The sequence below is a fragment of the Archocentrus centrarchus genome, chromosome 14 (assembly GCF_007364275.1).
Source record: "Archocentrus centrarchus isolate MPI-CPG fArcCen1 chromosome 14, fArcCen1, whole genome shotgun sequence".
Taxonomy (NCBI): Eukaryota; Metazoa; Chordata; class Actinopteri; order Cichliformes; family Cichlidae; genus Archocentrus; species Archocentrus centrarchus.
Window position 1 is genome coordinate 33,723,561 of NC_044359.1, and position 144,179 is coordinate 33,867,739.

A 144,179-nucleotide genomic window follows, 5' to 3' on the forward strand; every position below is an offset into this window, starting at 1 on the left:
ATCCAGGAAAAACAACTTGGGTTGAAAGGGCAGACTTCAAACTATGTACCACAGTTATGACCAATAATTTACACCATGCTTTTCCCTCTATATTGTTTTCGTGTCATGTACATTTGGTGCAGGAAGAAATGGTAAAATGGGATCTCCACTAGCATAAGAAAACAAATAAACAAACAAAAATCATGACATCCCCTTTCTGACTGGTTGAAAATGCACCGCATCAAACAATCAAAAAATTTTATAGCAAAGTGTGGCATTTGGTTACTGAGGAACAGGTGAAAGTGAGAGTTTTGAAATTCCCTCCTGGACAGTCTGAGGTGCAACCTGGCGACGTCTGGATCGAAACGTAATATTCTTGAGGTGTTCTATTGGATTTAGGTCAGGCGAGTGTGGAGGCCAGTCAATGGTATCAATTCCTTCATCTTCCAGGAATTCACTGAATACTCTCAGTTAGTGAGGCCAGGCATTGTCATGCACCAGGAGAGCCCAGGACCCACTGCACCAACATAGGAGCATAGGGATATGTGTATATATATATATATATATATATATATATATATATATATATATATATATATATATATAGAGAGAGAGAGAGAGAGAGAGAGCAAGAGTGAGCGCGATAGATAGATAGATAGATAGATAGATAGATAGATAGATAGATAGATAGATAGATAGATAGATAGATAGATAGATAGATAGATAGATAGATAGATAGATAGATAGATAGATAGATAGATAGATAGATAGATAGATAGAACCAGTGGTGGACCTGCCAATTTAGGTATTCTATGGAAAATGCCAATCAGGCTCCACAGTGCTGGGCAGTGAGCACAGGGCACCCTAATGAAGTCTGTGTGTGATTGTTTGGTCAGAAAGGAGCAGAAGCTGGTCCTGCTGATGGGTTAGGGACCTTCTACGGCTCTGTCCAGCCCTCCTAGATTAACTGCCTGTCTCCTGGAGTCTCCTCCATGCTCCATGCTGGGAGACACAGCAAACCTTCTGGAAATGGCACGTATTGATGTGGCATCCTGGAGGAGCTGGACTACCTGTGCAACCTCTGTGGGGTCCAGGTATTGTCTCACGCTCCCAGTAGTGACACTAACCCTAGTCAAATGCAAAACTAATGAAAAAACAGTCAGAACAGATGAGGAGGCGAAAATGTCAGTAGCTTCCACGTGTAAAACCATTCCTGTTTGGGGATTGTCTCATTGTTGCCCCTCTAGAGCACCTTAATTTCATGAACACCAAAGCAGCTGAAACTGATTATCTACCCCCTCTGCTACTTACTGACCAGATCAATATCCCAGAAGTTTCACTGACTTGATGCTACACCCTGATTAAAAAGTGCTCCTTTAATTTTTTTGAGCAGTGTATATACCAAAGGTGGATTAAAAAAATGGTCCAGCATTAGTGCAGCAGTCACTTTATCCTAGTACATGCTGGAGAATGATCTCCAACATTTGAGGAGTGTATAATATTTAATATGTTCTAATATCCTGTTTAGTAGGATATGATGTTGTGCAGATATTGAGGCAGATTAAAAGTTAAGTGTTAGCTTGTTAATTGGGAATTATACAAGCAATGTTATGCAAAAGTTATGTAACAAGTAGTGTAACAAATTTCTTTTGAGTAAATAAATAAATAAAGAGAAATGTGCAATACATTAATTCTGTGTATTAAAGGACAAGTTCATTATATTTTGATCATCATGTTTAGTTCAGTCTGGGGGGAGGGGCATCATCTGCCAAGGTTTCAGCCTGAGCAGAAGTGAAGTTGAAGAGCCTCTAATGGGACCAGTTATACATAGCTGAGTGTTTGTATAATCTGCAGCTGGAAATAGTCCCCAAGTAAAGAGAGACAGACTTTATGAAAATCTAATGTTAGCTTTGATCCAGTCATGCAGTTTGTTATCAGTAAGACAGACATTATCTTTTCATAATTTTATTATACACTTATACTAAAATATATAATTTAGGACTATTTAGGCATTTACTTCATGATTTCACCAACTTTTTAGTCTCTTTAGTTCATGCAGTTTTGCAATAATCACACTGAAGTCCAAAGAAACTATAAATAAATATCACTGATGTGTTCCCATTATGGCATCAGATACTGTAGATACCATTAAATACTGTCATTAGACATCTATGGTAGATCAAACCTCAATTACAAAATTATAGTCTATACAAGTAGATATAATTAGTTTGCCTTCATTTTATTTCCTAATACTTTCCTAATAATGTAAAGAGTATTGATAGCTTGATAAATAAATAGGGGAAGCACAGTGGTGTAAAACTCATTTTAACTGTAGTATTATTTTAGTATTATTAGTAATACATTAACACTTATTACAATATTTTGGAGTTCATTATTGCTGCTTTATTAACTATTGAGTAGTGCAGTCTATATTTGTGACAAATGATAATTTACAAAAGCAGATCAACTGTGTAAGGAACCATGTAAAGGCCACTGTTGTAATTAAGACCTGAGACCTGCGCTTAACACTGGCACACTCCAGGTCTGGAGAGTGATAAGTGCTTGATCCTGATCAATAAGATGCACAGCCCCGTTGCCACTTGCAAAATCAATATTGTTTTATTTGCTGTTACAATGGGCTTGTCTGGTTGCAAATGAGCTCTGAGCCACAGAGTTACTTTGGAAATGGAGACCTTACCCTAGACTTCTGCCCCAGTATGCCTTAATGAATAGGCCAATAAAAGGCCCAGTCATATGCATGGGAGAAATCCTAATTCTTTACGTACACAAACCCAGTTCCAAAAATGTTGGGATGCTGTGTAAAATTATAAAACAAACAAAAAAACAGAATGACTTACAGATCTCATTAAACCACATTGTATTAGCAGTAGAATACAGCATCTCCTCTTCTTATAACAACAATCCACAAACATGTGGAGCTCACTCGCTGGACTTTTGGGAGAGGAATGATTCTAAATAAGGGATTCTAGCTGCTCAACAGTCACAGGTCTTCTTTGTTGTCATTTTATCTAATAGTGCACCAAATGTTTTCAGCTGGTGAAAGGTCTGGAGTGGAGCCAGCCCAGTTTGACACCCGGACTCGACTATTCTGAAGCTGTACTGTTTCAACAGCTGGGGTAAGAGATTCAGCATTGTCTTGCTGAAATATGCAAGGCCTTCCCTGAAAACGACATTGTCTGGATGGGAGCATATGTTGCTATAAAACCTGTATATACCTTTCAGCACTGATGATGCCTTTCCAGATGTGCAAGTTGCCAATTCCAGAGGCACTAATCCACCCCCATACCACCAGAGATGGAGGCTTTTTATATGAGTGCTGACAACAAGCTCAGTGGTCCACACAGTTTTTTGCAGATTGTCGAACCTCTAGCCCAGTCAGTTCCCAAATATTTCTCCAGCTGTTTCTTTTTAGTACTACTTATTTTTTCCAGCCTTTAGTTGCCCTCCATTCCAGCTTTTTTTGAGACATGCTGTGGCCATCAAAGTAAGTAAAATGCCTCAGTTTGAACAAATGATGTTTTCTGCTATTGGTAATAAAATACGGATTTATGAGATTTGGAACTGGGGTGACACAAACAGTCAGACAGCCAGTTTCTTCATTTTACTGCAGCTATGGGACACATATAGAGCATCAGGAAGTCACATATTTGTAATGTCATGGCTGAAAAAACACCACAAGACAGTCTCAAATAATGGATGTATTGTATCCATTAATCCTCATATGTGCTATAGATACAGAGGTGGTGGGATGAGTTAATCTGGATTAAGCAAACACGGATCCTAGCATTAAGCCTAATTGTCACGATAGTGCAAAGATGAGGGAGAGGAACAATGATTTATAAGATAGGAATCAGCCAGGTTATGGATGGCTCGGGACAGTTCAGATAATAGGGGAAAAGGTCTAGAATAGAAGGTCATTAATAGATTCAACAAATCTGTTCATTCAGAGAAAAGGGACCATGTCCTTCCACCAGTCGAATCATAGATCATGCTAATGTTCTGGCACATTTCACCTCCTTTCATGATTTGCTCGCCGCTGTTTAATTTTGGATGATATCAGTTTTGTCAGCTCCCCCCGACACACTCTTACATGTGCTGATTTCAAAGCGACATCGTTTTTTGTGTGTGTGTGTGTGTGTGTGTGTGTGTGTGTGTGTGTGTGTGTGTGTGTGTGTGTGTGTGTGTGTGTGTGTGTTTTCATGAAGCTACAATAATAAGCTACATCATTGTTGTAGCCTTATAACTGTAGCTTAATCCTAACCTTAGCTTTCCAGCTGACTATGTTCAAGGTTGTTTGACAGCCTGTATACAAAATATGGAAATAAAAATAAATTTTTACATACATGATTCAAAACATTTTTTACAAATAAAAAACTGAAAAGTGTGGTGTGCAAAAGTATTCAGCCCCCCCTGAGACAATACTTTGTGGAACCACCTTTAGCTGCAATTACAGCTGCAAGTCTTTTAGGGTATGTCTCCACCAGCTTTGCACATCTAGTGACTGAAATTTTTGCCCATTCTTCTTTGCAAAACAGCTCAAGCTCAGTCAGATTAGATGGAGAGCGTTTGTGAACAGCAGTTTTCAGATCTTGCCACAAATTCTCGATTGGGTTTAGGTCTGGACTTTGACTGGGCCATTCTAACACATGAATATGTTTTGTTTGAAACCATTCCATTGTAGCCCTGGCTTTATGTTTAGGGTCGTTGTCCTGCTGGAAGGTGAACCTCCGCCCCAGTCTCAAGTCTTTTGCAGACTCCAACAGGTTTTCTTCCAAGATTGCCCTGTATTTGGCTCCATCCATCTTCCCATCAACTCTGACCAACTTCCCTGTCCCTGCTGAAGAGAAGCAGCCCCAGAGCATGATGCTGCCACCACCATATCTGACAGTGGGGATGGTGTGTTCAGAGTGATGTGCAGTGTTAATTCTCCGCCACACATAGCGTTTTGAATTTTGGCCAAAAGTTCAATTTTGGTCTCCTCTGACCAAAGCACCTTGTTCCACATGTTTGCTGTGTCCCCAACATGTCTTCTGGCAAACTGCAAATGGGACTTTTTATGGTTTTCTTTTAACAATGGCTTTCTTCTTGCCACTCTTCCATAAAGACCACATTTGTGCAGTGCACAACTAATAGTTGTCCTATGGACAGATTCCCCCACCTGAGCTGTGGATCTCTGCATTTCATCCAGAGTCACCATGGGCCTCTTGGCTGCATCTCTGATCAGTGCTCTCCTTGTTCAGCCTGTAAGTTTAGGTGGACGGCCTTGTCTTGGTAGGTTTACAGTTGTGCCATACTCTTTCCATTTCCAGATAATGGATTGAACAGTGCTACGTGAGATGTTCAAAGCTTGGGAAATCTTTTTATAGCCTAAGCCTGCTTTAAACTTCTCCACAACCTTATTCCTGACCTGTCTGCTGTGTTCTTTGGACTTCATGATGCTGTTTACTCCCCAATATTCTCTTAACCAACCTCTGAGGCCGTCACGGAGCAGCTGTATTTGTACTGAGATTAGATTACACACAGGTGGACTCTTTTTAGTCATTAGCAGTCATCAGGCAACTTCTGAATGCAATTGGTTGCACTCAGAGAAAAGGGGTTGAATACTTTTGCACACCACACTTTTCAGTTTTTTATTTGTAAAAAATGTTTTGAATCGTGTATAATTTTCTTTCCACTTCACAATTGTATACCACTTTTTGTTGGTCTTTCACATTAAATTCCAGTGAAATATATTTATGTTTGTGGTTGTAATGTGACAAAATATGGAAAGGTTCAAGGGGTATGAATACTTTTGCAAGCCACTGTAACTGTTAATTAATACCACAGACTAATAAAATACAGAATTTTATTCACCAAAACTGAAGCTAAAAATTATTTGATAGTCCATTCCACACACTCAGCCTTATTATGTCGAAGGTATTTCCATTAGAAATGCTCCAAAAGGCACCAAAAGCAGTCACTGTGCAGAAGTCCTGTTCAGGACCTGCTTGTGCCTAAAGATCAGCTACAGTTCCCTGAGTCAGGACACCTGCTAATGAACAACAGTATCCAGCTGAAACATAAACATGCATTTTAGTGTTGTTTACATGATCGTTTTACCAATGGGAGTTTGTAGGGAGGAACTGACTTGATGAGCCAGATTTACGTTTTGTCATTAAGCTTCATTTTAGCCCCAAGGTTGCCAGTTGATATAACACCATCAGGATAAGCGGTCACATGAAGCTGGTTATCAACTTGCTAGAGTGTAATTTATGGTCCCACAAATGCTTCTGTCTGCCTACACGTTTCAGCTCAGACACTGAATGGAGAGGGGTTTTCACCCACCGCAGACATGCTCCCATGCAGTCCTCCAAAATCAACTGCGCATCGCTGTAAATAGATGACGTATGCGTCTGCCGAATGCTGATTGGTTGACAAATGGGCTGGAATGGGATAGGGAGCAACAGCAAAGTTTGCTGGGAGCGGGAGAACCATTCAAAAAATTTCAAAGATCAAAAAATACAGCATGAAAATCACAGAAAGTAGCTGCAGTGGACACTTTTCATTGTCTTTAACACACAGTTTCACTTCAGTTCTTTATATGTTAGAACTTCCTGCTGAACTCCGCTGTCGCTTCCATCCCTATTCCTGCTTTTCAACCAATCAGCATTCGGCAGACGCATACATCATCCTCTTCAGCAACATGCAGTTAGGACTGCACATGAATGCAGCTGCAGTGGGTGAAAAGCTCTTTCCTCACCATGTCTGAATGAAAACCTATAAGCAGATGGACGTATAATGCACGTTCACACTCCACTGGCAGTCCGCGGATGGCCCGTCCACCTGCAGAGAGCCGGTTTGTGGCCCACTCTTGCTTGTGCTGTTGTTTGTCCGTCAGTCAGCTGCAAAGAATCCTGAAGTTGTTAAAGACCATGAAAAGTGTCGACTGCAGCCACCATCTGTGATTTTTATGTTGTATTTTTTGATCTTTGAACATTTTTTTATGGTTCTCTCATTCCCAGTAAATTCCACTGTCGCTCCCTTCCCTATTCCAGCCCAGTTGGTAATAAGTCAGCCTTTGGAGGACAAATTCATCATCTGCTTCCAGTGATGTGTAATTAGGCTTTTGGAGGACTGCACGGTAGCACATCTGTGGAGGGTTAAAAACCCCTCTCTGCTCACTGTCCCAACACAAACATGTACGCAGACTGAAGCATTTGTGGGACCAAATATTACGCTTAAGTTAACACAGGTTTCGCGGGGTGACATGATTCATCTTACATACAAAATGGTTCCTATGAGTGCCACCTGATTCAATCAGAAACATTATCAGATGTTGATGAAGTGGTTATTAAAATCTCTAAAGAACATAAAAATTAAATGTACTGTTCAAAAAAGACACAATCAATGCTGCAGAAAATCATTAATCTGGTGATTTGGCGCACAGAGCAGTACCAGACATTTTAATTCTAGTTAAATATTTTATTGCAGAGTGTACTCTCAGTGCTGCTGTGTAGATCTAAGGTGACAGCTGGAAGTTCTGAAACTTTAAACTGGATACATTTAAACAAGCTTACAGCCACATAGCAAGAAGCACTCAGAGAGCACAAACCTCCACCAAGGCAGCTCGCGCTCTGGGCAGTGTTTAATTTTAAGGGAATAGTTTTGTATTTTATATATATTCATTTTGTTTTCTTTGTTCTTTTTAAACACACTTTAAGAAGTTTGTAGTGCGGGAAAAACAGATAAGGGTAGTATGAGAGATGTTTGAGTACACAAACATTATGTAGGAGCAGGTCATGGATAATAGGCATTGATTTCTAAATAACTGGACATGAATAACTTGAGCTTATTATATAAAATTATACTGCAGTATATTTCTAACTAACAAGCTCATTCTCTGGATAATCTTTTCTTTAAAGAAGACACATTTTGGGGTCAACTTGAGAGAAAGGCAGATGTGAAACATAAAAGTGAGGTCAGAGATATTTGGATATAAACTATAATGTGATATTAAAATCCCCATATACACTATATTGCCAAAAGCTTGATTCAGCTTTTTCATTGAATCATTGAATTCATGTTAGTGAATTGCAGCATGGTACCGTGATAGGATGCCACCTGTGCAACAAGTCCAGTCATTAAATTTCCTCACTACTAAATATTCCACAGTCAGCTGTTAGTGGAAGCGATTGGGAACGACAATATCTCAGCCATGAAGTGGTAGGCCAGGTAAAATCACAGAGTGGGGTCAGGGGATGCTGAGGTGTTCCAAACATGTATATGGTACTTTCTATATGTTGACAATATACACCACAGAATCATAGTTTCTAAGTTTTAAGGCTTTTTGTCAGTTTTTAACCAATGAATCATTAAGTTGAGCTTGGAGACCTCGTGGATGTAAGCTAAATTTTAATGGATTGTTAACATGACTCCACTCTGCACCCCTACACAGTTTTATCAGGATTCATTCAAAACTTGAATGTTACCTGATAAGACAAAGTCCTGCTTCATAGTTCAGGCATCAGGTTGTTTGTTTTTGAGATAAAATGTTAGATATTATAAGTTTTTAAGTGCGTGGTATTTCCGACCCCTTTGGAAGATAATTCCCATTTCAGTTCATCATTAACACGTGTGATACTGATATACATGCGTATGTTGCCCTGATATTAGTTATTTCTTTAATAAAGAATATTATTTATAGTGTATTATTTATTGAACATTCAGTGTTTATTTTTAACATTGCAGATTTGACATTCTTGTAAAATGATGATGTTGAATATTAATGTATTTGTTTGTCTGCCTGTTGAATCTGTAAATCGTTACTGATGACAGTGTCATCATCTGTCTCCAGCACCTGTGCGATTTTCATGCTCACTTTGCAGAGACCCTCATGAAACTATTCCAGGAAAAGGACGAGCATAAAACAGACTGCAGCTCACCTTTTTCTGCCACCATCACAAGCCTGTCACTGCTTTGCCTGCTGGATCCTCCATTATCCCCAGCACCCATACAATCAGATCAATAGTTTTGCTCTTAAGTCTTGTTCAGCCCTTGAAGATTTAAATTCTCTCCTTTTTATTCCCACAGACGCCACTAACTTCATTACAGCACCATGCCGGAATATATCTGCGGCCACTGCTGTAATGCTTACTGTCCTCATGCCGTTATTCACCTGGGTTTCACCTATGGGGCGCCATTTTGTCTCAGCCAAACAGCAGCACTAATAAGGCTCCATAGCTCTCTGTGATTATTATCAGTGACAGGCACGGTCAGGGAACAGCGGCTCTCTACTGCCCCCAATGTACATCAGATGCTGTAAGCCACTTGGCCCTTTGGCTCTGGCCCACTCGCCCTCTCGCCTCTTGTCTGACACACCAGTGTACTGCATAGGCTCGTGGAGGGACAGAGAGGGTGCAGAGGTTGTCTGCTACTGGTGCCCAATGCACTTCCTGCTGCATCCAGGCCCTCCAAGGCCCTCAGGCTGTTCTGTCTGTTCAGCATCTCCCTTTAACCTTCATCTAGGAAACAATAAAACAAGAACAGAGTGGAGGAGGAGGAGGAAGAGGAGGAGGAGGGAAAGAGAGGGTGTGAATTTGTGTGTTCGTGCTCAGAGTGTGTGTGGGAGGAGATAGGGAGAGATGCTGTGGACATTTGACACATCTCCTTAAGCCAATGTCTACTTTATTATCTTTGGCAGTCCTTATTGGTTGCACTAATCAAGTGGAAGGCAGTAGCACTGTGTCGGGGGCTAACACACTGCGTGTGACAAATATATTATTAACTGGAGGGAGACGAGTGACCTTGGCCGTGTCACCTGAGGACCCCGCCGGCACTTGCTCTGCCAGCAGGAACCGACCTTCATATTAAATCCCCGCAGAGGTCAATAAACTAAATAATTCACAAAGGTTATATGCTTTGCACTGAAATCTGCTAAAAGAGAGAGAAAGAGAGGGGGGGGCAAATCTTTTTACTTGTGAGCGGCTAAACGAGGACTGCTGTCCTTGTCAGAGTGTAGTCTCTTTATCATTGGGGGCGTTTATATGAGCGTGTCAGAGGACAATGTAAATCCTGAATCTCTCTCTATTTCCTCACCGCTGTCACTCTTCAATCGATCAGTCATTCTGTGGCAGCGGCAGAGGCGGTGGGGGTTGGCCAGGAGTTAGTAGGGGGGTCAGTGAGCTCTAATAACATTATAGCCTTTTTTAACTTAGCACTCACAGCTGTCTTTATAACCGCTCTGAAAATCTGTAGCTAATTGACCCTTTTGTCTGCAATCTATGGGGGAATGCTGTGTTTGTCTATTGAATATAATTTCCTGCTCAATATCCACCTCATGCAGTTTCTCAGAGTGGTGCATGAGGTGAGTTCTAAAACCTGGAAATAATTAGTATTTTTGCACTTCCGGTTCCCTTATCATTCCCATGTTTTTGTTCTACAACATAAAACAGAAGTAAATCCTCTGTTTGTGAATTCTGAGGCTTTTATGTGCTAACAAGTGGCTAAATGAGATTCTGGACATTGTCAGGAGCTTAGCAGTGTTATGCAACTGTGATATGCTCCGTTCACAGCATGATATTAGTGTTTTACTTTTGGTGATTACCTTTATTTTCTTCAAAAATCTTAAAAGTTTGTAAAGATTATTCTGCTGAACAAAGTTTCAAAAACTTTTATTTTCCCTATTTTTTATAACTGAGAAAAACTGCACGTGGTCGAGGGACCTGGAAGATGCTATATTTCTGACTGGCCTACAAAATGATGCCATCAGTACAGCGATTTCACTCATGGGCATAAATGCACCCTGAAGACAAAACTGGCATGAACATCTCAATCTGCCTACAAAGTGCCAAAACAACCCACTAAAGATGAATAAAAGGCAGCATTATGTTAGAAGAATGACTGTAATGAGTCTGCACTTCCATATGAGTTGATTCCAACAGATGGAGCGCCACTTGTGAGTGCAAACAAACTTTTTCTTGTGATGAACGGCAGTAAATGGGCAGATGTCGATCGTCTGCATTGTGCTGCATAGTTTAAGATCTTAACATCAGACTTCACGCCAGACTTTAATGGTGTTGCAACGAGAGATGACTGTCTCAAATTAGCCGTCATTAAGACAGTGCATATAGTCTTTAATGTAGGTCTGCACTGAGTCTGAGTTAGCTAAACATCGTCTCCAACATTACAAGTAATGACAGAATATATACATGAATGTGACATTATGTATTATTAACATCCAAGCTGTAGCCTTTTGCTTACTTTATTTTAGTCAGAATCGGCCTCTGGAAAAAACAAAAAAACAACAAAAAAGAAGTGTCCCACCTCAGTTAGGTGGGGGGGGGGGGGGGGGGGGGGGGGGTCCTCTGCATCAGTTGTAGCTGTGGCCAGAGACATTATATTTACGGACTGTCGATCCCAACTCGTGATTGAAATATATCAAGAATGCCTAAAAGGAATTTCATTTGGACCCAAAAATGAAGTGATTACATTTTTATGATCGAGGGTTGTTGCTGTCAGGTGGTGCTAGGCTCCAATCCACCTTCGCTCGAGCCTTTCTGGAGGAGTTTGCATGTTCTACCTGTATCTGTGCGGGTTCTCTCCAGGTACTCTGGTTTCCTCCCACAGTCAAAAGACATGCAGTTACTGGAGTTAGGTTAATTGGTGATTCTAAATTGCCCATAGGTGTGAATTCTTGTCTGTGTCTCTGTGTTAGCAATAGGCTGTCCAGGGTGTACCCCACCTTTCGCCCTGTGATAGCTGGGATAGGCTCCAGACTCCCTATGACCCTGAAAATGATGGATGGATGGGTGGGTGGATAGAGGTTGCTGCTGTCATGTAGCAGTTTGTTGTTATATTTAGGTAATATTCCCTTGCATACGTTTAATAATGTTCTTTTCTTGTGATTGTATTTATCTGAAAGTTACCATAATCATAAAGTGAATATCTGAAAGGATAAACTAAAATAGATGTCGTGTTGGAATTAAGGAGGAACCGTAGAAATGATGAAAGACAGCCATAGCTACCATGACATCACCCACTGGTTTCTGATGTGTTCTGAAGCCTCAAGATGAGCGGTTCCATTCTTGGTTTTAAAAAACTGGATGTGACTAGAAGGGGCGGGTCTGACCATCTGACTTAGCTCATTGGCTGAACATGATTGACAAGCTCATTAGCCAATAAGTGTGCAATTTCATATTACAAATAATCATCCATTTTGACACCTAGTCTGACCAAAATTTATAAAATACTTTTTATTCAGTATGACCCAATATGACTGAGCACATAAACTCAGCAGGAAGTGCTCACAGAGGTCACGTCTGAAAGCTATTTTCCCATAGACTTCTATAGCAGTGTTTTTCAACCTTTTTTTGAGCCAAGGTACATTTTTTCCATTGTAAAAATCACGAGGCACACCACCAGCCAAAAATGTTAAAAAATGATACTCTGTAGCCTATATTAACAATATAGTCATTCTTATCAAAGTGTCTTAAATAGGAATCAAATAAACACAAAAAAATATATAAGATATATCTTCTTTCAAATAAAAAGTGCACGTAACATGTCCACTTCAAGAACACAGCTTGAACATAACAAATGCCACAACAATGTGGTCTTACAGTAGAAAACTTCAGTGTTTTGCAAACTCTAATTCTGTCCAAAAGCATTCTATTACCAGGAATAACACAACACAACAATATATGGAAATAGAGGCAAGCTCACAGCTAATGCCAGTTTAATATCATCATCATGTATAAGTCCCCCGTACAATGTTTTAATGGATGGTTATCATTGTTAACTATTATAATAAGTATGCTGTGTGAGTGTTTCAGATGGCTCTCATGTTGCAAAACTACCGCTGTAAACTGTCGGTATGTGCACTAAACCGATGCTTTTCGTGCCTCCAGTTTCTTGCTGTGGGGTTTTAATAATGATTCTGGTGAAGGAGTCGCTCTCATGCCTCCGCTAGTGACCACACTCCCTGGCCAATCAGTGGCATGCTGTGCTCGGCGTCACATTTTTGTATCGCCTCGGATCGCTTAGAACCTCGGGTGAGTGAGTACGGAAAAAGGACCGGCAAAGTGTACCTGATTCTAATGGAGATGCCGTCAAATCGCGGCGAGTCGTTCCGTATGGAAACGCGGCTTAATTCTCTTGTCTCTATGTACGATGCAATTCGCTACCTGCTGCTATCTTGTCTAGTGATATGGAAGAGTATTACATGATTATGCTCCCAGTCACTACTGCAGCACAGACACTCGTGGCATATTAGGTGAAACTGGATAATTTCCCACGGCACACTAGTGTGCCGCGGCACACTGCTTGAAAAACACTGTTCGACTGAAAGTCTTTTTGAAACTATAGCTACTGCCATCTGGTGGCAATCAGGGAGATTACAGGTTTAAGACACTTCCATATTGGTTTCATTTTTCCAACCTGGAAGCTGCATCCATGTTTTTATACTGTCTGTTGGAGGAACTTCTTAGAATTTGTTGGTCAAAGGTCAGTGATACTCAGGACTCACAAAGTACATTTTTGTCAGTACTTCAGGATGTCATTTGTTGCTTATGACAACATTTCACACAAATGTGAAAACATTTTGCATCCAAAGGGTCAAAGGTCAGCTTGTGGCACACTCTGACATCAGAATGTTCCAATAAATAAATAAATAAATCAAATCTGACCATCATACAATGATATAGCTCAGGAACAGAAGGTGAGACTGTGGCCATATTTCATGTATGGTTCAATATTGAATCACTAATCTTGTGTGCCCACCTTGAAAATGTGCTGATTGTATAGATCTTCCCTGCCACTGAAGATTTGTGTGAAGCTTCCATGTTTTAGAATTTGTAGCTTCTTGTCTACAGTCATAAGTAAATCTTCGTGTTCTGGAGAATCAGTTTTATTGGCTACATATGTGAACACATGCAAGGAATTTAACTTTGTTTTTAATCGCAGTGACCCTACACCTTACGCATGCAGCACAAAGTCAAGTCAAATCAATTTTATTTATATATCACAAAGAAGAATTTGCCTCAGTATGAGGGCTTCATAATCTGTGCAGCAAAGAGTATCCATCATCCTTCAATTCTCAGCTTGGATGAGGAAAGACTCATCATTAACGGGCAAAATGGATACACGCATGTAAAGCGCAACCTGACGTCTCGGCATACACACACACAACTGCAAGGTGAGGATTCTAGTTTGCTTTATGCATTTCAGAATGATAGATGTCTTCTTTTTGTGGTAGTCCTTGTGGGCAGGAGAAAAGATGACGCATCTAAAGGTCACAGTTTGAAAAACAAGTGCCTCTACATGATTGCGAGGCTAGAACAAGAGTGTGCTGGTTTTTAATCTGTGATGTCATAAATTTCTTTTAAAAGAAGCCCTGTTCTCTGTAAATATCAGGAATATTCTTCAGAGAATATTCTTCATTGTGTCTCATATTTAAATAGAAATGGCCTTTTTGTGTCCTCTGATCTCACTCTGGTACTAGTGGATAGAGATGTATGCACTGGAAACAAATGAAATGCTCAGACCTGAAGTAGTACACAGACCACTGCAAACAAGTCAACTTCAGCTTGTAAAGCAGGTCTAGTGTCTCAGTGATGCTGAGTGCAAACAAGTCAGTCGAAACAGAAATCATGTGAAGACATATTTAGGCAAATCTACAGATCAAAAGCAATTCCTTAAAAAAGAATTTGCATACACACATACAAACACACACATTTACCCACACATTTATGAGAAATGTTCAAATATTCTTGAAGAATTTATAGAGTCCAAATTCAGAAATTCTCTGAAATTAAAGTCACAAATTTCTGTTAAAACAATAGGCTGGAGCACGCTGCTTCACTCTGTGAGCTTGGATGAACTTTGTCACATCATTTGCCTGCAGTGATGAACTAAACAAACTCTGCAATCAGATATTTCAATAAGGAAATATTTGTTTTTTATATTTTATTTTTTATCCCCAGAATCAAAAATTTAGAAGATGCGACTGATGTATGAGTATTTTTAATCAATTGTTGCTCCTTCTTCTCTGTGGTTGTGTTGATCCGTTTTTTTGAAGTGAAGCGATGTGGTTCAAACCAAAACACCATTACTCACAATTCACAGGTTATTGCAGTGTGTAAAGGAAGGTTTAAGTTTTCCTGTCATTGGATGGCTGTATCACACAAACTAATGAGAACATGAAGCACTCTGAGAGCACAATCCTCCACCAAGGTAGATATCTGCTTTCCAGTCGGTACATTTTTATCAAAATGTCTAGAACATGTGCGCTACACCCTTTTATTTGACTGTTGATTCTAACACACAAACTGCCTTCTCATTTTTCTTCAACCTGAAAAAATAAAACATTAAAAATGTATCTTGGTTGGTTTTTGAGCATATTTTTTAAAATTTGCAATCATATGAGCTGATCATATTTGGCTGTTATTAGCCTGCGAAATGATGTCAGTTCTTTATGATACTGGTCACTATATCAATAACCTTTTTCACTTGATATTTATCACTAAACATTTAAACGAATTTTACTAAACAATGAAATGAATGCTACACATGTGCTATATCCACATAAATTAAAAAAATAATTGTAGTAAAAATGATGTCAAATACAGGGTGTCATTTTATGAAAGTTTGACCTTATTTGACCTTAAAGAAAAGGTCAAAAGTAATGTGATATCTAGAATTTCCAATTATATCATTCCCATATTTCCCAACATAAAACTATGTTGTCAATACAAAACATAGTTTTAAATAGTTCTATATAGTATTATTATCCCCTTTGCCCTTCACATCAATCTATTGACCTTGAAGGAGAGGTCAGAGGTCAAATGCAACATTTCAAATTTTGATACAGTACTTTCTATATGTTGACATTACACACCACAGTTGTAAGAATCAGAGTTTCTAAGTTTTAAAGTTTTTTCTTTAACAATTTTGGACCAATGAATCATTAAGCTGACCTTGGAGACCTCAGTAGATGTAAGCCAAATTTTAATGTGAACATGAGCCCACTCTGCACCCCTACACAGTTTTATCAGGATTTATTCAAAGCATTTTGAGCCATCATGTTCACGGATAGAATGACACGCACGCACATAAATGCTACTAAAAACATGACCTCCTCTGCGAAGGTAATTAAAATCCACCGAGGAGTCAAGAAGGCTCACAAACAGTCATATCCAGGACTCATTCACCGGCATATGAAAGTATTTGAGTTCAGTAGTATTATGATAACATCAGTAGTAACCTTGGCTGTAAATAGCATGAAAATATATGAACGTATCAGCATGTCGCAGCATATTACAGATGTACAGATGGTGATAAGAGGCCCCAGCTAATGTGGGAGTCAACCAGTAGGACCACTGCCTCCACGATCATGACCACCATGGTCATTTATCACCATCTAACAGGATCCAAGTGTATGCAAAACGAGGGCCAAAGCAATATTTCAAGCTTTCATCATTTGGTATTTTATGAAGATTTTTCTTTATTATTTTGTACATGAAAAATGTATCACTATGGAGGCTCTTCTGTTAACCACTTTGAATGGTTTGAACTGAATATCGTTCATTAAATTGTAAGTAGGGGGCATAACATGACAAATGTGAACTAGATCTTGAGCTCATTTTGAATGAAGACCCATTAGATGATCTCTGTATGCAGGTTTGATTCAATTCTGACCGATACTGAAGGAGGAGCAACGATTCTTGTGAACTGTGGCTGGATGGACCAACACCTTGTTATGTTATGAGTTCATTGGTCCTTTATCTGGATGAGCTAAAAACAATAAAATATAATAAATCAAATTCATATCAGTGTTCCCTCAAAGCAAAGAAATCTGAGTGTTATTCTTAATGTGGATCAAGACGTATAATCCACAGCAAAAGAACTCTTACAGAGTGATCTTTTTCAAGCTAGATGCTAAATAAAGTGCTCACAATGCCAATGCTAACATGCCAATGTTCAGAAAGCGTAGCGTCTACCATGGGCACAATCTTTATTGAGTATGATTTGCAAGTATGTAAACGCAAATCAAAATATTGGACAAATTATTTGACATATGCATTAAATTTCATGTTCATCCAATGGTTGCTGAGATATTTTGAGGCTGGTCACACATATTAGCTGATAAAACTGGGGGAAATTAGAAGATCAAAGTAAGGATGCATCACAGGGGGACTATGAATAACTCAACAGCTGCAGTTTTGCAAATCAGGTGGTACACGTTATGACAGGAGGCATATTTATTGTTCCAGTCTTAATGGCAATGCTATTAAATCACAACCAAAGTTTAAAACTTCAAACACCCTTTTCCCATTGTTTGCACTCATATGCTTTCTAAATATTACTGCCCCATTTGGTTCTAAAGAAATCTATAATTATATCCCACTGGTGTGAATTGCTGTGTGCTTTTAGGAGGAACTGTAAATACAAATACAACTGAGTGTCATCAGCATAGTTGCTAAGGTAGATGTCAGTAGATCTGACTCACAACGCTGTCTTCTGTCTAACAGGTTTTATAACAAGATACAGATAAGCCATGAGTAAGGTACGCTAATGGTCCTTTGTGATCTGGGGATTAGCTTCTCACTGCTTTATTCACCCCAGTTAACCCCAGACGCTGTTCTAAATTTTCTCGCACTGTATGTCCTGTTGTTTGGGCCCAATCTAGTTATTCATCAGCTTAGTGAAAAACAACAATTATGCAGCTACTGATAGGTTTGCAACTCTTTCCTTTCAGTTTTACAGCACTCACAACAGCATGTTAACAGTGTGAAAATGTTAGTGCCAATTCAGCGTCATGAACCCCTTGTTGGGTTTACAGTTCCAGGACATAATCTGTAAAACGTACACTTTCCTTTTAAAGCGAACAAAGCTGTGGGCTGAGACACTGACTTTCATGTCCTCGTGAATTCAGTGTTTATTTATAGCAGATTTAAAATGCAAAAAAAGAAATCCTGTCTATTTTAAATACAAACTTCAATGACCTGCCATTTAGAAGGTGCATGTGTGTGCACGCAAGCCCATGCACATCATCTAGGTAACACTTGCTGTGATTAAACATCATTGCATAACTGACATCTGGAACTTGCTGACACAGTTGCAGTTTCCAGTGAATGCAGCAATTCTTGAAGCACCCTATATAAGAAGAGATCAAAATGGAAAGGGGATAGGAATGAGAGGGGGTTGCCAGCTCTCACCTGGCAACCTGCTTTGGCAACACTCTTAAAGCGTCAAACATTTCACAGCTCAAAGAGTTTGCGGGGGAAGTCTTTAATATGGCTGGTAGTATCTGCTGCCGCTGCCTTTGCGTCTTGCTCGTCTGCCTTTGATGCGTAGCGGCAGATCAGACACATCAGTGCCATCACTGCTTGTCATGAGGAACAATCACGTCTTGAAATAACACAAACAGCCATGTTCAAAGAGCAGACATGAAAAGATGACATGCATATCAAGAGTTCTGAATGCCTTTTTGTGTGTGAGGTGTGTGTATATGTGTGTGTCACATTAAGACAAGCAGATGTGCTGTGTGGGACAGAGAATATAGGAGAATAAGTTCTGCATAAGGTGCAGAAAATAAGGGATTTAGTGTGAATACAAGTACTGTAGAAGAAAGGGAAAGAAAGAGCGGGGGGAGGAAAGAGTGAGGCAGGCAGGTGGGTGGGAGGGAGGGAGGCAGGGAGGGAGGGGATGAGAAGGATAGACTTTAACTGTCTGAAGGACAAAGCTACTGACCCGCGGATCATTCAGAGGATTGCCTTTCAGTTTCAGAGCAAGGTCAGGCTGCTTATTTTACCTCAGTGTTTTCACTAATCTGTTTTTTGTGTGACACAAACAAACACTGAGCCCGTGTACACGTACAAACACACACGCACACACATGCAGACACTGAAACTAAGCCTTCCCATACATGCCGTGAAATAATAACAGCCGATGTAGGCTTTGCTATCAATAAACATGTGCAAGCTCTGTGCCTACATGAGTATCGCACTACCTCGGACCTGTCATGAATTTCAATTGCTGGAAGGGGGCCGTCACAGACTCCGCACGACCACACTGCATTCTAATGTCTTTAAGATGGTTTCCTGTCTAATGATGTGGCCTTCAAATGAATACAATGCAGTGAGCTCTGTGCTTTAATCTATTGTTAGACATCCTTGTGTAATGAGCTAAAATCAGCCTCCGTTTTATATTGACAGGTCTTAAGGAGCTGACAGTGGCTGTTGGTTGGCAGCTCATTAGTAGCCGCACTACATTTATGTCAACACATTAACTGACAATCAGCGTGGGTATGGTGGGAAGCAGTGGCCATCCCATGGGGCCCGCCAGCATCTGTGGAGGAGGCTCACCAGTGGGTGTTGAGCTCCTGATGGAGCTCTGTTGAAACACGACAACAACAAGGAATGATCACTGAAACTAGCTCAGTGTCCTGCTATGGGTTTGAGGAGACAGATGCTGTGAAGGAGCAGCGCGGCAAAATACTGTTCCGAGATCAGTGTGGAGTTTGGGGGTGTTTATGTGTTTGTGTGTGCGTATAGGATGGCTAAAGTGCCCCAGTGTGTTCCATGCTGATCTGATAATGAGTGAGCAGGGTCAATAGGATGTTAACGGCCCCGTGGGAACAACTGGCTGGTGGTGGATGGGTGGAGCAAGGACGAGGGCCCAGGGACACAGAGCTGTTTTTGCTGTCCTCACTCGCCACCATCTGTGTGTGCGTGCGCATGTGAGAGTGCAGCGGGGACAGTAAGGTGCCTCTGTCCCTGATATCTGACTCTTTAGCTCAGCCCCCACTCTGTCCTCCCAGTAAAGCCTCACTCAAACAAAGCAGCTTGTCCAGTGCAAAACTAACATCATCACAGCAGCTTTGACTAAGGATTAGTGGCAGCTCTGCTGCTACATTTGTCACACAAACATTAACAAATACACGCATATGTCCATATCATAAAACAATGACAGGAACTTTGTACTGACTTTAAATTTAGGTTGATTTTTGCACTTTCACCTGTAACCTCATTCTGAAGGTGTGTGCAGTAACGGCATATCTGCGATTTATTATGCTTGCACATGGCCCATACTGAGCGAACGAGTGGGTTAGAAGAGCCAAAGAGTAATCTGATCACCCACATATATGCAATAAAATCTCATAGGAAAAGACAGCATGTCAGCTGTGTGTCAGTGGAAAAAACTCCTGTTACACATGTAAGCTGAGAAAGGAGCTAGCTGAATAGCATGGATGGCTACATGATCAGGACTATAACCACAGCCTTTAATTGTTCAGAAAACACACACACACACACACACACTTGGGCACAAAAACAATGAGCATATCAGTGTCGCTTTGAATCACTGGGTCAATATGGGCAAAAAATAGGGCTGCCTTTTATGTCAGACAAGTGGAAGAAAGAAGAAGACCTGCGATAGTACACGAGAGAGAGGGAGAGTGGGAGAGAGAGGAGAAGGTGCAGGGAGCACTAAAAAAAATTCCATGTTGTGTTGGCAGGCGCTTCAGTCAAATCCCCTGGCAGTTTAGATTTTTTTTTTTTTTCAGGCCCCGCCTTTGCCATCTGATATTCAAATGCAGAGGAAACTGGAGGAGAGCTCCTCCCAGACCACCCACAGTATCATCAGGGATTAGTCAAAGAGCACCAACTAGGTCAACAAGATGCAGGGCCAGTGCATGTTCAGGGGGACGCGAGGCAACTCACACACACAGGAGTCAGCCTAGTCTTGCCCGTGTTCCCGTCTCTCTCGCATGTGCACACAAACACACAGAGGCAGCCACGCTTACGCAGTGACCTGTTTTCCCATACTTTGACAGTTATCCAAAAACAACTCCAAAATTCCTCTTGATTTTTGTGTTTCACAGCAAGTGGGTATGGGTTAAGCATCAGATATGAGGCCAGGCGAAGGGAGATGTAAACATTCCCACTGCTGTCAGCAGCCCTACAATTGATTCCCTGGCAGAACATTTGCTTTGCTGGGTAAAAGCAAAATGATAATATGATGAAACTGGTTTAAAAAGTGAGGATGCCCTTTATTGGAGCGGACTAGTTGTTTCGCCTCTAAACTTTACATGCTCTGTGTGTTCAGGTCATGTAGACTGTTGAATAACATCTCTGTGGTTTCACAGTCACGCCTTAACAAAACAGCTCCAGGCAGAATGGCCTTGGAGATTTTTTTTTTTAACAACCATAGGTGTTTATGAAGCCTATTCTACTCTGTGCGGGTAGTAGACTGAAGAAACTGTTGAATGGGAAAGCAGACACCATCCCTATTGTGAGGCCAATATAATGATATCCCTTTGGTAGAGCGCTGCACTGAATGTGGATCCTTTGAGTTAGATCTCTGGCCCCCTAGAGAAACTCAACACAGAGCTGCTGTAATAAATAACACTGACATAGCTGGACAGGGAACATAGTATCAACTGTCTGAGCCTCAGTACCCCAGGAGACATTTCTTAACATCTAATAGTGACCTTAGTCAAATGTAATGTTGCTTTTCCCGAGGACTGGCAGCTCAAATTCAAATTACTCACTTATTGTGAGTCTGATGAGGAAAATAATGTGAAGTAGGAGAGATGGAGGTCATCACGCTGAATCAGTAGCTCGGCGCACCTTTTCTGAATGTGGCAGCTGTGACTTTCATGTCTCTCCTCTCTTAGCGCAGTGCTACGTTGTACTGGAATTATCTGTCTTGTCTATCAGGCACAGTTTCATCTCCCTGACACACTTCAAGGACAAAAGCGGAATATTTACTGAGATGGCTGTTTAGCATGTCTGCCATAATCCACTCATAATCACTCTTGTCTGTTTATTTTGAACAGAGGTCATGCATTTCTTCTCCATCTGTAGTTTGTTGCACCAATAAAGACAGTTTCACTTGTTAATGAATAATCCACTCATCACAAGGCTGGAGTTGAGTCTGTAAAAAAGGGATGGCAGTTTCACAGCGTAGTTAAGACACCGACCTTGTCGATATTACTTTAATAAGTGAATGCAGATTTGGTTCATAGTAAACTGCTTATTTTACAGTGCTTTAGCTGTATGAATAAAGGTGCTGACCAGTTCCTACATGTAGGTAAAACTACAGGAAATAAACAAGTGAGGATTTTAAATGCTGCTGGAAACAGAACTGAAGTGAGAAACAAATTAAAATATAAAAAAAAACAAGAAGCACTCTGAGAGCGCAAACAGTTCTCTCTCTCTCTCTCTGCAGCATTTACTTTAAAGGGATAGTATTGTAGTTTGTATATATTCATTTGGTTTTCTTTCTGCTTTTTACTCTTTGCAGAACTTTGCAGCAAAAATCAGATAAGAGCAGCATGACAGATGTGTACTTTGATTATACAAACATTATGAAGGAGCAGGTCATGGATAACAGGTATTTATTTGTAAATAAATGGACATGAATAACTAGAGCTTATTATATAATATTATACTACAGTAATTACTGTAGGGTCTTTACAGTATAAAGTGCCTTGAGGCGACAGTTTTGTTGTGAATTGAATTGAAAAACTGAATACAGCACATTTCTAACTAACCACGGCTCCTGGTTTACTCTCTTTGGACACTTACTTTAAAGATAGAAAACATTTTGGGGTCAACTTGAAAGAAAGGCAGATGTGAAATATCATTCCCCAAATGTTGCCAACACAAACAAAGACAGCAGAATGTTAAACAAAGTTTTAAAAAATTTTTATGAAAGTTTGACCTTATTTGACCTTGAAGAAGAGGTCAGAGGTCCAAAGTAACATATATTTAGAATCATTCCCTATATGCCTACATGAAGCCAATACAAACAATGGCAGTAAGAAACATAGCTTTAAATAGCTCTATATAGCATTATTATCACTTTGACCTTCAGATCAATCTAATGACCTTGAAGGAGAGGTCAGAGGTAAAATGTGATATATTTCAAATTAAATTTTAAATACAATATGTTGACAAAACCCACCACACTCATAAGACACATTAACACACACACACACACACACACACACACACACAAACACTGCCAGAAACATAACCTGCTGGGTTAAGGTAATTAGAACAAATAATAATTATAATTTAATGATTAAAATAATAGAAATATAGCCATGTTGGTTGGCTGATCCACCAGCACTGATATGTAGACTTTATATAAGAGACGGATGAAACTACCACGACCTTATAGGTCTCTATGATCCCTGTATGGTATAAACTACCTGGGTACAGTATGTCACATAGACACAGATAACTGCTAAAAATTTCTCTCACCAAACCTGGAAAACAGACTTCTTGAATAGTCTGTTAGTAACTGGAGAAATCCTTTAGAGTGACTCAGGTGGCAGACTCAAGTCTGCCACCTGAAAGCAGCCACCTGTCCGTCAAAGCATCCTCACACCCAACTTTAGTACCTTTGAGCCTTCCAGTTTTAAAGCTGTTTAAATTTTAATGATGTTACAATTTATACACTGTCATAAACCTGTTAATCCTGCTGTAACAGAGGGCATGTTGACATGTATATGGTAGTGTGGGAAATTGGCTTGATTTTTGGAGCCAACCTCATGTGGCCATTTGAGGAAGTGCAGATTTGGAATCATTCCTGAACCCTCGGGTTCCTGCTTATTCCAAACAATGAAGCAAAAAGACTGAGTGACAGATCTTTGGAGCGTGACTCTATCTGATCTCTCCTCTTTTACACTTTATTTTGTTAATGAGTGAAAGGTGCACTAAACATTACACAGTAATGAAAAGTCTGTGGGCTGTTTTGCTGTTCTGCCTTTTTTTTCCCTCCATAATAAGAGACTTTTTTTTTACACTGTACATACATTAAATCACTAGTTGAAACCAGTTAGCATTTTATTGTGCCACATAAAATGAAATTCCCTTGTAAATTGCAGGCTGGAGTATAAAGTTTTATGATTTTCTTTATTTGTTTTGTTGAATTGATCCATTCATGCAGAACACTTAAAGAATTCAAATACGCCCTCATCTGTCTCTGCGCAGGCAGGTTTTGCTGTCTCACATGGTTTTAATGAAACCTCCCCTACAGCTGTATACGTGGGGAATGTCACAACCATTTCATACGCATTCCAGTTCAAAGGTTACAGTATGGTGTGACTTCCAGTGGGCCCTCCCACTGCAGCTTGCACCTGCCTCCTCCCCAAGAGGGCTTTAGCTCACTCCAAACCTGCAGCTGAAAGTGGGGAGTAGAGGTCAAAGGTGGGGGGTTAATGTCTGCTGACTCTCCACCTCCCTCCTTCTGAGACAATCAGGCGTCTGACTCTAAACTCTTCTCTATTTGTACTGCTGGGCCGGGAGGACGCCGCCGCAGAGCTGACCCCTGTCCACGCAGTCATATGTTTTCCATCTCTGTTTTTTTTCCTTTACCATGAAATATTCACTGGGATGCAGTTTAAGTGTATAGAAAGGAAATTCCAAAGGGTCTCGTGGGATCAGACCGCTTCATTTATGAAGAGATGAACAAATCAAATCTGCATATCCCATCCAAAGATTTGAATGATAATCTGCCCCAGTGACCACTCAGTGAACTCATGCAGACCAACAAATGATGAGTCACAGATGAACCGGCTACACTGCCGGATTTTACAGAAAAATGCCGGTGCAAAGCTTTGAAATATATGTTTGCTAAATGAGATCTTCTTTTTCAGTAAATACTGCTGATTATATGCTTATTTAATTGGGGAAACAATCTTCTAGAAGAAGCTATGATTGTGACACGAGAAAAAACTGAGGTTTTCACTTTTATTCCTTCTGCTGTTGTTGAATATTTAGATGATATACTATTCCAAAATGACAGTTCAGCACTTTTGAACACATTGAATAAGACACCATGTTAACGAGACAATAAAGTCAGGCTCATAAAACAACTTCCATTTCCTAATGTCTTTCAAACACTGGCTGAGCTTCCTCTTTTCTTTTTAAAGTGCCACACTTTTGCCGTGTTCTTCACACATCTCCAACCAGCCCATGAGCATCTGTAATCCAGCCCTCGCTGCATAATGTGTTAAACCCCACACACAAATAACACCATGTACTGTTTTCATGAGGACCTGAGACTTTTTTTTTCCCTTCTTTGTCAGTCACAATCTGTTCCTATAAGCAGGGTCAAAGGACAGAGTTTCCTGAAACCCATTTCTGTGAAAAGCTTCAGGGGCAAAGTTCAGCGGGTTCTGCTTGGTGTGGAGGGTAAGGGGGAGGGAATGAAAGGGAGGATATTGTATCTCCATTTATGTGGCATTCGGGGTCAGAGTTCAGAGATGAAAGGTCACTCCGTGTCAGAGGTTGCAAGGTAAGATACCATCCAGATTGTTGAGGTAAGTCTGTTCTCCAGACTTGAGGCTGACATTAACGTCTGAGCACACGTGAAACTGAGCGGCACTCGTGGTGCAATCAGACAACAACAATAAACGGCAGCAACATCAACTTTTTATGAATAGCACTTTGGCGAGGACTTTGCTCAGACTTTTAACTGCTGCTGTACTCAAAATGCAAATTGCAGGTAACACCTATTGTGAACAACAGCCTTGTAAAAGAAAACTATCCAATTTACCTGACTGACATGTTGAGAGCCGCCTCTGTTTATACTACTGGCAAAGAACTGAATTACTGTTTAAACACCACAGTGGGGTTACAGCAGGTTAGAAGGCACAGTATCCAGCTGGCTGAATACAAGTGGCCAATAACACAGCGTGATGTGATAACACAGCAGTGGGAGGAGGAGGAGGAGGAGGAGGAGGAGCAACCCCCCCCCCCACTCACCCCTCCAACGCACACACACAAACCCTGTCTCTTGCTCCATCTCTCTCTCTCTCTCTCTCTCTCTCTCTCTCACACACACACACACACACACACACACACACACACACACACACACACACACACACACACACACAGAGACTACCCCCCATCCAGGATTTGAAAAGGGAAATAGAGACAGGGATGGCTGGAAGTAGGTTATGTTGTTGTGTTCTCATTCACCAGAACACTGATGTTCCCCAGGTCCTTAGAGACATTTTGTTCAAGGCCATGTTGAGATGACAGACTGCAGGCCAGTGGACCAGATAGCACAGATTAGCACAAGATGACACAAAGAAAGGGGGAAAAAAGTGATTTGGAAGCATATGGTGCGCAATCATTGGTTTAAATGTACACTGTTTACAGTAATGATGAGTGAGAAATATTTGAAAAGTTTCCACAACTTCTGTTTGGTAAACGGCACCCTGCTTCACAGTCAAGTGGCACACATTCACACCTGGGAGACACCTCAGTGTCGCATTCTCATTCAAGGGCACCTTAATGCCATTTATGTTGTTCATTTTCCCCACTTGGTCACTGTGAGGCAGACAGTAAATCTCCAGCACTGTGGCAGATATATTTGATGAAGCGGCCTAATGATTTGTTTAGGGATGCTCACAACAAGATTATTTGGGGCCCTTCTTACTTAATTCTTCATGCAAATGAAAGGCTGTTATTTAACCTGAGATAGATAGATAGATAGATAGATAGATAGATAGATAGATAGATAGATAGATAGATAGATAGATAGATAGATAGATAGATAGATAGATAGATAGATAGATAGATAGATAGATAGATAGATAGATAGATAGATAGATAGATAGATAGATAGATAGATAGATAGATAGATAGATAGATAGATAGATAGATAGATAGATAGATAGATTGATTTTAGTCTGCCCATGAATGTGGACTGTTCTTTCAAAAAGATCTGGCGATTAAGTTTTATGTTACTCATCTACAGGAAGAGCAATTTTTATTCCAAAAAAACTGAATCATGGATCATCCTTCACTACAGGAAATGCTACATTTAAGGAGTCTCAAATGCAGTGCCTTAAAGGGGAACTTCACCAATTTATTGTAGCACAAAGTAAGGAGAATTGTGTCAGATTGTAAAAGAAAAAAAGAATTTAAAACAGATTCATGGTTTTAGTTCTTATTTTGAGGCTGGTTCATGCATTTCCTAGAATTCTCTGTTTCCACCAGACCTCTCTGGCCACACGCAGGCATGAGCATCCAGGCTTTATGCTAAAAATGTTTCTAACTTTTTACAAACCTGATGATGTCATTAGGGACTGTAGAGCTTCACAGGACATTGCTCATTATATAAATGCAGTATTCCCGATAACAAGTAAGCTGGTTATAAACCATGTCCCACTTTAAGAACTGTTTTTTTCATTTTAAAAGCATTTTTTTGGAGATTATTTCACAAAATTGCTGAATGACAGTGTACTCCAGCTGCTAGCACATCTACAGCTGCATGTATTTTATTAGTCTGTTAGTAATAAGTAGCAGATATCTATTATACTCAGCACTAGAACAGTTAACTGAGGAAACTTAAAAAATAGGGTTGCTAGCTAATAACATACCACTCCACCCTGTAGTCCTAAAAGGGCTTTAATGAATTAACACAGAGACTCAAGTGGCCATCTGAGGAACTGCAGTTTTTGTACTTCCTTTTCTGCTCAGGTTGCTCCATGCATGAAAATATCAATACAAAAATAATAATTGCATTATTTTTAGACCGCTCATTCTTAAAAATGTACTAATTAATAATTTACATTTTATGTCCTCAGTGTGATACAAACCATAGGTTGCGTATATGATTCACTTTTTAAAAAATGAGTATTAAGATCATTTAAGATCATCATATATATATATATATATATATATATATATATATATATATATATATATATATATATAATTATGAAAAGCACTCTGTGCTTGGCAGAGGGAGTGTGTGGGCAGCAGCAGGGTGAAGGCTTGTTCCTTTAAGGGTGGTGTCAGCGGCAGGCGGAGGAGGAGGAGTGTAGCTGTCTCCGCTCACTTCTCCACAGCGAGGGGACTCCGAGAATAAACAATTTCCAGACTACGCGCTCCACACCTCAGCTCGCTCACAGTCACAAAGCTAATTCGTAGAATTTTTTTTTTTTAAACGAGATTTTTTTTAGAAATTATTTTGGACTTGATTTCCCACCCCCTGCGTCTGCCTCGCCATTTCTGCTTCCTGCCAAACGTGTCGCGACCGTTTTCATTGGATTTGCCTCCTCCTGTCGAATGATAACGATGCGCTCCTCCGGCTGACTGTGGGGTGGACGAACGCAGGTAGGGGATCTATACACGGACGCACTGTCATATGTGGACAATGTTGTTGCTGCTAGGGGGAGGAAAAATACACTGGTGCGCGTATGTCGGGCAATGGTTAGATCGTGTCTGTTGTGTGTGTGTGTGCGTGTGTGTGTGCGTGTGTGTGTGTGTGTGTGTGTGTGTCGGTCGGGGATTGGAAAAGCTGTTTGTGTGTCGCACGCAGGGACGCATAGGGATATATTGGTGAAAACGCTGCATAAAGAAGTGGAGAATAAACGTGGCTGTGTGCGCTGTGACACGCTTTTCATTTAACCCACAGTCGTTTAGTAACTGCGGCCAGTGCCCATATCCACTGGCTGCCTTCGGATCAGTGGCTCAAATTAGGCCCGCAATGGAGGTATTTCTGTATAAATGCTTCTCCTCATATACGGACCGACCGCCACTGAATCTCTTGAAAGCCTCCTGCTAATTTTGTAAGAGTATTTTAGGCTGTCAGGCTGCTTGACAACACGGACACTGAATGACTAATGACGCCCGTTGGTTTAATTTAATAACAGTGCGCACTGTGTGCTGGTTATTCCATAGGAGCTGTAATGTAACGTTAGTACAGTCAATGTAGTTCATCACGTCGGGTCAAAACAGTGTGCAGCTCCCCATCTTGTAGTTTTAGCACCACCAAAGGGAAACGCTTCACAGTTGCGCTGGTGTGTAGATTACAGTTGGCAAGTCTCAAAGGCTTTTAAATGAACCTTAAAGCGTAAAAGATTTCATAGGTGGGGTCACGTGTAATGCTTCCAAGGTGTTACAAGCGACCTGGAGTACTAGGTAATATTTGTTTGATTTGAATATTTATCGTGAAAGAGTTCTAATTTTGCCGTGCATGTGTCATTGCAGTAGCTCTCAGGGGAAAGCAGGGACAGTGACACTAACCCCTGAGCATGTACAGTAAACACGGTGTAGGCAAAGGTTGTTAAAAATGTTGCAAAACACTGTTGCTACAACAACTTTATAACACAGTCGGGATCAAGATAGCTCTTTAATGCACGTAAAAACAGCGGTGGAGCCAATGTATGTAGTTGATGAATCTCATTAATGCTCTTTTTATTTTTCCTTGTTATCTGAACCACCTCTGAAAAGCTCTGAAGCGACTCTCCACCCTCCCCGGGGTCTTCTGATAGATATTAGTGTAGTCTGCAGACTAAAACACCATCAGTTGAAGTTGGTCTGTTGCAGCCTGTCACATCAGGTGCCATCATGTCAGATATGTTTTGATAGCTCTCAAAGGCTTAGATGTATTCTCAGCGAGAGTTTTTGAGTGGCCTTTACGTAGGTGTTCCTTTTTCAGAAATATCTTATTGCTTCATTGGACTTTGGATCAGTGTGGAGGCAAAAGGTCAGGGGCTGAGGTTTTCTGTGAGTTACAGGCACGAGGGCAGAGTCCATCTTCAGTTCAGCCTCTAAAATAACCTGTTTGGATGTCGGGATATGAGGCTTTTTAAAAAAGGTTCAGTTAATATTCTGCCTTCCACAGAACTACTTAGGCTTACAATCTAAAGTAATGTGGAGGAAAGTCTAACTTTTTTAAAAGCCTTCTAAATGCTGCCCGTGTCTGGGGGTCTGCCTCTTAGCCTCTCTTTTGTTGAACATTTAAGCTGCTTAATTATTTGACCTGAACTTACACAAGATGTTCAAGGTAGTTCAGCTTGTCCTCTGTTGCCATAGATAACTAAAACCTCCACGTTTATAGCCCAACTTTTTAAGGTGCACTTTATGAGTGTTTGAGTGGGCTGGCCTGTGTGCTGTAATTCAAAGGCTCCTCTGTGTTGGATGGAGCTTGATTTGACTCTGCCATCTGCTATTGTCCCGGGAGCTGCTGTTGAGTGATGTGCAGTAGCCTGCAACAGAACCAGAGGACATTCAAATGGCCAAATGCAAATGATGCCCAGGCTACTCAACAGTCACAAGACTGGACTCTGAACTCTCTCCTCTCCTGTCCATGGGCTGCCTTTCATTACAGCAGAATCTTATCTGCCATCAAAACACTGCCGCCGCTGCTGCTGCTGCTGCTGTATGAAAGTGGCATGTTTTGACGTGTGTGTGCGATTGTGCTCATGCAGGTGCATTCTGCACATCTCTTTTGCAGATCATGAAAAACACAAAGTAATTTCAGAATCACCGTGCTTGTTGCTACTTTGTGACTTTGAATTGTGTAAAAGAGAAAATAATGTAATAAAATGTATTTTTTTTACAGGATGACTCCACAGAGTCCTGGGAGTACTTGCCCAGGCACTCACCTCCACTAACAGCTTCTGTAACTACTACAACCGTGCCAGCTCAAACCCTCACTGTTTGTAAATCTGTCATATACAATAGCATGAGCACAAGGCAGACAAAAATTGAGAGTGGCATCCTGCTTTTTGATTGCTAAGATACTCAGCAACACACACAAAAAAAAGAAACCTAATGTGCAATCTACCAGAACAAGTGTCATGCATTTACTGCAGAGATTTTGATTTATTATAGACCTGGGAGATGCCCAGCACTTGTGTTGTTGGCCACTGAACATTGTTCAAGGGCACTTTGACAGTAGATGCGAGGAGTAGAAGTGCATTTCTCATCCACTTACAGGCCCGCACCCTGTCGGCCCACTGAGAATTCAGAACCAGACACCTTTGGGCCACAAACTCATTTCTCTAATTGTTTGGTCTCTATAATGTCAGTGTTCCATTTATTGTTTGTTTATTCAGCAGACACTCTTCTAATAACAGCAGTCAGAAGTGCTGCTGTTACAGGGAAAAGATTTACACCAATTGACAATTATGCTGTAAATTTCACAGTCAGAATGAAACATTTATCTCAGATTAACAAGACAGAAGTCAGTGTTGCACTCAATCAATGAGCTGAAATGATCACTTTTCTCTGATTTATTATTAAATGGTGATGGTCTTCCCTGTCTCCTGTTACATACAGATACTTAACCATTGTCAGCGTTACAAATAACAATGTGGTTAATGCTCCATATTAGTCTATTTATTTTGTTTTTGCTTTAATATATTTCCCATTTTTTTCAGAGAAACACAGAAACTTTACCCTTACGCCAAACCTCCCCAATCCCCACACAATCTATAATCCATAATGACATTTTTCCTTCTCCTCTTTCTCTTTTCCTCATCTGTCTTGTTATGTGATTATTTTAATGTGTAATTTATATTCTAAGTAACTACAACCTAATGAAGGGAATCTTATCTGCTGATATCGTTCAACCAGGCCAATATCAGCCAATACCTACATTCAGCTGCTCTGTCGATGCATCCCCAGCACCTCTTGTCTCTCTGTGGTTTTGATATGAGCACACAGACTAAACTGTGGTTTCTTCATATCACTGTAGTGCCACATTGAATAAAACTGGAAAATGTCTTGAATTGACTACAGTGAGCACTAGGCTAAAATGTCAGGGCTGGAGTAATGAAAGCATACATATAAGCTAATATACTGATGAAGCCAACAGTACTAATTTAATGCAGCCGTTAAAATTACTACTGGAACACGAAATTAGGCAAGCAGATACATAAAGAGGCATGTGTACCCTTTACCGATCAGTTTATTTTCAGTACATTTTCTCAGAATATTCTGCCCCCTAGAATACCTACGCAATCAGAAAACGACATGTGGAAGTAGAGACATTGCTGTTGCTTTCTGAAATGAGATCATTGTGGGGGCAGTCTTAGTGTCTTTCCGCTGTGTGCTTCTTAGAAGATTTCAGCTCTCAGTGATAGCAAGCAGTACCGTCTCATTCAGAGACAACACTCCTGCTTCTGTTGGTGCTTCTATCATGAACAGAAGGCAACCAAAGTCAATGGGACTCATTCTGATGACAAAGCAGTAACTGCTAAATGCTGCTTTACAGCCACGGCTCCTGGACACAGGCTGGAATGACGAAATGTGAGGAAGGGAGATGGATTCCTTCTCTGCAACCCCTGAAAGCTATACTAGCCAGAGCTCATCTGTTGAATGACTCCCTCACACGTGTGCACACGCGCGCGCACGCACACACACACACACACACACACACACTCTTCCACCTCTTCCTCTTTTGCCGTCGCCTTCACCTACAAACCCTCCACCCCTCTGCCTTCACACTTCACCTTGGCCTTGGCTGCAATGACAGGCCCTTCAATTATCTCCCCCGATTGATCGTTGCTGATTGCAGTTGCCGTGAATTATTTAGACTTTGCTGAAATTACTTGCTAAAATGGGGATGGGTGGCTGAAAGAGCAAGATACCACAGGTCAAATAAATTACCCACGTGAAGCATCAGCCCCTTTCAAAAACAACAGCTGCGGAGGCCTAGTGCAGATCGGTGAAGCAGGGTAGGGAAGCAGCATCAAGCTAGCATGTAATGTGGTAACCTCAAGTCTCCACTGTTCCTCTCCTCTGATATGTTAAGTAAAGTCTGAGGAGATGTAGCGTGGAGCAGCCGACCTCTTGGGTGATGTGAGAGGAGCTGACTCTTTTCCTGGCCGGGCTGGTGTGGTCACAGCGGCAGAGTGGAGTGGAACTGACCCCCCCCCCCCCTCTCTCTCTCTCCCTCCATCTCTGCCGCTCTCTGCTTCTCTTGCACCTATAGCAGAGCTGCTGCCCTGGGGGCTGTAGAGGTGCAGTAGGGAAGTTTCTCTATAGTTGTGGTGAGCGTGCAGCCAGGATGCTGCAGTCAGATGAGGGGGAAAATGCTTTGCCACAACTAGACCAGTGTCACTGACGTGACAGAGTGGGCAGGCTGCAAGGGGAATGAGGACAGATACTCATAGATGGAAGGCATGCCCAGCCTGTGTGTGTGCATGTGATGAGAATGTTTGCCTTGTTGTCCTGCCGAGGAATAAACAGGATAATGCCAGTAGATACTTGTCTGCATGGTTGTAGCCTTTGTTGGAATTGTTTAGCTGCAACAGTCAAAGGATGGATGTAATTAAGTCTGTGCTAATCCCGAGCATCATAGCAAACGTGGATTCACTTGAGCGCGTGTCATGCCTCAAACAAAACAGCATCTGACAGGCATCAGACAAGGCTACTTCACCTAGTGTACTAAATGCTATTTATGCGACCTCCAAATATATTACAGTGAAGGCCCCTGGGGTGGTCTAAGAAACCTGAGGGTTGAGGGCTAGAACAATGGGTCACAGAGTCCAGTGACTGAGGTCAACTGTTCTTCAACCATGCCTTATTTTAAGCAGGTTATGTGGCAGGAGAACAGGGGAGAAGCTGGGGCTAAGTGAAAATGCCACTCATTCCTGAAGAGTCCCTGGCCTCGTCAAGGTTAGTGCCTTGTCTTTGTAAGTTGAGGGATTGATGCATGAGCCTGTCTGGCGCTGAATTCAAAGTCCAAGGCTGTCACAAGCAGCAACCCACCCTCCCGCCCACCCTCTCTCTTGCAGGCTATCACAGGGCCCTGTCCTTCCTAACTTCTTAGCAGCCTGTCCTTTTGGGAACCTTGAGCAGCCCAGGCAAGGACACAGCGTCTGGTGCAGTAAGCCTGTGCAGAGGGGGAGGCTTTACGTAACGTTCTGCTTTAAACATGGGTGTATGACTTCCCTGACACGGAGCAGTGCGGTGCAGAGCTGCACAGCTCACGGCACACGTCCCCCTGGCACCCCTGGATTGGGGGTGGGGGTGGGGGGGGGGAGATCCCTGCAACTTAATTATATCTTTCTCTTTTAAAAGCTTTCGTTTGAAATTAAATTTTCCCAGGCAATTAACTAAAGAGGAGTTTTCAGAATTTATGAATGAATGATGGATATATTGCAGAGCACAGCAGGGAGGGAAGGTAAGGGTTGGGTGGGTGGTGAAGGAAGAGAGGGAGCAGTGCACACATATATACTATATGCTCTGAGGTTGTGTTTCAAGATTAGTTGGGGGCCATTATTAAACTTTTGTTGTACCTGAGAGCAGCCACCACCTCTCCTGTAAGGCATTTTCAGTGTCACCCGGTGAACATTTGCACACTTCCACATTGCTCGGTCTCTGCACGATTAACACGCAGCACCTGGGGTTTCCCTGCTTCCTCATTCACTCAGACCCACATCTTACAGAAGATGGCTTTAACTAGCTGAATAATGTTACGCACTGCACACCCCAAATCCTCATTTGGCTTGAACTGTAATTGTGTAATTTTTGGCTTCTAGTGATGAGCTGAATTGTTGCTGAGCAACAAGAGACCTATGCGGGTGGCCATGGAGAGTCGAGCTGTGCAAGTTCAGATAGATCTGCAGCACATTATCCATCTTTTTTCTTTTATAGAGGAATGTCACAAAACTTCCCCTGAAATATTCAGTGTCTTGCATGTAATTCCAAGGTAGATATTTGTCATTCATCCAAGATAATATTCCATTAGAGCTGCATGAAAAGCAGCCTTCTAATGGCTCGGACATTACAGATTCCCTTTGGTCCTTTTAAAATTGTCAATGAAGAGAAAGATTCATTGCACTTTTCTATAAATATCTTTAAATAGAACGTGGCTAAATAGGTGGCACACACCTAAATGAGAAATGAATGCATGCCAATGCCACAAAGCAAGGGCTGAGGACATTTGGCATAACCCCAGACTACCTCTTTCACTCAAAGATGCCTCTTGAATTTCTGAAACATGCTGTCCTTTTGTGAACCTCCAGCCCACTTGTAAATCCATTAGTGAGGTGACGTTATTCACTATAGTCCTCACTACAGCTGGGTAAACAGACCGAAAGACTGTGATTCAGTAGTGCAGCTTTCTCATAACTGTGTTAGAAGGCTCCCAGTAGTAGAGAGGCCATTTGAGAGGAGATGGAAAGCGCTGGGCTGATGACTTGAGGCAGCCATATGACCTATTACTTAGGGAAAATGGACTGGTGACCAGAAGATTGCTGGCTCATACACTGCTCATCCTCTGCCCTTGAGCAAAGGTAATTAACCTGGATTCCTCCAGTAAATATCCAGCAGTAGAAATGGAGAGAGATGTGCAAGAGTGATAATCGTGTAAGTGACTTTGAATAAAAGTGTCCACTAAGCAGGAAGATTAATACAGCTAATAGAATCATAACTTGTGTTTTCAAGTTGTCAAGGACCCAGGACTGCTGAACATGTAGTCATTCCTCCTCCCTCCTCTCCTCTCTATTTGTGCACTCTTCCATAACACGCACGCACATTCACAGACTTCTCTCTTTTCCTTTGGCATTAGGGCTAGAACATGACCTTGACCTGATTGCTGAGGAGGCTCTTTAAGTAACGCTCCAGAAGGAGATCCAATCATGTGACACCCTTCACCCAGCCTCACCCCCTATCCTCTCTCCCAACCTTGTATGTCTACGAGGTTGAGGGGGCGGAGACGCTCGCTACAGGCATGTGTGTCGCTGCAGGGGCCGTCATTCAATTTGGTAATCACTCCAAGGTCAAACGGGGTCGAGGTTGTGTCAGAACTAGCAGTGCAGCTCCAGCAATCCTTTCCCTTTATCTGAATTTGAGAATGGCTGGCCACAAGTTTCCACTCTGTCTGACTGTGCTGACGAACTGAGCAGGTTTAGTCATCTACTCGATTCTCAATCACTGATACCAGCATATGTCAGGGAAAGGTCGTTTCATGTCCAGAGTGATTCATGTCCAGAGTGAGCTGGCTGCTAGGATGTGTGTTATTGCAGTTGCCTTCACTCACTCCCCACAGCTGCCCCGCTGTTTAAACCACGCTGGCTCACTGTCTCGCTTTAGAGCATGCTCCTGTGTCTGCTTCAGAGTATTTTTACGCTAGATATGTTAACATATCTGCCCCCTGGATATGTTTACCATATGGCTGCGTAAATAAGGATCCCCACCCACTTTGTTAGAGCTGTTTTAATAAGCCGGAGCCAAACGACAGCGTTTTCTTTTTCAGAGTTTTGTCTTCATACTGTGGTCGGACAGTCAGTGAGAGCTGCTGCTTCTCAGCTTCCTTCAGATTAATTGGGACCTAGTGTAATGCAGAATTTCAATGTTGTGTGTGTGATGACAGAAAATAAGACTTTTTTTTAAATTCATACTTAGATTTCAGGCTGGTTTTGTATCAGGAGCAGCTTGGTTCTTTCAGAGATAATGACTGAATAATATTTAAGATGTTTCCTTTGCTTCTTTTTCTTGAGTTATTTTCTAATCATCATATCAATGCAAACCAGTCTAAATCATAAAAACAGCATCAAAATGCAAAAATGAATCAGTGCAGCACCTGTCTATTTTAAGAAGCTTAATATGATGATGTGTTTACCTGTCTACCCAGGATATGAGTATGAAAACTGTTTCTGTGGCACATGGGATCTGTGACAGCTATATGAAAAGGACTAATTTTCCTCTTGTTTTCAGGAACATACTCTCCTTTCTTCTTCTTCTCTATGGAGATAATTCTCATATGTTTGTGCCTCTCATCTTGCTCATTATTAGAAAGCAGACTGTGGCATACCATATTTTAACTGATCCTGTACATTAGGGAGCGAGGTGTTATACAAGATTGTGTTCATTAGCTGCTTAGCTCAGGCTTCACGCTGCTCTGATTGCTCTGTTTTTTCCTACTCTTGGCTCTATTTGATGTCACAGGGAGGGCGGAATCCCTGTTTACGGTTTGCAAGTGGCAGCCAATCAGAAGAAAGTTAACTAAAGCATGCCTGATGTTAAAGGAAGAGGAGCTAAAGTGGCTGCCCCGAGACCACAAAATCAGGATTATTTCAAACTGTGAATCATGCAAAGCTGGTCTGGTAAAGTCCACAAATACAATTATGGATTTGGAAATTAGCCTAGTAGGTCCTGTGTCAGTGCACCAGATGATGTCCCTTATTGTATTGTTGCCCCGCTGACTAATATCAGCTAATAAGAAGCACTGATATTCATCTGTTGGGTCAGTTTTGGTCAGCAATTTTAATTTCTTTTTTTTTGTGGTACCAAAAGGAAGACAAAAGGAAGCAAACAAAAACATAATAATTAATAAAAAAAAATATTGATTTTGGTATTCATATTGGCTGTTGGCCAAATTGTTACTTTAGACATCAATATTCATCTCAGAATGTCACAATCTGTGTCCTTTGTATTTTATGATGCTTGATGATTAATTAATTTCCCTTTTTTTTATTTTGACAAAAACTAAAATTTGAAATCAGCATTTGTTTGTATTTTTTAATCACAGGCCTCTGGTGGTCCTCCCCTGCGGTCCCAAACGCTCACAAGCTTCCTTGATTACGTGCGGGGAGTCGTCTTCTTAGACATAACTTAAATTAAGGTGATCACCTGCCAGGATGTGACATTTTGAAATCAGACATCAGTCGCCACCTGCCTCAATGCACTTTTAGCTCATGCACACACACAAGATAAACTTGTAGCTTGTATAATTTGGTTGATTATTTTCAGCTTCAGTCAGTCGGTGCTCCTCATGTGTAACTGTGTTATATAGAAGCAAACAAGTATCACTAACTTATGTGCCATTTTAAATTGAGGGTTTGGATTGTAAAAGCAACAGTGGTTTTTCTCACACACACACACACACACACCTAGTGTTATCACAGAGGAGCTGTGTTCTTGTGTAACTTTGTTTACACGTCTAGGGCCAGTGTTGGCACAGGAGCCAGACGAATGTGGTTTATCCCAGGCCTCTTTCTGTCTAAGCCACCTTCCACCTTCCATTCAGCCCTGACCTTACGAAGAGGCAGGGCTTGACCTACATCCACCCACTTAACTAGAACCTCCACCAACCCCTGCTGAATAAAGAGACCTGACACCCTATTCTACTTTTTTCCCAACAGCCATTTGCTCTCTGGTCATATTTGGTGCACTTAGAGGGACACAGAACAGCTCTGCTGTTTTTGCAGCATGTCTGGCAGCATGGGAAAGTGGAGCAGCGTTCTTCATGGCTTGTCTCTGAGGCACCAACATGTCTGTGTGCACTAGGTCACCATTAGCACGCAGGGGCTTAGCACCAAGCTGGTGAGAGTTTAGTGGCAGGTCAACCCTCCTCTGGTTTTAAAAAGTGTTAAACTGTGGCTGATGCAAATGAGTACACACGAAACACGTGTCGTCACCAGCATCTGGCGGGGCTAATATTTTAGTACGGGCACACTGTGGCACTGGGGTGCTAGCATAAGGCATGCTAATGTCAGGAGAGCTATTTGACACTCCATTTGTATGAGATTTGTGTAACCAAATGCTCTGCAAGTCACCCTGTGATTTTAAAAGGGCCAATGTGTAAAATGCACAGTAACAAGTGGCTTTCTGCAGCAATAAAAAAAAGAAGGGGAACATTATCATTCAAGCTGAATTGTTCAGGAAGTCACTTATAAGGTAAAAGGTTTTTAAAGGTAATTGTCAGTTTCTCTCCTACAAATACAGGTGTTGAGGAGAGGCAAAACTAAAGGTTGCTAAGCTACAGCGAGGCTCCAGTGAGTGATGAATGGTGATTTTTTTTTTGGCAGGGACATTAATATTTAAATTAGCAGCCGAACGTGTGCTTTGAATAGGTGTTTCACAATGGCTTCAAGCAGGAATCCTACAGTGAAATGTACCAGAGCAAACTTTTCTCAATGAATGAAACTCTCAGCTGCTGTCAGAAGTACATCAGAGAGAAAGTCATGATATAATGAGGGATCACAAAAGTGATGCATGAGTGAGTGCAGCTTAATGAGGGTTGCATGAGAGCAACATGCATGATCTTAGATAGATGATGAGCTGCACTAACCATTGCAGAGACATTCAGAGAGGACTAGTGTCATGCTACCAGGCATTAGGGCAGCTCCTGGTCCCCCCCTCTACCCCCCAAAAAACCCAAAGCCAAGAGGGGTTTATTATTTTTCAGGCTGAGTGACATGTCATCCTTTCATGGGCATCAAATGACTGCAGAGTGGTGTGTGTACATCTGTGTTTAAATAAGGCAAAGGGTCCTATTTAGTATTCTGAGTAAGACATGTGTTAATGGCCACCTGGAAGAGGAGATGTAGAACTGGGGAGGTAGAATGGTAAAGGCCTGTAGATGTGTTTAACCTCAGGAGCAGTTGTTGTTTCAAGGCGTGGGAGGGTTTTTGCCAAACATGCAGCAGGCCAGCTGATAAGGGTCGGCCGTATTCCAAAGGCCACCAGAATGTGGGGAATGATCAGAGAGAAGTCTGAGCCTGTCCTTTTAACGTCACTTATTCCTTTGTTTCCCTCTCTCTCTCTCTCTCTCTCTCTCTCTCTCACCCTCACCCTTTTACTGTCTCCCTCGATCATGCTCTGCAGAACTCCTTGCACGATCTTAGGGAGGGGAGAGAAAAGAAAAAAAGAAGAAAAGTGGGTCAGGGCGACCTATTTTTTTTTTTTTTTTTTTTCCCACAGTTCACGAAGGCAGAGGGTGGTGGTGTTATCGTCAGTTAGACGAGGAGCAGGGCCTGATGGGGAGGCAGGGCCTTGTCGCGAGACGCAGCCACTCAGAACTGGGTCAGCAGCAGAGGCTATGTCTTGTAAACGGCTTGTCATACTGGGGAGAAAAGCTGCAAATGAACCATAGATTATACGCCCCAAGCTGAGCACTGAGGTCTCTCCTCACTCCCCAGTCCCACACTTCAAAAAACACACACACACACACACACACACACACACACACACACACACACACACACACACACACACACACACACACACACACACACACACACACACACACACAGTATAAGTCTTACAGTAGTGCAGGAGTCTCTGAAGTACTGCCACCTCCTATAAGTTCCTCTCTTCCCCTCTCAGTCTCCAGTAATAGCGTTTGATTTCTGCAGTCAGACCTGACAAGCTCAAAGCCCGAGCCACACACGCTTTTAAGTAAAGGATCTTTTCTCAGTCTCTTTCTCTGTCATGCGGGTTGCTGTTTTCTAAATATAGCCTGCCTTCTCTGAGATTTTCTTGACTTTATTCGGGTCAGGTTATTTACTGTACCAAGTTCAACTGTGGTTTAGAGGAGCAATACGCATGCTTATTCAGCTGTAATAACCCCTTTGTATATTTTTATCATCATTGTGGTATATTTTTTGAAATACTACTGGCAAAACCAGCCTGGTCAGTGATGGTGTGTCCAAACAAGAATTAACGTTTGGTAAATTTCACTCGTGCTGATTTTTGGCAAATGGAGCCAGTGTGGCAGAGGCAGGAATTATCCACCATATATATTTTATATTGATCCTACACGTTGCTTCTTGTTTCATAGCTTTTATGTCTTCCCACTGTGTCTCAGACAGACAAAGCGGGATAAACACTGGGTTTGATCTCCTTCTCACAAAATAATTGCCGGGGATGTTGTACTGAGCTAAGACCTTTAAAAACTGAAAATCAGGGTCTTATTCTGGCATCAGGGTCTGCTTATGGAGCAATGCAATTTTCAGGCAGTAGAGCTCACTCATATTTCACTATGTGGAACAAATCTGCCTGTAATGAATCTCTCAGGACACTGTGGTGCCTCCACAAACAAGTCTGTTTTTTGGCTCTTCTGCAGTGGGGGAGGAATCTATAGTGGGCCTTTTAATATTTCAACACATCCATCGCCCTGATATGAAAAATATGTATTCTTTGCCTGTGTCAGTCCTGGCTAATGTTAATCTTATTGGTTTCGCTCTCTGTAAAAACAGTCTTATTAGCAGAGGTGTCACACTAACAAACATAATATAATATCCCGAGGTGGGGCTAAACATGGCGGGGGATTGGATTAGTGGAAAGACTCCGTGTTAGTCCGCACATCCAGTTCTCCTCTGCGGCTCCAAGCTCTTTCTGCCAGTGCCGGGAAGCAGACCTGCCTAATGTTATTCTTAGCCCCAGAACTTCATGTCTCTGTGCGAAAGCCCCCTAACAGTAATCGAGGAGAGTGCTCATGGCTCATGTCGCTCAACAACAGCCTCTGAGGGCGCGTAAGCGTGTCACTGTCTGTTTTTCTACGTGTGTATTTGTGTGTGTGAAGGTGAGACATGCTGAGCAGTGAACCAGTCAGAACCAGTACTCGGCCAATCTAGCTAGTCTAGTGTTTTTTTTTTTGTTTTTTTTTTTGATAATAGGGAGCCACCACATTGCCTTCAGCAGATGGTTTCCAGCAGGCCTGCATATGACATGTGATAATATTACAGTTTTGAAAGGTCAGGCATGAAGAGAACCAGCAGGAGGGCTAGAAGGAGGGCCTGTCCTCTGTACACACACTGTTCTGCAGCATATTAGTGTTACATTTAAGAGATATGGCCTTTTATGAATATTCAACCCAGTATTGAACATATTGGTTCTAACAGGGCAATGCAAATATTTACAGTATCACTTGAACCTTGGTGGCTTGAGTCTCAGTTGTAGGGAGGGTGCCACAGCAGTAAAAACCCTCCATTGTGCTTTTACAGTAGACTGTTCTCAGCTCTCAGGCAAAAACAGAGTTGGACAGTGCGGAGTCAGACTTTGGACTATGGACCGTGGTGTTTACTTTAGAAAATCAGAGGTCCTCACTGGGACCCAGCAGGTCATCATCAACCTGTCAAAACACTGGCTCTGAGTCGCCACCCAGTCTCTCGAGTCAGAGAGCCTTGATTGGTCATTAAACTGGCACCAATGCTTGAAACTGAGGCTGGAATATTTGTTGTGAAGCTACAGGTCACCGTGTGCTCGCTCAGAACAGAGAGGAGGGAAGCAGTCAGGAATTTCCATATACGTAAACAACACCTCTGGAGTGGATGGCAGTCTCATCACACAGGTGTATTTCATAAAGCACCCCCCCCCCCCCCCCCCCTTCCACACACACACACAGACATGGGCCCTTCTCCAAACCCCTTTCCTGAAATGGCACGGGGCTTGTGCATGGAGGAGGAGGTTTAAAAATAAATCTGCGCAGGCCGGTCAGACATTTTGAAATTCTGTTTCTATCTCAGTCTGATAGAGAGGTTAAAGATACAGCATCCTGATAAATCTCTTCCCACCAGGGGGAACAGATAAGGAGTGGCGTAGATTGAATAAAAGAGCTGAGGAGAATGGGGGGAGGATAGGTGCAGGGGGTTTTGGGGGGCAGCAGGAGGGGGGCTGAGATGTCTATCAGGCTGCATGAAGGGTTTTTCCCCCCCCTCTTTTTTTTTTTTTTTTTTTTCTTTTTTGTCTTGCAGATCCAGTTCAAGGGCGCCCGCAGGCGAGGCAGCTCTCGCTCTTGCCGTGCCAACGCTGCTGCTCAAGGTCATATGAGCCAGCCCTGTGACATTAAAGAGGAACAGGAAAGGGGGTTGGAGAGGGAGGGGGTGCAGAAACTATCATCCACAGACATGCACACACACACACACACTCACATGTGACCTGAGTTGTAAGAGGGGTGAAAAAGTAGCCTCTGTTAACTCTTTGAGTCTTTCCTGTGACTTTCTGCACCGGTGTCTGGGTCTACAGTGGATTTTGTGAGGGCAAGAGCTTTTTAAGGGCAGTAATGAGAGTGTCTTATTCTCTCTGCACAGAGCCAAGAGATGCTTGGCTAACTGCTTTGTAGTTGCCAGCTACACATACAGCCAAGGTTTGTGTGTGTGAAAGAGAGAGGGAGAGAGGGGAGAAGGTGGAAGAGAGAAGAGTCACTGTGATAAATCTCAGGGGAGGGAGGTAGAGAAGAGAAAAGGGGTCTCAAAGTTATTTAAAGGGACAGGGAACCAATGGCAAGTGCCCTTCAATTGTCAGTTTGAGCTAAAGGTAGTTTTAGCATATGTGAATCTAACCTGCAAAGAGCACACACTGCTGTTCAGGCCAAGCATAGTGCATCAGCAGGTGGTTTCAAATGGGAAGTTGAGTTGTGGTGACACATCCAGGAGTTTCGTGTTATTAACTGTTGCACTTATTCTAAGTTAAACTCTTTTCCAGCTGCAGCTATGCACCTGCAATCAGTATAATTACTCTGAAGTTTAAAAATCTGTTATCCTTCAAATCCAGCAGGTTCCTGAAGTGCTCCTTTCAGCATCAGTGTTTGTCATGAGTTTGAAATAGAGGTGGAGTCAGGTCAAGGGCAGATGCAGACGAGTGACAATAGGCCATGACCATTTTGACCTGACGGTGTCAGAGGCAGAGGTGTCAGTAAGATAATGAATGGTGGCTGAGTCCTGTGTAGCTGGTTCAGTTTCTTTCAATGGGAATGTCACGTTCTCATGACAGCAGTGATGCACAAAAACTGTTAAAAGCTTTAGTGTATGTGTGTGTGTGCTCAGGAAAAGTGTAGCTATCTCTTGTTTATATTTGATATTATGGGCTGGAAGTTATATCACCCTGTCAATATTATCAGTAAATAGTGGTCTGCTTAAGACATTATTATTGTCATTATGTGTGCATTGTCCATGAAATTTAATTACATTTAGAAATGATGTCTTCACATATCGTGGTGTGAGTCTGAAACCAGTAATGCTCTTAAAAATGCCATCATAGTTTAAGAGCATTGTGTTGTTATCTCGGGCCGTTCTCACTCGTTTCCTGATAGCTGAGCGATTTGTGATTATCTACCTTATGCTATTTATTTATTTATATGTTTATTTTTATCTTATGTCATGATTATCGTGGTCAAAAAAAAATCACGATAATGACATGATTGCAATATCTTTTGAAATAATTATGCTATCGTTCATCTTTAACTGTGTTTATTGTGTGGTGTCTTTTTTTGGCAAATAAATTAAAGTCAAAATCCAAGTGCATGAAAGTGGAGAGAACCATAATTACATTAATTACAATATTATCATATGTGCATTATTGTTACAATATCAGTGTCTGTCCTGGACAGTATTAAATGATGTCACCCTTTTGTTATATGTCTTGCTATTATAATAACTACAGAGCACATTGGTGAGTATCATTAATAGAGTGTGTGTGTGTGTGTGTGTGTGTGTGTGTGTGTGTGTGTGTGTGTGTGTGTGTGTGCGGGAGGGGGGGGGAGGGGGGGGGGCATCTATAGGCTCACTGGCTCCTGTGCTGCTTGTTTACTCTGTCATCATGTGTTCACTGGTCATTCAGGTATCAGTTTGCAGTGCCAATTACGCTGTGTGAGAATACTGTCTTGTCCTACAACAGCACACAGCTGTACATATCAGGATTGCGCTTAGGGCAGCAGAGCAGTGTTGTGACTCAAGCCTGAGGACCTGGGTTCAAGTCCTTATTTTTGGCAGAAGACCACACTGAGTTGTCCCGGGGCTCTGTTATGTAGCCGACCTCTGACCTCCCTGTGGCAGGGATCTGGGGAGGATTTTGCTCATTAAAGTCTCACATGATTAACAGAATCCATTTAGTGTGTTATTCTATTTATTTTAGCCTTGAGGGTATGTTTTGCTCCTGGACTAGTCCATCTGTACCCTCCTCATCTATTATTTTACACCAATATACAACTATTGGAACAGAGGTACAAGGTGAATGTAATGGGAATGATTTTTGGACAGAGATAAGACTATGTTTTCTGGAACAGAACTAATAGCCCTACTATCATCTAAATTTCCTTGTAGATGTAAAAGTACAGGCAGACATTGTATGAGTCCACAAAGTCAGTCTCTCGGGCCGCTAATGGAGCTGCTTCAGGCTATGCTTCAATATGACATCACAGATTACAATCTTTAGACTTTGGGAGCACTTTAGGTACTTTCAGTGCTGGAAGAACGCAGGAAGAACTGGCCGACAAAACACTGAGTCATTATAATAACAATCACAGAGATGGGTGGAGCCGTGCAGTGATACAGCCTGACAGAAATTACTAAAGTATACCCATGGGGACTTGTAGTGAATCTGCTGGGCTTGATAGGGATGTTGCAGTGACATTTATAATGGACTCTTTTGTCTCATGTGGTATCACAGTATTGGAATTACACTGATTCAAAAATTAGGCATGCAAATCTTTTTTTATTACTACAAAATGCAGAATGTAAAGAAATATGGAGTCAGCATGTAGTATGTTGTAAAACTATTATTCCAGTGATGTAAAATATATAGTGTGTGTGTGTGTGTGTGTGTGTGTGTGTGTGTGTGTGTGTGTGTGTGTGTGTGTGTGTGTGTGTGTGTGTGTGTGTGTGTGTGTGTGTGTGTGTGCGCGTGCGCTTTCTTTAATACAAAAATAACCTTTTTCTGACACACAAATCCCCTTTGGGGTTGCATCAGGAAGGGCATCCAATTCTGGAGCTACCCGCTGTGGTGACCCTTCGTGACAAGGAAGTAAGCTTTTACTACCACATACCAAATTCATATAGCTGATGGTTAATTAATTCAAAAGTGCAATTGCTGATTATTCACATGCAAAGGTAATGAATAGCATACTTCATTAGAGTCATTAATGGGTCCATCTCTGTCAAAAGTGGCTTTATATGACTCCAACCCCAAAATTTACAAGTAGACAACGACTAATTGGACTCTCCAGCTACACCTGGTAGGGTTGTAACAGTTCTGAAACTACGATGCAAGAGTCAGCGATGTTGTACCGCAATTCCATCTTCCTGCACTGTGATGTGTATACAGGGCTGTTAATGCCTGGTTAAAGCATGCTAGCCATGTGAAAGCTGTAATGTTTAAAGATCTTTGGGCTACCAGTGAACTGTGAATAATTCACAACAATTGAGCTCATTTTTTGTTCCAGTTGTGATCCAGTGATCAGACCTCTGGTAATAACCCTATTTTCCCCCCATTTTGTTTTAGTCATCCCCATTAAAGAAAAACAAGTTCCATATGTACATTTTGTAACCCTTTCCAGACTGAGAGATGTCAGTGACTGTTTCTCATGGCACGATGTGTTGCTTTTTGAGACCTTTTAGCCTGCTTCACTTTGTCAGACAGGTTCTATTTCAGGGTTTCTTGATTCAACAGGTCAGGAAGTAATCACTGAGGGGATAGCTTTTTTCCCTTAATAAAGGAAATCATTTAAAAGCTGCATTTTGTATTTACTTGGGTTATTTTTTCTAATATTAAAATTTGTTTGATGATCTGAAAGATGTAAGTGTGCAAAAAAATAAGCAAAAAATTTTTAAAAAGAAATCAGGAAGGGGGTATATACTTTCTCATAGCAGTGTGTGTATCCAGCCCTGTATGACATCTAGCTTAAGTCCCTGTGGACTGTACTTTCTACTCAGACAGGATTTACTGGATAAGTGTCCCTCACACTTGTGACGCAATCCTTTTTAACCAGTCAAAGCTGGATTTGAAGCTTTACTGAACCCTGCTGAACTTTGACATTGTAAGGTATCACTAAGGAAGACAGGTATGGACAGAGCCTCCTCTCACCAGCTAAGAGTCCCACTGTGCCCACGGCTTGATCACACCTGTTCATCACCCAGCTGGCGTAGTACCATTTTGACTCTTTCTTTTGATTAAACGAAAAAGCATTTAGACTAAACAATCGATAGGTACAGGCTTGAGTCTGGAATCTCTCTGGCATAAATCTTCCTCCTGCCTGGCATGGAGTCGTCTCTGTATCATTTTTGCTGATTAGTTTTCCCATTACTCAAAACAGATGTGTTTGCTGGTGATGAATGATCCAATTATGGGATATTTGTCACCCATTTGATATCTGCTGCTAGTCTGTGACTGTAAAAAATTTCAGTGTGACACTACTTTCTCAAACCCACAGTCCAGTGGCCGGGTTAGTGTTGACCGATCTTTGGATTTTTTTTTTTAAACAGCCATTTGGTCATTAGGCAGAGATCATCTTGTAATATTGGGTTTATTTATTTTTTATTTCTCAAGGAGCATCTAGCCACATCTCCCTGATCATCTCATTAATTTTGAGGTTACACATAAAAGAGATACACAACGGAATTTTCAGCATTTGTCATTTTAAAACTAGTTGCCCTAAAAATTTCTTAAACTACCATGTCTGCACACTCCACCACCCCACCACCCCCAACATAACTCAGATAGCAGTCCTACATGTCTAAACTGAAGTTGACCTCGTCCAACTGGTCTACACATTAGTGTTGTAGTCAAGACCACCTAACCCGAGACCGAGACAAGACCAAGACCAGAGGGTATCGAGACCGAGACAAGACCAAGACTTTTAGGGTCCGAGACCAGTCGAGACCAAGACCGAGGGGGGGCGAGACCGAGACAAGACCAAGACCAGTGCCTGACACTACATGACACAATAAAATGTGAAACATGATCAAAATCACTTCTCAAATTGATTTGAAAGATCCGCATTCCCATAAAATCATCCTGATATTAAACACTCACAGCTCAAATAAATATAACCATCTTTATTTAATACTCCTGGGTGACTTCCATCATTTATCACAGAATGTAAAACAATTATTCATAGTTCATCACAATAGTCTTAACTTTTCTCTGCCTTTCATAAACAATACATAAAGTTGTGTTGTTTTTAAACCAACAACCTTTGTAAAAATGGGTGCTTTTTCAAAACCACATAGCTAAATGTGTAAAACTGAAAAAATGGCAAACACTCATCAACAGTAAGAACTAAAGCCTTTAATCTTATACAGATTAAAGCTGCAGGATGTAACTTTTATAAAAAATCTGGTTTTTACATATTTGTTAAAACTGTCACCATGTCAGACAGTATGAGACCGATAATCTGCGAAAAAAATGGAGCTCCTCCACCTCCTCCCTGAACCGCTCCCAGTCAAAAACAACCAGTCAGAGCCAGGAGGAGGGTCTTAGCACTGTCAATCACTCCTGGTGTATGCTGCTCAATGTAGTTGTGTGCAACACTTCATAATTTGGTATCGATCCTATGTAAAGTAAACACAGGGCCATTATCACCGATACTGATACCAATACTTTTTAATAATTATGAAGAATTTCCATGAAGTTTAACTGGTTTGAGATTTTTTTCCTTTGGATCATTAATTAGTTAAAACCCAGGATAGAATTGGGCAAAGTTTATATGTAAGTAGAAAATACTTTATCAAAATAAAAGTTATTGTTCTGAAACAATAGAACAAAACAATTTTCCCCATACATTGATGTCTGGAATTTTTTTTCATAAATTAAGTGTACAAAATCATCACTCAAGAACAAATGCAAACTTTTTTCCAGGTAGATTTTTCAGAAAGTATAATAAAAAAATTTAATAAAAAATGTTCCTTCATTCACTAATTTTCTACAAATTTAAATTTAAATTTGATTTAAATGTTTCATAGCAAAACCCTTTTTTTTCCCAAATAAAATATGTTATGCATCACATGACAGTATAACAAAACACTGTGGGGAGGGGAGGAGCAAAGTGCTCTGTGCTGTGACAGGAGCGACACTTAGACAGTCAGCTCGCATCTTTGATGAAACCTCAGCACTGCATACAGGAGAGAAACTGAAGCCAAAGTATCGATCTCATTAGACTGATATTGATCAATACCAATACAACGTTGGCATCCATATTATCGATATTAGGATCAATCTGCCCACCACTAGCTCAATGTACTGATGGCGGAGAAACAACTTACTTACTTCTCTGCTGTTACCATTGGTGGTGGCCATGGTAACTTCCGGGTTCTAGCAAGAAATATTTCTCACCCCAGCACTAATGCTAATGCTAATTAGTAAGCTAATACTAACCACTAAATGCCGCTCCCACTTGTTAATTGAGTGATGGGGCCTAAGACATAACCAGAAAGGAGTAATCAGTTTTTTTGGACGTGTAGTTACATTTCTCGAGGTGCATGTCAGGTTTGCTTCAGAGAGGATTTTCAGTTATACACAAAGGATCAATGCAGAACTCTAAATCAGGCCTTATCAGATCGATAGAATGATCATTTTTGCATATAATCCAGAAAAGTTACATTTATACATCAAGCATTTAATGTGTCCCAGAGTGCCGTTTCCTTCCACTGTGTTTGCAGAAATCACATAAAAAAATACACAACAAAAACATAATCCAGATTCCTCAGCTGCTAATAGCATTTCCTACATTTGAATATCAGCCACCATATTGTGAGCATAAACTATCACGTTTTTAATGCAACAATAGGAAGTGACATCATCTTGCTGGGAACTGTAGTATTTTATTCTTGAAGGCCTCTCATAGCTCTACTGGTGCTGAAAACTAATGTTTGACTATGGCTTTCTGAATAAAAGTAGGGCTGCAACTATCAATTATTTTAGTAATCAAGTATTTAATTGATTACTCCGTCAATTAATCAAGTAATTGGATAAGAAATAATTTTTCATTTTAACAATTCATCAGCATATTTTAACTTCCGTACTGCAGATGTTTCTCTGTGTGAAACAAACAGGGTGGATGGAGCAGCTACAAAGTTCTCTGTTCTTCATGTTGCTGATCAGGTGGTTGATAAAAACATTTTGACGGAGCCCCTCTGTACTGAGGGGGGTGGAGGGGGCACCGAACGATTGCTAGTGCTAATGGCAGCCCCCCTTTCCCCAGTACACTGTGGTTATAGATCAGTTCTGGTGGCTACAGCTGACGTAAAGAAAAAAATAACAGCTGACATCCTCTGCACAACACGTGCGCACATTCAAACATGCGCACTCACAGCACAGAGAAGTGGGGGCGTGAAAAAACATCTCAGCGATCCACTCGTGTTAAAGGGTCGTTTTTGTTTTTTTTGGAAATGCTCCGCTTACACGGAGACACCTGAGCTGCAGAGCTGAAACCAAACATCAAAGCAACAAATTTGTGTCGAGGATTTTTAATAATCGAATTGCGTTATTCCAAGAATCGTTGCAGCCCTAAAACTTGCATTAAATTTTTAGTTTGTGTATCAAAATACATGAAGGTTGGTATTTACCTTTCATGCTGGGATTTTTTTGTTGAATCGGAAGCCTGAAATTTTCCTTTGATCTTCATTTTCCCTCTTACTTCTCCTCATGTTCATGCCGGTTGTTATTTCGATTTATGCAGCACACGCGTGACCATAGTGAGATCAAACGTACACACTGTGAATGAAACTGTCCGTGCTCTGTGGTAGATTGCAAACTGCGGTGAAATGATACAGGCGTAAGCAGCGATAATAGCAGCGACCTAGCCGGGGCGGAGTCTGTGAGGTGCGCTCCTTTGAGAGGCAGAGGAGCGCAATATTTGTGGGATTTGAATCAGTACGTTTTGCATCCAATAAAAGCAAAGATGTTAACAAATAAATTGGACAGTATTCTGGCAATTTAGTGATATTTCCACAGCTGTGGTCTTGACTGGTCTTGAAATAAAATCCCGAGTCCGCAAGGTCCGAGTCCATGACAAGACCGAGACCAAATGCGGTCGAGTCCATGACAAGACCGAGACCATCAAAACGCGGTCTCGAGACCGGTCTCGAGACCAAGACCGATCTCGAGTACTACAACACTACTACACATACACACCCAAACAATACACAGACTCACAGCTGAAAGGATTCATGTACACTCCCCCACCACACCCCTCTGTCTGTGGACAGTAGGCTGATTCTGCAGCCTCCCTCCCTCTCGGTCTCTCTCTCCTGCTCTGCTGTGCTGAGCTGTGTGTGTGTGTGTGTGTGTGTGTGTGTGTGTGTGTGTGTGTGTGACAGCTGCTTAATTGGGCATTCTCCCCTCGTCGGAGAGCCTCCTCTCTCTCTCTCTCTCCTCCAGCTTGGGCCGGGGCTGCTGACGAATGGCAGCGGATTACAGATGAGGACACAGTGACCCATCTGACCTTGCTGCACAGCCGCAGAGGTGGGGTGGCGGTGGTGACTGGGGGGGCACTGAACGCTAGCAGTGGGGCCGATAGGGTGCTGCAGAAAAGCGGAGGTGGTGGCAGTGGGCATGGGTGCTGTAGTGGGATGGGGAGGTGGCAGTGGGGAGGGGGGGCACCAGTGTCAGGTCAGGGAGGCTGAGTTTGCATAAAGGTGGGTGAGATATTGGGATGGGGGGGCAGTTGCCAGGTGGCCAGGCGGGCAGGCAGAAGATCAGGTGAATGACAGGAATGTCACATGACAGCACCCCCACCCCCCGCCCCTCACCTCCCTTACCACCCGTGTCAGTATGTCAAGGGCACGAACCCCTGCTGGAAACTGCCACTGCGGCATTTTCATCACATTTCTTCTTCTCTTCTTTTCAAGTTTTTTTTTAAATGTGTTTTTATGCGTCTATCAGGCGAGCAGCTCCTATATGGCTGCTGGCTTGCCTCCACACACCCTCGGGCCGCGATGTGGTCGGTCAAAAGGAGGCGGAGGGTCCTTGAGTGTGGTGAATTTTAATTTCGGTGCGCACTATAGATATTTTCATCTCCCCCACCCCACCCCCACCTTCCTGCTGTGCGTGTGAGACTGCCAAGGTGAGGTTGTGTCCTCTTGTTAAGAGCGATTAATGGCACTCGTTATGTACATAATGAAATATCCCTGCTGATGCATAGGGTGGCGTTGTCTCCTCTTTTTCTGAAACACACACACACACACACATATATATATATATATATATATATATATATACACACACACACACACACACACGTATGGGTGTGTGTTTAGTGTAACGCTGAGGATGCTTTGTTACAGCCTCCAGGCAACTCCAGCATGTGTTTGATATGGCGTAGAGACCCCCCTCCCCTCTTGTTGTAAGCCATCTCCCCAAATGAAAAACGAACTGGAATTAAGGCCCTGTCAATTCGCAGCCGAGTTTGTTCCTCTTTCGCTTTAGATGCGCACAACACTGCAGCTCCCTGCGTGACATGTGTTCTGAGAGATAGAGATGGGTGGCTCACCACCGAGTCCCGTTTTGACTGGTGGAGCAAATTTAGATCTAATCTTCTTGTGTGTGTTCTTTTATAGCCCGAGAATGTTCACCTAACATCAGCTTTTAAGTTGACCTTGTTGTGTTGTTTGCTCGTCTGAGGCTTGTGTGTGTATGTGTGTGTTTCTAGGACAAGACACCGCTGCACTGCTGGCTTCTTCTTTTTTTTTTTTAATTTTGATCTTGTGCAAGTGTATGTGCACGCACTAACACCATTCAGTGCCTGAGTCAAGCTGTGCAAGCTCTTTTAATCCCACGCCCCAGTGCACGTAGGCTTGATTAGTGGCAGCAGTTATCTGTGCAGAAGACAGCCCGCCCTCCTTTAGCATTTGGTCAGGTCTGGGGCACCAGGGGGGTTGGGGGTGTCAAGTCATGAGAAAGGTGAACGAGAAAGGAGAAAGGCAGAGGGGGTAGCAGTGGAGGAATGGCTAGAGTGAGAGAAGAGGGGAGGGCAGAAGCCTGATTAGTATTCTAAAGGAGCGCTCCTGCCAGTGGAGCAAATTGATTACTGCACTTTACCTGTATCAGCCTCCACAGCTAAGGATGACAAGGTACGGGAGCATGATGTGTGTCTGTATTCACCGCACAACCACAGCACAATAGGTGTGTTAAACCCACACTAGGCAAAATGCTGTTTTGCTACTCTTTTTACTTTTTACCACTACTGGATAGTTCTTTTCTCGGTCTCATTCAGTACAGGAAATGATATGCCTGTTGCAGCTGGGTGCTGGCCTTGTCAATCTCTCGGCCTGATTTAATAGTCAATGGCTGACTGAAGGAGGACAGGCATGTTTCCTGTAGGCCTTGGCGTCATGCTTGCCTGCATCTAGGCTAACAATTAACAGGATTCTCTTACTTACAGTAAAGGCAATTACAGAAAAAAACATGTTAAATTTGATCTTTCTTCTTTCTACTGCACAATTTCCATCAACACAGTGTTAATGATGGGTATGGTTCTGCTCTAGAGCCCTGCTGGTTTTCATTCTAGCTGCTCAATCAAGTACTGATTACACCTGGGCTGCCAGGTGAAGGCAATTAATTGCAGTTAACCTCTGCTTAGATGGAAAAGAAGCAGCAGCAGCAGTTTGAAGAATGACAAGCAGAATGAAAGCTTGGAGGCTTTGTTCAGACTGTGGGGAAATCAAATTTGTTTCTCAAATTGCATCTGTAGAGACAGATCGTGCAGACTGCTATTTGCAAGTGATCAGATCAGATTTGTGTGTGAGAATCATCAGCCTATCAGGGGTGGTTGCTGCGTTAACAACCAAGGGGTCAGTAACTATAAAGCTAAGGTGTTGATGTGGCTTTCCTTCCCCCTTGGCCTTTACACACAAATCCCAGCAGGCAGTTTGTCTGTCCACTGACTGTTGTTCATTGGTGTGTGTGTATATAGCCAGGACTCCGCTTCTGTTGGTCACTCGTGATTTGATGTGTGTTAACTTTCTGACTTCAATAATATCTTCCTCTAAACCATCAGAGTGCCTTTTGGGGTGTTTTTACACCTGCAGTTTGTTTACTCTGGTCCAAATCAGTTGATGAGATTGTAACTTTTTTGGTTTATGTGAACTCAAATCACATGAGAATGTTTAGTCTGCTTATAGGTCAGATGTGTCTGGGGCTGAAGCAGCAAAGGTAAATGCAGGATAAAGGTGCTGTGTTCTGGCCCTGTGGATAACATGGAGAACTCCTGCCACATCCCAGAATGCAAAGCATTCCTGGCTACAGGATGGTGTTTAGCTCAGACTTGCAGCATACACCTGGTAGTTGGCTTTGATCACGTTCACACCATAAATTAACCGCTCTGGAGTTAATTTGGAACCAGACTGGGACCACCTCCTCCAAAGGGTGCCGATGAGCTTATTTTGGTGTACACCTGAGTGCGATTACTGTGTGCATATCTGCACAAGTGAACCGCGACAAAGGGGAAAACAAACCAGAGTTTGATTTAAATGGACAAAACACAGCAGGTGTGAAAGGTGTGTGTAGACTCTATTCCTACGAGACTGCTCAAAGAAGTTTCACCATTAATTAATGCTTCAATTTAAAATATGATTATCTGGCTTCATTAACATTCCCCTCACCCCCAACCGGTCACAGCAGATGGCTGCCTCTCACTGAGCTTGGTTGTGCTGGAGGTTTCTTCCTGCTAAAAGGGAGTTTTTCCTCCCCACTGTCGCCAAGTGCTTACTCATAGGGGTCATCTGATTGTTGGGGTTTCTTTGTAATATTGTGGTATTTACCTTATAATATTAAACACTTTGAGGTGCCTGTTGTTGTGAAATGGTGCTAAATGAATAAAATTGAATTGAAAGATTCCAGGAGGTTCATTTAAGTTGTTACACTAGTATATAAATAGTTTTTTTCGAAATACTCTGCACAGTAAAAATGGTTGGTGTCGACTTTATAGTGGGATAGTGATGTATAGAACCAGGGTAAACCTGACATATTTTCTAATCCAATATTGGAAATGAATTCCTAACCAGGGCAGCTCACCCACAAGTCCCGGACGGACAAAGGGCAGCTCAGCCAGGGCCTTGCTTCTTCTTTATTCTAGCACTCAAGTGACCCTGCTGTAGTTAGTAAGTAGTGCAGCTCACTGCTTAGACTCACCGGCGAGGGGAAGGCTTAAATATAAGGAGAAGGTCAAGCTAAATAAAGTTTGTTTTGCCCTGGTGTCTATAGGATATGGATTTATCTACAGCTCAGTGGAGATCATGGGGATCTTGGCACACATCTAGAAAAAGGTCTTATAGCAGGAAATTTGTTGCACAGTTTAACACTATAACGTGCTGCTGTATTTAATCCCTATAGAAAACTGCATTGTAGCTAATGTTTGTTTATTACTTGGATAATATTTTGTAGTAAAATCAGATGGGGCTACAGCTAATTGTTTCCATTACTGATTAAACACTAAGTGGAAAAAAAAAAAGATCAGTAAAAATAAGAAATGTCCTTTGCAACTTCTCAAGGTGGTGCCCTCACACGTCTTGTTTTCTGTTTGACTGTCAACCCAAAACCCAAACAAGAAGCACTCAAAGAGCACAAACCTCCACCGAGGCAGCTCACTCTCTGCACAGGGTTTACTATGAAGGGAACAGTGTTGTATTTTTGTATATATTCATTTTGTTTCCTTTGTTCTTTTAAAATGTACTTTAAGAAGTTTGTAGTGCAGCAAAAATAAGTGCAAAGTGCAGACTTTTATTTGCCCTGCTGAAACCCATTTAATATACTTTACTATAATTTTGAATATCATAATTATTTTTATTTGTTATGTATTTATGAGGTCAGAGGTCAAATGTGGCATGTTTGGATGCAAATTGTTATATTTACAATCTCCGTATACAGTATCATTTCCTAAATGTTGCCAATACAAAGACGGTAGAATTATGTGCAGAGTTTTAAAGTTAAGACATTTTATGAAAGTTTTGACCTTGAAGAAGGTCAAAGGTCCAAAGTAATGTGATATTTGACATTCGCTATATGCCTATATGCTGTCAATACAAACAATGGCAGCAAGAATCATAGTTTTAAATAGCTCTATATAGCATTATTATCACTTTAACCTTCAGATAATCTATTGACCTTGAAGGAGAAGTCAGAGGTCAAAGGTGACATATTTTAAATCTTTATACTGTTCTTTCTAAATGTTGACAATACACAGCACACTTGTAAGAATCTAAATTTGTGTTTTTTCCCATTTTGGACCAATAAATCATTGAGTTGACCTTGAAGACCTCGGTGGATGTAAGGGAAAATTTTACTGGATTATTAACGTGACTCCACTCTGCACCCCTGCAAAGTTTTATCAGGATTCATTCAAAACTTTTCGAGCCATCGTGTTTACAGACAGAATGACACACACACACACATGTATGCAAACACTACTCAAAACATGACCTCCTTGGCGAAGGTAATAATTACTTGTGTAGTTAACCTGACAGAGGTGTGTGTAATGAAGCTGGATTGATCATCAACCGGCCAGCTCCCTAATACAAAGTCCAGGTGATTGTGTATAGTTCATGCTCCCAAAAGAGATTTAAAATTTCAAGAGTTTCAGTTTCTGTTTAAATGTTTCTGAAAAGGCCCGGTGTGCTTCACACATGTCTCTCCTGCTCTGTGTGAAATATGACAAAGGACAACTGTAGGAAATCTCCCAGCCTGATTCCTGTGAAATTATCTGGAGTTCATGCCAAAGCATGTCTCGGAAAAACTTTAATGCAACAGATATAAAGAAAAACCCCAGTAATATTTCCCTCATTTATGTAACTTCATTCTAGGGGTGAAAACCTTTCAAACAAGACAAGCTGTTTCTCTTTTGTGTTGGGAGTAAAGTGGGTGTGTGAAGCTTTGTGTTGTAAAAGTCAGAGCAGGTGGACATATATAGTGGAGTTTTCAAACCATCTTTGCCATCTTTTCTCCAGTATTAGCTCATTTTAAAAAGTAGTGTGCTCAGTCATGGCGCAACACTCACAACCACTTTACTGTCATTATCTTTCAGCCCTATTGTTGCCGGCATCCTCGTGCCTGTGGCTACAAACAGGTAGTGAATGTGTCATTTAGGGCATGCAGTCTTCTCGTGTTTCTTTTTTTCAAGTGAAAAATATGTCATATCAAATTATGGTGATATCAACATATTTTAGCAGCATATAAATTATTCATTATGAAATATGCTTTATTTTGGCCCAGTGGAACATTTAAAGTTATCTAGGACACCTGATTTCAAAAACAGCTTTTTAGAATTTGTAAATGAATATGCGTCAGCGTTTGCCCGTCGGGCGGTGTTGGCGGTCTTCAGTGTAATTGATCGGGGTTATCTCAGCTCAGTAATTGGTTAAAATTAGTTATGCCTAGTGTTTTGCTTGAAAAGGGATCACTTGAGGATTGTGGCGTAAGTTTAAATAGCTGAGATTGTGTGTCCACAGTTTATAATTGGGTCTTCTCCAGGTTGTGCAACAAAAGATTGCATGGTGGCACAAGGGCCTTTGAGGTTGTAGGATGGCAAGCATGCAGTAGCTGGTTTCATCAGTGTTATCTAAAGCTCTTGGCCTGTATACTTAAAGCACAGTTAGCAGCAGTTGTCGTTTCTGAGTTACTGACCGTCTTGTTTGTGGCGTCCACACCTTGCTGCTGTATCATGTCCCTTTGTTATATGTTTAGCTGTAGCTGAAAATACAATTATCGAGTTCCAAACTTGCACTTAAAAGTGTTTAATTTGTTTATAGTAAATGTGGATGCTGCTTCTGGATGTGAAAACTGAAACTCTTGTGTCTGAAACCTGCATATTTTTTCTAGTTGCCAGAAGGAGTTTTACGTTTATGTTTGCAAAAACAATTTGGTTGTATAGAAGTATGAACAGTCTTATGTACGGTCTGTGCTATGTGGAATGTTTACATGGTGGCCTCAGCTCTGGCTGTGTGAGCGCTGCTCAGGCTTTAAGGCCAGGTATAGGACTAATCTTATTGAAATCTCCTATTCATTGGCTTGCACTCAGCTCTGCCCTGCCAAGTGGATTGGTGCTGCTTGAGAGGTTTTTCTCAGAAAAAAGGTTGCGCATAATTGTTTTATACTTTATTGGGTTAAATGTGTCTAATTGACTTAAAAGATGCCTTTAATTGCGGAACATTGAATAGGACTGTATTCTTGCTGATCCTCGAAGAAAAGGAAAAACAGAAATCGTGTTTTTGATGATTCTAATGGAATGTCCCTTCACAAGCCATTATACCCTGTAATATCATTCTCCAGCCTCACTCGGAGCAAGCATTAGGATGATTTAAAAACTAGAAAGTAGGTCAATGGGAGCATTATGAAAGACAAAATGATAGCAGAGATATGTCCTCTTCTTTTTCTGTCACTTAGACCTCTGTCACACACCATAATACTCCAAACCATCCTATATTACTTACAGTAAAAGGGGAAAAAAGCAGGACTCTTTTTAACCCAATAAAGACAGATATCTTGCTGACTCACAGCAGCAGCCTTCTTAGGGATGTTGCCAAGGATATTATGGAAATGATCCATTAAAGGCCGAGGTTTTTTAGCTGGTTTTATCCAGCTTTCAGGGCAGTCTGACAGTGGGACATTTGATCTCAATTGCAAAGTGGCTGCAGTCTGTTTCAAGGGCCGAGCTCTGCCTTTTGGTGAGCTGGCCATGGGGCAATCAGCTATTCCTATTTCCAGTGACAGTGTTTACAAATGGAAAATGTGTGTTGTTTCAGGAGGGAAATGAGCACCATTTCAGACAGGCGATGTAAGCAGAAGATTAACTCGGAGCCCAATAGAAATGAATCAGGTATGGATTGATGGCAGCCATGGCTCATTAACAAGGAATGTGTGTGTGTTTAATTGATGCACTAATTTTCAGCCACTCAGGAAATGGCCCTTGGGTGGGTCTTCAAAGTGGCACACAAATATTTACTATGGACACAAACACTTTTGTAAACACATCCATTCAAGCCTGGGCATGTAAGGTAAAGAGTGTCCAGCTCTGTGATACAGTGCAGTGATATCATCATTGCAGTGGCTACTTTGGCTAGCTGCTCAGCCGGGCTATGAAATGCTTAGATGACTCATCAGCGTGCATGAATTCCTCTCTGCTGTCTCTCTCTCTCTCGACCCTAAGTACTCTTTGTACTGATGAAGTTAAAATTCGCCCCCGCACTCCTCATCCAAGGCCAGATGCGGGCTGAGAAGTTTAACGCTCTGGTCCCGTTTGATTCTGAACTGTGAGCGTTCAGGCATCACACGCTGTCCCTCACAGCCGAGAACTCTGAGTAGGATGTTCCAACAAACAGCCTGTGCTGCTTCAGTCAAGAGATCTGACTTTCCTGCATTCACATCACATCTCCTTTATGTGGGGTACATCCACGGGTTCAAATGGGGGGGGGGGGGGTACGCATGACTTGTTTGGTCAATGCATCCTAAGAAGTGGGTCAGTGTGCCCTAGTTCTCATTGTGTGGGCGTGCGTGTTTCTGTGTATTGCATTTCAGTGTTATTTTGTCCCGATTGACTTATCTGCAAAAGAATTTTCTTGCTCCAGCTCTCCTGCTGTTCAGTAGCATGTTTATCCTCTTGTTTACCTTTCTCAAGGTGAATAAAAGCTTTTTAATTCAACTTTCCTCTCATGGACCCGTTCAGTTGTGGAAGGCTTGGAGCAACTGCATTTGGTCAGGTAGCTTATGTTTTGTCTTATTTAATCATGTCAGGCCATATTGAATTTACAAATAGCGGTCACGCTGCATGTGTAAGTGAGCTACCCTGTTGAGTATGTGCAGCAGGGCTGGGCTGCAGATTACATGATATAATAGTGTTTAGGCATTGCCTCTCCTTTTAAATTCCTTTAACCTTGACTCCCCTTTAATGCAGGGAGAACACATCTGCCAGGCTGGTGTCAGACATTAGTAATACACACCGCTCAGGCAGCATTGTCACTTTTTATTAACGCCCAGAGCTTTGCATGGACACCAGCTGTTGCATCAAGTGGAAAAGCCTTGGCGGCATGGATGACCTTGACTTTAACTGCCGCTCCTTTGGCTCTTACCCCCTTTTAATTCTTTTGTTTGGTCTCATACATTTTAAATGGCTTAAATGGATTACCATTCCTGTCGATGAAGGTCATTTAGAAACTCACTTTTTTTGGATTACCAAGAACTGTGTTTGTTCCTGGGGGTGGTGGAGGAGGTGTAATCTGGATGTTAGGGAAGGAAATGGAGCTCACATTTTGACACTTAATCCATGACACCAGCATCCAAACATTCAGTCGACCCTCTGATACTTCCATGTATCTTAGGAAGCGGCTGAGAGTGCAGTGACCTCTCCTGTTCCTGGTGTCTTTTATGTAACAGAGGAGTGAAGCAGAGAGAGAAATAGATGAAGAGTCAACCAGCCAAGGGATGATGAAGCCTCACCCCCTTCCCCATCATTTGCCCTCCCCCGTGCATGTGCGTGGCTGACTGTAGGGGTAAAAATCATTTTAGAATGGTGCCTGCTCTGTCATTGGCTGACATTGTCAAGGATAATGGATAATCACCACAGAAACCGTACGGCAGCTCATTGGTGCTATGGTGTCCCACGGTGTGGGAGGAGGGGGTGGAGGTCAGGCTTTTTGGGTGCCACCACCAATGAGATGACATGTTAACAGATGTGTAAGGTCATTTTCAATGTATACACTGGGGGAGATCATGTACAAGTAATGCACACATTGTGAAAGCGGAGAGGAAGAGGGCTGTGTGCTTTAGGGGCTCAGCATAGAGGACAGCTTTCCCTATATTAAGGTCATTTGTTTGTTAACAGAGCTTTGTCACTGAGCAGGACATGTTTCCCCCTGCCCTTGCTATGGCGGGGCTTTTTGACACCAGCTCTGTCGTTAAATGTATCTCAAGAGCCTGAAGGTCCTCACTTTTGTTTCAAGTAATTTGTGCTTTGTGTGATACAGTGAACGCAGCAGCTTTGAAACTCTTGTATTTATTACTAATATAGTGCAGTGTCATAGTGTCCCAGTGCTGCCTTGTCTGCTCTGTATAGAATTGTCTTTGGGCAAAAACATAGACAAGGTCAACTGTAATTCCAAAGGTTCATTGCCAGCAGCAGAGATTAACAGAATTTCCTGTGTTAAAACTGTCAGTGCTTCTTTTTTTTTTTTTCCTTCTTTTTCCATTTACATTTTTTTCTCTCACTAACTGTGGGGCTGGATCCCACCATATTAGTTATGTTGCCAGGCTATGTGCAAGGTAAGCATGTGTACATGTTTACTGTGCCCATCGAACGTGTCATTACAGGCCATTCTATTATAATTGTGCTAAGCAGGCTGGCAGGAAAATAGTCCTAATCCTGAGCATCTAAGATTAGCATGACAACAGACGTCAGATGGCCCAGTGTGACCAGGTTGGCTTTTGTTGTTGTCAGATTTAGGTCACCAGCTTAAAGATGGCCTTGAACTGTAATTGACGCTGATGGGCCAGTCTCAGTTAAGTTATTAAATGCTATGCAGTCCCCAACAGTCCAAAGTCTCTCTTATCAACCTATTCTAGACCTTCAGTATGAAAAGGTCTTTTTAACTTGCCAAGCTGATTGTTTTCCTACAGCTACTCAGACTTACTTGCTCACTGATTACCTTAAATCCAGCTTCTAATCCCAGCTCATTTCTAAGGTGGCATTAAAAGTGCCACCTTGTTGCCCTTACTGTCATGACAACCTGTGGACCTTGGCCCCGGGGATGAATTTCAGGCTGATTAGAAGCCTGCCACCTTGTTGTTTCTGGCCCTTGCTGCTGCCCTCTATGTGAAATATTCAGCCCGGTAACTGTGTGGTGGGTTGCCATGGCCTTTCGTCATAATCACGAGCTGCTGTCCTGTCATGTGACCTGCTATGTCGGTCCACTCAGCGGACACCAAAGGTGAGGACGGCATCGGGAAAGGACACGGACAGCAGCTGAGGCGAGGTGGAAACTCTGTATTAATTAACCTTTATGGGATGCGGCCAGGACTGTCGGAGGTATCCTGTATCCACGGAAACCACGCTGACAGGGTTCAGAGCAGAGGTCTCCCAGAGCAGCACTGCTGACACTGTCATGGCAACTGGCACAGTGTTCACCCCAGTGTCACTGGCTCTGCCCTCCTGACAGTGGTGAGGTGTGACAGGTGCACCTGAACCTTAAGCCATACCCCCCACCCCATAATATACACACACTCGACAGTTAAGTGCACCTTCTCTATTAATTCAAATTTTCCTCTGTTTTTATTAAACCCACCAAATTTGCAGAACGCAAAAAAATTAATCTGATTACCTTAAATCATTTAAGTTGATGAATGTAACAATCAGTTTTCAGAATGTAAATATTTTGATTTGATTAGTGTCACATGAAAGTGCTTATTAGGGCAACTCAAATTTTTCAGTTCGTATGAGTTATTTAGTCTCTTTTACATTCTTTTAATTGCACAGAAGTAGCTTAGTACTGTAATTCTATTACTTTAGGTATGCATGAGTAATGTAACTGTATCATCTCAATTTACATACTGCAATTACAGCTAAATAAATGACAGTTACTGATTATTTTAGTCTTGCTCTTAAGAAGAGTGATTGCCTGCTCTTCTTCTACAGTTGAAAGAAATTCACTACAAAGATGTTTTTTTTTTTCTTTTTTCCCCCAACACTGAGAAGAGCAGCACTTTGCCCACCATCGGTGCTAGCGATGATGCCATTTGATGCCACAACCTGCTTCACTCATGGCTCTGCAGCTTTGTGATTCTAACATAACAGGAACTAAAACACAACCTGAACAAATAAACAGTAGATTTAAAAAAAAAAAAAAACTTTTCTAAAGACACAATATTAATGAACAAGTACAGCAGGTTTAGCAGACACGTGAAATCAATTGTTGATTGCATCAACTTAAGTAGGAGGAAAAAGTCAGACAAACTCACAATACCTAAATAAGTAGACTTTTTGAGAAAAAAATAAGTTTGGTTTATTATTTGTACCTAGAAACACTTCTCACATCACATCAAGTTACTTCTGGTTTTGCATTTCTGATTCAAAAAAAAAATCAGGTCAAAATGCTAAGCCCAGCTGGCCAGGTGTTAATAAAGATAACACAGCAGTAAGATTATGCATGTATATATGTATGCCTTCATGCACAAATTCATTCCTGTGTCTAGGCATGAATGCTTAAAGGCTTACTAGTGTGCATGTGACACAAGGAGCGGGTGGGTGGCTCATGCTTTATGTAGTCCAAGGTTTGTGTCGTGCGTGATGCTGCTCAAGTGCATAAGGAGCAGGAGGTGGTGGGGGTGGTGGTGGGGATAATCCACTGAAATGACAAGCTGCATAAGGAATTATTCACAGCTCTCACAAGGCCCTTTGCTTTTGAAAGACACTGCTGCAAGGGGCTTACTGCTCAAGACCTGAATGTTTTCAAGGTAGTGGGCTTGAATTTTCAATTTGGATCCAATCAGGCCTAATCTACATTTGTCGTCTGCTCGGTGGCTGTGAGGGGAGAGTGCAGAGAGGAGAAGGAGCTGTGTGCAGTCAATCTGAAATGTTGCTAAGTAACAGAGATGGCAGACAAGGTTGTGAAATGAATGTGATATAGTGCTGTGTAAATCCCTGCTTCTCACGCAGTTTCTCCCTTTTTCTCTTTTTTTTTCCCCCACTCTGCCCACTCTTCTGTTCCTCCCTCTTTTCTCTCTCTTGCTCACTGCCATAGGTCCCCCCCCATGTGAGATCTGCAAAGCTGAAAGGCGCCACTGACAGAACCACAGCCAGGCCATAGGACAGACATCCCAAACATCCACAGCCACGGAATGTGTCAACATCTTTGTGGTGAAATCCCGCTGACTCCTCAGCTGCTATTCACATAAGCCTCGAGCTGGGCCTTCTGGGATCCTACGGTGTTTAAAGGCATACAACAATGCCTGGGAGGCCTACCTGCCCCGGATTGTCTCCAGCCATGGTTGCTGTTTTAACACAGTGCTGACTGTGCCCACTACAGAGAGGGATCACACCCAGCCAGTATATCCTTTAGCCACCTCCCTGCTGTACACTGACTCAGTGAAATAGCCTGCCCTCTTTTTGGTATTTAGGAAGTACATGCCACTGTCAACCAGATGACCTAGTGGACATATTTCCCAGTAGCAGTGCTGAGCCATACGAGGGGATCCTAGTATTGAACATGACTCATGGGGAGGAGCCTGGCCCTGAGACACACAAGGATTCAGCTGTTCTAACTTATCTGGAAGGTTTACTGATGCATCCAGTGGTGGCCGGGCCTGGGGCCACGGCAAGCGGTAGGTCTGAGGCTGCCCACAGCAATCAGGAGCAGGGCGATAAGGTGGGTGGACCTTTCCAACTGCCCAACCATGGCCCCACAGCTCCCAAGGCTGGAACCAATGGCCCCACACTGGGTTCTTCTCAGCACCTCAAGAAGGCCCGCTTACTGCGCTCTGGAACTTGGAATGATCCAGGGAACCAGCGGATGAGTTCACCCCCAGTGGAGCTGAATGGCCAAGTGGGAGGGATGCAGAATGGAGCACTAGAGGGATCTCCTCATGCTGGAGAGAGCACCCTATTGGCTTCACTGCTTCAGTCATTTAGCTCACGACTTCAGAGTGTGGCAATGTCTCAGCACTCTAATAAAGCCCCAAGTGAGTGTTCCTCTCCATCCAAGGCACCGCCTGCAGACAAAGAGCCACTACCTGTATATGGAACTGCTTCAAGCCGCTTAAAGGGCCTAATGAGAAAGAGCAAACTTCAAAATCATAGCAACACACCTTACAGTCGTCGCGGACACAGCCATGACAGACCCCCAGAATCACCTCGGTCAGCACACAGTGCCACGCCTCCTGCTGCTCCTACAGCCTCAGATTCAGTTTCTTGTGCAGAGCGTCTGAAGGCAGTGGCCAACATGGTGAAAATCCGCTCTAGTCCAGCACCGTCACCTAAGCCTAGTGTTGCCTGCAGTCAGCTGGCCCTGCTGCTGTCCAGTGAAGCCCATCTCCAGCAGTACTCCAGAGAGCATGCACTCAAAGCACAGCTCTCTGGAAGATCAGCCAGCGAGAGACTAGCTGCCATGGCAAACCAGCAGCACAGCCAGGACAAAAGGCCACCTAGTCTCCCAGGAGCTCCAGACACACTAAGCTCTTTAACAACCCAAAATGGAATGACAACAACCACCACAGTAACGACAACACTCCCTCGAACGGCCCTGTCCAATTCACAGAGCCCCTCTTTACTGCGTGGCCACAGCCAAAGCTCCCCACCCACTCCCCCACGTGCACCAAGCCACACTCACAGCCAGCCACCTAGGGAGAAACGAGGCTTTGACTCACGTCCAACCCGCCCGCCCCAAACATGTAGTAGCTTGCTGCTGCTGCTGCTAAACAATCACAACAACCAGAAGCAGCTGACCAAGAATGGGCATTTGGAGGACAGCTGTGGCATTCTGCCACCGAGTGGCTCCTCTTCAGTCACATCAGACAGCGAATGCTCCACCCAGGAGAGGAGCCTGACCAAGGACAGCAGTGATGCAGAGAGTTCCTACTCAAGCTGCTCTCCCATCGACCTCTCCATGAGAAGCCGTGTCATTATGCAAGATGCAGGGCTTAAAAGTACAGCTCCCTCTTCCTCCTCCTCTTTCACCTCTACCCTCTCTACTTCCACCCCAGGTGCATTCTCTCCTCAAGCTTCTGCTCAGCCCTCCACCACAACTTTATCCCCATCTTCTATTGTTGTCTCCTCAGTTTCCACCTCTATTTCTTCATCTTCCTCTTCTTGTATCTCTACCTCTTCCCTGGACAAACTAACAGAATCTTTAATAAGTAAGTGGAAGCCAGAGCCATCAGGATCAAAGGTGTCCAAGGGCAAGGACCCTGAAATGAGCCCAGACCTAAAGTCCCACCCTAAAGTCACACTTATGCAGCTTCTTCTTGAGCGTAGAAATAATGAGATGGTTAAGAAAAATGTAGGTAACCAAGACTCACCACTTGATATAACTATGGCCACCATGTCTCGAAACCAGCCAAAAGGACTGGTACCTTGGGAAGAGGCGAGGACAAAAAGCCCCATTGATAGGTCTGTAGCTCCAGCTCAGCCCCTCTACTCACTTGGCCGTGACCCAAGCGGTGCACTATCCCCATATTCTTACCCTTCCCCCCATGTCCAGTCCAGCCCGCTGGATTTGTGTAAATCTAAAACCTTCCCTGCTGAGAAGGCCTCAGAGCCTGCCTTCAGTGCTAGTAAACTGTTACAGAATCTGGCTCAGTGTGGCACAGCTTCTCCTTCCCCACCCATCCCCTCTGGCAAAGGGCTGGGCCAGGAGCATGATGCCAGCAGGCCCCTTGCCCTCTTGGAAAGGCTCAATGCTCCAATCCACAGGACCACCACTACTCCACTTTCTGATGGAGCCTCAGGTAGTGGCACACCCTTCAGTAGGAAGGAAGCTTCTCCTCCATCATCGCAAATTGAGAACCTTCTCGAAAGGCGCACTGTGCTGCAGCTCCTTCTAGGAACAAACTCAACTACAGCTACAGTGAGCCGCAAAGATAGGCCTAGTGGCAGTGGCAGGAGGAGTGTGGAGGCTGCAGGGGCATTTACTGAGAAGAACCCAGGTGTTCACATCACCTGTGACAGCTCCAATGGGCCCCCACTGGATGTAAAGGTCAAATCTGAGCTCATAGAGGAGGTAGGACCATCCTCTGCCATGTCTGAAGACGTGAGTGGCAGAAAGAGGCTGAGTTGCTATGAGAAGAATAGCCCTGTCTCAGATTCCCAGCAGGCTGAACCCCGGCCTGCAGAGGTCATAGCAAAATATGGCCTCCTCAGCCAGCTGCTTAAACAACAGACTGCTACCTACTATACTAGTGCTGCTATGCAGGCTGACTCACAGCCCAGACAGGTTAAAGAGGAACAGAGGGAGTATCCGAGCCCGAGCCCTAAGAAAAGACGCCTTTGTGTAGATCGGACTGATAGTTTGAGTAATATCAGCTCTCCAAGAGCAGTGGACAGTGGTGACACAAATATTTTTGCCTCTTCTGCTGTTCAGGTAGAGCCTGACCAACAGAGGAGTCTAAAGGAAGAAGAGGCTCCTCCAAAGAGCCCACCAAGTGAAACCCTTACAAGAGAGAGTCGGGGCTTCAATGTGCTGAAACAGTTGCTGCTCTCTGACAACTGCCTGAAGGAGCTGTCCCAGCAGCCCCGGGGTGCAGGCAGTCCTTCCATCCTGCAGACCAATGGCAAGGCCAACGGTAGCATTCTCACTCAGCCTGCCCAAAATCACAGCTTCCTCCAACTGCCCAGCTGGCATCCCCATGGTTCCCTCAACTCAGGGTTTCCAAGTAATCTCAGACCACTGCCCACCCCTCCTGCAGGTGACAGTCCTATGCGCTCTCCTTGGAGTCGCCACCCATCTCCATGGCCTGTCACTCAAAAACGGGACCCGCCCACTTTAGTCAAGCAGGAGCCCGAGAGCCCTGTGCGATGGAGTAGTCAGGAGAATGAAGAGGAGGATGAGGGTTGCGACTCAAACCCAGACTCTCCACGGCTGTCGCGTTCCAACCCCATCCTATATTACATGTTGCAGAAGGGCAGCATCCAGCTAAGGAAGGAGGTGAGAGATTACACAGAGGGAGCCCAGTCTGTGGTCAAAGTTAAAGAAGAGCCTATCAGTGACATGCATGCCTATGAGCACAGTCTGAGCTCTACCCCTCAATCACCCACCCACAATGACAAGCACAGCTGTGAGAGCCAGAGGCTGAGCCAGTCGTCTGAGTAGAACTTTTATCAACTACAGAAATATTAGAAATGGAAACAAATCCACTGACTATTTTTTTTTCTTTTTCACTTTCTAATGACTTGCCAAATTGGTGTGTGATGAGACAAATAACAAAGATTGCAAAATGGGGTTTTTTGTTTTTGTTTTTGTTTTTTTTTGTTTGTTTGTTTTTTAAGTGGCATAAAGCAAATTCAGATGCATATTTGCATCACTTTCTCAATTTTAAACAGTGAGGTCATGGAATGATACAGAACAGTGTATCTTAGCAAAATGCCACATTAACCAAAACTGTGTGTCACAAATCAAACCTTCCCATCACTGATTGTCATGCACTACATTTTGTTTTACATTTTAATTACGGAGCCCTCCTTTATTTTTTATTTTTTTAACACTCTTACTTACTATTTGAACTGTACACATATCATTATTCCATGTCCTCTTTGTTGCCTGCCATAAAACATTTAGAAAGAACATTTCAAGCAGCATCCATTATTGATGACTCTAAAAATGTTAGTGCTCAGTCCAGTGGACATTTATTTATTTTCTCCATCAGAACATTTCCAGATAGACAGAGTCCCATCAATTTTTGATAAGATTCCAAATAGTCATTCTTGGGCAGTCACAGTGGTCTATTACAGCAGTGTCCATGTTAAACTCATTCAGAGGAACTCACAAACAACCCTGCAGTAGCTTCAGTGAAGAGCCTACCATGATGAATGCTTTGTCTTTTTTTTCCTCAAGATTCACAGTGTGGCATAATTACCAGTGGAGAAAGAATATATGATTGGCGGTTTAAGCGGTCACAGCTCATTGTTTTTGCTTTTATTTGAAGTGCGTGTTTTCAAGCCAATATTCAGCAGTGCAAATTTAGGGCACTGTGTTTGCAGATTGAGCCGTTTGGAGCAGATGGGTCAACAGAGCAAGTGCGGTGCTTACAGTTGAGCAACTGTGTGTAAACAGGTTTCTGGAGCAACAGTTAAAAGGCAGTGAGTGTGAAACTTATCTTTGCGATCCTAGTTAAACCCAAGGCACTTTTCTTCATGCACACAAAAACTTTGAGTGTGAAGCACATGGCTTTTTTTTTTCTTTTTCTTTTTCATTTCACATAAAAGGAGTATCCAGACTTTGCACTATCAAGTCCTTGGAGTCCTTTTCAGAATCATTTAATGGCATGTAATTAAAAAAATGTCAGTATTGTTATCTGTTGAGAATTTGACAGTTTGATTCTTTTTCTTTATTTCTTCACTGTTGTGGTTTCTAGATTTTTTATTATTATTATTATTTGTTTGTGGCAGTCTCTTATCTCATAAAATGTCAAAAGAATTGCATGATAATAAAGAGAAGACCACAGGTACATCTTTGTTTTGAAAGCAGCTGGATGCGTGTACCCGGCCCCAGTAATCACCAGGACCTTTTGGTGTGTTGAGGGCTGTCTGGTATCTAGCTCCTTATTTTGGATTGTACTGTATTCTCTTCAGTTGATCTCACATACTGCTTTATCAATTTAGTCTTGTGATCTTTTTACTACATATGAAGTATGTCTCTTCAATTATTAATACATTTTCACAATGGTTAAATATATGTGTAAATAGTACTTTCAGTATGAAAGATGACTATTTTGTAATGTTTAAGAAAAGATATTACCCTAGTTTTTAATGCCCTGATATGTAAATATGAATTATATGCGTACAAGTGTACATACAAAGGCAGAGGATGCTATGCCCATCTTTTTTGGTTGGTTTGTTCTTTGCATGTGTCTCTATGTGGTAAATGATAATCTATCCTGCGCTGTGTTGTGTAATAATGTCTGACTTTCCTCACTGCTGCCTGTTGCATGCAGACGCATGGGAACTACCTGTGTATCCCTACTGGTGATGGGGGAAAATGTCAAGTCTTAAAATAGGTCTTTTATATCACAGAGAGAGAGAGGCTGGTTTAGAATATGAACAGTCCCTAAATAACCACAGACTGTTGAGCAAGTTGATAAAAATGTGTGAAAAATAAATGTGCATTGAATATTTTTGTGATTTCCTTTTCTGTTACTGGTTAACAAAGCTCTGTGGAAGAGTTCGGGGATCTAGTCGGGGGATTGACGTACAATCATAGATCTGCATTGTGCATCTAAGGAATACATTTGTAGCAGCAAATATATTAAAAAAAAAAAGATGTTTCATTTTTTCATGTGAAGACCTGAAACATTATTTCATTTTTTTATGTTTTCATTTTTTGGTGTTCATTTGCACTGATATCTCAGAAATAAAGGACTAAAATGCATGACCTAGTATGAATGTGGTCCTCTTTTTGCAGTTTGCTATTCAGTCTTTCTCTTGTGCAACAAATTAGGAATGGTTACATTAGATACAAACCCAAACACAGGAGGACAGTTGTGGACGTCTCGGATTGGAATGTTGTGCTGATATAGAATTCCAGCTACTTAACAGTCCTCTTCTTTGTCATATTTATTAATTCATGATGCGCAAAATCTTTTCACGTATCTAGTTCGTGAAAGGTGTTCAGCACCCGCACTCTTCTGCCATTCTGCTGGAACAGATGACAAATGCAGTTTAACGTTATCTATCTGAAATATGCCAGGCCTTCCCTCAGGAAGACATTGGGCCTCATTTAGTAATATGTGCATGAAAATGTGTTTATTCTTTGCAAAAAAAAAAAAAAAGTTCAAACGTAAAATCAGTCAGATTTATGACACGTGCGCACCGGTCAAGTTTGTTCTTCCCGCCATGCATCTGTAAGTAAATCAGACTTATTCTTAAACAATGCTTGTTGCCTGCAATCTGCATACAGTCACACCCCCATTCCTCTACATAAGGAAACACGTTTACCTGGAGATGAAGGGAGAGTGTGGTGACAATGTTGTAAGAAAGAAGGACAAAGTCCGACTGGAGAAACTTAAATAAGAGTGTCCGAAGAGGAAACCAGAAGAAGGGGCAACTTTTCAAAGTGTTTCCATGAGCATATAAAATAAATTAATGAACAAATCTATGCCCCGGCTGAAATGAGGGGTGCTGAATGTTATTTCCTCTGAACCACTCACTGTGGCTCAATTTAAAAAAAAAAAAAGAAAGTTTGGAATCAAAAGGATTAACAGAAAAAGTATCCAGTATCTGTGGGATTGTGCCAAGAAATCAGACTGTAAGAGATGACATGTTTAAATTAAGGTTAAAGCCTGCACCTTTCCATTTAGGACTTTGTGTTTGTTACATGCAGTTTTTTGTTTGTTTGTTTTTTTGTTATAATTCTGAGCATTTTGTTACTTAAAAAAGAAAGTATCTTTAATTTTGGAAAAATGTAAATAATGACCAAAAGGCAATAATAATAATAATTAGTAGTAGTTGCTTTAAAGACTTGTATTTAATTTATTCATAGGCATAGTCAAAAGGACTTGTAAACATGCTTTCTAATGCTATTAGAAAGCATGTATCACATATAGTGCCATCATTAGAGGAATTGCGGTTTTTGGCACTTCCATGGCTTCACTTTTTCAGCCCTAAAGTCTACATAGATGACTTTAGATATTTACATAGATATATTTACTGTCATAAACATATATATGTTATATTTGTGTGTGTGTGTGTGTGTGTGTGTGTACAGTACCAGTCAAAAGTTTGGACACAATCAAAGTTTGGGTGATTGTGTCCAAACATACATTTGTGCATTGTGAAGACTTTGACCCACGTAGGCACAGGGAGAGTATTAAACTTTACAGAAACTCCACCCTAACCTTATAGCCCAGAAAACATAGATGTACATCTGGTACCTGGGGGACATGTACTTAAATGTACTCTCTTTTTTTCATTCAAATGAGCAGTCTAGTTCTTGCAAGCAATCATTTTTACACAACCAATAGGGAAAATGAAGAACTATTGCATCCCAATATCAAACTAATGTTTCACATTAAAGCATATCATTATTTAAAGAAAAGGACATCAAAGCCAAACAGCACTTTGTGTAATCAAAGACTCTGGTCTATTAAAAGAGAGTGAGAGGATGTCCTGTATTTGCCCCTAAACCTCTGCTTCTGAGTTGGCTGCTGTTCGCTGCATTGCTGTGCTTTAACAAAGGCAGGAAAGACACTGAAAGAACAGAGGACACATGAAGGTCACCAGATGCACACTGAATGCCCAAGGATGTGCCCTAAACAAATAGAACATATATCTTTGATTTAGAAGTCATAATAAGATTTCATTGTACAGAATTAATTCTTGCGTCCCATCTGGAAAATTGTCCATTTAGTGATATTTTTCTTGACTTGTGAAAAACAGCGTGTAGCATGAGATTTCCTAAAGGTGAGGACAAGTTCAAGCTAAACTTCTCCTGCACTGTGTCTGAATATGAAGTCCAGTGGGCGAACAGACGGCTTTTTGTCTGCAGTGCACTTTTGAAATTGCAGCACAGTTCCTCAGCCCTGACTTCCCTTTTATTTAATCCTCCCCATGACTGACTGCACTCTCTTTAAACTCCTAGTAACCTTTCCCCTCCGTGAACTTCTCCATTTCAAGATTCTTATCAAGGCTGAACTACCAGTAACCTCTCGATTTCCTCTGATTGCCAGAGCAGCGGCGAGCTTAAAGGAGGCAGCCGCCAAGTTTAAGCTGAGGTCAAGGTGTAAAACTTGACAATCGACTGTTTGTCTGTGGCTTCTCTCTTTGATTTCCTGACCTCAGCATGAGGCCAAAAGGATGTGAGCACTGCACATCAGGCCACCAGTGACTCAACTGCAGGCCAAGGATTCGGAAGTCCCACAACAGACATTTCATAGTTACAAGAAATCCTCCAGAAATGATTTCCTGGCATTACAGATGCTTATTCTCTGACAAACAACTTAATGACTGCATTTAACATGCTCAGCCAAGGGTTTATCTACATGGGAACTTGTTTAAAACACCAACACGCACTTCAGTGTAAATGAGATACTTTCTTCTTTATGTGCTTTGTTTATTCACATGGAGGCCATACAGAGCTCACACTTGTCACCAGTCGTCTTAGTGATGGGTGTGATAAATATGCTCACAGATGTTTGATCACCCTCTTCTTAGCAAACTGTTTGAACTTTGAGCATATGATTTGACCTCAAATGTTATGTAAACACACGCACACACAGACACACTGTTTCACACACACACGCAGTTTAATTAGCATTTTATGGGTCTCATGACCCCATTTGGAGTGTCATTAAAGTAGAATATATAAATAAAAGGCTGAAATACCACACAGATACCAGTGGAATTGCTTCTGTACTTTGCCTTGAGCTAATGCTTCTCTGGTGGCTGGATGAGCAGAGCCGCAAGTCAGAGAGCGTTCAAAGAAGCTGAAGCAAAACACCTGGAGAAAAAAGGTCACATTGTTTGATTTCACAACCTTATACCGCATCCCCCCTACACCCCTTGCTGGGCCTTTTGAAGATGCACCTCTTTGTGAAGTCTTTTCCTTAACCCCCCAGGGTCATGACCTTTTGCCTCACCTCCCTCACCCTGACCTGGCTGATCCTGTTTCCCGGGACAGGATCAACTGTTGGGCCTGCAGCTGTAACAACCCCCCCACCCCCACTCCCACCCCCACCCCCTGACACCTCCCCTCCACCTCCCCTCCACACATATGCACTCAAACCACACACCACAGCACCCTGCTTCCGTTCCCTAGCAATACACTCAGGCCATTCTTGTAATCTCTCATGTAAATATGACAAGTGGCAGCATGGCGCAAGTCCTTTCTTTTCTTTTGGGCTCGATAGCCTCTTGACCCTCCCCGTTTCCCATGCCCTCCCAGTCTTCATGCGGTAATTATTCATAAATGACTAATGGTCCAAATGTGCGGAGAGGCTGTGGAACGAGGGAACACCGTAAATAAAAATACAGCTGTACTGATCAGTGATAGCTGTTTTATAAGCCCTCCTTACTTATGTCCATGTGCAAGCCTATAAACTGACCCAATGTAATATTCATGATGAGTGAGAGTCCCTGTAGTCCACAGAGCAGCCTGTCAGCTTGAGGGATCTTGGCTGACACTAAAAGAACATGGATGATATTTGCCATGTCAGATAAGCACAAGGGTAAATGTTTTACAAACTGGCTAGGGAGAACTAGCAATGTCAGTCTCCTGTCTGCCAGTCGTTTCTGTTGCCTCTGATCGCCTCAGAAACTTTCTCTTTTCAATGAAGTTCTTCCTAACACATCTGGAGGTTTAGATTGGTGACGACAGAAGCAACCCCTTCCTGTTTTCATGGGCGATTAAGTTCACTCTTGATCTGACTGATCTGAAGTTTCTCAGTTAAAAACAAGAGACAGCAAACAATGAACCGCCTTCTCGCCATTTTCTCTTTCATGTGAAAAATGTCATCTTTGAGAAACCTACTTTTCTGTATGTTTCATCATGAAGCGTGACACTGCGGTTGATCTGTGGGGTCATGAACTTTTCAAGTAAACATTTCTCAAAATCCCCAGTACAATGAGAAAGGGCAGTTTAGTGTCAACCAGTCTGGCTAAGACCAGCTTGGGATGTGAACTTTGTGCCGTGAAGTATGCCAAATTTAACTCTGTTGAATTAGCATTCTAATGTTCCCCTCACTGTGAAGTCATAGAGGGAAAAAAACTAATAAAGCTGCAGCTGACAGTCAGAGGGGATTTGGTTGCATCTCAGAAAGTGAAGATGTTATGTTAAGAGCACTTAATAGTTTGACAGCATGATACAATATTTAGAAGGGAAGACAATCCATAAGATATGAGGATGAATAGCAGGTTTACCTTGCTAATTTTCAGACTTTTATAATGCTAGACAGGAATATAGTAGCTTCAAATCATAAATGCTGCCCCCGTAATCAGCTGCCACGGCTCATATTTTAATTATTAACTTGTTTATTTAATGTTGACTTTTTAGCCTGCCAGCAGCAGGGGTTTACAAGAGGCAAAGTCTTCCTGTTGCTCTAAAATTTTGTACAGGGGATGAGTCCTATCGACTGTGGAGAGCCTCTAACTTTAACTCTAGGGGCCACCGGCAGGTGAAAAATTTCTCTTTTCCACTTAACTATCTCAACATTTACATCATGGTTTACAGATTACATAGCCTAATGATTAATGATTTTTTTTTAAGGGCCCAGCGGACAGCAAGAAAATATCCCCCACACCATAACACCACCACCGCCAGCCTGAACCACTGATAACAGGCAGGATGGATCCATGCTGTTTACATCAAATTCTGACCCTGCCATCCGAATGTCGAAGCAGAAATTGAGACACTTCAGACCAGGTAGTATTTTTTTCCAGTCTTCTGTTGTCCAATTGCGGTAAGTTTGTGCAAATCATGCCCTCAGTTTCCTTTTCTTAGCCAACAGGCGTGGTGCTCAGTGGCTTTCTGCTGACATACTGTGCATTCACAGATGAGCTTCTGCATACTATGCTTGTATCGAGTGGCTGTTTGAGTTACTGTTGCCTTCCTATCAGCTTGGAGCAGTCTGATCATTCTCCTCTGACCTCTGGCATCAACAAGACATTTCCTTTTTTCCAGACCATTCTCTGTAAACCTCAGAGATGGCTGTGCGGGAAAATCTCAGTGGATCAGCAGTTTCTGAAATACTCAGATGAGCCCATCTAGCACCAACAACCATGCCACATTCAAAGTCACTTAAATCACCTCACTTCCCCATTCTGATGCTTGAACTTCAGTAGGTCATCTCAAACACACCTACATGCCTAAATGCAGTGAGTTGCTACCATGTGATTGGCTGATTAGACATTTGTGTTAATGAGCATGATACAAAACAATCCAATACATGTAAATTCTGCTATCAAGGAAATGTTTTATTGATAAGAGTACAGACTGAACACAGACTGACGCTGCGTTAAAAGCTTTAAAAAAAATAAGAATAAATCTAAAATGTGGTTTATTGGGAAGCGGTGAATGCCCTTCACATGAACTGGCAAATACACCTAGAAAATGGCTGAAATCTTCAAAAATAACGATCTTGTCAGGATCCCTGAGATCAAGCCACGACAGGTTTTAACTACTTCATTCTTTACGCTGTCATAAAATCAATGCTCATGCTGCACTCTGAGGTTTAAAAAAGCAAAGGGGGAAAAGACACAATCAGTGTTATTTGAAAATGAAACAAGCTTCTTATTATTGTTGCCATGACTGCTCCCCACAAAATGCATCGATATGTGTTCACTGACTGTAGGCGTTGCTATGCTGCGATAGTATGAGGTACCTTGTGGTCATATTTTCTGTATCATATAAGAGCATCTATAATAGACCATTGCATCTGTATTATAATTTACATAATATGAGAATCAGGTACTAAAATCACCGCGGAGCACTGATAAAATAAGTCTTCTGTTTTCTCTGCTTTAGTGTAAAGAAAAATGCTTTCAGATGACCCATGAGTTTTTATGGCTTCATGTTTTATTACAGATAAATTTGCTGTTTGGGAACAATAAGCCAGCACTATTGATAACAGCCACTGAGGTTTGCTGTGTGAAAAAGACTGGATTTGATTGATTGATCGATTGACTGGCTGCTTCTGAAGGTGCATTGTATTTCTTTTCCTATTTAGAAGCTAGCCTCACATTAGAGAGTTTAACATTTAACTTTGGTGTAACTGGATAGCTTGTATTATGATTTACCAGTTAAGCAGCTGCACTCTCTGTGCTTTAAAAGGAGTGAAAGATAATGAGTTTGTGTGTGCTCAGTGAACCTGCACGTCACACAGTTTTCTTAGAGTCTGGATGGTGGAAGATAGATAGATAGATAGACTTTAAACCCAAAAAATCTTGGACAGTGGCCTGTGTCTAAATCCCCTGAGTAAAATACTGAGGAAAACATGGCAGGTACACAAAGAGACTCGAGAGCTCAAGAGCAGCACGTGGCCCATAACCATAGAGGTATTTCAACGTTTTGTTTCCAAAACATTGTTGCAATATAATGTGTATACAAAAAGTCTTCTTGGACCTAACCCAACCTGGTCTGTTTGAAAAGGGTCTTATTTTAGCCACACATAAAACACCAAAGTTGGTGTCATTTGCTTAAAGAGGAAGATCCTGGGGAAAATGGCCACATCTCAAAACATTTTTTTTTATGCATTCATTTTTTACTCCTGCTTTTTTTGTTTTTTTGGTCAGGATCCCATGGAGCTTGTATACCCAGAGGATTAGCTAAAATAAAGTAGCTAAACTTATAGCTAAAGCTTTGAAAAATCCCTATTAATGCATTCATGGAAGAAAGAAATTCTGCGCTTCTGATGTAAGTTAAATAATATGCAACTGTTTTATTCAGTATACAGGATAAAGGTTTATCCTGCATATTGATGTGGCAGGTTTGCCCAAAAGGCAAGTCCATGTCCTGGGGCACCAGCTCATCATGTTGTTGTTTTTTCACATATATTTGAAATTAAAATAAATTTGAATCACAGTATGTATCCCAGGAGTGCATCCAATATATATATATATGACTCAGAATTTAATCCAGTTGTATCTCTATGACATGATACAAGAAAGTATTGACATTTTACTTCCTTATAAACATATTTATAAGATGGATGTCTTTGCAAAGTGTGAAAACTGCAGTGAAGTCATTTATAAATCCAATTTGTCAATTAAATGCTCAAGTATTCTTGAGGTGGTACTGCTAGCATTACTACATAGGACTGCAAATATATGGAAATTTAAAATATTTCTTCATCTCAACAAGTTGTTGAAGTCAGGTTCAGCTTAGACCGTGTGTGATGAATTAATATGAATGTGACACCCTTGAGTTAAAGGGCTGCTGTAATGTAGGTACACCGCAGTTGTGTTGGATTACTGTATCAGACAGAGACAAGGAGGATTTTAATGTCCTGGTGTGAGTGAGGCTATTATCATACAGCCCTCAGGCTCACTTTCGGGATCTGTTTTGATCTTCAACAAACAAGCAGACATCAGCTTGTCAGCCAAGGATCTATTCGGACTGCAGCGGCAACTGTTTGACTTTGCCAATTGATTCATCAACTTATTTTCTGATTGGTTTCCTGACAGCTTCCCAGATTCTCTGACTGATAGCTCTCCTTTTTGCCTTGAGGTCAAACTGTGTGATGTGTCTGCTCAGACAAGAAGGCTGTTTTAAGAGGCTGCCCTGGGTGTTTAAGGTAACCTTCACACACTCTGTGGTGGTCAGTGAATATTTCAGCACACTGCACATAGAGGCATAAAATATTGATTAAGGCGCAGTACTGAAAAATGAAAACAGACTCTGTGATTTATAATGCTACTTGATTTACCAAGTGGAATCATTTTCATGTTTCATTCCTTTTTTCCACATTTCTGTTGCAGCTGTGTGGGGCTGTCATTATGCAAGCTGACGCTCCAAAGGGGGATGTCGCCATCTGCTGGGAGAGAAGCTGAACAGCATGTGGTAACAGCTATGACAAAATAATGTATTAATGCAATATATGTTGATCTGTGTTTATGCATACATATATAAATTACACTCAGCTTCAGTTTAACAGCAGTTAATGTTATAATGACACTGCAAGATGCACACTGATAAAATCCTGTTTACATCCTCACTGCTGTTGCCGTTGCTCGATCCCCCTTCCAGTGACACCATAAAGTTCTGACAATTCCCATTAATATTTATATGTACTAGTTAGATGACACAGTTCATGTTAACAAAGCATGCTGACAGCTTCAGTTCTAACTATTACAACAATGCTATTCCTGAACATCTAAATGATGACCCAGTTCTGTGTGAGAGGACTGTTCTCTTCCATCTTGCACTGAATTAATAACAGCTGACAGACTTGAATGGCCAGTGTTTGGATGTTGGTGTTATTTTCTCTGAATAATTAGGACAGAATGCGGATGGTTGAATTCGGTGCCTTACACTAGTAAGACCCCGCGCTGGGGTTCACACACTATTAAGTACCATGGAGTTAAAGCTGATAGATGCCATGAGCTTTGAAATGTTACTGTGATTAAAGAAATGAGCATAGCTGTCCCTAATACATGAACAATCTTTAAATTTTGTCAGTCATCTTTAGCCTTGCTAACAGCCACATTCGTCCCTATTATCTTTTCATGGAAGGAGTTGGTGTTCTTGCTCCAGAACCTCAAATGAAATCAAAGTGTAGGCAGGTTTGTTTAATATTAAGGGTGTGGAAATCTGACTTATATAATTGTAAAGGTTTTCTGCTGCTGTGATAGCACCTCCTTGAGGCCAAATGATTGCTCTCATCTTACAGACGGTACGGATAGGGAGCAGAAGGTAAATACTGAGCATCTGAGCATGAAGACATACTGTTAAAGGGGAACGTTGTTTGCAGTATGAGGAGTAAAGTGAATCTGATACTAACAAGTACCAAAAAAGGAGGGGGGGGGGGGGGGGGGGGGGGGGGGGGGGGTAAAGGCAGCTGTGCACAGGAAGACCTGAACGTGGCAGACTAAAGAGGAAAAGTGTGTGGCTCCGATAAAACTATTTGCATTAGTGAAGTCAGAGCAGGTCCAACACAAACATGTACAAAAATTTAGCAGTCTGATGTGTATATGTCACGCCTGAGGATTACTGTTAACAGCGACTGTTTGACCTTTAAAATGGGAGATTCAACGAATAAATCACTCTACAAATTGTGAAAATTGTGAAAAAAAAAAAATCCCTAGAAATTCCGTTTTCAAGGAAACTAAAATACAAACAAAAGACAAGAATGTCTTGACGATTTGGCGCATCAAAAAAAGGTGCTGAAGCTATACAGTGTATTTACTGTTGTTTTTTATGTTAGATTACCAAGATATCTGGTAACTTGCTCAATCCTCTGTGCAAATAAATTATCTAGTGTGCCAAGGTTTTCCTATGCAAAATAGTTTATTATTTAGTGCATGTAAGGTATAGTGCATGAGACTATATAAATACTAAGATTACTATATAGGCCCTACATTTGTGGTTAAAATTAATCACAAATATCAGGCCAAAATTTTGCTAGTCTTTATTAATTTTTCCCGAAAGCCCCGCTCATCATGGTAACGTAGTTCAACAGACCCGAGTAATCGATCCCAGCTCTCAGGCAACGTAGAGCAATGTTTTCATGCCTGCTGACGCCTTGCGTTAGTCACTCTGCCATGGCGCCCGTAATGTCGCTGATTAAGGAGGGGACATCGTAGCATCTCCCTTTTATATCGCTTTGGTGAACGTTATCCAGTGCATTTTGCTACTCCTGGTTTGAATTTAACATTTATCACTGAACCGGCCATGACCGTGGAGCAGAATGTCCTCCAACAGCATTCTCAGAAGGTAAGCTTCCATATGATAACTTGGAAGCTAGCTAACTTTAGCCTACCTGTATTCCTTACATAGTTTAGGGGCTCAAAGAAGTCAGAGGGTGGGCGAACCAGTGCCGTGGTTAGTAGGTTTTACCTTGAATTGTTGTTTAAAAGAGTCGTGCGTGAGCTGTTATGTGAGAAACCGTTTGTAAATTCCATGTAACTGCATGTAAGCTAGGCCTTACGGTACCCTGGGTCAGTGCTTTACTCGGTATTTTGCGAGCCAATATGTGTGCTAATCAGCGATAGCTAGCGGTACCACATAAAGTTAACTTAAACCCTACCGTCGTCATTTACGCAGGGTTACAAATAACAACAGCTAGCTATTCATATATTATAACATGATGCTTTGCATGGTAACGTTAGCAGCACGGGCTATCCGTGTCGTCAATTAAAATAAACGTGGCTAAGTGACAGATTTAACGTTAGCATGTCGTCATCTTCGTGGCAAATAAATGTTATGTTTTTTTTTTCTGCACGCGTTTAGCTGAAGACTTCCGATAAAGTAGTCTCCCCCCAAAGATATTGTTTAGTTTGATCAAGTGGTTGCTCCTTGTTTGTGTGAGCAAATGTTTCCGAGGTTACTCATCATATAACTGATATCTTTGTTTACAAAGCATGGCCAGCGGGGAAGGTGGAAACACACCCGAGCAACGATGCTTGGCAGGGATTGAGTGGTCGGATAGCAAGCCAGGCGTGTGACAGTTCATAACCGGGCAGGCAGATTATTATGTTACATTTGATCACACTCTCATTTTACGAAAGTGCATTAAGATCCGCTGCTGAGGCGCCTAGTTATGGGATTTAGTCCGTGGCCACCATGCCCAGCACTGCATAGCTTTGGTTACTTATGTAACCACTTGACTGATGTTGCTTAAACGTAGGTTAGATGTTTGCTCCGCTAGTCCGAGGGAAAAGAAATCATATTTTTGCACAAGTGTTATGTAATAGCAGCAGTGTTTTACTACACTTCATACAGTTCAGGAGCTCTGCAGCGCAGGCCTGCTGTAATCAACTAAATCAGCTCTCCTGCCTTTAAAACATGAGTAAGCAGCCTCATGCTTACTCATGTGGGCTCATTACACAAGTTACAGTCTTAGGGAAAGTAAATACTTATACCTCTATAATTGCTCACACTTACATTTTTCAGTTATTATGCAGCCTGACCTTATTAGTGGCTGGCATCAAACCACAGCAACAACAGTGTGTGTGTGTGTGTGTGTGTGTGTGTGTGTGTGTGTGTGTGTGTGTGTAATTTATATTATGCAGACCACTGTACATGGTTAAACTTGTGTTAATAACTACATAGAGAGTTTCTGCTATTTCTGATTGCAGCATACATATAAAGCAGTTTGGTTCTGACTTGTTTTGACAGTGGATTTAGTGTTTTGGGATATTGTTGGTTGTACTCCATCATTAGAGTGCTTTGTAAGTGCAGGGTGTGGTGCTGGTATTCATGTATAGACCTGCAGATAGCAAGATGAGAGCATGTCAGAGGACTTCTAATCCTGTATGTGCAATTGTTTTTTTTTGTTGGGGGGGGGGTTGCTGCTTTAAAACTCCATGACATTACAGGACAGCTGTGACAAACTCACGGAAGATTTACTGGGACATCCCTGTGTCAGAGATTTCTGTGGTGTTATTCACAAGCTGAAACTTAAAGTCTGATGGCCAGTGTGATGAACAGCAGTTCCAGACATGTCACATGGAGACGTGATGTGTGTTTGTACGTGTCTGAGTAACTGCTGTGTGGTTGTCTTGGCTCGTAGTTGTCACAGGTGCAACTGCCTTCACATTTTTCATCTGGGGCTATATCCTACGGTGGCCCTGAAGTGCAAACCACAACAACATTAACTAAGCACAATTACAAATTACAAAAACACAACGACATTAACAAACCGGAAAAGGTAGGTCCCAGTGGGAAAACCTGGGAAATCACTGATTGGACGACGCCACTTTTGGCTTTTGAACCGGAAGTTAGGCCACAGCTGCTGCAAAAGTTCGGTGACAGCTCAACCAGCTGTTTTCCGCAGCAAGGGTAATACATAGCGCTGTGACTAGCTGTGTCCAAATTCAGGGGCCACATCTTGCGAAGGACCCGGCCCACATAAACTGGGTCCTTCGCCGCACACGAAGACCGCAAAGACCGGAAGTGAGCGGCTGTGAAATTGGACGGTCTAGCCTTCATATCAGCGTCACGTGCCCTCACATCAGCATAGCTCATGTCGCCTAGCAACCGTGACAGTGCAAAGCACAGCTGTGGAAAAGCAGCTGGTTAAATGGAGAACGAACTTTTGCTCCTTTTTGTGTTTTAATTTTAAGTCTTCATTCAAAATAAGCTGTTAAAACAAGCATAACACATTTCAACATCAAGGAATACAGCTGAGCGAAAGATTAATTTCCAACTATATTAAGATGTCTCGCTTAATATGTCTTTTAAGTTTTTATATGTCTTTTAAGATGTTTTCAAGTGAGAATGTAAATGTGTAAACCTCAAATATCAGCTTGTTTTATCAAGATATTGCTTAATTGCAAAAAGCTCCGCCGTTTTCGGAGCTGTCCGTTGCCGCTGCTCTACCAGCAGCTCGCCTCACTAGCTGTCTGCTGACCGGGCTACCGAGGCTCACCTTAACCGGAGAGAACGCCCGACTGCCGGCACATCATTTTCAAAGCCCCGCTGGCTTTCGCCGCTGATTGGAAGTTAAACACAGACACAACTCCCTCAGATGATCTCTAACGGCTGGTGTTTGGTTTATTTCAGCATTTCATTTGTTCCTGAGCAAATCGGTTTGCCTGAAAATTAAAGTTAAGCTTCATAACTGGATAGTTTTATTCTACATTAATGTCTCATATAGTTGTAAATTAATCTCTCGGTACCTAATGGCAGTCATGCTACCTTTGGCGAGCACATGGAGGGCTGTGCGGCCCTCCAAAGAAATGCCACCCCACACCATTACTGACCCACTGCCAAACTGGTCATTCTGAAGGATGTTGCAGGCAGCAGATAGCTCTCCACGGCGTCTCCAGACTGTCACGTCTGTCACATGTGCTCAGTGTGAACCTGCTTTCATCTGTGAAGAGCACAGGGCGCCAGTGGCGAAATTGCCAATCCTGGTGTTCTCTGGTAAATGCTAAGCGCCCTGCACGGTGTTGGGCTGTGAGCACAACCCCCATCTGTGGATGTCGGGCCCTCATACCATCCTCATGGAGTCGGTTTCTAACCGTTTGTGCAGACACATGCACATTTGTGGCCTGCTGGAGGTCATTTTGCAGGGCTCTGGCAGTGCTCCTCCTGTTCCTCCTTGCACAAAGGCAGAGGTAGCGGTCCTGCTGCTGGGTTCTTGCCCTCCTACGGCCTCCTCCACATCTCCTGGTGTACTGGCCTGTCTCCTGGTAGCGCCTCCAGCCTCTGGACACTACGCTGACAGACACAGCAAACCTTCTTGCCACAGCTCGCATTGATGTGCCATCTTGGATGAGCTGCACTACCTGAGCCACTTGTGTGGGTTGTAGAGTCCGTCTCATGCTACCATGAATGTGAAAGCACCACCAACATTCAAAAGTGACCAAAACATCAGCCAGAAAACATAGGTACTGAGAAGTGGTCTGTGGTCCCCACCTGCAGAACCACTCCTTTATTGAGTGTGTCTTGCTAATTGCCAATAATTTCCACCTGTTGTCTATTCCATTTGCACAACAGCATGTGAAATTGATTGTCAATCAGTGTTGCTTCCTAAGTGGACAGTTTGATTTCACAGAAGTTTGATTTACTTGGAGTTATATTGTGTTGTTTAAATGTTCCCTTTATTTTTTTGAGCAGTGTATATTTAGGAGAGTACTTGTGAATACAAAGGCAGAACTGTTTAGACAGGGTGAGCTCAAGGTGGAGCGAAAGTAAACGTTTTTTCTAGTGTCCAAAAGAAGCGTTTTTTTCACCCGTATCCACCATTAAACTCTTACTGGGACACAGCTGGAGGTCCTTCATCAACCACCTGATCAGCAAGTGAAGAAAAAAGAACTTTGTAGCTGCTTCATCCACCGCTGTTTGTTTCACACAGAGAAAAACTGCAGTACAGAAGTTAAAATATGCAAGATGAACTGTTAATACGAAGTATTTCTTATCTGATTACTCAAGTAATCGATGGAATAATCGATAGAATACCCGATTACTAAAATAATTGATAGTTGCAGCCCTGTACTCAACAATGGGTGTGTGTGTCCAAACTTTCGACTGGTACTGTATAGAGAAAGCTACATTACCAAAATACTTGTGTACATGAACAGATCCTGGGAGGACATCAAGATGATGTCTTTATGTTTATGTGTTTCCAGTAGTTATAATCAGTTAAGCGCATGAACCACAGCACTGTGATTATGTTTGTATTAGAGTTTCCTTTCTCAACTCTACATGGGTTGCCATCTACAACATCTACCAACTGCAGACCTGCTGTAACTGAAACCTTTAAGAAAAACTGTTTTCACTGTGGCGTTACAAACATTGTTTAAATGTTATGACAACAGAAGTTGGTGTGAGGTAGTAGACGAGCAGTTTCTGACTCACGTTTTATTTTAGACATTGGTTCTTGTAAGTTAGTACTTGTTGCTATGTGAGATTGTTGTAGTGACAGGCCACAAGTCAGAGTGTCACTTCCTCTAGAAGGTTAACAGGAAGCATGTGCTCCTGTGAGCTGTGTATTCTTCTTTTGTACGCTTGAAAGATTATTGAGAATCTTACTTGAGGATAATAAAGCAGGACCGGTGCTGGTCTGATGTTTTTGATTGAGTTGTCTGTGCTGCTTTTTTGTAATTAGGCATGGGTGATATAGCCTCAAAATTCTATCATGATATTTCAAGGAAATTTGTGGTAATTATATTTATAACGATAGAGGAAAAAAAACTGTTTTATTGGTGTTTGCAGCTTGTAGGCAGGAGTAAAAACAAAGTGAGGGGTGTTTTCCATCCTCCTTTTCCAAGGAGCTACTGTCATTGATGACGGACTACCTAATTTGAAGAGTGAATCTGTTGCCCGAAATGCCTGCAACAGCAGCAGCATTATGGATAATAGTAGTGACAGCACAAGTCAAATGTAAACACAAAAGTAGACTAGGTGGTGTTTTCCCTGGAAATTTTAAGTGAAAGTAAACATAACTCCTTAACGCTTTAGTTCAACAATAACTCAATTAATTATTGCAGATTGTGTGATCATGGCATAGCCCTAGTCCTGATCATTTCATAGTGACGGTGATACATTTTTTTAGCTGTTTATAAGCTCTTTTAATACTAGTTTAACTGAGGATGTCTCTTCATACAGTTAGTTTAGCCTAATTTGGATTGTTTCATCACTAGTGAATTTAAAACATATTAGTCCATATAGTACATATTGTGACACAGCACATTAAATTAAAATTTGACACTGCTATTTATTTCCAAAGCAAATTACCTTGCTGGACATGAGTAATTGTTATATACAATTTATTTGGCCTACCTGAAAATAAACTCTGTTTACAGATTATATAATGTCATTTGCACCATTTAAGGGCAAAGTTAAAAAAAAAAAAAAAAAATTGTATCTCCCTGAAAACCTATTGGATTCATCTGATATTTGGTACACAAGAATTAGTGTCAAACTAAACTCCATCTGGATCCAATGCAGATTCTGGATTTGTAGGCTACTTGAATTTAACACGGCAAATTCAATTTAATGTGTATTTCTGGTCATATCTCAGCTGAAAAAAGACGTCATCCTCATTTGTTGCAGTAAAAAGCATATCACAAATGTCCATGGACATACATGTAACATTTGATAGGGATGTGCACGACTAGACAACTAATCATTGCTGTTGTCACTAGTCGGTACCAGACACACTAGTTTAATCCAATTGTTAAGATTTTAATTGATGCCAAATTCCAGCAAATTGTTGTTCTAAATGTTATGCAACCATCTGCCACCAGATGGAGCTGCAGTCTTGACATCGTTATAGAAAAACACCATAACTTTGCTAATCTAGGCCTCGTTGTTACCCCGGATAAGCTGGAGGAGGTAGCTAGCGAGATGGAGGTCTCGGTTTCTCTGCTCAGGCTGCAGGCCCTGCAAGCCGGCCCCGGATAAGCGAAAGAAAATGGATGTAATACGGAATACAACGTACCAAACAGCTGCTTGCTAATGCTAATAGCCGGGTCACTAGCGACCAATTCGTTTTGGTAGCTAACTGCTGAAATTCTCAGCCCAGCGCAAGAAACCTGATATGACACAACTTTTGACTCTGTCAATCTGGTCATTCAGTTCCCGTTACTGCCCACCCGACAAATCGCATATTTTCTCATTATAAGAAATAAAGCTTTTACAAAAAATGAAAAGTTATTTTACTTCAACTTTTTTAAACCTTGGAAAAATATTGGCATGGACAATAGTTAAAAAATCTGCCAGGGGGCAGTGTTTGTTTTGCCCACTTGTTGCATTTAAACTGTCGACTGTCAGTTAATTTTATTGTATTCAGTGTTTTTCCTTTTTAGTGGTTGAACAAAAAGTGTCATTTCTAAATGATACTGTCATTTGTCCTATTGTTTTCACAGTGTGGTTTGAGGTAATAAAGAGCCATTTTCACAACCATAAAATTAATTTTCCCAGATCTGATATCTAAGATTGAGACTCCAGTACTTTCGGTAATTGGAGTTGAATTAAACTGCTGTCGTGGTTTGTTTGCCTTTATCACAAATGGATAGACTGTGCAAGAGGATGGCACAAAACACCTGGTGGATAAAATCCTGATCTATTTTATTTGATGGTGGTGTACTGCTGCTTTGTGACACATCAGGCTCCTAGGCATCACTCTTTTTTGCTGCTTTTTGTGTAGTAGCTCGAGCAACTCCATTAAAAGTGTTTAAAAATGTCATTTGCATAGATGGTGCACCATGTTGCCATAGATGTGTGTGAAAATAACCTATAATAATGAGTCCTAAACTGTGAAAAACACTTCTGAACTAATTTTCTTGTCTGTTGCCTGCTGCACCTGTGAAAGCTACCGTCTGTGGTCTTCTCACTCAAGACATGATTTCTGCCTTGGATGCTGACACTAAGTGCACTTGCCCAGTGTTTATAGTGCATTTACTCAACCATTGCATAGCAGATTAAGTGTGTGTGGTAAGGCCATGCAGTCCAGCTGGGTTTGACATCATCAACTTGTTTATAGGAATTGTCAATGTTCTTCCAGTAAATACTTTATCAGTTTCTCAAGTACAAGTCAGATATGTAAAGCAATTTTTAACATTGTGGTTAAACATTAAAGTAAACTTATCGAGCTGATGCTCATTTTCTCTCATATGTACTTTCACAGCTCCAGAAATAATTACTAACAGTTGCTTTACTTGTTTGGGAAGTTCCATCACGGCTAACTAGCTAACTTCCGTACTTCCCATCTTGTGTTTCTCCATGGGCAGGCTGGCCAAGTTGCTGTTGTGGCAGTTCTCAGTGTCATTCAGCTGTCTCAAATCTTAATTCCTGCTGTTGCACAAATTCAAGCTCTGCTGTCTTGGACTGCAGATGGTGACAGTAGTCCATGTTCTGTTCTGGAGAGCTGAAGGGCAACTCTAACCAGAACCTGCAGGAAGTGGAGAACTGGTGCTGCTGCACTATAGCCCATCAAGCCTGCAGAGCAGGACAACAAGTACTGTTAGCAGCTGCTGTCCATGACAATGGAGTTGGAGTTAACAGATGGGATGAAAAATTAATTTAAATTATTTATTGTTACTGAATATACATGGTATTAATTATTTAAGAAACCATAGGTGCACTGCCTTTCACCCTACCTTACTACCACCACAGACAAAATCTAGTTCTGTAGGAAACAGTGAATGATATTGTCTCAGGCATATGACTTTGGCTGTGAGCATTGAAGCTCCAATCACCTGCTGCTCAAATCTTTGGTTTCAAGGTGCAGCCAATCAGAAGAAAGCAGACTTGTAGGGGTGAGGTACCTGGAAATGAGCATGATGGGTCCCTTTAAGGTTGTCTTTATTATTAACAGCTTTCAAGGCTAACTCTGCTAAGATACTGTAGCTGAAGAATAACTGCCCCCCTTTAAATGTTCTGCCTGGAGCTTGGGCTGTCAAATTTTTTTATTCCTAAATAAAGAATCTTCTGACTATAATTGTTGGCCTCATAGGACATGCTAGATCAAGGAAGTTCTTACCAAAATGGGTGTTCAATCCTGAGCAGTTTAGGATCAGTGCAAGAACCCTTTCCTACAGCATGGAGGCTAAAGCAGACAATTGACTTCTCTTTTCCCGCTGAGCATTTAATATGAGGAAAAAGCGACTTCGTTGTGTCTCTGGTTGTTATTGATTTATTGATTAATCAGTGTTCAGTTAAATTTTATTTATTTATTATGGTTGGGTGGACAGCATACAGGGTTCTAGCCAGCATGATCGCCCGGTGCTGCGCCATGCTGAGGTCATTCGCCAGTTCACTATGGAACTATTCTATCACTATAGTATATAGCACTATAGTATTATTTGACCGCAATTTGCAATCTACCACCGGGCACAGCCAGTTTCATTCACAATGTGCACGCGCAATCTTACAACGGTCCTGTTCACACTTGATTTTGCAGGGCAAAAGAGCGACCAGCGTGAACCCGAGGGGGGAGCAGAGGAAAAAGGGAGTTCAAAGGATAATTTTGGGCTTCCTATTAAACATAAAATCCCAGGAGCTTGTCTTGTTGTCTTTGCAACACAGCAGTGTGTTATCCTTGTGAGTTTACAATGTTTATTAACAGCTGCAGGTAAACATGCATCTTATTTTCAGAGTACTGTAACACAGGGTAGCGGGATCCACACTCCCTATCGTCATCAAGTCACACGGTCCAATCAGATTCATGTGCCTTCAATGGCCCGTAGGACCAACCATTATCACAGAATATTACGTACATAATATTATCAAACTGTTCACCATCACTGAATTAATAAGCTGGTACCGTGTTTAGCAATTAGCAAGCTAATGCTAATTAACCCCCACTCCCCAACACACACGGGCTGAAATTTTTTTTCTGGCTAAGAACCCTGGCATAGTTGAGAGTAGACAGAAAAGCAGGGAGAACGAAACACAATATATGGTCTGAAGCAAAATTAAACCCAGGCCTCTAAACCTTTCAGCATATGGGTTACCTGCTCAACCAGGTGAGCTAAAGCAGCACCTGAGATGGTTACTCTTGATAATTTTAACCAGTCACTAACTAACACTGTGGTCAGTGGTTGTTGGTCCCTTCCCAGGAGGAATCCAGCTAATGATTAAATTTGTTATTGTTATTCTGTGTATTATTTTCTTAATCATTTTGTCTGTGAAATGTCTGGGAACAATGAAAGGCGCCTACTATAATTTCCCAAAGATCAATTTGATGAAAATGATTAAATGATTAAACAACTCACACAAAATATTGAGCCTTCCCTTATACCCTTGGATGGCAAATGGTTAACTTGCTGCACTTTTGGTAAATCGTCTGACTGCCAGTACAGGTTTGTAAAGCCTTATGAATTAAGTTTAAGTTATTTATGGATTTAGTAGGGTTTTTATTATTTATGATTTACTGACATGCTTTTACAGTCTTTTTTTTTATTTTTATTTTTTCAATTTTGTAAGAAGCTGGTCGTGTACAAAATTGCTTGTCATTTTCAGCCTCTGTTCTGGATTGCCTCTTTTATCTTTTCTCTCCTTCAACAGCACCAGCAAACACTACTGAACCAGTTAAAGGAAGTCACAGGCACCACAGACGTACAGCTGCTTCAGCAGGCCCTGCAGGTACAATACAAGCCAAAAACTCCAAAAAAGTCTGACACATTGTGTGTAAACTGTAGACACAGTTTTCTTTCAGTAAGAGATCTGGCAATTTTCTGTCTCAAATGTAGGTTTAGTTTATTTATGAGATTGTTGGTAGTTAGCCTCTATTCATCACTAGGACTTCTGGCAAAGCATACACTTAAGGTTTTACATTGTATTAAATGCAGCTGTTTTTGAGTTTCCTGTTTTTTGGCATGCACTCTGAGCATGGTCCTCTGTAGTCCATTATTGCAGCTAATAATTTTCTTGTGATCACATTGAAACTTTAGCCTAACAAGAAGCACTCTGAGAGTGCAAACATTCACAGAGGCAGCTCACTCTCTGGGCAGTATTTACTTTTAAGGGAATATTTTTGTAATTTGTATATATCATTTTATTTTCTTTGTTCTTTTTAAATGCACTTTAAGAAGTTTGTAGAGCAGCAAAATCAGATAAGGGCAGCATGACAGATGTTTACTTTGATTACACAAACATTATGTAGGAGCACGTCATAGATAACAGGTATTGATTTGTAAATAAGTAGACAAGAATAACTAGAACTTATCATATAATATATTACAGTAATTACTGTAGGGTCTTTACCTCGAGATATTAAGTGCCTTGAGGAGACAGTTTTGTTGTGATTTGGCTCTATAAATAAAATCAAATTGAAAAATGAAATACAGTATATTTCTGACTAACCAGGCAGCTCATTCTCTTTGTCTTGATAATACCTTCTTTAAAGACTGAACACATTTTGGGGTCAACTTGAAAGAAAGGCAGATGTAAACTGTAAAAGTGAGATCAGATGCCAAATGTGACATAATGTTTAAATACAAACTACAATTTGATATTTAGAATACCCATGTATCAGTATCATTTCCTAAATGTTGCCAATACAAACAAATACAGTAGAATTTTAAGTTTTAAAGAAAAGACATTCTATGTTTGACCTTATTTGGTCTTGAAGAAGAGGTCAGAGGTCCAAAGTAATGTAATATTTTGAATCCCCATATATCATTCCCTATATGCTTATATGAAGTCAATACAAACAAACAACCATAGTTTGAAATAGCATTATTGAATATAGCATTATTATCACTTCGACCATCAGATCCATCTATTGACCTTGAATGAGAGGTCAGAGGTCAAGTGTGATATATTTTTAATCTTTATATGGTACTTTCTATATATTGACAATATACACCATGCAAACTTAGAATCGTAATTTCTAGTTTTAAGGCTTTTTGTCCATTTTGGACCAATAAATTATTATTGAAGACCTTGGTGGATGTAAGCCAAATTTTAATGGATTGTTAAAATGACCGCGCTCTACACCCCGACAAAGTTTTATCAGAATTCATTCAAAACATTTTGAGCCATCATGTGTACAGATAGAATGACACATATTTATACAAATGCTACCAAAAACATGACATCCTTGGCAGAGGTAATGAAAAACACACCATAATCGTGTTGTTTCTGCAGGTGAGTAATGGAGACCTGGCTGAAGCTGTGGCCTTTCTGACAGAGAAGAACGCCAAGGTTCCTCAGCAAGATGAGACTACTTACTACCAAACATCCCAGGTGGCCAGCGACAGATACATCAGTGTCGGCAGCCAGGCAGACACAAGTGAGCAGCTTGATTCAACTTTTGGCACTTTTATAGGTTCAGCATTTCCACATTCAGTGAAGTGTGTCTCACACATATACACCTCAACACTTGGGTAAAATGAGAACTGTCCGAGTATATTTGGAAACTTTGGGGAATTTTAATTTTATTTTACCTCTCCAAGAAATCAACGTGATCAATGATTGATTAACTAGTAAACAGCCCCCCCTGCTTTTATTTTGAAAGTTCAGCCACCACTAACAAGCATCTCCTTTCAAGTCTTGGGTTGCTTTACCAAATGACTTGCTGAACATGTTACTGTTGCTTAGGGCTGCAGCGATTTGTCAACATAATCGATGGCGTCAACTACAAAAATTAGTCGACATGGAATTTTAATGTCGATGCGTCATATTCTAAAACCACTTATGTGATTTTGTAACTGCAATGCACCATGTGAAGATATGGGGCGGTATTGCCTCCATTGTTTGCCAATAACAACAATACTAACGAAGAAGAAAGTAATGTGAACAACATGACGATGGTGGAACAGAGAGGAGGGTGGAGAAAATGGAGACAGACTGTCAAACGTGTGGGAGCATTTCACAGAGAACAAAAATAAAGCTGAATGCAGACTGTGCAAAGCAGAGCTTTCCTTCCACAGCTGTGTCACTGCAATGCTGAGCGTTTAAAAGCCGGCACCCTGTGGCTGTGACGTCAGCTCTGAATGGGTACGTTTTAGTGCATCGTTGATACCTGTTAATGTTTGTACAGTAATGTTTCTGTTAGTTTACCTGTCAGAAACAAGGTCTCATAGAGGATGTTTGCTAAGCGGCATCATTTCAGTGATGTTAGCTAACGAGTGAAGGACAACAGGAGAAGCTACGTTGGCTCCTATTTTTTCCTCGCATTAATATCAGCGTTCATTCTGAATAGTAAACCTCTTCAACTGAATCATCTATAAACTTTTCAGATGTTTGGACAGAAAAATCTTTTTGATTTAATACGAAGTCTTATTTGAACTTTTGGACAGAGACCATTTTTATTTATTTGCACATTATATTTTCATTTAAAAATAAAAAATACGTTCACTTTAATATGCGTTGTTTATGTGATATTCATTGTGATGGTCACATTAATGTTAAAAATACATTGGATTAGTTTCAGACTCGTATTTTTATGGGTCATTATTTTAATTGTGAGAAGAAACAACAAGGTGATGTTAACAGGTGGGCAGGCTTGAACAGGTGAGGTAAGATTGATACTATCTGGATTATTACTGCATTTGTATTCACTTCATGAATGCTGTTAACATATAATTAATTTAAGAAAGCATTCATTTACTTCTTGTTATATGATACAAACAGCTGCACATGTATGCACACCCTGTCACAATTAGAGTCTAAATTTGTGAGAAACTGGGATATGTGTATTTAAATTTATGTAATTCATATAAAAACAGTTACTACATTTTATGTCATTTCTGTTATGGAAAACACCATTCTTGTTCAAGTCAAAGTTTTTAAACAGAAGACTAAATATCCTAACTATAAATCGCTACCTGTATGTGCTTTGTTGATGCAGATGTGATTGACCTGACTGGTGATGATAAAGATGACCTGCAGAGGGCTATCGCCCTCAGCTTGGAGGAGTCCAACCGAGCATTCAGGGAGACGGGCATCACTGATGAAGAGCAGGCCATCAGCAGGTTGTCTCAGGAATATCACTAACTGACAACAGCATGATTTAACACTCTTGGAAGTTCTTGGAATATTTTCCAGACTAGTTTTATGGTTTAATGTCATATGAACAGTGGCACACTTGCAAGGAATAATACCGCAGTTAATATTTGGCCACTCTGAGTCTGATTATTATTATTATTCTTTTGTCTACTATCCAAAATAGCGCTGATGGTTCTCTGCTATGTAATAAATCTGAAGAGTTTATTACACATTTGCTGAAACACAATAAAAAGAGGTCGCAGTGTAGCAGTTTAATTAAACCCCAGGCCAGCTGAAAGATAAGCTTTTCTAAGGGTTGACTTTGTCAATGTTCCTGTTCTTTTGAGCTGTTCTTTGAGTAGGGTCAAAGAAGTTTGAGTGTCCACAGGGTTTCCGCTGGGTAGTAAAAGGTAGTAAATTAAATGAGCTCAAATTAAGGCTAGTAAAAGGTAACAAACAGAATTTGACTTGGTAGTAAATTTTTCATCACCCCTTCAGTATATTTTGTCTTTTCCATTGATGCAGACTTTTTGTTTTAAGTTCGTTTAACTATAAAATCTGTACAGAAATATAACTACTCAGCAGGACCTGAGCTGACGTTGATAAACTCGATTGGTTCCGCTGTCCGATCTGCTGTGCGCGGAGTCATTTTGCGCCTCATCATGGGAAAATGTAAGTTTCCACAACTTTGGCTCAATGACCCGGCATTCAAGACTGGCTTAAGTCGGTCATGGGGAATGATCGAGAGGCGTTTTGTAAAGTATGCAGAAAAATATAAATTTGACCTGGAACTGTGTAACAGCGATCAAATCACACCGAGCATCCACCATTCACCAGCAGCGGATTCGTGCGTGCGGGGAGCAGATCCCTATTTCGTTTTTTTGGTGCTCCACAAACACGACAACTGCAACTTCAAGGTCAGCTACGAGCACAAGTATTGCCGTCACACCTCAGCAGCAAACCAGTATTCCAATATTCTATTGGAAAATTAATCATCGGCTTGTGAAACTTGAATTTCATTGCATTATGTTTATATTCTTAAAAAAATCACATTTCCTGAGTCTTCTTGAAATGTGTTTGAAATATTAATTTGTAATGAGGTCTTAGTCAAGACAAAGTCACAGTTACACCTTCAATAAGTGGGGTAAAGTTTTGTCTTTGGTGAGAGATGGGCGATCATCTTACATGGCTTAGTGCTGTGAATCCACCGCCACCCCAAAAAAGGCTGCTGCTCGATTTTGTGCTGGTAGTAAAAATATTGTAGCGGTAGTAAAAGGTAGTAAATTGAACTCTAGGATTCCTGTATAAACCCTGGTCCAGCTCTTAACCTTTCGGGAGATACAGTGTAGATAAACTGCAGCGGGTGATCAGGTGACCCACATGCAAGTTAATTGTCTCTTTTGTGTCTTTATTTCGCTCCTGTTTTTTCAGAGTTTTGGAGGCCAGCATAGCAGAGAACAAGGCGAGTCTGAAGCGTACCCACACAGAGGTATGGAGCGACTCACCCAACCCACATGACAGGAAGAGGATAGACAACTGCCCCGTGGGTCTGAAAAATGTTGGCAATACCTGCTGGTTCAGTGCTGTCATACAGGTAGGTACACACAAATGGACAAATGTACTTCCTGAGGGCCCAAAAGCAAGTGAATGGGATTGTTTGAAATAGAAAGCCTTTTTTTATCTGCTTCTTTTTTCTGCTTTTACTTTTTTGTGCTGGCTTGTGCTGTTTCTTTTACTGCTATTTTTATATCAACTTTTTTTGGCAAAAGGAAACTTAAGAAGGCATTTGAGTTCTTGGCCTTGGCATTCCTTTATGCATCCCTGGTTGGTTCCATGTAATTGTAATCAAGCAAAAATCATTGCTTCTGTCTGCAGTAGTCAGCAGTGAATAGAGAGTTAAAGAGTCTAAATCTTTTATGCAGGGTGCAGGAAAATGTCAACAAGACCTTGTTTCTGCTATGCTGGTAAATTGAGTGGTAGAATGTGACCTAAGCTGAAATACGGCAGATCAACATTGGATACACTATCACATGGTGCTTGGCACCTGCGTTTTAATGTTAGCCCTACTGCTGAGTAGAAGGCGCTGCTTAAACCTGATCCCGCTGCACAGAAGAACAGGAGTAAACAAGTTGCTCTTTTCTAAATTCAAATCTTGATAAAGCTTTATGTTCAGCTCCAGGGATATGTACCTAATACATATCCCTTCCAAAAGTATACTTTGCTGAGCACAAGTTAAACAAGATGTTTGGCAATATTTACAGTTTTTATACATGTAACAGATCACACCAGAGGCTTAATATTCTGTCAATTACATTTCCTACATCACCTCAGGGTGTTTCTTTAGTATCTTTCATCACAGTATCTAGTTCTATATATTGGAGCTTGAGTGGGCCGTGATAGCCAGAAGGGGAGTCATAATCCAATTGTAAAGAACAGAAGTTTTCAATGCAAGCATTTTTTTATGTAGGGAAACAGAAAATAAACCCAAAATGAGTGAGGAGTCCACATAAGATATTTAGCAAGTAGTTGTGAAGACTTCTGCTTTTGTTGTTAAAGCTTTCGCGTAATAACAGATTTGAAGGCCTGTTAGACCTTTGCAAAGCACCTGTCAGTTCATTTCCAGGTTTTCTGAACTGCTAAAACACAAAATTGCATTATCTGAACCAATTATCTGAACCAGTGGCGTCCTTTTGAGTGAGTCACTCTTTTAGTGAAACACTTTACAATTTTCAACTAGCTTCTTTTTTCAAAACCCTCAAGCACATTCTCGCTCACTAAAACACATTTTGCACAGTGTTATACTTGTGATCCATAATGACAACCAAAGTTATTTTTTCTGTCTTGTTGCTAATGATGTAATTTAACCACCATAAATCAGTTCAGAGTGCACAGTCAGCAGGGATGAGATGAAAGTTGATACCAACAGTAGAAGGAAACAGTCTGAGGTAGAGGAGGATGAGCGTGAGGGCTAAAAGAGCAATAATTATTGATGAAATTTGATATGAAATTTGCAATATTCTGGATTGTTCACTAGATTTATTAAAATTCTTATTGTATTATTATGTTACATGTAAAAAATCCAAAAGGAGACATATTCATGAGTAAATCAGTATATCATAGAGATGTTTATATATGGTTTTGTGTGAATCTGTCACCAACAAACATGCTATGTGAAAATTTAATTCAGTCCTCATTCTGACACTCAGTTTGAACTTTAGCAGGTTATCTTGACCATGTCTGCCTCCCTACATGCACTGAGCTGCTGCTGCATTATTGACTGATGAGATTTTTTGTTAACTAGCAGTTGAACAGGTGTACCTAATAAAGTGACCAGTGAGTGTAAGTCTTACCAACTTCTTGGGTTTTATGCTGTTTTGATGTGGCTTGGAAGACTCAGCTGTTTAGTGAATGTAGTTTGAAATTTTAATTTTTTGAGGCCTGCAGGTTTTTGTTTTTTTTGGGGGGGGGGGTCTCTTTAGATGTCACTAATATTTCCTCCTCCTTCACCCTCAAGTCTCTGTTCAACTTGCTCGAGTTCCAGAGGCTGGTGCTCAATTACTCACCGCCAGCCAGAGTCCATGACCTGCCTCGCAATCAGAAGGTGAGATCCCTACCTCTTCTTGCCGTTCCCACAGGGGAAAGCGAAGCACCAATTATAAAGTCTGTGCATGATGTTGTCTGAGGCTTTTGAGTTCAGTTGTCTGCCCTCCTTCGGATCCCATTTATATAATAGCAGCGCCTCTGCAGCCTGTCACGGCTAGCAGTGCTTTAGCTCTGAGGGTTTGACCTTCTTAGAAACATTTGCCATCATTCAACAGCTGGCGATCGTGCCCTAAGGTCACTCCAGCTTATCATTTTACCCCTGATAGTTCAGTTAATTCACTGCTAGCGAGCTATAAGGAGCGCCAACTGGCGTGAAATGTTTGAAGCCTTGGTATTTATCCACCCGGACAGAGATCAGGCACATGATTAGATTGATCCAGGAGTTTTTCAAATTAAAATAGTCAAATTTGTCTTGCGACATTCACCACTACACTAGCAGTGTAGTTCCGAGCATGTTTTTGTCTCACACCTTTTCCTTACAGAGTCCTCACCATAGGTTTAGCAGCCTGCGGCTAATCCGGTCTAAGCCTCTGCTCTAGAAGCATGGTTTGGGGTGGTCATCCCTTCATCTCACTTCTCTCTGTTCTAATCACTGACCTTTTACTTTAGCAGTACGCTGCAACAGCCTGGAAACTAATCTTTACATAAACATCCCTGAACAGAAAAAGAAATGAGCTTTTTTCTTTTTTTAATCTGCTGTTAAAGCCCGGCTGCCCCGGATCTTGTTAGCAACATGTCACTATGATGTCATTGCTGGTGTTAAAGATGAAGACTGAAAAAAACAAAACAAAAAAAAGTGTGTTTAAGTACTTTTATTATTTTCTCTTTGTTGTGGCATTTCATGAAAATACAGCTACAACTACTAAAAAATCAGAACAAATGTCTTGTTTATATAAAAGAACAGAAACTTGGTAATACAAAAATGTACATGTAGAACAGTAAAAGATGGACTTGGCCATCATGAAACCCTTTTCACAGTTGAAGCCTCAAAGTTATTGTTTTGCTCACTGTCGTGCTGTTTTTATTGACCCAGAGGTGGCCATATGTAGGCCAGAGGGTGGAATGCTATGTTATCAGCTAATTCTAGCTATCTTCATCGCGGTAAACTTGTGGTAATTAATGGACTAGTAGAATATTACAGTTTTATGAAAAATGGAGCGCAGATTTCTTGGAAAAGCTGTACCAAATAGGAAGCCATATTATTGGTCAGGCACCTGAACAGGAGTGAACAATGTTTCAAAAAGCACCAAGAGCAAAAAAAACAGATGAGTCCAGTTCATTGGCGCGATTTAGCGGGAATGAAACCTAGCGTTCACTGTTGACCATTAAAGGAAGTTTTTGACACTCCAGCATTGCCTTAATTTTTCAGGTAATAAACAAGAAGATATTACCTCTTGTGTATTACCTGTTGCTTGATTGCTCATCTCCAGGAAGTTTGATTTACTTAATTGCTAACAGTGATTGCGTTACTCTGACCAGGAGCACAGGAACCTGCCCTTCATGCAGGAGCTGAGGAACCTTTTCTCTCTCATGGTGGGCTCCAAGAGGAAATATGTAGATCCATCACGAGCTGTGGAAATCCTCAAAGATGCCTTTAAGTCGAGTGAGTCCCAGCAGGTAAGCCTCTTTCTGCTACAACCTGCTTTACAGAATAGTATTCACTTCAGTGAACAATGTGAAAACAGAATACAACGATTTGCAAATCTCATGAACCATAGAAAACATTTCAGATGTTTAAATTGGGAAAATTCACTATTTTAAGAAAAATACTGGCAGCAACATGTCTCAAAAAAAGTTGGGACAGAGGCAACAAAATGCTGGAAAAGTGGTTCTACAAAGAAACATCTTCCAACTAATCAGGCTAATTAAGAGCATCTTAGAAAAGCAGAGTTTTTCTTATGTAAAGATGGACAGAAGTTCATCAGTTTGTAAAAAAACTGCATCTAGAAATTGAGGCACAATTTCAGAGTAATGTTCCTCAGTGTAAAATGGCAAAGACTTAAATATCTCATCATCTAGAGTGCATAATGTCATCCAAGAATCTGGATGTCTGCATGCAGTGGACAAGGCCAAAAATCTGTATGGGATGCCTGTGTTCTTTGGGCCCTCAGATGGCACTGCATCAAAAACAGGCGTGATTCTGTCATGGAGATCACTGCATGGCCTCAGGAACAGCTCAGAAATCATTGGCGATAGAATGATTGGATCATGAAACTACAGGAAGTTCACTGTGTTAAATGCAGGCTCTATGATGCAAAGCAGAAGCCATATGTGAACATGATCCAAAAACCCTACTGTCCTCTCTGGTCCAAAGCTCATTTAAAATGGACAGTGGAAAAGTGGAAAACTGTTCAGTGATCAGACAAATCAGAATTTGAAATTCTTTTTGAAAAGCATGGACACAGCATCCTCTGTACTAAAGGACCATCTGACTTATTAATTGTGCTTTTCAGGCAAGGCCTTACATATTTCAGCAAGGCAATACTAAACCACATACTGCAGCTGCTACAGCAGCATGGGTTTGCAGTGGAAGAGTCTGGGTGCTGATCTGGTCTGCCTGCAGTCCAGACCTTTGATCAGTTGAAACATTTGGCACATGAATTTAAAAATACAGCTGTTGAGCAGCTCTATCAGCTAAGAGTGGGATACCATTTCTCTCCCAAAAGTTCAGCAGCTGGTCTCCTCAGTTCCCAAACATTTACAGACTGCTGTTAAAAGAAGAGGGGATGTTACACAGTGGTAAAAACAGACGTGGTGCTGTGGTCATATCAAAGTGACCTCATTTTTTCTTTAAAATGGCACATTTTCTCAGTTTAAACATTTGATATGTTTTCTGTGTTGTATTTTGAATCAAATATGGGTTTATTTTATTCACATTTTACACAGTGGCTCAACTTCTTTGGAACTGGAGTTGTACTAACAGGTGTAATGTTGTTAGACATTACGTTAGCTTAAGCATTTGTATAACTTTAGCCACTGCAAATATTTTAACCTATGGTTTATTTCACAATGGCAGTGCCAGCTGTCTCAAAAAAATATTTCAGGATAACAACATAAAGTACCTCCATACCCGACTGACTGTCTTTATTATCAATGAGCCGGGGTGGAGCTATTGCAGCAGCTGCACTAGTTCCCATCTTCCGCATGTAGCTTTTCCTGTGCCTGTGGACGTGCTCTATGTAAAGCATGTAAGAATAGACTAGAACACTTGTGGGCGTATGATGTCCCCGTCAGTTCTACAATTGCAGCCTTGGTACATTACTGCCTGTGGTACCTACAGTACTTAAAAAAAAAAAAGTGCATTTGTACTTTTCACAGTACACAGCAAGCAGACTAGTCAGATGAACTGGGCTTTGGTGGTCAGAAGTACTCAGGAACAATCCGATCACCTCATGTGCGTACAATATATCAGGAATTTAGAAATCTCCATGAGGTTTTACTTTCGTTGCAGCTGCTGTGCAGCATCATCGGTAGTCTGACTAAAATGCCACAGTAGTTCCATCTGTGACCAAATGTTGATCTCAACTGTTACAAAGCACATTATTCTTTATGCCTTAAATACATTCCTAGCCTTATTCTCTATTGTGCCATTTTAAAGGGTTTTTTTTTTATTCAGTTTTTAATATTGTATGCCACAGTATACTCTGTGTTGCTCATGATGCTTGGTGCATGGTGATGAGCATATCTGTCAGTTTGGTGGTTTAATCATCATACACAAAAAAACTGTGGATCTTTTCTTGCACTTCCAGGAAGCTGTAATACCTTTCATCCCCTCTTTGTTCCTTCCCTATTCAACCACAGGCCTAACTGCTCAGTTTCATTGTTATTCTACTGACTCATCTCTATTGAAAACATTAACCTCCTTTATCTATTGACTGTTAGTCTTCTAACCTGCATCAACCCCTCTGAAGTCTGCCACAAAATTATGCTGGCTATTAATTAGCTGTTTTGTGTGTTCATATCATTAAATGTGATACACATGCATAAAATGAAAAAAAAAAAAGCTGTGCATTTGTTCTTCTTACATAGGCATTCTTGTTAGGCCAGAGGGTAACTGAGGTCAGCCTTCTGGCCTCTGTGCTCATCAGTCATGTCTGTCCTTTGTGTATTACTCAGGTTGGATAGACATTGACCTGAATTACTCGATGGCTGCCAAAGAGTGCCCTCGAGGCATGCAGGTTACCTTTGAAGTTTGCCAGTTTGTGAGATCCTCCACTAAGACAACTCCCCTCATATCCAAAGTGCATATCAGCAGATGATTGATCAGTGATTTGAGTGATTGAACTTTTCACTTGTAGGCACAGATATCCTGAAGATAGTCTTGTCATTGGTTGTCTGTAAAAATCTTTCTGTGCTTTGCGCAACAGCAGGATGTGAGTGAGTTCACCCACAAGCTGCTGGACTGGTTGGAGGATGCTTTCCAGATGAAGGCTGAAGAAGACAGGTAAGCACAGCTATACTGAGATCCAGAGGTCACTGTGGAAACAGTGGGCCCACAGTCAGACATAGACACCTATTTACTGATGTCATGTCGGGCTCAGACAGCACAATATTTTTGAATGATATGATGATCACTGTGCCAGATTAGATCATTATAGAGTCATGAAATCATACCTTTTCATTACAGAGAGACATAACAGACTACATGTTGTTCCCCAATTAATCATGCTTGCTTTTTTTCATGACTTGTGATGTCACTGGAAAGAAGGTGCTAACCTAGTGGTTTTCAGGAAAACAGTGTACATAGTTAATAGCAACCACAGAGGATCATATGATGCTGTCTAATCCATTTCACTGTTCCACTGAGCTACAGCAGCAACATCATTTTTCTTTTGTGTTGTCAGGTTTAGAGGTATACACAACTGAACAGCACAAAAATGTCCAAAAACACTGAACTTTAGTAAGAGAACCACTGTAACACACAAACCGAGGTACAATCACCTGTTGCGCACATCGTCTGTGTTTGTCCCCAACACAAACCGACTGCTTTCTTTGTGTAAGTTGTGTCACAGTTGGCTGCTTATCATGTAGTCTGATCCAGACATTAGTGGCCAGGATATTTTAAAGGGCACAGTAAAACTTTCCTTCTTTAAATGATCTATAAACAGCTGTAGCCTGTATTTTCTAATATTATCTTTATTTTTTTCCCAGGGAGGGCGAGAAGCCAAAGAACCCAATGGTGGAGCTTTTCTATGGTCGTTTCCTTGCTGTGGGTGTCCACGAAGGTGAGATGAGGACTAATTGAAGCCAATAAAGAGAAAAACAGAGGCATAGTTGGAGAATCACAGAAAAATACAGTGTTAGCATAGTCTGATTGCAGCAGCCACAAAGCAAGCAAGTCCTTGCCCCTAGTAATGAAAGGTGACCTTGTCTTAATGAGATGTGCTCCATGCAAAAGAGGAGAGTGTTTGCATTGATTGTGGAAGACCTCGACGGCTGATTGACATTGTGCTTATTACGCATGACAGAACTGGCCCTGAGCCACCAAAAGCTGGGCCCGTGGACTCTGCTGCTCATAAAATGACCTTAATGCCTCATCTGCATGTCCGCTAGCAACTCCTCTCCTGCTCCTTTAGTTTTTTGTTTTTGTTTTTTCGGGGGGAGTGGGGTGTCCCCCTTAATAGTAGTTGGTGTACAGAGCTCCATGCAGTAGTCACTATGAGAAGGTGACTGCTGAACAAGTGAAAATCAGCTTGGATGGTCAGAAGGTTGGTGGTTCGAACCCTGGCTGCTTCAGTCTGCATGCCAGAGTATGCTTGGGCAAGATACTGAAGCCCGATTTGCTCCAGATACATTCATCAGAGTGTGATTACGTGTGTGAATGTAGAAAGCACTTAGATGTAGAAAGAGCTTGTATGAATGTGTGTGTGAATGGGTGAATGAGACCTGCTGTTTAAAGCACTTTGAGTGCTCATGTAGAGCAGAAAAGTGCTATATAATAACCAGTCCATTTACTGTGTACAATAGTCACTTAGTATGCACTCTGCTCTTTCAGTTAAGTTAAAAAGTAAAGAATGCTGTGATCATCTCTTCGTGTGTGTGTGTGTGTGTGTGTGCGCGTGTGTGCGCGTGTGTGCGCGTGTGTGTGTGTGTGTGTGTGTGTCATCCCACAGGTAAAAAATTTGAAAACACAGAGATGTTTGGACAGTACCCCTTGCAGGTGAATGGGTTCAAGGACCTCCACGAGTGTCTTGAGGCAGCAATGATTGAGGGTGAGATCGAGTCCCTGCACTCAGCAGAGAATTCTGCCAGGTCTGGACAAGAAGTAAGTGCTCTAGCTCGCTGGCAGCAGTTAATAAGCTCGTGCAGAACAATTTCAGGTTGTTTTCTTTCTTTGCAATCATAAAGTGCTTTACGCATAGCAAAAATCTGAGCTTGTATCTTATCTAATCTATCTTGCAAATTGAAATACTGGGATTTGGAACATTTGCTTTACATGTACACATCAAAAAAGGTTTATATATATATTCATGTGATTTCTGCTCCATAAAAACTGCTTACTAAATATTTATTGCAAAATGACAAGTTGCATTTCTTCAGAAGTCACAACATCCACAATTCTCAGTCACCACCCATCAGTGACAGAGAGAAGTCAATTAGGTTAAACAGTGTGAGGTTGTGTCTTGGATCCTCTCCAAAGGGCTAACCTCTTTGCCCTTATGTGACACCTGTGCTATTTTGGGTTTGACCTCAGCTTAGCTGTAGCCTTGACCGCACTGTCCCAAAGCTGCTGGGAGCAGCTAATTATCAGGCCAGCAGGCTTGCAGATGAGTATGGCAGCCAGCCCTCTGGAAAAACACCAGGCATCAGCATTGGAAGTGGAAGGAGACAGCTCCAATCACATCATACACAATTGCAGGGTTTCCCAGGGTGCTAAGTTAACTTAGGAGAGGTGAGAAGTGCAAAACCACAAAATTTGTGATAACACTGTGTATATTTAATTTGAGGTGAATGTTCAGGGCATTTGTTCCCAGTGTGGCCTAAATGTTATGACTGTGCCATGTTTACAGTAAAAGAGCAAGATAGCGAGTTATTTTATGTTAAATACTTACAGAGGGCATATCCTTAATATGGTCTTCTCAAGCACACAGCAGCCACAACAAGCTCTTTTGTTTGCAGAAGCAGCCAATCAGACAAAAGTTGGCTTTAAGAGGTGGGGAAGGGAGCTAAACCAGAAACCAACCTGAGAGCCCACGGCTAAACCAGGGATCGTTCTGAACTCTGAATCCTTCAGTGCAACTCATGGCAAATATATTTAGCAAACAAATTATCCTGATTTTCCCTTTAAGTATTATTTATTTATTTTACCAAAAAAAATGCTAATTGTTGATGTTGAATTTGTTTTTTTGCTTCCTATATAATATAGAAAATACTGGGTCTGTCCTACAAAACAGAGTATACTCATGGCTCTGTATTGAGCCTCAGGAAACTAAGACATGTTGCAGTGTGTGCCATGCACCAAATGATTGAAGCCCTCCTCTTACGCCTGTTTTTGTATATCATACATTCAATGAAAGTGTAACTGACTTTAATCAAGCATTAAGTCTCTAGAACATGCAGACAAGCATCTCAAATCTGAATCAGTTGCCAGAAGAATTCATCAGTATCTCATGCACCACATTTGGCTGCGTGAGCATCTTTAGTAGATATGATTTGAAATAACGCCCTTACCAGACTCATCAGTATCCATTTCTCTTATAGCACTGGTTTACAGAACTTCCTCCTGTGTTGACCTTTGAACTGTCAAGATTTGAGTTCAACCAAGCACTAGGACGTCCTGAGAAGATCCACAATAAGCTCGAGTTTCCCTCTATGCTCTACATGGACAGGTAAGACAATAAGACTCTTTTTTAGAACCTCTTTGTCACAGTTACCCTGAAGCCTCTGACGTGATGTGTTTGTTGTTAGGTACATGGACAGAAACAGGGAAATAACCAGGATCAAGAGGGAGGAGATCAGACGGCTGAAAGAGCATCTGATGCTGCTCCAACAGCGACTGGAGAGGTATGCCTTGTTCACTGATACCTGATTATTTAGCCAAGGTCAGCAGTCATTCCTCACTCAGACTACACCCTTTCATCTTTTGCACTTTCCACATTGTTTCTCCCTCTGCCTCCCTCCACCTCTGACACTCACTCTTTCTTCTGTTTTTCTTTCAGGTATCTAAGTTACGGCTCCGGCCCCAAGAGGTTTCCTCTGGCAGATGTCCTCCAGTACGCCATGGAGTTCGCCTCCAGCAAACCCGTGTGTACCTCCCCGGTGGAAGACATTGACACATCAGCACCCCCCGGTGGTACAACAGGACAACAACTACCCCCACCAAGGCAAGTTTAACAAAAAAAGAGTTGAAAATTATAGGGTGCAAACAGATTGTGGATCAGGCAGCGGTTAAGGATAGAAGCCCTGGCAGTCTGATCATCTGTTGACAAATATGGCTATAGGCATATGGAAGGATCAATTCCATTCCATGTACCTATTTAGAATTCATTTACCTGGGGGAAAAAATAAATATATATATATATATATATATATATATATATATATAATTTTTTAAATTGCAGTAGTTGTCAATTCAAGCTACCAAATAGCTGCTATATGAATACTGAATCAGCCACTTTTTTTAGGAATGTTATAAAGTTTACCTTTCATGTATCTCACCCTGCAGCACAGCTGAGCAAGATTCCTTACCTCCTCTAGAGAGCGCAGGCCTTGCTTCAGGTCCTGCTACAGCTCCCTCTGGAGCCCAGCAGCAGAGAGTGCCCATTCATAAGCCCTTCACACAGTCCCGTCTACCTCCCGACCTCCCCATGCACCCTGCCCCACGCCATATCACTGAAGAAGAGTTGAGGGTACTTGAGGGTTGCTTGCATCGCTGGAGGAGTGAAGTGGAAAATGACACTCGTGGTAGGTCTATTCTCATTCCATTTACGGTCATTTATACTCAGTTATGATGGCATGGATCTTTCAGCATGATTTATCTGTCTACCACTTTGCTAGACAACAAAAGTAAACATTATTTTGGCACACACTAATATGTTGTATTTGATGCTCTACCTCCAGATCTGCAGGGCAGTATAACCAGAATTCACAGAACCATTGAGCTAATGTACTCAGACAAATCTATGATGCAGGTGAGCAGCCCCTCTGTAATCACTCATTTTGTATCGGCATATAAAGATAAACATAATCGTCACATCGCCTGCTCCCTTTTCATTTAAAAACCTGCTTTGTGTTTCTGCAGGTTCCATACCGGCTTCATGCAGTGTTGGTCCATGAAGGCCAGGCCAACGCAGGCCACTACTGGGCTTACATCTATGACCCACATCAGCGTTGCTGGATGAAGTACAATGACATTTCAGTGACAAAGTCATCCTGGGAGGAGCTTGTCAGGGACTCTTTTGGAGGCTACCGCAATGCTAGTGCTTACTGTCTCATGTACATCAATGAGAAGAAGCCATTTCTCACAGAAGGTTAGAATGAACTCGCCTCCAATGCCTGTGTGTCTCTTTTAACACAGACAGTGTGTCTGTGATCTTTTGAGTTTTGACCTGGCTGCATTAACAAGTGACACATGATACTTACTTCTGAACTGAACTGATTCGTAAACATACATTTAGGGAACCTTCATGTTTTTTCTAACTATCCATTGCAGAGGAGTTTGATAAAGAAACAGGGCAGATCCTCAGCGGCATGGACAAACTGCCTCCAGACCTGAAGCAGTATGTGAAGGAGGATAACGAGCTGTTTGATAAGGAGATTCAAGAGTGGGACATCCTGCAGGCTCGCAAGGCCCAGCAGGAGAAGCTGGCACTGGCCACAGCAGCAGGTGCCACTGCTTCTGCAGCATCCAGCACCTCCACTTCCTCCTCTTCCCCTCAGCCCATGAGTATCGAGTCCAGCCCTCCAGACAATGCAGGTCAGGACCATGACACTCACAGTACAGAGTAGAATGATTTAGAAGAAGAAAGAGCTTTATTTGTCACATACATATACATGCAGTGAAATTCATTCTCTGCATTTAACCCATCACACACATGGAGTATGTAGTACACACAGCACAGCATGGAGCAGGGGGCAGCCAAAGGGCGCCCGGGGAGCAACCTGGGGGGGTGGGCTTGCTCAGGGACCCACAGTGATGCCAGCCCGAGGATTTGAACCAGGGTCCTCTCAGTGACGAACCCTCTTCTTCTCCCCTAGGCCGCCACTAGGCCACCACTTATTGGACAACAGTCCAGTCCCCCTGTTCCATATATAGTTAAAAACACTTTGGAAATGACCTTGCAAAATAGGCTTGCATTCTTATGTGAGAGTAGATAATATTTATAGTGTATCACACGGATATCACAAAAAACTGTAAATGTATTTCTGTTGTATTGAATTATGGTGGATATGCTCTGGTGACTCGTTAGCTCAGATAGTGACTTGTAGTTATTTGTTGTAATTCAACCAAACAGAAAGAACCCAGTTTGGCTTTAATCTCAACACTTACTGTTATTACATTTGAATCATTTTAATCTAGGCACCTCTGCCTGCACCACGTCATGTTTTTGGACCGCTCGTGGTCTTTATGTGTATTATATGCGCCCACTCCCCTTCATTTTGTATAGATTGGCTGTGGAGACCAAAACCATTTTTATTACTAGGCTCTAAGCATGTTTTTTAATGCTGTTAATTTGGGCTTTTTTTAACATGGGACTCTGGAGACTGATTTGCTTTTGGATCCAGCCTCAAGTGGCCGTTAAAAGAACTGCAGTTTTTTGGCATTTGAGCTTTGCTGTCAGTTTTTAGCCTTGGATGCTGCTGCTTGTTTAAAATTCTGTATTTGTCTGTTTTTATGTGATTGTGGTATTTTATTTCTGTAGTACCCCAGCAGGACCCCGAGTACATGGAGCAGCCATCACCCACAAATGACTCTAAGCACCTGCAGGAGGACACAGAGAGGGCTATCTCCAGGGCTGCTGCTGAACAGGAGGAGAGGAGCCCTGAAGCATTATTAAATGCTGTATGTTAAACATGCCGACACTCACAGCAATCATGCATGTGCTTCCTGATTTTAAACACTTCACATTCATAATTTTATTTTAAACAAATGGTTGTGTCAGTGGAGGGCTTTTACTCAAACACTGCTGTAATTCATACTTTCATGTTAACAGGGGCTCACATGAATATCTGTATGTTAAATATGTTGCTTTATTTTTTTGATGAATTCAAAGAGCTCTCATCTACTTCTGCAGTTCACTTTTTCTTCTTTTCTCTGTTTGGTTGGCAGTTTGTTTAAAAAAGGCTCTAAAAAGCCCACTGTACAAAACCTGCCACACACCCAGCTACACAGAGGCAAAGTTGGCAACCAGCTGGTGAACATAATGGCTCATTTAGCTCCTAAATATTGAGTCATTTTTCTCCTCGGTCAGTATGTCAAGGTTTTTTTTTTTCACAGTGTGACTCCACTGCCCCAAAGTCGCATGGGAAGGTTAAACATTTTTCGGAGCCGTACTGCTTCCCTGCTTAGTAGCGAAGAATAGCAATAATAGAGGACATTTCTTATGAATTTTTTTTCATAAAATAAAAGCTAAGAATGTATGTAATCCATCCTTCTCACTGACAGTTTTCACTGCCAGTACCGAGAGGAACAATCACTGCTACTAAAAAGATTATTTCCCACCTAAGGGAAACACTGCTGTGTCATGCTTATTCACCCCCACACACACACACACACAATTGTGTCTGCTGAGTTTTAACACGAGTTACTTGCTCTGCTACGCTGAGGTTTGAAAGGTTTGAAAGAGGAGATATAAAATTAATCTGATTAAAACTTTTTCCCAGCTGTTTCACTTCAGCCCTTCTTCTATGATTTTCCTTGTGCTTCCATCAGTCCTCCATCGTTTCTGTTTCATCTGTCCCGTTTTCTCTCCAGTCTCTCCCCCCTCCCATCTCCCCTCAGCCTGAGGTCCAGATGAACACTCCTGCAACCCCCCCTCCTGACCTGGTCACAGAGGAGTCCCCTGGCCAGCGCACAGTCGAGGTGGCCATTCCTAATGTGGGGACGTTTGTCATTGAGTCAGAGGAGGGGGGGTATGATGATGAGGTAGTTCTGGCTCCAACCAATCTTGTCTGAGCCTGTTTGATCTGTAGAATGCCCATTCCTATTGGCTCTACACAACATAAGGTTTTTCACAAATGCAATGCAGTCAGGTTGACCCCTTTGTCGACTGGTTCAGCATTGCTCATGTGAAAACTCTCTTCTTGAGCCATCTACACCGTGGCACAAAGTCAGGTTGAGCTTTTGCAGAAAGCTGGTCTGCTTCATGAACCACGCAAGGCAAGACTGTAGCTTCATACTGTGATGCAACTATGCTCTTATATGTATGATGTTACACACAACCATCTGCGCATAACACACAGATTTCATGCTGCTATCATGGAATCCGTTTTTCTGTGAATTTTGGCTTTATGGTAGTCCGTGTGTACCGAGTGCTGAATTTCCTTGTGTAGAGCCGCTGCTCCAGCTTGTGTTCCTGCGCTGTGGGATTTCTGTTACACACATTTTTCATGCGGCTCCGTTTGTTTTTACGCATTATCCTTGTGAGGATTGTGCTTTCCGCCTGTTAAACTGACTGGCCGCGTCCCCTCAGAGTTTTGTCTCTCTAACCAATGCATGGACTGCTGAGTGATGTTTGGCATGTCCTGACTATGGTGCGCCTTGCTGTAGAATCTCAGAGCATATAACATAGTGACTGACCTTGCTCAGTTCATCACCAGGGCCTCGTTTAACATGGTTCCTGCTTCCTGGGCAGGCAATGATGACCCCCAACATGCAGGGTATAATTATGGCCATTGGCAAATCCAGCAGCGTATATGAAAAGAATGGGCCTGAGGCAGCCTTTTTTAAGGTACAACCTCTCTCTCTGCATCTCTTCATTTCACTCTCACTCACTTCCTCCACCTCCATTTTTATATGGACTCATTTTTGGTGTTTTCTTGTGTATGTTTCTCAGAGTGCAACATTGTACCTCAAACCAGTGCAGTGTTTCCCACAGATTTGGATTGTGGTGGTGGAATAGTTTTAGGGGGTGGCACGTAAGCTTGCAGCACACAGGTGTGCTGTTTTCAAGCTGTCATTAACTTGAGTAACGTTATCTTCACTTCTGCTCCACTCTGCCCTTCCCACTGTCCCGCAGTGACAGCCAGAGACTGAAATGTGGTGACAAAAAGAATCTGTGAGAGAGTAGCGGGACTATAAATAACAGCAAATACAGTAGAGTCTCACACTGAGTGCAAATGAAATGAAGGCTCATAGAGTAGATAAAAAAATAAAAAGTAAAGAAATATTTTACTTTGACAATATTTATTTTGTCCCCTTTAACCAAGAATGTGGTAAAGGAAACACTGCCAAAGATACTAAGTGTGGGAAACACTGTACTGAAGTTGTCATAGTTAGACAATTTTAATATTAACCATTTTTAAATTGGGTATGCAGCAGAGAAAGAGGAGCATAAAAGAAGGTTGTTGTAGTTACATTTGATATGATTCTTGTTGGGTACCACTTCTGTGGAAGGACAGCTGCACTTGTTCTGTTCTGTATCTGACTAAGTATCCGTTGTTTTTAAGACCACCAAAATAATCAGAGCTCTGGAATACAACTTCATAAAGTGAGCAAAACTTCCATTTAATTTCAACAGTAAAATCCTTTACAGGTTCCCCTTAAGTTCATGACCAAAGAGAAGCTGAATATGAAGTATTATCTGTCTCGTTTGACCTGAAAGTTGTCGAGTTTCAATCACAGCTCGTTCTTCCTTTGTCTCTCTGGTCAGGCCATTAAATTGGAGTATGCACGTCTTTTGAGATTTGCCCAAGAAGACACGCCGCTTGAGAATGACTACCGACTACAGCACATCATTGTCTACTTCATCCAAAACCAGGCACCGAAGAAGATTCTGGAGAGGACCCTGCTCACCCAGTTTGCTGACAGGAACCTGGCATTTGATGAGAGGTAGTCTTCACTCTGTCACGAACTTGTAATTTAAAAATTTCTCATATAGCATCTTTGGTTCTTTTCCTCTGGATGCCTTAGAATCAAGTTGGATTATATGCCTGAAATCAGTTCCTCATAATGACCAGCAGAGGGTAGCAGAGACTGACGTGCTGTGTTTGAGGCAGACCTGCTTTACACTCAGCACAGACTGACTGTGTCTCATCAGAGCAACACTTTCATGCTGCAAATCCTCTCTGATCTGCACTCCTTCTGCCTTTTGTTCAGACACAAATCATAGAAGGCACATGTCCAATACTGACTTTTTCTTTTTTTTAATAATGCTGCAGTATAGCAAGATCCCCTCCCTTTTAACTATGTGATGTTGGTCTCATCAGGGTGTGTAATGTCCTTTACTATTTCTTAAAACTTTTCAACTGTTCTTGTTGGCCTCAATCCATATTCATGAGCGAAAAATTGATTTCTCTCTCCTCCTCTATTTTGAGCAAGATAATTAGATTTATGTGTGAATGTGGCCTCAATAGGAGCCTCCGGAGGAGTGCTTCACTTCTCCTCTCAGCACTAAAGAGTGATTCATTAAGCCATGTTGAGGCCTAGGGGCAGGGTGGAGCATTTCATCTCCTGGAGTACCTCACAATGACTCACCATCTTCGCTTCACTAACACTGGTTCCTCTTCCTGTCTCCCCACCTCCCTGAAAGATGTAAGAGCATTATGAATGTGGCACGTGCCAAACTGGACCTAATTAAACCCGAGGAGGTCAACATGGATGAATATGAGGTCAGAAGTGGTGCCGTCTCTCTTTTATTCATCTAAAACTGTAAATTTGAGCGCGTTTGTAGTGGCTGGATAATCTGACTTTTGTTTGTCTCAATCAGATCTGGCATCAGGACTACAGGAACTTTCGTGAAACAACCATCCTCATGGTGACTGGTTTGGAGCTCTTTCAGAAGGCAAAGTATGTGGACACCTCTTCAGCAAACCTTCTTATATATAAAGTCACAAACAAACCCATCGTCTTCTTAGACATTTAACTCCTTATAACTTTAGTGTTTGACATTTATCATTTACTTTAACTTGATTTCCCGTCCCGATAGTGCCTGCAGGGGGCAGCAACTTACAATCTGTGCAGCTTCCTGCCTTTTAAAGTTGTGCAGTGGGTTCATTGAGTTCATTTCTTGTGTGAAACGGTTTACTCTGCAAGTGTTCAGTGTGTCTTTGCTACAATTTTTATCTGAATGTAATATCTTTCTTTCCAGTTATGTGGAGGCTCTCATGTATCTGATTTACGCCTACCAGTACAACAAAGAGCTTTTGTTAAAAGGGCTGTACAGAGGGCACGACGAGGAGCTGCTCGGTCATTATCGTCGAGAGTGTTTGCTGGTGAGCCAGTGCACGCAGTAAACGTGGTTATTTCTCTAGTGGGTATGTTTTAGCCCTGTGTCACATATATTCTGACTTAAAGTGATTACAGAGGAGTCTGTTTTGGAGTGGAAGCCTTTGTGTCAGGCAGCTCTTCTCTGTGATCCCCATCTCTTCTTTGTCACTCCCTTTCCTCTGTATCAATCTTCCTCTGCTAAAGTGACTCAGCAAAACTCTCATGGCTAGACATTCCCCTCCAACACCGAGCCGGCGTACCATAATCAAATTGCTTTCGCTGAAATATTGCTTTGGCTTGCTTGCAGCCCACAAAAGATTCCACTGAAGATTTTTCATCTGATACTGACAGATGAAAATCCTCTCAGCGTTGTGATGTGAGCCCCCTTTTCATTTCACTCCCACCAAGCTCCAGGCTGTGCTCGGGTATTATTGGTTAGGGCTGGGGGTAGTTTGGTCCGATCAGCTTCATACCGGTCTTTAGCAGCCCTCTCACTGCTGCACTCAGTAACCTTACACCAGCATTGTGCTCATAATGTAATCATTGGAGTGGGAATAGGAAGCAGGAGGGCCAGTGAGTGTAAACACATTACCATGAGACACAAGCGTGTCCTCAGCTAACCTCAAACCTCAGCTCTGCGCAGGATGATCAGTAATCTTAGATCTCTGGCCAGAACCTCTAGCTCTGTCCACTCAGCTGTTTGCCCTCAGCTCTTGTTTTAATTGAAAACACTGCTAACATTGACGCAGTTAACGTACATGAATGTTTGGCTGTCTGATTCAGACAAGTCATTTCTTCAGGGAGGAGGTCAAGGAGTTTGTCTGTGACAGCACGGTGGTTTTAGCCATGAGCAGAGAGAAAAGCTTGTATACAGGACCCTCTTTAGTCCCAGTGACTGAAGGATATTCTGTGATATTAACGATGTCTGGGATTACTGTCGAGTACTTGTCTACCACAAGAAAAGGAAAAGGAAACAAGAGTAATGACATGATTGGCAAAATAAAAGTGCTAGAGAATGTAATTTAGAGTAAAAAAAAAAATTACATGAAGTGACAAAAATTACAAATTCAGCAAAGAGCATTCTTGGACAAAGTTACATAAATAAATGAAGCATTAGTTATTTTTATTTCCTCCGCTGTGAGAATCTGCAGGCTGAAATCTGCATGATTCTGCTGCTGAGGTTTTCAAACTGCAGGAGAGTTGATGGGGGGGGCAGAGTGTGAAGAGACAGGCATGAGGCACTGAGACTGGGAGTCAAAGGGACAGGTGCACACCAGCGCTGTGACCACAACAAGAAGTTTGTTCTGGTACTTTAGCCTGCTCATCAACACAGTGGCAAAGGTATCTGTAACAGTGTCGGGACACAGCTCCTCAAAGCAGTTAAATATGCCCTGTGGTCCCGATTTTGCATTTCACATCAGTGATACAGTCACAATATTATATTGAACAAAAGGTCGTAGTGATACACCAAGAAATGCACCAATGGTACAGTAAAACAGGAAACAAAGACCAATAAACCTGCTAATAAACATGGATATAAACTAAATACGCAGCTTTCCTCTGTCTGAAGAAAGTCCATACATCCCATTTGGTAAACCTCAAAGAGGCACGCAGTGCATTTTGGTGGACAACACATAATATAAATATAACTTGTTGGTTTATAAGACATTCCTCAGGGTATTATAAAGCTCTTTAAAGACAGTAGTGTTCCCAGTGTTCTTCAATCCCCTCTGGTGATGGATGTGTAGAATAAATGGATGTAGCCACAGTGATGTCACCCATTAGTTCAGCTTTGTGTTTTGAAACCTCAACACTGGCTGCCACCCGAGTTAGTTATCAGCTACCGCTAGCAAACTGCACCCAAAAACTATAAGTGCAACACACACACACACACACACACCTGCTCATTAGTCCTCAGTAACAGACCAATAAAATACCAGAATTTTGCTTTCCCAAACAAACTTCTTGGGTGGCCTGTACCACACAGTAAGCTATAATATTAGTCAGATAAAATCATAAAATCCTCCAAAAAGGAAATTAATATTTGAGTAACCAATAAAAGTTTTCATATTAAAGACTCATCAGTGTCCCTCCCCCACCCCACAGAAACTAAATGAGCAAGCAGCCGCCATGTTTGAGTCAGGAGAAGAGCCTGAGGTGACCACGGGCCTGGGCATCATGAATGAGCTGGTGGTGCCCTGCATCCCTCTGCTGCTGGTCCATGACACAGAGAGGGACCTGTTGGCAGTGGAGGACATGAGGAACCGCTGGTGCTCCTACCTGGGCCAAGAGATGGAATGTGAGTTCTTACGGGAGAACGAGCACACACCCATTAGATATCTGTGGAGAGTTGAAGGCTTAGGTTACAAGTAGATTCCCCAGTACTGCTGAAGATCACCATAATCAGACTGCAGCACAGGTCACACATCAGAAGAGATCACTAAACACTTCCCTTTCCTCCAGGTTCCCCTGTTCACAAGTGCCATACAGGCATTCAACGATTTATTAAACTCTCTAGTAGATAAAAGCGCTTATAGATTATGCAGTGAATTTATTGTAGTTTCTCCTAAGAATACATTTCAGCATAATTGCAACATAAATATGTTGTCATTGATTTTTTTTTTCTCTTACAGCACCTTCCACTAACACTTAGATCTACCTGTGCTGCAGCAATTAGTTGATTGATCGTTTTGTTAATTTTAATCGGCCAAAGCATAAATGCTAAATATATCCAGCATTTCCAGTGTGACACTTTTTCATGTACTAAATTAAACTGGAAATCTTTTGACTTTGGATAAAACAAGCAGTTTGGGATCATTTTAATATATTAAACACATTTTTTTCACTATTATCTGACTGTGAATGAGGTTCTCATCTAATTATCTCAGGGAAACTAAAGTGGTTATGTGGTATATTTGAAGCATGGCCTCTGAGTTGCAGCTCTTAACAAGATTCAGAGGATGCGAGAAGACAAAACAATTTTTGATGGAAATGCATGCCTGCAGAGGTTTCAGCTGTTATCAGTGTGTTGCGGTATCACATCACAGAGAGCTGCTCGTAAGAGTTCAGGAAAGGTCAGTTATTGTCACCCAGCCCCCAGTTCACTTGACTTTAACAAACGGGTTCTTTTGTGAGACATCCTTTCTAACTAATGAATCACATTGAATATTAACCTTGTGGTCTCTGTGCTACAGGATCTCATTTTCACTACACAGTGAAGCCTGTACAGTCGCTCATTCTCTGTCCTCCTGTCTGTTCCCTGCTCGACCACAGCTAACCTCCAGGAGAAGCTGACGGACTTCCTCCCAAAGTTGCTGGACTGCTCAACGGAGATCAAAAGCTTCCACGACCCTCCCAGGCTGCCCACCTACTCCGCCCTGGAGCTGTGTGAACGGTTCACCCGCATCGTGGCCGCCCTCGGCAGGGTGCCCACTGAGGGAAGATGAGCTCAGAGGGTCATCGAGGCACCTCTTCTTCATCACAGGCCCGACCCCGGGCAGAAATTCATGGACCTCTCTTAACCCATGCCTTCCTTATCAATCCAGGGGTCACTCGCTTCTAGCTGTTATTCCTCTGTTACTCTTTTGCTGCTATAGGTTTTATCATTTTAAATATTATTTCACTTTTATTTTAAGCAAATCACAATAGAGGAGTGTGGAGGAGAGGGCGGACAGCCAGGACGGAGTAATGTGAGAGAGGTTGATGGATAAACGGTGGCAATCCTGCAGTGGTTGAAAGCCAAGTACATTCTGCTTCAGCTTAGCCAAACAAAAGGAAACAAAACAAAAAACAAGTTTGAAGGTTTTTCCTAGTTTATTATTGTTGTTGTTGCCGTTTGATTCAAGCTTCCCCAACCGCACTCATAGCCCTTTCTAACACGCCCTTCTCTGCGTGAAAAGGATCACCCTGCTGCTCCGCCTCCAGTTTGGTACAGTATTTCCACGTTTTGTTTTATTTTTCTAAGGAAGTGAGGAAGAGAGCCTTCAGATTTATCAGCAGCTCAGAGTATCTCAAATGGGTCTCATGTCTTTGTGGACTACGCCAGGATGAGATGTTTTAAGTGCTGTGGTAGACGGTCATGGACTTTCTGTGGCTTGTTAATAAATTGAGAGAATAAAATTTTATTTATGGCCCTTTTAGGCCACATAAACATGGTTTTGCCTGATGTTGACTTTTCATTTGTTTGCACAAAAATCACGATGCACTTCACTCACAAATGTACAAGTTGTGAAGGAAAAACAGTCTCAGCTTTCCAGGTTATCCTGCTGTGCTGCTTCAGCTGCTATTATGGAGCTTATTAGAACCAGGCTTTCATTAATGTGGGGATACAAACTCCAAAGCATACAGCATGTGGCCATAATAATAATACAAACCAGAAACTCCGTTTTAGCAGCTTGAAAATGGGGCTTTTTAATGATGTGACTTTGGTCTAATTTCCTGAAGTAACACTAATTTCCGGGAACATGGATTACTGCAAACGACGCATGTGATGATGCCAGGAAGCATTCTTAGAAGTCTTTCCCAAACGTTGCTCCCAGCATTGCGCTAAGATACACGTCTTCAAATATGCAGTGTGCCATGCTTTGGGTTTTATTCCCGCTCTGAACCGCATGGATGAATCTTTCCGGAAGAGTGCAGCTTCGTCCTTTAGTTTGGCCCTGTATATGCAGCCAAATGCAAACATCTCTAACCCGTGCCTCCTTGAGCGTGACATCAACTCTGCATACAGCCGTATTTTATTTATCAGCTCAGTAAATCTGGAAGAAAATCAGAGTAGATCTAAAGATTTGACACCACACAAAATGGATTCTGCTATAATCAGAAGGAAGCATATTAACCCTGCAGTGACGTGCAGTCTGCGATGAACAGGAAAAAATAACTAGATTTATGTCATTACACTGATTTATTGAGAATTCTTGATTTATAAGATGCATCTACAATATATTGCGGGTATGGTTTTTCAGTGTTCATTTTAACAGCTGTAGGATCACAAAATAAACCAAACTTTTGCATGAAGTCAGATAAGTGTTGAAGGCTGAGAAGCGTCTGCTGTGAACCACCATCGATGAGGTCCAGTTGCTGTGCGTTCCTTCACGTCTGTGTGAAGCAGCGCTTGGCTGTTAGTTGATCGTCCGCCTCCTTTGGCCTCTTTCTTTGAAATCAATGAGCCACATTTTCAGCCGCAGACCCGTCACGTCATCGGCTCTTTGATGGGTGAGACAGTGTTGCTGTACATAAGCTGTTCGGCACGGAGAAGCTCCAAGTGGAAACAGTTTGTCAGCCGTATTGACATGTTTGAGCCTGCATAAGAGCTTTTTTCCAGCTCAATATTTGTGGTTTCTGTGGAGTCGTTTTCGTTGAGCCACACTTCAATACACACACTAGTATATATGTTACACTGACCTTTATGCAGCGTCAAAGAAGTTAAAATAGCTTGTTTCTGAGGATGAACTGCAGCTTTAAGGCCCCACTTCATTTTGTTTCATCTTCTCTGGCTTCCATAAACAGGATCCAGTGTTTGTAAGCTTCTCTTCTTTGAAATGAACATATCAGGAAACCAGTGCCAAGCTGATATCAGCTCAGCTCAAGAGCAGAAAATGAAGCACTAGAATTGGAGCATTTAGGGCAGCTTGAAGTCTGAGCTTTTGGCACACAAGGATTAGCAGGATGTATGCTGGCCTCATTTCTTTTTAAAAGGTTTACTACTTTCAATAAGAGCATTCACTGTTATTATAGTACATGACTGACAGTCCTGTAAGTGTTTGGATCCTTTTCATTCATAGAAGACTTCCTGCAGTCCTGCAGCTAAAATCCTCATTAGGTGTCAATCCAAATATATTTATGTGATGTTGTCATTTCTAAATGCTTCATACAAAGGTTCCCAGCCTGGGGTTTGGGCCCTTTAGAGGATCACACAATACCTTATAAGAGTCTCAAAATAATTAACAGTTTGTTGTCACAGGCATTTATTTTCTTTGTTTGTTTGCACTCCCAGTTCTATTTTCCCCACAAATCCTGCAAAGCTCAGCGTTGACAGTGCTCGAAGTCCTCTATTCAGCATGCCCTCAGCGCTCAGCTTTAATATCTGCTCACAGCACTCTGAGTTCAGAATAGTAGGGTTTGGGGAATGCTGCCGTGTTAGCCAGTGCCTCTTTTACAGCATCCAAACTGTAAATAACAGTGGAGGAGAAAACTTGGAAGTTTTTGTAACAGTTTTTCTAACAGTGCACTAGTTACAGAAAACAATAAAAGAGTCCCAAACTAAATTGACTGAAGTCATGCTAAGCAATAAATAGAAACTCGCACTATGAATATACTCAGCACGGTTTGATTTCCTCTAGCATACAGTGAGTGGCCTGATCAGGCCAGTTTATAGAGTCGTATTCTCCCTGGCAAAAGCTCGCACAGTCCATGTTTCAGGATCTGTCACTGCTCAGACTGAGGCCCATTCATCACACAAAATCAAATAATCTCTTATTTCAATACAGTTTTTGAATCAATATTAGACAGTGTGGAAATACTTTAACATGTTCAAATCACTGCCAAATAAACTATCATCTTTTAATTCCTCTGTGTGGCCTTCCTCTGGTTCACCCTTCTGTGTCTGAGCCTTTACACTGTGCTCTTCATCACATCTGATACTCATCTTTCCCCGTGGTGCTTCGCTTTTATGTGAAGATCAATAATCCACCTCTGCTTTCTGACTATTTTAACCCTTGTCATAGGACCCAAGAAGCAATATGAGCTGGAGCTCTGCTCTGTGTTATCCTCACTTCACCCTTTTAGAAATACCAGGGTCAGAGTTCTCATCTGCATTGCTGCGTGTGTGCGGTTTGTGTGTAACCACCTCTGAGTTGGCCTTTTGATTGACCTGTCTAAGTAGACCTTGTTGGGTTGCAAATGTTTATGGGGCATTAATTATCATTATTGGCAGAGGCATCCCCTAATTTTGCTCATTATTTCTATTGACTTAAAGTGGGGCATGAAGCCAAGCTCTGCTTTGATTATAGAGTAGAAACAGTGGCAGTTTATATGGCCCATGATACTGATGGACAGGCTTAATTAGTGGTTTGAACTGGTTTTCCAACTGCATCCAAATTTAAGCCCCCACAGACCCAATTCACGACTTGCAGTTGTTAATGGAGAAAACAGATGAAACAATGCGCGCACACCTCTGCCAAGTCCGTCTCATTACTCAGTCAGGGCCATAAGTATTTGGACGGGGATCATTTTTGTGATTTTGTCTCTGTGCACAAGCACAATGGACTGAAAGACGGCAATCAAGATATGTTAATGCTTTCAGCTTTAATTCAAGTGCTTTGACAAAAATACTAATTTAATTTGTTGTACAGGCTCAAATGTAATTCAGCAAGCTCTATTATGAACCTGAATATTATTCTTAATACTTGAATGCAAAAACCTTTGTTTTCATTGACCGCCTGGAGTCTGAAATCAGCAAATGCTGCGTTTCCTCCCTTGAGATGCTCTGCCAGACCTTTACTACATCTGCCTCCAGTTGCTGCAGGAGAATTTCTGCCCTCACTTTTGTCTTCAGAAAGCGAAAAGCAGTCTCAGTTGGGTTGTAACAGATGACTGGGCCATTTAGGATCATTCCATTTCTTTGCCTTAAGAAGCTCTTGGGTTGCTTTCAAGTACTTAAAGTGCATCCAATAAAGCTTATAATAAATGTATGTGAAGAGGTGAATGCAGCTTGTAGTTTTATATTTAAAAAAAATCTCAGCCCATTTATAGCAATTGATTGAATCTAAGCAGATAGAGCCTCATACGTGTTTGAATTTATTCTGCTGTTTGTTTCAGCAGTCACGTCATCAATAAACACCAGTGAGCGGGTTCCATTAGCAGCCATGTCCATGCCATCACACCTCCTCCATCTGCTTTGCATCTGAACCCTTCCTTTTCCGCACTCTTATCTTTGCATCTTTGCTGCATTTTAATCTTCGTTTAATCTGTAAAAAGGTGTTTTTCTAATCTAGCCTTTTTGTTTTTCAGTGTCATTTGCATCTTGAGGTAAACCCTCACAAATGCAAACCATACAGGAAGGCATCTGTTGATTGGAGACTTTAACAATGACACATCTGCTTCCTTCAGCACGTTCTTGATTTGGCTGTGATTGTCTTATTTTGCTTGTCTTTCATAGTCTTCCAGACCTTTTGGTGCTCCTGAGCTTGGTACCACATTCCAAAAAATAGATCATCTGGAGTTTCTGCTCTGTCTCCGAAAGCTCAGTTTGCTTTTTCCAGCCCAGTGTGGACCTCCTTTACCTGCGTCCACATCCTCTTTGGACTGCATACTGAGAACTCACATGATGAGACAGCAAACTCATTAAATTTGGCCTGCTAGGCCACTCCATCACCTTAATGTGCTTCTTTTTTGTTGCCTTGGTGGTATGTTTTGAGTCACATATTCCTGTGGAGATATTTGTTAATATTTTTCTAGTAACAAACCTACAAACTTCTTTATTCAAAATTTTTCAGGAGCAGCTCATTAAGGATTCCTTCATTAACAGGTTTATGTGATTGGTTTCTCAGCTACTCCTCACATTTTTGTCTATGTATCATAAAGTCTTGGTGTCTTACAAGCAGAGTCACAACATAGCACATAAATATGTGACTGAATTCATAGGAAGGTGGCACATATTTACTATGTAATTTTTCAAAATTTGGTGTGTAATTTTTAGTACCTAAAATACTTACTGCTGCCTAATTATTACAATTATACTTAAAATGTACATACAGTAATACAAGGAAGTAACAACTGACAATTTGTAAGAATGTAAGAAAGGGAGGTTAGGATACGTGAGCCCAAACCCCTGATAATAATAATACTAGTAGTACCATGAACAGTAATATTATTCTCTTGTTCTACTATATCTATGTTTGAGGATCATTAGGAAATGGGTACTTCCAGCTGCTCCCTTATTTTCCAAGGGGTTGCCAAAGTGCATGTTTGATTTGGCAGATTTTATGCTGGATGTCCTTCTTGACACAACCCTCCTGTTTATCAAGGCTTGGGATCAGCACTAGGAGTATACTAGCTTGTGACCTCCTGAGACTTTGTGTCTCCATGAATCAAACTGGGATCATTCATGTGTAAGGTAAATATTTACCACTGAATCGTGGAGCCACTATGTTTAAGTCCCAGTAAGTATTTGTTGGTACTAAAAATTCAATTTTAATTTAGTGCCAATTCACAACAACAGTCACCTCTATGTGTTTTATATTGTAAAGTAAAGACCCAACATTAGAAAGAAATCCAAACAATCAGACGATCCCCTATGAGCAAGCAGTTGGTGACAGTGGGAAGGAAAAACTCCCTTTTAAAAGAGAGAAACGTCCAGCAGAATCAGGCTCAGGGAGGGGCAGCCATCTGCAGGGGGATTGAGGGGAAAGAGAAGAGAGCAGAAAGACAGGACAAAAGACACACTATGGAAGAAACAGCCAGAGTTTGTTAATTACTAATGATTAAAAGCAGTGTTGGTGTATAAACACACGGGGAGTGAAAAAGAATAATAAAGAAGAAACACTCAGTGCATCACGGGAAGCTCCCAGAAGCCTGAGCCTATTGGAGCATAATTAAGGGAGGGTTCAGGGTCACCTGATCCAGCCCTAATGATAAGGTTTATCAAAAAGGAAAGTTTTAAGCCTAATCTTAAAAGTAGGGGCATGTCTGTTTCCCAAATCCAAACTGGGAGCTGGTTCCACAGTACAGGAATAGTAAAATACTATGAGGTTGTTAAAATATGACGGGGCCTGATTATTTAAGATTTTGTCTGTGAGGAGAAGTATTTTAAATTCAGTTCATCATCATCTGGATAGCACTGCCTATGGGAAGCATGTATAATGTAAAAACTATTGGTCCCAGCACAGAACCCTGTGGAACTCCATGATTCAAACCACTGCAGCACAGTTTCCCTGATACCAACAGTGTGTTCTAATCTACGTAGTAAAATCTTACAGTCAACAGTATCAAACTGAGGTTTTAGCAGGACAAGCACAGAGAGGAGTCCACTCTCAGAAGCCATATGAAGATCATTCGTAACCTTCATTAGTGCTATTTCTGTGCTATGATGCACTAAATCCTGACTGAAACTCTGAAAATGACACCCAAACTTCAGAGGAATTACAGGATGAGTATCTGAAAACAAAATGCGAGATGTGTTATGAAGTTCACTACTTCACAAACTACCACCAATTTCTCCAGTCTCCAAAACATATGGGTCAGAGCATCCCTGCAGCTGCACATACTCTCCTGTCAACTTTGTTTTATAACTTTTTTTTTGTGTGGGAAGTGGCGGGTGTCTCAAGCCCCATTCTGTGTATACACTGTATATTTTACATACAAGTCTCACATGCCCATTAGAATTTCAGCGTTAGTTTGTACTCGTCTTTGATGTTACATACTTTTGTCATTGTTCAGCGTGTTGTTAAATCTATGCAGGTTAGACTAAATGAGCTGCAACTAACTGTTCTGCTTCCCACGCTAAACATCCAGGAGCTCACACACTCCCCACCCTACTGTGCTACTGCAGTGACAGTCAGTGAACCCCCTGGAAGCTGATAGATGGCAGACGAAACGATGAATGGTTTCAACTTTGTTGCTAATATATGTTTTGCAATCTTCACCTTCCAGCTGAGTCAGCATTGCAGAAGAGTTTTAACTGTAGAAATTTGCAAAAAAATAAAAAAATAAATGTGGGGCGTAGGGGTTCAGCCTGCTGCTGCTGTAGTGGCTGATTCAGGGTTTCAGCCTCTGAGAGCATAGACCGTTCCAAGTCCATGCTGCAGGCAATTTGCAGCCATTGCACGAATAGAAAGCATCAGAAAGCATTCCTCTCATAGCCATTCTGAACACATATTTAACAGCTTTGTCCGTGCAGGTCTTTAATCCCCTCAAACTGAATATCAATTAACAGGCACCTCTTTATAGTCAGGTTTAAGAATAGCTTATGGTAAAGAAAGGGGGATGGAAAAAGCTGCGGGGTGGGGGTGGGGGATTTCGAATTGCTGTCTGTTCACTCAGCATTTAATGGCACTTTTTTCTGAGAGCCCTGCCCTTGTTGGGTTGTGCTTTATGGTCAGATAAAAGTTGTTCAGGGGAAAAAATGCCATCTGGGCTCTGTGCCAAGGGGCTGGTGTCTAACAGCAGCTCCAGCCTCACACTGGGATGTGATGAGAAACTTGGTAGGAGAGTGAGGGATGAGGTGGGGTGGGGAGCAGCCTCTTAAGGTGCCACTTCCATGGAGACGCAGCTGGGCCAAACAAGACTTCCATCAGTCGGCAAATAGAAGGTGAGGTGGCTGTCTGGCTCCCTCATTACCGAGAGCCCAGCAGCCACCGCCAAACTGCTGAGATGTGCTTCTTTGGGCCGTCAGTGAGGGCAACGCTTATCAGCATCTTGTGGTAATGAGTGATGTTGAGCATAAATCTTTTCTCATGGGATTAGTTGTGTTGTTGCTGTTGGCTCTGTTGCCTAGGAAATAAGCATCTCACTGTATAAGTGGCAGGCTGCAGTTTGTTTTTATGTTTCCTCAAAAATTTTCCTTTTATTAGATTTAACTCCAACCTCAAACGTGGGCACGCTTTCCATCATTTTTGCCCGTGTTTTGTTTAAACACGTTGCCTTGACTTTCGTGCGTCCACTCAGAGAGCTCTGTTTTCAGCAACTCCTCTCTGACTGGTTAAAAAAAGGAAAGAAGGCAGGCACCGGGTCACCTTAAGTGACAGTGCCTGGGTTCACAGGAGAGATGTGCTGGACACAGAGGCGGGTTAAATCAACAATAACCAGGTAACCACAAAGTCCAGTGGGCAGGTACAAGAAAACAGGAGTCCATAAAGGAGCAGAAGAAACACAGGCAACACGAGGAGGACAGAGGGCAAACTGTCCAGCTGGCAAACTGGACACAGGTGAAAACAAACACAAGTAAAACCACTGAGGACGATCACAAAAGAAGCAAAAGCACTGGAACCATGCAACCTTTCATAATAAGACAGGAAGTAAGTGAAAGAAGGAAACCACAAACCAAAGGAAGCCAGAGCAGACACAGGTAGAAAACATCACAGGAAACCAATCGATACCTCAGCGACCACGACAGCCAGCGCTGCACATGAATGACAACAATGTCCCAGACATTTGCACAGGCTGGTACAGCGCTGCAAATCATACAAATCACAGCAACAGCAAACACATTTCACAAAACAAAACAATAATAAAAAAAAACTTTACATTTTAAAAAATACATTTACAAAAACATTTTAGAAAAAATAATATTTCAAAATGCAGACTTGAAAGATCAAAAATAACATTTTTAATATGTTTTCTGTTTTGTTTGATGCTTCCTGTTGCATTTAACGAAAAACTGCTGTTTGTTTTGTTTTTTTTACATTTTCTCTTTTTTTGTTGTTTTTTCTGAATTTTCTGTTTGTAAATGAGAACAAACATTTTACCTGCTAAAATAAAGGTGTTTAAAAAAAAATCATTTTGATGTTTTTTTGTTGTTGTTGTACTTTTGTTAAATCTGTGTGGCTTTTTTTTTTTAAATTTGTTTTCTGAGGTGTTTTTATTGTTGCAGTTTTGATTTTGTGGTTTTATTTTGTTTAATGTTCTGGATTGACCTGATAGAAATAACATTTTTAAGAGCAGTGTATAAAAATTGTGACTCTAGTTAAAACAAAACAAACAAAAAAAACTCAAAATAAACTGAAAACAACTTCTAATAGTGCAGCTTTTATGTGCTTTTAATGATAGTAATTTGTCACTTTTTAGTTACTTTTATATGTGCAATAAAACACGTTGCTTCTTCTGGTTAATCTCTTATACTGCATTTTTAATTAAAAGCAAAGAATACGTTTGTTTTTAGAAGCAGCCTGTGAGAAATGAAGTCACAAATGTGAAGTGAAGGAAACCGAGATGCAGCAGTAAGTACTCCAGATGTTCAACATTCAGCTTCCCTTTTAGGCAAAGTCACAATCAGCAGAAAGAAAGTCCTGGCTTCCAGTCAATTTTTTATTTTATTTTTTTTAAAAGATGCTTTTAATATATGATGAAACATTGACTGGAGCCCGGGGCCATAAATCATTACCTTAAGCCCTTTCAGTCCACAGCGTTCTTCTTTAATTTGTCCCCCTCTCCCCCACCTCATGGCCCAGATCACCGAGGAGCTCACTAAGAGCATTGTCCTCCTGCCAGCTCACTTGGCATATCTACTTTTATTTTGAACCCTCTGGCTGTTTGGCAGGAGGAGGGAATAAGCAATGTTAAAGGTATTTATGAGGCTGTCCTTAAAGAACCTCTCTTTATATCAACAGTTTGACTAATGCATGTGACAGGGATCATGATGTTGGCACCAGCTATGAAAAACTTGTCTGTGTGACTGATGGTGGTTATGATGGCTGCCAAGCCAACATGTATTAATTAGAGCAGCTTTTAAACATGCTGGTTTCTACAATGTTTGGGAGCTACCTAAATGACCGGGCCATTAATGATTACAAGTCCCCAAGAAGCTTATAATTAAGATGAAATCTATATTTTTATGGTGGTTTATATGTATGAGCAGGAAGCAGATTGTTGAGCCATTGTGAAAGAGAGTTTGAGTACGTTCATTTTTTATGATGAGGTTTTTAGGTGATTCTGGTTGTGCATTGTATATATACAAACACCTAATGCTGTTTTGAAGAAACTTGAACACAGTACCTGCAGCACTTTGTAGGTATGAAGAATGACCGAAGCAGCAATGAAAGGCTTTTAACGAGCTCAATAGTCCTTTTTTTAAAAATCCCTCTTTTTCTTCACACCAGTGAGTCACTGCACCAAATTTACAGTCCAGATCAGGATCACATCAAACTGAAGAAAAACTGAAGCTAAGAAAAAGATCTGGAATTTGTAGCTTGGCCCGACACAAGTGCAGTCTGGAGGAGAGGTGAGGGACAACAAACTAACATTTTTAAATAAACTCCCTTCAGAATTTCATATTTGACTTGGCATTAACACACAACACAGCTAGGGTTAAAGCAATGTGTATAGAGGTTGTGGGCCTGCCTGTGACAGTGGGACATGCAAAAACTGTCTCGTTGTGGCTGCTGTACTTTCAAACCAAAACATATCCACAGGCGGATGATCAGAAACCTGGGTTACAGTTGAGGAGCATGACAAAGAGCTCAAGGTGTCGACCTGGCCTCCAAACCACTCGCACCCCTCTGAACAAGCCAGATCCTGGGAGGACCCCGCAACCCTCAGCTCCGTGGTAATTTATGGTAGAGACTGTATGTATGTTCCTGACAACTGTTTGATTACCTGAAATGATCCCCTCCACTAATCCAATGTTAAGTACATGTGTTTAAATGAAACAAAGTTTCCATGGGCTTCACTAATGGTTAACAAAAGCGTATTCATAGGCACAGTTATGCTTCATTCACACCTCTTTCGCATGCAGTGATGCTATTACTGGAGTGGAGCCCAGGTAAGCATTTCACCTGAGGGCCTTGAGTGTATTCCTGTTTCAAACACATTATTAATAGACTTCAATACATTGTCAGGGCTGCTTATAGTTACTGTCATAACACATTTAGATGTGAACTGCATATACTAATGTATCAGAAGCTATATATGCAGATTGTAAGAAATATTGTAAATATCTTTTGTTGTATTTTTTATTGATTTTAAACTCTTTGACAATGTCTGAAATACCAAGGAAATAATTATAAGGAAATAATAATATAACATAGCAGCAAACTGTTATTTTGCCAGGCTGATGTAGAATCACCAGAGTCATGAAAGTGCAATATAGTAAAATGTAACAAAAATTTTCAAGGGAAGAGTTCTGTACAGATTTAATTTAAAAAGACAAATAAATGTTTGACAGTGTACGTGTGAACTTTAGTTTTGGCATTAAGGGAACCTCGCAGCCAAAAACCTAAATGTAAAAGATGCACACCAAATCACATGCACCAGTGTCAGACCTGAGCTGCAGAAAAGAAAAAAACTGAGAAAAGCAGTTTATTAATATAAAAAAGGCAGGTCTATCTGTGGCTTTAGCATTGAATATAACTTGGCAGACAGGAGGTGAGACTCTGGAACTTCTGGTTGTGTTTATTTGGATTTTTTTTTTTTTAATCATGCACAGTGTAGTTATAATAAAACTCTCTCTCCCATAAACTGCAGTCTTCCACCATTACTGGCGGAGCACCTTTACAACATTCACAGCTAACCCTCTGCTCTTTTAAAGGTCTGTTTTCCAATATTTCCCTACATCTCTGAAAGCCTATTAATATCATATTATGCATATTATGTGTGCTTTTAATTTGAATGAATGTTAATTTAAGTGTAATTTATATCAAATTACGATTTTTTTTAATGGATGTATGGGTTAGCTTAGCTTGTTACTTAGCTAGTTTAACTGGCGGTAACAGAAGCTAGCTCCACGTGGGTAAATAATCCCATAATTATAAGGACTCTGAGGTCTGCCCGCTGCTTAACGATAAACCGTTTTATAGGTAAAATTAGTTTTACACGTTGATATTGCTGCATGGATGAAAGATCATACATTTCTATCAGCAGGTTGCCAGGAAAATTGTAGCCTGAGCCAAGAAATTCTGGCTCCTTCCTCTCCCTCATCATCAAGGGAAACAGCAGAGAAAGCCACAGGGTGAGTTCAGTCAGCTCCTGTTAGCAGCGAAGCCTCTTTTTCATCAGATAACTTTACAAACTTAAGCCGCCCTTCAGTTCTCCTTCCATTTGCTGCTTTAAGTGGAGTCACAGAAGGATTCAGGTCTAATCAAACGGGGAAATATATCATAGATTTGTGTTTGGCTGTAACCATCTCTGGTGAGACTGTTGAAGATCATTCATTTTACTCAGGACCAGGATCAGAGATACACGAAATATAAAAATCTTTTCATTTTACCTTTCCTTTTTTTTTTTTTTAGTGTTTCTAATGTTCTTACTTATTATTCAGGCACAAATTTTCATTCACTTTATTGACTATCTGAATGATTTAAGCTAAATCCTGCCATCCTCTTTGTTTTTTTTTGTTTTTTTTGGCCAAATCAGGTGTCCATCATCATTTTCATGAGCCACAGAAATAGAAAGGATAATATTTAAATTATTGAAGTGCACTGTTTTGCACATGTTGTTTTAATGTGTGACATATTTAAAAAGTGGAATAATGAATTAAGTGAACTGAGGCACTTTATTAAGATACCCCTGCACATGACACTCCTTTCTCTGCCCTCACTAACTCACTGTTTCATAGCAGGGAGGGCTTTGGTGATGCGTGTGTGCGGTGTCATGATGCCAAATTCATCCTTCACATAAGCAAGTAAGTGTTTATTTTTTTAATAGCATTGGGGTATTTCGCTTTAGCCTGCATTTTAATGAATGATCATGCCGCCTTACACGGTTTAACCAAATACCCTTTAAAACTTTAAGATACTGCTAATATTCTGTTTGTGAAAAACTAAGGGACAGAGACAAAGACTGTGCTCCTCTGACTGTTTATGGACCTAGCCTCACTCTGCGTGCAGCATTAAAACACTCAGTTTTCCCATAGAGTGGAGACGGGCTGTCAAACGTTTGAACATCTCTAATCTGCTGTGAAATCTAACAGTGATGGCGTCATATGTTGAGGATCAAATAAACATGCTGTCAGAGTTTTCCTGCCCGCGTTAGCACAGGAAATACAGAATGCTCCACATAAAACCGTAATGACAGAATAAAAGTTGACGCTCCTTTCTGCTGAAAAAAAGCACACTGTTTAGCTTCTAATGTACTGTTCCCAGGAAGGTTGGATCAGAAACATAACAGCATATCTCATATTCATTGTAAACACATATCCAGCTCACATACTGTATGTTTTTTGTCCCCCATAACTTAAACTATGTGAGCTGCACTGGGGCTGCTTATTGCCTTTTCTCATTGTCGGGAGGCTGAATTTTAACAACATGGTTTCAGCTGAATATTGACTGAATTGTGTGTTTGCTCATAACCTGTGGAGGGCAGCAGTGGGCTAGAGATGTATCTGGGCTGCCTTCAGAGTGAAAAGAAGAATAAGAACGAGAAGGAGAACAGCATATCCCCCAATCTCAGTGCAGCTTTACACAACTTGAGATGAAGCTTGATTGGCCAGCCTTTTTCACTAGTTTTTATGTGACTGACTCACGGCAGCACAGTGAGGTTCAGCTGTAGACTATTTATTAATGTCTTGATCTGTATGCAGTTGAGAAGGACTGGCAGAGAAACATGAGGACAGAAAGTTCAAAGAAATCACTGGAAAGTATTTTATTCTTATTTTTAGCTTAAAGAAACTGACCCCGCCTCTTGCCCTATGAATTCAGCTCCATTCAATTTTATTTATATAGCTCCAAATCACAGCAAACGGTTGCCTCAAGGCGACTATGAGAGCTGGGATAGGCTCCAGCTCCCACCACCCTGAATTGGATAAGTGGAAGTAAATGGTTGGATGAATGTTATGGCAAAAGTCTTAATCGTGGTTATTCTGGTCAATAATTATAATCTTTATTATATAAGTCAATTTATTAAATATTATATGAAAGAAAAAAATAATAATTGCAAGCTAAACTCAAGATTTAAACCTGTATTGCCAACCTCTGTCACAGCTATAAAAAGAGAACAAGTGCAGTCGCCTGAATGAAATGAAGAGTCCAACGTGAACTTCTCTCCTCATGAGTCAGGAGGACTTAAAGACTGAACATAAACCATATTTTTACTGGTCAGTATAATTTTCCTTTTGTGTGACACATGCATTCCTTTCAGTACATTTCAGTATCTGAACACAAACTTAAGATAAGTTTGTGTTCAACTTGCAAAATTATCCTATTCTTTCTATACTGTGATCAGTGTTTAGAGTCACTGTTTGAAGGTTAGAGTCAGAAAAAACCACCTCATAGCTCATAGCTGATTGGGGGGGCTTGTTGGGGGGAAATAACAGGATCTTTATGGGAGTGTGTGTGTTATATCTGGACAGCAGAAGGCAGAAGCAGTGCACCCTTAAATGTACATCCAGTAGAGACTCTAAGTGTATTTTTGGATCAAGCGTTTACCTGCCTGTGTGCTGGATAGCCTTCCTCCTTCTTAAGTGTTTATATACTAAAACATGAGGAATAAAATGATGAAGGTGGTGTGTGAGTGACTCAACAAGCTAGCTTTCATTTCCATTGAATTTTTCCAATAAGAAAAATTGCAGAGCAACAAAAATATTTCCAAAGAAGTTTACTTCTGCCAGTAACATGGCACATTCCACAGCTTTTCCCATGAAAGGATGGAGAGCTTTGTTCTGTGTAATGTAGGTAAGGGAATCTAAGCATTCACTCAGTGCTCATGGCTGTCAGTTTGGTTTCTAGGTGAATGGAAATGTCTGTCAGCAGGACAATACTACTGTTTTTGTCAATACAATTGTGCAGAGGAAGCAGTGAAAGTGCAGGGATGAGGTCCAGGAGAAAACCCTAAGTTATTTTTATAAATGTGGTTTTCTAATTGAATTTTTTTTCACCATATTGGACATAGCTGCAGGTATGTAATGCCACTTTTCATACTCCCAGCAGTTCAGTAACCTGCACTGAGACTGTGTAAAGGTCACTGACTAACAGTGTAGTTTCCATATGCTCATGTACTTACCCCAGAACAGCAACAGATGGAAGGAGATAGTGATGAATAACATATTTCTTAGATTGTGTTTATTAGTTGTTGTGCTTTGTGCTTACAGTCTTAAAAATTGCTCTAGTAACACTGTTGATAGGAGTGAATTAGCTTAGTCATCTTGAATAAATTGGTCAAACCTAGAATAACGTGATATTTAATATAATACCTTTAAAATTTAATATAATACCTTATTGGCCTAGAAATTGTTAACATTTTGTAAAAAGAAAAATAAAAGACTGAACTTCAGTCTTTTATTTTATATTTTATATATATATATATATATATATATATATATATATATAAAATTACCTTGGATTTCAGTGTTAACCGGGACATAAAAACAGCATGGATAGAATCTGTTTCTTTCCGTTAGCACAAATCTTTTCAAATTCTTCTTATGTTTTTTAAAATGCTCATTGTTGCCCTAAGAGGGGTAAAAAGGTTTGAATATAGTGCGATAATATCTGTTTATTTTCACAGTCTCTAAATATTTATCATCACACGGGGCAACAGGATTTTTCCTGGCTCCGAATGGGTCTTTGTGTAGCAACTGTGCACACTGTGCTCCTGAATCCCGTGCATTTGATAAACAGACATGTATTTTATGTTCAAGTAAATTGACGGCCAGTCCTGGTTATTTTGCTGTTAGGGGCAAAGCCAGGATCATTTTAGGGTTTTTTTTTCATAAAAGCTTTCTGTATTTGATAACTCTAAATAAATCCAGTTACTTGCTCTCTCCCGTCATAGAAACATCTTTCCTAATAGTTATGCACACTTCTTCAGAAATGCAAATATATGTAACCTGGGTTTTATGTAAGCCTTTGAGTGTCCAATTGGACAAGCTCTCTCCTTTTATGTGGGGTCTATAACCTCATTAAACCTCACTTTATGATATGAGCACAGATGGGCCTTGGAAGTGGATGCATAATGTAAAATATGGCTTTTATCACCCAGTCAGCGCTGGAGACTGAGGCACAAATATGAAATGGTAACTGTGTAAGTAATATGATCCCTTGGTTTGCTTTTTAGCTTTTTACTGTCCCATCACTGATGTGTGTGAGAGGCTTTTCACCATGTTAATTATCCCCTGCAACAGCTCCTGTTTAAAATGGAGAGCTTTATTGTTTTTAATAATACATAAAAAGTGTCCATATGGAGATGTGATTTCAAGTTTTAAAAAGAGTAAATCTGTAATGGCGTTGCATGAAAATTAATGTGAATCCATTTTTCAAATATACTGTAGGTAATAGGAAACTGTCTAAATACCCACATGTAGTGTTTTTTGCTGATAAGGTATGCGCTGATGGAGAGTATGTCTGTGTGAGGGAGTGAGGAATGGACGGGGAGGGAGGGGGCAGGATGGACCCGTATTAACAGGAACACTTGAGTGAATTTGAAGAATAGGCTTTAAACATGCAGAACAGCCACAATACTGGGCCCCGACTGGCAGACAGTACCACCTTCTCCCATTCAAATGATGCAAACCTGCCTGATTGGAGGGATTTAAATGCTTGTTTCAGCACACCGTCCAAGCAAATCCAAGACCTCTTCAGTGTGTGTGTGTGTGTGTGTGTGTGTGTGTGTTTAACTGCCAGTAATCTGAAAGTTTAAAAAAAAAAGGGTTGAAAGCCAGCTGTGTCTCAGAGCATCTTGGAATTGCTAAAACTAAGATGGATCCCATTAAAATTCTTCTTTTTTAAAAATTCATTTTCCATGGATGAATGTGGTATTTGCAATATGTGTCATTTGATGTGTATTTTGTACAGCAAATACAGAAATTATGAAGTACACGTAAATAAATTATGCCTCAAAAATCATACTGCCTTGTAAAAGAGTGTGATTGGAAGTGCTTCCATAAAATAAGCACTTCATTCTCCAATATTGTGGCCTGTCTGCACACAGCAGCCTCTTTAGATACATTCAGAAGAGCACCGCAAATGAATAATTTCATTTGAGTTATTCAGTAATTTGGAAAGGTCCAGAACAGTTTAATACAGCTGCTCTTATGAAGTGAAGGCAGGTATTGCTGCTGTGTAACAGCAGTAAGTGTTGCCCTGATTGTGGCAGTGGTGTAAGTGTCCAACAGTATTATCTCTGTCAAGTGTCTGTCCGGGTATGGTTATATGATCTTGTGAGGTAAAGCTGGCCCCACAGATTTAGGTATACACAGACACAACAAAAAACTCCCCACCCCTTTTGCGCGCGCACCCACATACACACACACACACACACACACACACACACACACACACACACACACACACACACACACACTACGTCTGACCCAGGGGTCAAGGTGCAGTGACTCTGAGGTTTGTCTAACTGGGCCTCTTGAAACTCTTGCTTTGCATTCCAGCACCCGGAGGAGGGGGTTGTTGCAGCCAGGCTTATTACTGGAGAGCGAGCCTGAGAGAAAGACTGATAGAGAGGGAGAGAAAAGCGAGGGAGGGAGAAGTGGGGGCTGGAGGAAGCTGGAAGGTATTATGCACTATTTCCTTGCCTTCCTAGAAGCTCCCACTTGTTCCCTCCCACTTGGCCGGCAGAGTTCTGTGGTAAAGTAAAAGAAAACGTTGAAAACTTGAACCTGCTGTGCTCGAGCTGCCTCGGCCTTCAAAGTAGCTCACTTGTTTTCTTTCCCTGCCCTTCCCTGTGAATGTTTCTCGCACTCTTTCTCGCTCCTTCGCTCTCTCTCTCTCTCTCTCTCTCTCTCTCTCTCTCTTTCTCTCACTCTCACTCTCTCTCCCTCTCCCTCTCCCTCTCTCTCTGGGCTGTGTGTAAGAGGATCACTTTGTTTCCGTTGCCTTTTTCCGCGGTACTGCAGACACACATGGAGGAGAGGATTGGATTTGAGGAGATATAGACGAAGTGCACAGCTGCAGTGGTCCCCTCTATCTCCACACCAGGACTACCCCCCACCCCCACCGTTCTTGTGTGTGTGTGTGTGTGTGTGTGTGTGTGTGTGTGTGTGTGTGTTTGACTGTCTCTCTCTGTCGCACTCCCTGTGCTATCCGCCTCTCTGTGGGGTGGGGGGTTGCCATATAGGAGCTCAGAAAAATGGAAGTGGATTGGAGATAGACAAGAGAGGAATCTTTCATTTTGAGGCTGGGATGTCAGGATCTTTGTGGTAAGTGTTTCTTTCTGAGCACTTTTTGGAAGTTCTGTCCCTGAGAAAGGCCATCTGCCTGAAATCTCAGGAGTGTGTTTCATTTCTCTTTTGATTAATATGTTGCTGCTTTAACTTCTTTTGCCGGACTTAAAACTCTGTCTAGGTGTTACAAAATAAGCCTGATTTTCCTCACACTTTCCACCGTGTTGAAGCTCATTTTTAAGTTATTCTCTGTGGCTACAATTAATTTGACAGTGCTGGTGATAAGAGAAGCTAGGCCTTTGAATTTATACCGTTTTTTGGGAGGGGGGTGTTGGGGGTGCAAGGGTAAGGTAGAGTGATGGATTTGGCATCGGGTGGGGGGGCTGGGGGAAGGGAATTTGAAGAGGTCAAAGAGAACAATGGTTGTGAAAACTTTATTAGGCATTTAGTTATGCCACTGTGAAACATGTGCCTGTGTGTAGCCGTGGATTTGTGCTGTGGAGCCCATTTATTTTAGCTAATGAAATTTATCAGCTGCTCAGTAGCTGCACTTTTGTATGAGCTCGGAAATTTTTAGGTGGGGTGGAGTGCAGTTGCGAGACATTGAACAGTTTTTGAAACACCATCTGACAAAACTGTTCATGCCTCATGTATTTAAAACTCTCGCCGCTTTTACAGAAAAAAAATGATACAGTGAGGAATGTGTTCATAGCCTAGTTTTGATGCTGAAATCAGAGAGAGGATTTAAGTTTCCAAGTTCACAGTGGATGCTGTAGACTGAGCCTCGATCCACGTTTCATCGGCCTTTGATGAATTGCTTGAGGAATTGAGGTTTTTTTGGATGGTGTTGTTGAAAGAAAAGCTGTGGCAGATCACAGTGGCTGTTCTTTAAATGTAGAAACAGGTCACAGTAGTTGCTGCTGCCGGTGCAAAGTAATACTTTACTGCAGCTCCCTGAATTATGTGAAATGTGAGGGCCTCTTCTTGAGCACTGGACCAACATAGATATTTGTTTTTATTTGTATATTTATGGTCGATTATTATGGTATAATTAGTTAATAATAAGATATTATAGTGATTAAGATTTTCTTTGAATTGTGTTCCTCTGGATGAATTGCAGTTTAGAATTAATATTGTTACCTAATACTTTTAAATCTAATGTAGCTTTTTTTTTTTTTAAACCTACAAATCTTGGTGCAATTAAAAGAACAATAACTAAAAAATGTCCAATCAAACTTTGAGTTTTCTTGAATCAAAATGTAATATAAAATATATCATTAGCATCATTTAAAATGCAGCTTTAATTTCACTTTAAGTTTTTTGAGGAGTAAATATTCTTTACAGACTAATGGTATTAATTCTGACAAATTATGCTGAGTGTAAGTCTAATAAAGTAAGTCTTCTCACTTATTTGCACTCAGAAAGAACTGGTTTGTGAGTCTGTTAAATTAGCTGTGTTAAGTTAACTCATTTTAGGCAGCTATTGAACTTCAGAGCCGTGATTTATGTGTCTCACCTTGTTGGTTCACTGGCAGGTTTTTGACCTCACTCTTTGAGGAAATCAGAATCCGCTTCTCTGACCGACTCGCTCTGTGCCTCCCTCGTTCCCTTTGTTCATTAGACATCTCAGTAACATGGGAATCAAGCGTCTCGACTGGCGGCAATGAACTTATTTCTCCTGTGAAAGCTGGTTTTTAGAGCCACATTTTAACAGCTTCAGATGTGCCTCTGTTAATTTATTTATGGTGTGCTCTGAACAAAGTGGAACTTTTAGTATGTAGGGAAGCTTAGGTGGTCTTCAGTCACTACCACAGCTCTTTATACATGCACACAAGTGATCTGCTGCAGGATCTGGTTCTCTAATTTGAGCTTTTGGGTCACAATTTAATGAAGCAGCAGAACTGCAGACCTTCTTGAAAAAGGCCTGTCAAAAAGTTGTATTCCTGGTAGAGAAGGCTGCTGTTTCAGCTTTAGCAGCGTGTTATATAGAAACTTAAAGTACCTGCTCAGCACTGAGGATGATTTTGTGGCTCTTTACACACTTTTAAATCTCCTCCTCTTGCCTTGAACAAATTTTTGTGATAGCTGCAGCATTTTTGAATTAACAGCACGATTTTTGGATTAAACAGATTTAGCTAAAATTTGCTATTGTTTCCATTGTCTTTATATTTAGTGATATAATTTATGAAATGCACTTGATCAATAATAGAGTAATATATAAGTCCTGATAAATGACAAAGCCCAGGGTTCAATGCTAGTGAAGAAGAGGGCTTTGTTTTCTGACTCACTTTGACTAACAATCAGTCGGTATGGTGCAGTTCATCCTCTAATCAGGCACCTTGGATTACTTGACTCCTGGAAGTGTGTGTGTGTGTGTGTGTGTGTGTGTTTCCTTCCAATGGTGTGTCATTTGGTGATCTTTGCTGCTTTTTTTATGCCAAGTGCCGACATGTCGTCAGATAAGCTGCCTGACCTCCTCAGCCATTTTTAGCTTCTCCTGCATGCCTGTTCTAGTTATAAATTAGCCCGGTTCTTATGTGCAAGCAGTGGAAAGGAAAAGCTCACTTAGTAGCAGTGATTTATTAGTTGTTAGCCTGCCACTGCCATGTGAATGACAGAGGTGCCATTTAGGATGAAAACAGAAACCCAGAACGCAGGCGGGATCTGACTGCTTCAGGAAATAGGAGGTGGTTTCCTTTTCTGCCACTCAACCAGGAGAGAAATTGCATGATTTACATTCGAGTATTCCTGCCAAATAGTATTTGAGTCATTCTCAAAGCATGTTAGTACCACACTGTAGTATGTACTATGATTTTCTGTACTACTCCTCCTTCAGCCTAAGTTGTTTGCTTGTTAAAATCCATAAGATGAGAGACCAACAGGAAATAAATCACTTCTCTCAGTAGCCACCTTGAATTGTGTGAGGGCATTTATCTAAATTAACTTTGATTAAAAACTGCATTAATTGAATCACCAGGTCAAATGCTTACTTTGCCCCAGTATAAGGTTTTAAAAGCTTTTAAAAAGCCCTTCTCCCTACTTCTACCACCATATTTGCTATTGTGCATTTTCCCACTGATTTCCTTTCAGCTGTGGCATGTGTCTATTATGTTACTAGTAAAAGTTAAATGGAGAAACGTCTGTGTTGATATTTTATACTCCATCGTGATGCAAACCTGTGTGAACCAGCGTGCTTATAATTATCTTAGTGCTGTTACCTGAAAACTGTGTTTGCTTTGTCCACAGCTGCTCACCTGGCTCTTTTTTTCCCAAATACACCAATTAGCTTGTGGTTCATTCTGTAACCTTTGTGGCAGTTGTGTACATACTGGCCTATATGCTCTATACATGGCCAGGGTCACTTATCCATTTCTGTAAATTGAGTTTTGCTTGCTCTGATTACAGCCTTAATGCAAGTAAGATAATTTTGTTAAGCTGTTTGTATGACAGTCCCAATAATGTGAGTATTGCCTTACTCGGGTTATGATCAAATTACAACAGTGCATGTAAAAGCAATGAGTGGAAGCTCTGTTTGTCTCTGTTCTGTTTACATCACTTAGCACACATGAGCACCAAGTAAACTGCTCCAGTTTCTACCTCTTAAACAAGAAATACTGTAAGTAACAAAGCTTAGATATAAGCAGGCTGAGGCTATTTCTGTGAGGAGAATGGGAAGTTTCTTGTCATTACTGTCCATCAAGTTTTTTGAGAATGGCTAATGAGACATTCTTTTAGTTGAGTATTGCTGACTAATGTAGGTGTACAGTGTGTGCCAGTGAATTCATGCTGTTTCAGGAAGGAATACGATGGGAATAACTTTTCCAACAATGCAGCTGTTCATGCAGCAGGAGTTCATACCCTTGAAGGCCGAGAAAAGAGGAGCTGTGCAGCTGCTATTTAGGCCTGGGCGATCTGACGAGCTTGTATTGTGGACACTTTTAATTTGGTATATGATCTACATTTCCAGAGGAATCATAAAGTTTGTGTCATTAAATAACTCTTCCCTACTTCATCTGAGAGAAGCAAAAGCACGATTGGCTGTGACACCTTGGACAATTAATGAAATTACATTTTTAAACCAGAGACAACATGGTGGATGAAGAAAAGCAGTGACCAACATCGGTACAAATGGCCACTGCTGGTCAGAACTTTCAAAATAAAATCACAGTGAAAACAAAATTTAGTGAGATTGGTCATTAGCCTTGAGTTTTATATGATGAATCAATCCAGCTTTTTACGTTTCTGCTGATACCAGTGTTTAATAACTGCTTTCCTCTTTGTGAGGAAGAGACTTTGATTTATTCTTTATATCTGAGACAACATCAGGCTCAATGTAAAACATTGCTTTTTGAACTTTGTTATCTGGAATGTGACAAATAAATCCAAGAATATACATTTACTGAAATTGCATTTACTAGTAAGATAGTTAAAGAAAACATGAGCAAGTTAATTACAGTGTAAAAATTAAAAACATGTTGTTGTTATTTGCATTAATTGTATTTGAGCTCAATGTGAGAATCATTAGATTATTGCATACTGCTGTCTATAACATTTGTGCTAGTTTTTCCTGTATCTCCTCACACACACACACACAGTGGGTATGGAGCTGACATCCATGGTAAATGGACTAGTTCTTAGAGTATATAGCGCTTTTCTACTCTGTCTGAGCACTCAAAGCGCTTATACAACACGTTTACCTTTACCCCATTCACACCCATTCATACAAGCTTCCATGATTAACTAAGCTAAATGCTTTTATTATCTATTTATTATCTAACATTCACACAGTTGGAGAGCAAGTGTCTTGCCCAAGGATACATTGGCATGCAACCTGGAGTAGCCAGGAATCGAACCAGTGACCTTCCGATCAGTAGGTGACCTGCTCTACCTCCTGCTCTACCTCCTCAGGTACAGCATCCCATCCATCCATCCTTCCTTCCTCTTAACTGCTCATCCAGTTCATGGTTGCAGGAAGGCTGGAGCCTATCCCAGCTGTCATTGAGTGAGAGGTGGGGTGAACCCTGAACAAACTGAAGTAGACTGCTGAAGTGAAATAATATTAGTTGAGTTGATGACAACACTTTATGTTACTGTGAGTGCAATAGAGGCTTCCCAGCAAGTTCTAAAATCAACCAAAGACCTCCTAGCTTCTATTCTAGCTTCTATTTCTCTCTCTCTGAACATAGAGTGAAAGTTAATGAGAGAGACAGAAAAGTCTTTTCAGTTGTGTCATCTGTCTTGACCAAAGTTTGCAGTTAAGTAAAAAACTCTGCCAAAATGCAAAGAATAGCAGAATGAAACTACTGCTGCTTTCCCATGCGTTTTCTGCCTTCTACGAAAGCTTTTCAGCTAACTGCTGCCATCAGTTGTGCAATAAACACAGAACAGTTTAAGACAAATGGATTGGCATGTTGTCACTGATACATGATCCAACTTTTTGGGTCAGGGACAATATCTGATCCAAATATTGTAACTGTGAGTCCCAGCAGAAAAGAACATGTGGTCTACTGACCAGATGCACATCACTACTGTGTCAAAGATGACGAGACAGTCACCACCAGTGAGTCTTCTTAGTGTTCGCAGATATGATTGGTGCAATCATGACTTCCATAGAGAGACATCTTCAGTTTCTTAATCAAGCTCAGATGGCATCTCATGCCTAATCCTAATAACACTATCCAAAAGATCCCCATGATCATCCATATGAGCGCAATCCAAGCTCGGGAGGAACCTCCTGTTTAAGCCAAACTTTTAAAATGACTGGCAAGCTCTGTCCTTCATGAACCAGCAAGAGCTGCGGGGCATGCAACCATTAGTGCCACAGTTTCTGTTCAAAGCTTCTCTGATTGGCTCATCGTACATCATGTTGCTGTCAAAGATCAAAACTAAACATCACATGTTTCTTGAAAAGGTTTTCCTAGTGGCATACATCACTGAGTTACCTATGTTCTCTGTGGTTAATTAAGAACCTGGCTGCGAGGGCTCTTCAGATGTAGTAAAATTAGGAACTCTCCAGTGCTTTTAGTATGTGCCCAAACTCTGAGATGCAAGTTTCACTTTTTATGTGTGCCACTTTGATAAGTCTGTTTTAAATTGTTAACACTGCCTTTCCTTTGGCCAGGGCTCTCTGGCTTTAAACCACCTCCTGCCATGAAGCCTCTTTAGAAATGCTGAGAATTCTCTCAGTACATGATGCACATGTAGCCCTTCACAAGGTTGACACATTTACTGCAGCAGCACCTTTAAACTGCCACGTTCATTCGCATGTCAAGACGTCTTCTGAAGATAGAGATTTCAGTCTTTGCTCATCCATCTGAGGTAGTGATTATCTAAAGAAAGTACCATAGTGATGCCTGGAGTCACGTGGTGTGTGTTTGTGCAGAGCACACAATCATTTGACGCTGGCAATTTTTTCTGGGAAAATCATGGAGGCTGCTTATGCTTGACCCACATGGTAAAAGAAAGTCACGACTTTATAGTCGATTAGCAAGACTTACTTTGATGAATAGCATGAAAGGCAGGTGGATGCAAAGTGTCATTCAACACTGCGATAACGATGACAGATGATATGCATCATAAGTCGCTCATTATTGAATTATTAATGACTTGAGCTGAGTCTTGAGCATCGCCAGTGGAAAATAACACAGATGTTGGGTGTTTAGCATTGTTCACTGTGATAAATTAATATCCATTGGCTACAGTTTTCAGTTAAACCTATTATTACCATATGAAGAAGAAAAGTAAAACAACATGTTGGTCTTTGAACTTAAAGTGATATGAAAAAAATATTGTCCAAAAATCAGAAGACGAGTACACGCACGCATATGCACAAACACACATACGGCATTGGTTTCTGGCACAAATGCCCCCCAACGGGTTGTTTATAAAAGGGGTGATGTCATGTCTGTGATGGGGGCTGTGTCTCTTCACCGGTGATCCATTTCTTACCCAGCTGTCCTTTGCGCTACTTAGCAGAAAGGAAGAACAAAAGAAAGACGGATATAAAGATACATCCCTTTCTCCTCCGGCTCACTTTATACCTGCCATTAAAAGGCCTTAATTATTGATATGATGTTTTTTTTTTCTTCATTTGCTTTCAGTATTTCTGCTGCATCATATAAAGCAGTTGTCTTCTGAAGTGTCTGGGTCTAGGACACAGATTAAACAGCAGCATCCCAGTGATTACCGTTACTGCATCTACATTTTTGCTATTTCAAGACCTTATTTGAAAAAGTGCTCATCTTTCTTTGTGTTTTCATAGATCCAATTTACATATTTATTATCTTATTTTGTGTTTCAGCAGTTTTATCTTGGACAGTTGCCTGTTTCCTGGGTCAAGAGATCATAGGCAATTTGTCTGCTTGTCTTTGAGTCAACAGGAGTTTGTTCTTGTTTGGAGGAAAAGGGTTGCAGGACCTCTTTTGTGGAATCACACGTGTGTGTGTGTGTGTGTGTGTGTGTGTGTGTGTGTGTGTGTGTGTGTGTGTGTGTGTGTGTGTGTGTGTGTGTGTGTGTCAGGTCCAGTGTTTCCAGCCCCACGTCTCTGCACCATTTTAAACAGCTTGGCTTCTTTAACCACCTCATTTTCTGTGGCGGTCACGCAAATAAGTGCAGTGGGGGGGATTGGGGGAGGGGCATCCATACAGAGCTCAGGGGCTCCCTGGGAAATGGCTTCCATACATTAAGCATTTCCTCTTTGTGGTGCAGCAGGGTTGTCTCGTCAAAGCTGTGCTACAAGGAGGGGTGGAGGTGTTGGATAATGCAGACACAATGGGCTAAGGCAAACATTAGGAGTGAGACAAAGGACACTCCACTCAGGTCACAGGGGGGCAGCTCTTCCCATTATCTAAGGGAAGTGATCTTAACTGAGGGACTTTTTAAACCCATCAGCAAATTAGGGGCAGTGCTGAGCTGCTGGTGTGCGTTTGGGTCATGATCAAAGCCTCGAGAGTGCGTCTGTTTAAAGAGGAAAGCCGTAAAGCGTAGGACAGCAGTCACAACACGGCACAACATGAGGCTGGGCTAGCACTGAGCATGCTATCATGACCATGTTATCATTGTCACAGTCAGGGTATTTAGTCATGGGAAGCAGAGGATAACTTCTTTCTCATCTGCACTAAAAACAGCACAAGCACCATATGTCATAAGGTCAGCTGAGGGTTTCTACACCATACACATCTGTTTTACGACAAGCCGAAATATAACCATGCTACACTGCTAATAAAAATCAGTTTAAAGGCATCAGTTAGTTTTCCTCTCTCGCTCTCTTCCATTTTAGTCCTGTTGTGTCAAATTATCATTGAGGTTGTAATTGTCGTTTCATTGAATGTGGTACAATATTAGGTTTACCTATCCAGTATGATTTTGTTTTAGTTACGTTCCTAATCACTTAATCTGCTGATTATTTTTTCAGTCAGTTGATGAATCATTTGAACCATAATATGTCCAAATTATCCATTGGAATACTTTCTTAAATCCAACCCATGTGTTTAAATGGTTTTGCCTATACAGCAGTCCATAATTTGAAAAATACTAATTTTATAATGACATAAATGAAATTGGACAGAAAATATTTAGCCTGAAATTTACTTAAATAATTTACTTATTATTAAAATAATTGCCAAATGATTTTTTTTGACAATATACTAATTTATTTAGGGAGTCCAAGTTTAAGCTCTGCTAACCACTTTAGAGCTGAGATGTCGGTCAGCTTTTAGCATTTTTTATGAGCTAAGCAGCCTGTCAAATTCCACTCTAATTTATTACTTGAAAACAAGGCGTCAATTACGTGGTAATTACATGCTGTTAAAGCTACTGCTTAACTGCTAAACATTATGAACGTTTATGTTGTTGTTTTTGTTGTTTCTCAGTAAACAGGTAATTTACTTTAGGGCTGTTTAGCCATAAAGGAACAGCATAATTAAAACAATTAACCTGTCGTTAAAAAAATTGGGGGGGGTTATCAACTGATGATGGAAAAACTAGAAAAAAAAAGCAGAAATCTTTTTGTAAGAATCAACAAAATGGCTCAAGTAATTGTCTCTATATTCACATGAATTTATACAACTGTATGTGCTTCTTTTGGGGGGGGTGGGGCGGGGGGGGGGGGGGGTATGAAACCTTATGCGTGTTTGTGTGACTGAAGGACCATTATGGGACAGGCTTTTAGGGGAGATCTGGGAAGTGGAAACCTAATACTGCCTGACTGCTGCTCTCGCGTACATGAACCCCACAGCTGCTGGACAGAGAGAGGAACGAGGCAGAGAAAAAAGGGAGGAAGAAAGGAGGAGGGGATAGAGGAGAGCACGGTGTGCTCAGTAATTAGTTGTCTGGTTTTGTATTGACCAGTCTGGTGCTTGGGCCTTGGGGACTGTTAAATTTGCTATTGGAACTGAAAGGATTATGCACCCAAAAGACATTAAACAGAAGCAATGAATAGATTGTGGGTCACATGGTGGACTGCTGTTTTTGTTTTTTTATGTTCTTGTTCCTTCTTCCATCAGCCTTCAGTTTTCTTAGACACGCTTGTATTTTTCTTGTCAGAAGCTGCTGTTTTTCATGTTTCAGGTAAATTGAAAAATGCACTGCAGGGTCATGACAGTTTTACATTGTGATAATGGCACCCCCAATTTAAGACTCACCATTAAGAAAACCAACGCTACACTTGTTGAGTCATCATTCGAGGGTCAGTTTATTAAAAGCAGACATAGCCCAAAATTATTTCCGCATGTTAGCTGTTGAAGGGTATGATATTGTGCACGTGTAATGAAATATTTGAATGGAGACGTGGTGATCACATACAGGGATTGATGGCTCCTGTCTGAGCTGCCCAGAGGAAAGGGAGATTTGTGTGTCTGTTTATTGGTGCTGAGGTTGGTCGTACTTATTGCAGTGGCCCACCGCATGAGTAAACACCCTCCATGTGTCTGCTGACTCTTACGGCCCGGAGAGGCTGGATTCCCTTTAGATCCACTGCCAGGATTGTCTGCTGGGTGTCATCAGTTTATTGACTTTTAGCAGAGGAAAGTAGGGATGGGTACGGGCATTGCTTCAAACTAAAGTGTAACATAACCCCTTTCTAATGACTTCCATCTATCCATTCATCTGTTTTCTTCCGCTTATCCAATGACTTCCATTGTGTGTTATGGGCCCGGTATACCTGCCATTCTGATGTGATGTCACATCTCTTGGCTCATGTCAGTTGGTGTTGTTTCAGTCAGTCGTTCACCTCTCAAGTTTTTTAACATGCTGCAGCCAACATCACCAGGTCGAAAACATGTCAGCTTTTACCACCAGTTTAATGAAGCTCAGAGATTCACAGGTTATACAGAGGGAGATGATGCAACAGTCTGAAAAGATGAAGCTTTCTGGAAAAACACTTTAGCTTCTTCTCTTCCCATACCAGTTCTGATGTGCAACTTTTGTCTGAGTGGCAACACTTATTGTTCAGCAGAATACTGCAGCGAGCACTTGCACCACCAGCACTGGTATAAACGGTACGGAGATGTAGCGACCTTACTGTTTGAAACCAGTGTGGTGAGTATAAGCTTAGTGGGGAGGCGGCGGCTGACTTTTAAAGGGGAGGCTGTGATATGAAGGATCTCTTGCTTTAGTGAGTTAAGGTTGGCCTCGATCTGCATCGAGCATTTGAACCTGCTGAACTGTGAGCCTTGAGTGTATCTTGTGGATGATAGAGGGGTGATGTCATGTTCTCTCTCAGTGTTTGTGTAGCTGGCAGAGGCCGGCGTGCTGCTGGAGAGAGTCACACACTATGACTCAGTCAAGACCACAACAGCCCTGTGGGACGCTGCCAGAAAGTCCCTGCCTGCTCCAAAAACTCTGGTTTCTGCTTTTTCCTCTGATTCTGCTTTGACGTGATGATTTGAAATCTTGTACCAACATTCCATGTTTTTAATCTGTTCGAGTGTCTTGTGACTTTTTTATCCAGAGAGGAGGAGGCACTCTTTGTAGATAAGACACACAATCCG

At 41.4% G+C, this 144,179-nt stretch overlaps 2 protein-coding genes and 1 long non-coding RNA gene across 8 annotated transcripts; all 3 read left to right on the forward strand.

The window, feature by feature from the left end:
* The first annotated feature begins 27,891 nt into the window (after positions 1 to 27,891).
* nrip1b (nuclear receptor interacting protein 1b) lies at positions 27,892 to 67,871 on the forward strand. 2 transcript variants are annotated; one of them, XM_030745822.1, is made up of 3 exons: positions 27,892 to 28,121; positions 62,963 to 63,473; positions 63,951 to 67,871. In XM_030745822.1, exons 2-3 carry the CDS (start codon positions 63,428 to 63,430, stop codon positions 67,022 to 67,024), a joined length of 3,120 nt encoding a protein of 1,039 aa, XP_030601682.1. In that variant the 5' UTR covers positions 27,892 to 28,121; positions 62,963 to 63,427; the 3' UTR covers positions 67,025 to 67,871. The 2 variants fall into 2 exon arrangements, with proteins under 2 accessions (XP_030601682.1, XP_030601681.1); XM_030745821.1 differs by having other exon boundaries at positions 62,963 to 67,871.
* Positions 67,872 to 74,214: 6,343 nt separating this feature from the next.
* usp25 (ubiquitin specific peptidase 25) lies at positions 74,215 to 115,585 on the forward strand. Of its 5 annotated transcripts, none has more exons than XM_030745797.1 (26): positions 74,215 to 74,284; positions 77,087 to 77,153; positions 77,338 to 77,419; positions 89,036 to 89,113; positions 90,620 to 90,764; positions 92,325 to 92,448; positions 93,893 to 94,055; positions 95,976 to 96,062; positions 97,544 to 97,681; positions 100,432 to 100,508; positions 101,216 to 101,289; positions 102,178 to 102,329; positions 103,766 to 103,893; positions 103,973 to 104,068; positions 104,224 to 104,388; positions 104,730 to 104,968; positions 105,125 to 105,195; positions 105,306 to 105,534; positions 105,717 to 105,980; positions 106,927 to 107,066; positions 109,876 to 110,054; positions 110,755 to 110,833; positions 110,932 to 111,011; positions 111,313 to 111,436; positions 113,538 to 113,730; positions 114,705 to 115,585. In XM_030745797.1, the coding sequence occupies exons 3-26, from the start codon at positions 77,381 to 77,383 to the stop codon at positions 114,875 to 114,877; spliced, it is 3,237 nt and encodes a 1,078-aa protein (XP_030601657.1). In that variant the 5' UTR covers positions 74,215 to 74,284; positions 77,087 to 77,153; positions 77,338 to 77,380; the 3' UTR covers positions 114,878 to 115,585. The 5 variants fall into 5 exon arrangements, with proteins under 5 accessions (XP_030601657.1, XP_030601659.1, XP_030601655.1 ...); XM_030745799.1 differs by lacking the exons at positions 74,215 to 74,284; positions 77,087 to 77,153; positions 77,338 to 77,419 and adding exons at positions 79,042 to 79,291; positions 107,979 to 108,149; positions 108,859 to 108,954; XM_030745795.1 differs by lacking the exons at positions 74,215 to 74,284; positions 77,087 to 77,153; positions 77,338 to 77,419 and adding an exon at positions 79,045 to 79,291.
* An 11,021-nt stretch (positions 115,586 to 126,606) lies between these two features.
* LOC115791610 (uncharacterized) lies at positions 126,607 to 127,764 on the forward strand. The gene is made up of 3 exons (XR_004020968.1): positions 126,607 to 126,672; positions 127,005 to 127,092; positions 127,702 to 127,764. It is a non-coding gene; the product is annotated as an uncharacterized LOC115791610 (long non-coding RNA).
* The last annotated feature ends 16,415 nt before the right edge of the window (positions 127,765 to 144,179 follow it).

Coding starts and splice junctions, on each gene's coding strand:
- usp25 (XM_030745799.1), top strand. CDS start 79,250: ATGACCGTGGAGCAGAATGTCCTCCAACAGCATTCTCAGAAG. Junction 97,682..100,431: donor AGTCGAGTGAGTCCCAGCAG/GTAAGCCTCTTT, acceptor TTTGCGCAACAG/CAGGATGTGAGTGAGTTCAC. Junction 104,069..104,223: donor CTCCAACAGCGACTGGAGAG/GTATGCCTTGTT, acceptor TTTTTCTTTCAG/GTATCTAAGTTACGGCTCCG.
- nrip1b (XM_030745821.1), top strand. CDS start 63,428: ATGACTCATGGGGAGGAGCCTGGCCCTGAGACACACAAGGATTCAGCT.